The sequence below is a fragment of the Papilio machaon genome, chromosome 19 (assembly GCF_912999745.1).
Source record: "Papilio machaon chromosome 19, ilPapMach1.1, whole genome shotgun sequence".
NCBI lineage: Eukaryota > Metazoa > Arthropoda > Insecta > Lepidoptera > Papilionidae > Papilio > Papilio machaon.
In genome coordinates, this window is record NC_060004.1 from 2,435,745 (window position 1) to 2,544,545 (window position 108,801).

Sequence of the window (108,801 nt, forward strand, 5' to 3'; positions counted from 1 at the left end):
CGTGAGGTACGCGAGAAGATCACCAGCTGAGCGACGCTGACGGAACCCATACTGCCGATCGCTAATCAGCTGATGCTCCTCAAGGTACCTCATAAGCTGGCAATTGACGGTCGTTTCCATGACTTTTGAGAACAAAGGGGTAATGGCAATCGGCCTGTAGTTGGACGGATCCGAGCTATCGCCTTTCTTTGGGATCGGGTGGATTATGGCAGTCTTCCATGAATTCGGGACGATGCCTAAGGAGTAGAAGAACCGGAACAGGCGCGTTAAAACCGGTGCCAACTCAGGAGCGCAAGTCTTAAGCACGATGGGAGGAATTCCGTCAGGCCCACTCGACTTGTGGACGTCCAGAGAATGCAGCACTTTACGTACTGATCTCTGGCGAAACTGGATTTCGGGCATGAAGGTGTCACCGCACGGGATATTCGGCGGTGAGCTACCTTTATCCTCCAGAGTCGAGTTCGACGCAAAAAGAGAGCCTAGAAGATCGGCCTTCTCTTTTGCGGTGTGGGCCAACGAGTCATCCCCCCTGCGCAAAGATGGTAAAGATGGCTTACAAAAATTCCCCTGGACAGCCTTGGCGAGAGACCAGAACGCACGAGTTCCCGAAGGAAGTTTCACCAGTCTCTCGCCAATGCTAGCCACGTGTTCCGACTTTGCCTTGGCAATAACTCTTTTGAAGGACCTGGAGGCGGAGTTGTACTTCTTTTTGAGCAGGCTGGTATTTACATCCCTAGCCGCTGACGCTTCAGCCCAGGCTCGGTAACAATCCTGCTTGTAGCGCGCTGCTAATTTGCAGGATCGACCATACCAGGGCCGAGAGTTGCCCCCGATAGGCACGACAGATGACGGAATAAATAGTTCCATCCCCTGAAGCACGACATCGGTGACAGAGTCGGCAACGGCATCGGGATCGTCCAGCTTGAAGCAAACTTGCTCCCATGGGTAGGATGCAAAAAAGGACCGCATCTCATCCCAGTCTGCTGACCTGTAGTGCCACACTCGGCGGAGGCCATTTGGCTTGAGCCGTGGGCGACGCGAGATAGGCACTGTTGTCCGGATCAGGCAGTGGTCCGACGACCCTAAGGGGGCGTCGACGGAAACCGAGTAGCTGTCTGGATGTGAGGTCAGCAGAAGGTCCAGCAGGGAAGGTGTATGATCTTCCACATCTGGTATTCGCGTTGGCGATGTAACCAGCTGCGTCAGATCATAAGACAAGGCAAAGTCATGGACAGATCTCCCCGCGTGATCGGTGGTTCGAGAGCCAAGCCATTCGGTATGGTGGGCATTAAAATCGCCAAGTACCACAATCTCGGCGGATGGGATCTGCTCCAGGACAGAATCTGTAGCCGTTTGGACTTGCTCCATGAGTCGGTCTATTTCGGCATTACCGCTATGGGACCTATAGAGGCACGCGTAGACTCGCGGATGGTCGTCGCTATCTACGCGCAGCCACAAAATGGATAGGTCCCTACCTTCAAGAAGGCTGAGGCGACGAGAGCAAACATCATCTCTGACGTACACGCACACCCCGGCCCGAGGCAAAAAAGAATGTTCCAATTTGTATCCCGGGCAGGATAGATACGATGTGTCCGCCGGAGGAGATATCTGCGTCTCAGTAAGGAAAAGCAAGGCCGGTTTAGCCATCCGTAGGTGGTAATGGACGGCCTCCAAGTTAGAGTGGAGTCCCCTAATGTTACAGACGTCCACGGCGAACGTTTTAGGGGAAACCGCTGCGCGTTTCTTGCTTTTGCCCCGAGCTCCAGCAACGAGCGGAATGGTGCCCCCCCCAGAATACGCAGGGCGGCCCGCGCGTTTACGCCCAAACTCCAAGCGGGAGTTCAGGCGTAAACGCGCGGAGGGGGATTCTCCAATACCAGTGGTATCGGTACCCCCCTGGGGTATGTACTCTTCCAATCCGACTGCCATGCTGAGTGAAGGGGGGGGGGGATTAGGCCTCCGGAACCACACTCATCAGACGAAACGCGGAATTTCTTCCACTTCACGTCTGTCTTCTGTGTGGTCGTGGTATTGCACCGGTCGACCCGGCCAATTCGTGCACCCAACAAATATTGTTGTTGCGGGATCTACCACTGTAAATCTTCTTAAATTCTTATTTTTATGAGATAGCTTTTATGTTTACAATATGTTTTACGTTTCGATGTCAATATTCTTGTTTGTCCTTACTCATAAAAATAGGAGATAAAAAATTTGAACATTTGTTATACAATTGAAGCTAAATTTAAAATTATTTAGTGTCAGAATAACAAAAAAAATACGAAAAAATTGCCAATTTGTATTTTTTTTCAAATCTTGATTTTGTTTTAAGGTAATTTTTGGATACTTTTTTATATCATAAGATGCATGTGTAATTTATCGAAGAATGATGCGATGTAATGTAAGTGACACACTAGTAGTTTTTAGTAAGTCACATAACGAGTCTTTAATCCGAGGTTTAGTAAGAGTAATCTACACTGTGTGACATTTTTAGTGTCCATTAAATGTTTCTTAGTGCGGCATTACGTACGTATCCGTTATTCAAGTATCAAGTGTTATCAGCCGTGTCCGAACGTGAGCGATTCACAGCCATCGATTACTTATATTGATTAATTAGTCAGAGTTAGAGGAATAACAGAAATCACTTGAACGAAGCGGAGTCGCAGCGGGCGCATTGAATTAATGTACTCTCACAGTCCGCTACAAAGTTCTACACAAACGTGAGCTCGTGTGACTCCAACTCGTACTCGGCCTCTAAAATTCCCCGAGAGTTAACAAGAAGTTATGAATGATACTTGGAGCACACAACTTCATCAATATTTCTATTAAGTACATTAAAAGATTAATAAATATTGTCTAGGCTTTTGATTTCGCACGTCAAGCACTAGAGTACTGTTCGATGTGCCAACTGGTTATAAAGTTTGCAATTGCGCTTCTAACCATAGACTCGAGATGATAATATCTTTTAACAGGAAAGAAACAAAAGATTTATAAAAGGTACGGGACTTGGACTATCTTTTATTGTTCAGTGGGATTACGCAGTCTTGATACAATAAATACATAAAATTGATTTCATCTGTACCACTTGTTTATACTTTACAGTGACTTTGAAATGTTTTTTTATAGCAAATCTTCTGTCACACTTTTATGAATGAAAGAACCAACGCGTTCGAATTTAATCGAAATGTCAAACCTTTTTTTACAAATATTCGTATTGCCTCGTTCACAGTAAGAAAACCCACACACTTTCCATAACAAGGTGTATAAAATTGCTAAAGAATCTCCTTAGCAAAGGTTTTTTTTTTCTTTATACATATATTTTTTGTAACATTTCCGAAAGGAATATCACGGTTGGAATTGGGGTTCACTCGATTCCAAATGTCAAATATTTTGAATTGGAATAAATTTTGTGTACAAGCAATAATGACTCTTAAATCCAAATTAAATTAAGTTGAATCTTTTTAAATATTTTTAGCGATCCACGATTGTAATTGACTTTGTGGTTCACAAATTAACGGAAATGGAATATCGACAAACAAATTAAGTTAATTTGATACATTCGATATGGGTGGAGTTGGGCGTTGAAATAAACCTCCCTCGCAGACTAATTTAAACTCACAATTCATTCTGCTAAATAGACTTCCCCGCATAAGCTGTTTTGTGAAAACACAACATAAAAAACGTGACACAAAAGGACGAAACGAAATAAAAGCGTTTTCTTTCTCTTGCATTCGCCCTGATATTTTTAATAAACATAATCGCTTCTAAGAAATTTTATTGCTTTCAATAAATATTTACAATTACTTTGTCAAACATAATATCAGCGCTTGCCAAAACAGATTTATTTATCTGATGTTATTATGCAACACTACCGTTATTAATTCACAGTTATGGCGATATGTTTTATATTGGGATTTTGTCAAAATCAACGATAATAAACTTTTGAAAGCAATAAACTGTACCCTCATTTCAATTAAGACTAAATTCCAAACAAAGTAGTTTGTTTAATTTATTTGTAATTATGATCCTTGTGTGAACATTGACAATTTGAATTCATTAAATATTTTAAATACTCATATTATAAATGAGGATGGATGGATGGACGTTTGTTAGAAGGTATTTCTAAAACGGCTCAACGGAATAAATTTGGCGTGGATATAGAACATAGTCTAGAACACATAGGCAACTAATTAAGTTTTTTTTGAATTCCGTGTGAATGAAGTCGCGGTCTACAGCTAGTTATAAATATTACGTCACATTTGATAAAATTCCAACATTCTGACCCGCACAAAACTCATGGTTCGGGATTAACCCTTTATTGGTCGGCGTCACGAGTGACGAGGCTCTTTTCAAATGAGGAATGTCTTTTTTTTCTATCGATGTTTGACAATAGAGTTTGAATTCGGTTAGTTAAGGCCAGTCACACGCATTCTTTTTTTTCTTTTTTTTTGACAATAAGCATTGGTGAATGCTAACGTACAGCGTATCTCAAACTTAACATTTTAAGCGTATAGGCATCTTACATATATGTAAATTATTTTTTGCAAAATTACTATGAATGTGGACATCATAGATCAGTAGGGGTCTAGTAAGAAATGCATAGACTGATTTTAATATGACATGTTTAAAAAGGGAGTGGTCACAGAAATTTCGAATATTAGGTCGATTTGGATAAAAAAATGGTGCATCTGCGGACCGCACATAGGATTGTAACAACATTCTCTAAATTAGCAAATTATTATCAAAAAAAAAATGTGGGCTCTATCTTGCTAATATTATAAATGCGAAAGTTTAGATGGATGGATGGATGGATGAATGTTAGTTACAAGGTTTCTCCAGAACGGCTACATGGATGTAGAATCTAGTCTGAAAGAACACTTATTACGTTTTTTTTTTAATTTCGCGCGTATGGAGTCTCACACGACATCTAGTAACTTAATATTACCAAAATGTTAAAATTTTCAAATTGTCCCAAGACAATTACAATGGGCGCAAACATCTAGTATGGCATAAACTTTATTATTAGCCACATCATTCTGAAATATCAGCATGACTAAGTACTAGACTTGTTGTATTAGTCCTTAGGCTAATGAACCATACAATAGCGTACGGGTAATTTAATACGCTTTTGAAGAAGGACATTAAAAAGTTTGAGAAACGGCATATGCAGTTACTTTGAGCGCTTTAGTACACCGAAAGAGGGTTGCTTCTTTATAATAAAGCATTTTTTTTTTTTCAAATTAAATTAAACCCAAAAGCTTCAGTGTTAAGATTGAAATTACAATACAAGACTTCGCATAAGTACGGAATAAAAAGGGCATTGAATTATATATTTTTTTTACATATTTGCCTAAAGAGCTATACAAGAACTGGCTTGATTTGAAGTGTTGTCAAAATCATAACCTCGATTAGTTTAAGTGGGAATATTTTATTGAATGAATGAAAGAGGAATGATAAAATAAATCTTTCCACACCAATCTAACTAATATTATAAATGCGAATGGTTAGATGGATGGATGGATGTTTTTTTGAAGGTATCTCCGGAACGGATCAACGAATCTTAATTAAATTTGGCACAGATATAGAACATTGTCTGGAAGAACACATAGGCTGCTTATTAATTTTTTTTTAATTCCGCGCGGATAGAGTCGCGGTCAACAGCTAGTCGTTTTATGTTTTTAAAGTTAAGTTGATAATGCTTTGATATTACGCAAATTTCAGAGAAATATTTTGTGTCAGACTCTTAACATGAAATCCGTTCTTGGTTCATAAAAAATTATATTTTGTTAGGTTAAATAACACTTTTGATAGTGCTGTAACTGATTGTACGCATTTTATTATTATCATTACTTCGGCTTATATTAGTATGGTGAAAATATAATTAATTCCTACTTATTAACTGAGTACTTTTAGCGTTAATCAAAAAATAATAAATTTTTAATATTGTTGTTATAGAATAGCAATTGTTTGCGATTTTATTTAGTGTGGAACTAAAACATCGCCTTCCAGTAAAAGTACTAAGTTGCAGACAGACAGACAAAAATCTAAAAATTGTTTTTTCGTTAGAACACAATTATTATTTTTTTATATTACATAATATGTATTAGGTACGAGCAATCCAATTATATTAAATGTAGATATATAAAAAAAAACAAAACCCGGGTGGGCCACTTGATGATATCTTGATACCTTGGTTACAATCACGAAAGACGAATGTCAATTATTTTCTTTGAAATTACGTACGTGAAAGCACTGTTGATTTAAACACTTAAACGATACTTTATATTTAAAATGAAATACATAATATGTAATAATAATTTATAATTATGCAGATAATTAAATTATATAATAAATATTATTTATATTTTTATATATCAAAAGATGGCAAACGAGCAAACTGCCACCTAAACTCGCCGAAATAGCAAGGCGACCGTTGCCCATAGACATTCGCAAATGCAGACGTGTTGCCCACCTTTAATCAAACATGACATAATTAAGTATCTAAGAAAACTAACTTTTATTAAATTTTCAAACGGCTGTAATGAATTCCCTAAATAATACACGTTTGTTTTAACATTACCATAATCGTAGTAAATATTATAAATCATACAGTTTAATAAATAAATTGGAGCCAATTAAAAGCAATAGAAAATTAAGAAGCAATTGATACGTTACGCAATTGTTCTCTTGTCACCGTAAAATTCCAATGCCATGACTTGTACTGACACATATTGTTGTCTCTGTTTGTTTCATCTAGAATGAAGGAGACGACAATATGTTTTTATACAAGTGTATCGACACTCAAAACCCAAAGTCACATCAAACCACATGTTTACTGCCTCGATGATTACAAAATTATTATTTAACTTGCTTAATGAACAAAATAACATGTCTATTTTATTAGATATTCGTACTTTGATCAATTTATCATATGATTTTTAAGTGATTCAAATCATTCCGGGTAATTTAATATTAAATTAAATACTTAGAAGAGCGTTGCTATAATATTCAAGTAATCTATTTAGCTTGGGTTTTTGAGACCAAAACCTCCGTTTAAAACATGTTGTTACCTCTTTTTGTCAAAGATAATGATAGGGATGAGGATATGTTTTACAGAGAGATTTTTGTTTCAGAAACCCACTATTAGATCACTATATAAAGAGATAGATTGTTGTTAAATTTTGACATCATGATTTGGGATTTAATAAAACATAAACTTTGTTTAAACTTCTGTTTTGAATAAACTTCAGCAACACGTTCTGTTTATGTTGTTACTATTATTTTCAACAGCTCTATGCCGTTTAAAAATAAATAAATAACGATAAATAGGGTGCACAAAAACTAGATCAAACCAACGATGGTGATACAGAACTAACAATGTGACTAAAACGGTCACACTATTAAAACGATATAGTGATGTTCTGTACATTTACTGTAGTTCATAAAGAAGAGTTAAATTTAATTATAAAATGTTGATGTTAAAATATATTTTCAATATTACTTGCGTATATTTCAGTATTAGATTGAGAAAAATAGTTAATAAAATTATTTTAGTTCTTTAAAAATTTTCTGTCAATAAAAACACTGCCAAGAACAAAACAATTATGAAAGATTTATGATACTTATTCAATGTTACACTTGATTTTGATGACTTTGATCCACGGGCGGTCTCTCATACTATTATATAATAAGTATGTAAATTTTAATCAGATCTGTAGTTCATATGCTATCCGATCTAAAAATGTCTAAATATTGCTAAAATGGTATAAGAAAGGTTATTTTTTTTTCATAAAAGAACATCACTAATTCCGCACAGCTGTCCTGACAATTATACTTTTTTGCAATTTATAATTGCCCGTCGTTTATTGTGTCCGAAGAGTTATTGAGTATCTCATAGTAAAATACGCCTCCTTATAATATTTACGAACATCATAAAACTAGTAATAACGAGATATGGCGGGGTCTTAGTTACCATGAATAGGGCTTTAACAAACTGAAGCTAAAGTGTGTACAATACCTTGTTTACTGTTCAAACTGAACTTTGTGAAAACTTGTCATATATAAGGTTACAAGACCGCCTTTTTCTTATATGTTTGTAGGCATGTCTATTTTATTTACTAACCTCTATACATGGACAGGCTATAAACCGTGACATTTTGTGTCTATTTGATTTTCGCCATTTTGCGCTGACGGTTGCGGTTGCGGTAGTTAGTAGTGGTGAGGTTACAAAATAATAATAGAGATATAATTAACAGTCAAGAACTTCAACAGTCGCGTTTAAGTTGGAACGAAGCAAAAGCTATCATTTACAAGCAATTATATAAATTTAATCCTTTTATAGAGATCAGACATACTGACATCCAACCAAGTTGTTTTTAAAAAGGGTGGCAATAATTTATTGAATGATGAGACATCTCCTTTATTGTCATAGGATCACGCAAGCGGACTTTTTAGAAAAATTTTGAGCTGCCTGGGAAAAAAAAACTTCACTTTAGTCTATGCAATTCTTTTAAATCAATTAGGAATAATCTAAATTTACAATTGTCGGTTAATTGCAATAATTTAGGTGTATTAAGAATAGTAAAACGGACCTTCGACTGCACTAATATTATTTTAATGATATGTACCTAATTTAATGGACGTGATAATTTCTTATTAAACTTATAGCATAGTTAGCGTAATTACTGACCACAAAAACTATTGCCAATATTTTACCGCTAAAGAATGGTATTGTTTTTACTTCAAGTTTCTAATAAAGGGATAATGATGTTGTCGTACTGGTATATATATACCGCTATCAAAATTGGTATGCTTAGTAAAACTAGGTTAAGTGATATACGCATTTTTCTACAACAAAAGTGCTAAATTTCATACAATTGCAAACCATAAATCTTACACCTCAGTATTTCACCAAAATTAAATTAAGCTTAGCAAAAACTGTTTCATTGTAACGTTCCTGACGCTATTAGGTTACTGTGATAAATGAAAACGCGCGAATTCTATGCCACGCACCTTTTACTCCAAATCCTACTAAAAAAAAACTATTCTCTACGGATTAATATTGACAATAGACCAGAGCGCTGCGAAATTCCATTGAAATTTTTGTATGTGAGGAATACTTATTCTATTAGAAAAATTGTTTTGCTGCTGAGTTTATCTAACGTACTTTTTTGTAAAAAGGTAAAAATTTAAGCAATCATCATAGGACTAAGTTTATTTTTCGTCTTTTAATATTTAAAAAACTTGGGTAATTACACTTTTTTTAAGATAACTTATGATAATGAATTTGCACACTAAAGTATGTGTAAAGTATAAAAGATAAAAAAAAATTCCGGGAATTGATAGGAAATCATTTTTGTGATATCTCTCAAAATAATAATATATTTTAAAACTCTAGTGTGGTATCGCCCTTAAACTGTCTACGTCAAACAATGGCTAGAAGCCTTCAAAATCCGGAGTAAGGTCTTAACAAAATCAGATCTATTGTTGTGGAGCAAGCTGTTTGAAATGTCGAAATACGAGAGCAAAAGGTGCGTCAGCTTGTCGGATTTGCTTTGACGACAAAATATTTTAAGTATATTACAGATCGATTTAAGCTAAGATAAAGTTTTATGAAAACTCCTTGCATTTCTTTGTAGCTAAATTGTGAACAATAAAATACGTAGTTAGTTCACACCCGTTTAAGACAAGTATGGTTTTAGCCCTGCTCAATACTTTTTTGCGCGCTGAGAGTGTTGCTAGGGCTTCATTGGTTTCTAACTTGTTTTTCAATTTGCAATATTCTATGTTGAAAATGTTTTAATATATTTTACGTTATTTATCTATGAAAAGTTATGAGAAGCCTGCATTTATTAACAAAACATAGTCCTGTCATATACGACTATAAATGGCGCATTTAAAAAAAAATTGTTGCAATTTTTTGGATTTATAATAATTGGTAATAAAAAATAAAAAATAGTTTTTTTCTTGATGATGTTTTAAAACAATAAATAGACTTGGATTCCTTATCCAACTCTATTTAATGGAAGATGTTTTTTTTTTAAAACAGCGATTCCTTCAGATTTTATGTCAATAGATATCCAGTAACTATAGTAATATAGTTATTACTCATTATTACGCACGTACGTTACGTACCCTCTCTCTCTCTGCGCATCGTTTCCCCACTACTGAGTGGTCGCGACCTCAGTAAAAAAAACAAAAAATTCACGACACATTTTTAAGGTAGGTTTAAAAACGTTCGCGGCCTTGCAATGTCGGATTTAAGTATCGAAAAAAAATAAGTAATCATGTTACAACTGTCACTTAGTATAAAATAAATTGTTATCTAATGATCATCGAATTAACATGCCGCCACTTTTTGTTGCGATATTGTAGATGTTGATAAAAAGCGTTTAACAAAGCGGTGCCGACAAGAATTAGATACAATTCACTAAGATAATATACATGTATGGTCAAGGTATGAATATAAAAATCCTGGCCAGGGGGGCCTTCAATAGCTTTCTTCATTACATCTCATTCAAATATGCGCAAATGATTCCAGTTCCATATTTTTCCGTAAAATGGCGAGAGTTTTTATTAAGGTCGGCCTAATAAAGTTAAAAGTAAGTTTCCTTTGCCGAAATACAGTTAATTTTTCATTGAATCTATGACAAAAGAATATAAAAAAGCAACCAGTTAATATTTTGTTTTTCCCTTTCTCCTAATCTCATAGAAAAAGGGAAGAAAGTGCCTTTTAAACAGTGAAAAAGCATATAAAACTTTCTCCCTTATAACTTCACCTTAGTTATTTCACTTAAGAGCAGCGACCGCATAAATTTGAAGCCGTGTTTTGTTTTTAATAAAAATTAGTGGTCGTGTGATTTCGTGGACGTGTACACTGGCTGTTTGCCGACGAATGTCGCACGTCGCGCTGCCTCAGTATAAACATGGCTTAATCCCTTCTACAGGATGACGTCAAAAATCGTATAAACCAAAATATTTTATACTAGCTTTTACCCGCGACTTCGTCCGCGCGGAATAAAAAATAGAAAACGGGGTAAAAATCCTATGTCCGTTTCCTGGTTCTAAGCTACCTGCCCACCAATTTTCAGTCAAATCGATTCAGCCGTTCTTGAGTTATAAATAGTGTAACTAATTTTTATTCATATTTATATTTTTCTATAACTTTCTTTTATATATATATAGATTAAAAGTTTTCAAATTACTTCGTTTCATTAGTATTGCAAGTATTATTTAAAAATATTCAAGAAGTTAAATATTTGTTAAGACTTACGGAACTTAGTTTCAAGGACATTTGCAAAAAATGGAAATTATATCTCTACGATAATATTTGAAGTAATGAATAGATTGTTGCCATGAGAAATATATTCAGGGTTATTTTAAGATTTAAGTTAACATATAAATTATTATCGTAAAAAATACAGTAACCGTGATCACTATTTTTAATTTCTCTTTTAAGTCGGAAGAAATAAATAAAACTTAAATCATTTAATCAGTGAAACAGTAATTCATTAACCCCCATTTAATTCACACCAATTTAAACGTATCTGATCTTAAAATTACGTATACGTTATCAAATTCAATCAATTCAAAATTAGTGTTCATTAATAAATGTTTATTCATGACATACAAAAATTTATAAAATCTCCTCGCAATTTATTGAATTTAAAAATGTAACCCTGTATCACTCTTCACATATTTCGGGTGGTCCGTTTTTTTTTTAATTTTATTGCGGTCGTAATCTCATTTGTTACCTTTTTAAATTCACCTTTATAGCCGTAGACAAGGAAAAAAATGCTAACACTTCATAGTAATTATTAAAAAAAATAATCTTGTCAAATATTCATTGTCTCTGTTTGAAGAGGTCTCGTTTGTGTAGGCAATTCGAATTGAATAAATGTATCCCATTAAGTCATTCTCGAGGGACGTACGCCAAAGGCATGGAGCAGAAGTGTGGTGGTACTGTTCTTCAAGAAGGGTGATAAAGCCCTCCTGAAGAACTATAGGCCCATCTCACTTCTGAGCCATGTCTACAAGTTGTTCTCGAGGGTCATCACGAATCGTCTCGCTCGCAGATTCGACGACTTCCAGCCTCCCGAACAAGCCGGTTTCCGCAAAGGCTTTAGCACCGTAGACCACATTCATACGCTGCGGCAGGTAATACAGAAGACCGAGGAGTATAACCTGCCACTATGCTTAGCGTTTGTGGACTACGAGAAAGCCTTCGATTCGGTCGAGACCTGGGCGGTACTGCAGTCTCTCCAGAGGTGCCGAATCGACTACCGGTACATCGAAGCGCTAAGGTGCTTGTACGAAAACGCCACAATGTCAGTCCGAGTACAAGGTCAGGATACGAAACCGATTCAACTGCAGCGCGGTGTAAGACAGGGTGATGTAATTTCTCCGAAACTCTTCACCGCCGCGTTAGAAGACGTTTTCAAAGTCCTCGATTGGAAAGGACTTGGCATCAACATTAACGGCGAGTACATCACGCACTTGCGCTTTGCTGATGACATTGTAGTCATGGCTGAGACCATGGAAGGACTCTGTACAATGCTCGATGACCTCAATAGAGCCTCCGAACGAGTGGGTCTAAAAATGAACATGGATAAGACGAAGGTCATGTCGAATATCCATGTTCCACCCACTCCGATAACCATCGGAGGCCATACTCTCGAAGTTGTCGACGAATATGTCTACCTGGGGCAGACTGTCCAGCTAGGTAGGTCCAACTTCGAGAAGGAGGTCAATCGCCGAATCCGACTCGGATGGGCAGCGTTTGGGAAGTTGCGAGATATCCTCTCGTCCCAAGATTTACCGCAGTGTCTCAAGACGAAAGTCTTTGACCAGTGTGTGTTACCAGCGATGACTTACGGAACTGAGACGTGGCCCCTCACTGCGGGCATCATTAGGCGGCTCAAAGTCACTCAAAGGGCAATGGAGAGGGCAATGCTCGGAGTCTCTCTGCGAGATCGCGTCAGAAATGATGCGATCCGCAGCAGAACCAAAGTAACCGACATTGCCCGAAGAATTGCAAACCTTAAGTGGCGATGGGCTGGCCACATTGCCCGCAGAACAGACGGCCGATGGGGCAGAAAAGTCTTAGAGTGGCGGCCACGGACAGGTCGACGCAGCGTGGGTAGGCCTCCTACAAGATGGACCGATGACCTGGTCAAGGTTGCGGGAGTGCACTGGATGCGGGCGGCTCAGGACCGGTCATTGTGGCAGTCGATGGGGGAGGCCTACGTCCAGCAGTGGACAATTACAGGCTGACAATGATGATGATGATGATCCCATTAAAGTCGGACTCGACGTGAGGGACGGCTCGCGAAGTCGCATGTTGGCGTGATTTTGTCAAATGTGTTATGGACACACGAAAATTAAATAGACTAGAGAATTAAATTCATTTAAAATTTAAAGCGCCAATAGCTTAGACTAGGGATTTTAAACTGAACCGTGAGTCACTGCCGAAAAACATGTATAAAAACGTATTGTTATCTCTATTTTTCATGGAGAAAGATATATCAATATCACACTTGTTGTAAAACAATACAATATTCATAATAATTAACTACTTCATAAAGGTCATTATCAACCTGCCCTTGTCGGCACAGTATGTACTACTCCGCCACACATCTTTATCAGCCGTCATATCTGAATTCACTCCCTTCTTACAAATTTTTTCTTTCAAACAATACATCTATATTTACTACGATTTTCCTTATATCCACAACATTACATTATTTAATGATCATCTCCGCATAATATGTCCGTATGACGCTAACCTTTTGCTTCTCAATTTCTCCATCACTGGCTCTGCTCTTAATAGGTAAGTATATAACATTAGTAGTGGCAGTACACACTGACTAGTAAACTCAAGCGTTAGTTTTTCACTCATGGTAACATTACGACAGGATGCGGTTTCGCCACCTCGGGAGGAATAGACAAAGCTGTTGTTTGCGAAATGTAGAATATAAGGCTGTGTACACATAAGTGTTATTTTAATCTAATCTTGTTTATTTATTATTTTTCACTTTAAAAACTGATTTCACCACTAACAGGGATATTGGCTATGGAGAGACAGGGAGAGTGATACTATAGTCATTTAAATTTTAGGATATTCATTCAACGTAAGGTAGTTTGCAACTTAAAAAAAAATTAAACTTATCGTGTTATTATCCGGATTAATTCGTCGGTGCACTCGAGCTTATAGCAGCGGTTCTCGAATTAATTTGAATACGGAACCCTCTGGGAATCTCTGGAACCTTATATTACCTCTTTGATATATTTTTTTTAAATATAAATAGTGCCTGTCTTCGTGGATATATTATAAAGGCTTCGCGGAGTCCCAGGGCTCTGCGGAGCACACTTTGAGAAAGGTTGTCACACAGTGTAAAACATCCATTATACGTCATATAAGCATACCTTCCTGGTTAATGAATCAATAATTGCAATTTCATATTTGAATTTTAAAAAAATTAAATAATGAGTTCATAGTATAATTTTCATTATAATTCAAAGCCATATAGAAACAGTAAGCATCGCCTAAGGTCATTAAGAATATGCATTTTAAATTATCCCGTTAAGTTATGAGCAAGTGAGAGTTAGTGTTACAGAAAATTAACTTAAAGAACAGAGCTCCCATACAAGACAATCTCCTGGGGCTATACATGAATTAAGCAATATTATTTCTTGTTATTGATTGAGAAATTAATTTTATATGAATAACCAATATGTCGTCTTTTAGAAAGTTCGTTTAATATTTTAAACGGTAATGAGATGGAAAGTATTTTTAAATTTATGTAGACGTAAAATAAAGTTTAATAGACGTAAAATTTATTTCTATGAAGTATCCGTAGTCTTTACGTGAGGCTAGTTTTTTCTATAAGTTTTGACTTAAGTATGAAACAAAGAGCTTTAAGTCCCAATTTATTATTCTTCTTAAAAGCATTTTAGAATGCTATGATGCAAATTCTAATGATAACAAATATTTACATAAAACGTTTAATTATTACCCTATTCTACGAGTAGAAACCTCTCTAAATAGTGATTCATTTAAAGACTGTACGAAAATGGAGAAGCTTTACACGGGTATGTATGTAATTATTCTAACAATTAAGATGCCAAATTTGATGAGAAAAGCCGCCGGTGGGGTTGGTATACGTATATTTATTATTAGCCCACATACCAGAGCATTCGGTCGGCGAGGCACAGACGCGGACAAAGTCGGGCGCGCGGGCTATGTCCGCCTGTGTCACGACAAAGATTAAACGGCGAACAGAACCTTTACTTCTTTGTAGATATTTAATTTTTTTTTTGTAAATTGTCTGAAATTTAATTTATCTTCTTAATTAGGTATTTAATTTTAGATCGCAATTTTAGATCTTACAAAGTATTGCATTTCGAATTGGAGTATACTTTGAAAATAAATCCATATTGAATGTGTTAGTAGTAATATATGTTCTATCTGGTCTTATTAAAGTTGTTATTATTATTGTACTAGTTAATATAATACATTTTGTGGAGAGACAAATTCAATAGTAAATTGGTACATCACAAGATCTCATCGGCGTGCAGAAATCTCTATAAACAAATATTTATGTTGTATAATTTCTATAATATTATATACGCATAAAAGATAAAATCGAAGCCATTAAAATTTCTCAGCATTTTTAATCTATATCTTTACCAACACAAACACACAAGCAATTAACATTACGATATACGTGTGTGTGCTTAATCATGCAATGCGACACATGTTAAACACGCCTTAATACAACCCAAAAGCATTTTGTGCATTCGTCCGCGTCTTTCTTTTAATTTTCACTTTTTGTTTTTAATTTTTTTAATTGCGGGCCTCTGTGACATTTTGTAGATGCCAAATATATCAACTTAAATTCAAAAGAGTACCTTTTGCAGTAGAATTAAGGTTCAAATTAGAAGAAATTACATTCAAAAATGCATTTTAACTGCAATATTATAGCGATATGGAGAGACGTTTTTTGGACGGCCATTTTGGGAAAATTGCCGCGTCTTTTCATTTTCCCGCGTAATTATTATTTTCTCGGTATTGATTTTGGTTTTGCTTTTACTCTTCAATTCGCTATCGTCTGGTAACTTTAAAAAAGATTCCTATTCAATGTCTTACAAATGAGAATCATTAAAATATATATTTATTTATGATCTAAATATGAAAACGAAATACTAATTATAGTAATTACAACAGAGTAACATTTCACAGTAGTGAGCAGTGCAGAGTAGCGTCGGTGGCTCACGGGTTATTACTTGACTTGCAATCTGCAGGTCCTGGGGTCGAATCCCGCCATGTACCAATGTGTTTTTCGAGTTTCGATTTACATATGTACATTTATCCGACGTTCTTACCGTTATGAAAAATATCGTGATGCAACCTGCACATATCTGAGAAGAAATTCAAAGATATGTGTGAAGTCAACCAACCCGTACTGGGTCAGCGTGGTTGACTATGGCCTAGTCACCCCTATCTTAGGGTAGGCTCCGAGCCCCTCGGTGGGGACGTATAGTGAGCTGATGATGATCATCATCAATATTTAGTCTAACTCATTTATACTACTAATTTAGGATACTGATAAATAAAGAAAACATGTGTTGCTAACTTGTACAGATTAAGAAATACAAATTAAAAATAAAATTCGACACATGAAAGATTTCATGTGACGAATATTATTATTTTAATAGATTATCATATTTTAGTTGAAATTTTTAGTATTTACTAATAACCAGTAATCAAATGACAAATAAATATGCTAAATATACTATGCGTAGCAGAAAAAGATGTCCTTGGAATGCTCTATTAATGGTGTTAGAATTAAAATCATGTTACACATATCAATAAAATAATATATATAAAACATAAATATATATTAATATTCGTTTTTGGTTTGAGGTCTTTATATCAAACAGCGTATGTTCGAATAAGGTAAAGGAGGCGAGGCGAAGTGGGAAGCATTCTATGCGCGCCCGTGTGACAGCCTACCGGTGGGTAACAATATCATAATTACGAGTACGAGGGGACTCGCCGTCCTAAGCAAACATGCTTGTTTAAATAACTTACATACGAGCGATGCGGTCAAATTTATATTCAATTTTATTTCTATGAATGCACACATTGTGTGCTTTACCTAAGACGTTACCTAAGTAGGGTAAAGGCGGGATAGATGCCCCACTTTTTGAAATATACTCCTAATTTAAAAAATATTAATCTTATATAAATAGTGTTTATTAATATAGCTAGTTTAATTCTTTATCTTTTACTATGATTTGTCTTTTTGGGCCTATAAATGACAGATTTTGCAGATTTTAGCTTTTTGTGGACCTCGATTTTTGAGGATAGATGCCTTCCCGTATGGATAGTTGCCCCACCACGAAAATACTAACAAGGATAGATGCCTGCGGTGCGGGATACATGCCCTTCATACTTTAAAATTATAATATTTATAACATTTTATTTGTGTCTTTGTCTTTTTTATTTATAATGAAAAGCATCTTGCAGTTTTTAAAATCTTTTAATTGTCATCTTTACAATTTAATTCTAATTATGAGATCAAATAAAATTATCATAATAAATTTCTAACATCATTTGTTCAACAAAAACAGAAATTCTAAATTCTTATTATAACTTATTAGTTATTAAGTTTCAACACGCGTATTCATAAAAGCCTTTACTTAAAAAAATTAAAATACACAAAAAGATCTTCATCTTATAATTCTACTGAAATGATACTTAACCGGATAGAGCTTTTCCACATCTTGAGCAATAATTTCTGAAGAATGTATGCAGTTCGTATTGAGACTTCGTATGTTTATAATTTTCAAAACATTCTGTGCAGTTATCTTTGTTTGTATCTTTAGGCTTATGCTGTTCATCTCTTTTAGTTCTCTTTACCGGCAAGCAACCTTTAGTTTTCTTCCCCTTAATTTGTATTTTTGTCCAATTCCTCGAAAGCTGACTGTAATTGTTCTCTAGTCCAAGAACATACTCGAGCTCGGACTCCTTCCTTTCTTTTGTATTTTCGTGGCATAGTTCTGCTACAATCAGTAAAAAGTCTAAATATAAATATACATAAACACATATAAAATATAATAGAACATAAAAATATGTTCAAAGCGCATTCAGTACAACTTGGTGAATGGAGGGATAGATGCCCCTAGGGGCACCTATACCGCAGAAAATCAGGGCATCTATCCTTTTTGATAGGGATAGATGCCCAAGTAGTTTATAAATAAATAAAAAACAAAAGACCTACTATTTCCACCTAGATGCATACTTGATGAATCAGTATATTAACGTAATAAAAAATATAACGGAATTAATAACTACTTATAAAGATATACAACAGCAAATACTTACCTTTAAAACTTTGACGTGTTTGTTAAGTTCGCCGCGGACATAAATCCACAAATAAGCGAAATGCATCTTCACCGCACCACGGCCCATTGCTAACTAAGGTGCAGGGTACCTGCGGCTCTTAGTTATACTATTGATTTTTAGTCGCGAGTTTGGGAAGTTAGGTTTTATGAAAATGAGGCATCTATCCCACTGAGGCATCTATCTCGCCTTTACCCTATTTAAAAATAATTTATTTAATGTTGCAGATTGATGAAAATGTCGTGAAAAATGTCTCTTTGAATAAAATTGTACTGGAAATCAGATTACATAAGATGAAGATGTCATTGGGTGCTTAGTTTGCATTTATAGAAGAATTTATTAGCAATCAAATGAAATAATAAGTATGTTGTAGTTTCCGGAATTTGCCAATAAAAATGTTATGTAGTCTGATTTGACGAATAATACATTTCTTGTAATTATATGTTTCTAAAATAAATATTATGACCGTTAAGTTTCTAAGTCAGTGGAGGTGAAGAGCAAGTTCCCGCGCAACAATACACCGCAAATGAGGCAGCCATCTTGAAAAACAAATTAAAAAACAAAGCAAGGCAGCGGCTTCAATTAGTCGTACTGTTTCCTGCACACTACTCTGTGCTGTCATAATCATCAAAGTAAATTATGTATATTTTAATATGAAATTTTGACAAGTAAGTAGTTAACAGCGCAATTAAAATGTCACTAAAATTCTCGTAGAAACATAAAACCTTATAAAGTTGATTAGCTGTGATAAAGATTTGGATCCCTAGTCAGTTTTCAGTTTTACGGAGCGTAATACTGTGTTACAAATGTATTTTTCATTAACTTAATAGCGAACTACAAAATTATGGATATAATATGGATACACCCTTAATAATATGGTTTATTATCATCTCCGTTTTTGTAGATAAATTTTATGTAGATTTTAAAACAAATTCTAAAAACTGTGAACATTAAAATAATCAAAAGTCGTCACAGTTGCAAATTTCAAACTTTACCTATTTCGATGGGTCATAGTTTTTGAATAGTGCTACAATAAAATCGTTTCCGTTGTTAAAATTCAAATGCATTCTTTGAAGTGAAGGTGTTTGTCAAAAGGTATCCGTATCCGGGTCTATAAGCAATACAATAAATCACTGTATTAGTCACAATTTACGAGTAGGTTAGGCTCGTCTTCCATAAACATAGCAAAGCTTAAGTAGGATATGTAATAAATTGATCGAAATAAAATTAAAGTATGCAAACTTTTAAAACACTTTTTTTTTGGAGAATGTATATAAATGAAAATTATAACTATCGTGTGAGACAGTTCTTAACAAATTTTGTGGTAAAGTTGTTATCCATTATTAGGTCATTTTTATTTACTGATTGAATATTTTTACACTCAAATCTAATATCTTTTTCGAATTCAGTTTTGTCTAATTGTGAAAGTGATAAATTGTTAGAATAAATTCATCTTGCAGTGTACTACACGCTTTATGCGCAACTTTGATGTTCGGAATTCTTTTCCATTGTGTCTACAGGAAATCGCAAAGCTTCGGTTCTTGTCTATACTTTTGTATTGTTACATTTCTATACATTCGGAGACACGTGATAACTTTTTTGTGTGAAATAATTTAGAAGTTTGCTTTCAAGTTTTAAACTTACTTAAGGAAAATATTTCAAGTTACAAATTAATGGATCGGGTGATAAAAAACATGACTAACGCCGATAAAATTCTGTACCAACCTTGCAACATTGAAAACAAAGGAAGATGTCACATCACTCTTATGACGAAGTGCAACACTATAAATGTAGTTCACTCCCGTCTCCTCTGAAATTGTGAAACTTCACCAGACGAAGAGTAAGCCTTTGCAACAACCCCTATTGGGTTTAACCTCTTTTCTAGTGCCAGTTTTTGTTCACGCATACTCGTATCGTCGCTCAAAACGTACCTATTAATCTTAGTCACAAATAAATACGTGTGACTTATGACGAATTTATATCAGTAGTGGTTTAAAATGCTAACAGTGCGTAGAAAACGTACCTGTGTGATGAACAAGCGGCTTCGAGGTCCCTATATCTTTTTTGTGACACCATTGATCAAAAAGTCAATGGCATTTATGTCATTCCGCCAGTCCTGCGGCGGAACAGAAGGCTGATGCACCTTTTAACTGATTGTAGAAACCAGAGAAAGATTCGGCAGATAAATAAATTGTAATAAATCAATGTCACATGCTTGTATACGCTTCCCTTTATGTTGCTACTAGGAGCTTTTTTTTAACAAATATAAAATTTTACAAAGACAGATGAATTATTCCTTCATATTTAATAATTGTTTAAAAAAATTAAATTTTACGCTTGTCATGTGTGTCTGTACTGACTTTTATTCTGGGCTACGAAAATACTCAAAATAAAATACAGTGTAACTTATGTAACAGTTGGATTTATATCTAAAAATTGTCCATAATCATTTTCCAGATAATTTTAGATGTTTATTTTTTCCAAAATGAATTTTGGTTTAAGTATCTTTCATTAGTCCAAAATTTCATCTTTTTTCCTCACTAAGTGCTCACCTATCGACGGAAACAACGCTCATTATTTCTATGTTATTCATTAAACGCAATAATTAGGAAAGCCGACTCCGCGACATCGGCACGGCACGGCACGGCGCAGCCTTCATTTCTTGCAGCTAAGCTTTTATTTCCCCGGACACAATGGCCACAGGATTCTAAGCCGCGCGCCATTTCGACATGCAGATTAGTGATGTAACTAACGCCGATTATCGATAATAGTGCTGTTATCTTGTTTGTATCTTTTCTCTTTTTGGTTTCCCAAATTAATATTGGTTATACTTTTCATTGTAACTGCAAACTTTAAAATTATGGTACTATAACAACAACTCAACAACGGCTATGCACTTACTTAACAATTCCGAATTTACTATTTCAATTTATTTATGAACCACATCATATAAAAAAGTATAAAACAACTATCTCCTTTAGGTTGTATACCTATATACATTAAATCTTACTTTTAGAGCACCCATTCCAAACCATGGCGTTTCACTTATTAATTAACTAAATAATAAAGGTCGATGCAAGGAACTTCGATAAAAATTATCGATATGCAATCCATCACTATCGTCATTTAATGTCCTTCATTTAATTTCGTTCACGCGGCGTGTGACGAACGTGCTTCGAGAAAATCGGAAACAAGTCGTCGAGCTCAGCCGTTTAATGAATATATTTTACTATAAAATATTAATAGCTAGTTTCAAACAGTTCTGTAATAAACCATCTTGCTTGCCCGATAAAAGAACAGTATAATACTGTCACGTATTGTTCAAGATCTACAGCCAAAATATAGATTCTTAAAATATAATACTTTTTAATAGGAATTTTTCAATATTTTTATTAAAATATTTTCTTTTAATATTATGGTGGCATGTTTAAATTAGGAAATATAGAATAGTAATTGGCTTCAAGGCTTTTAAGTTGCCAGCTCTGTGCTTTTAAAATACAATTATAAACAAAATCCTTTTAAATAATTAATGGGATCGAGTAATATCACGAACCAGTATCGCTTCATTCAGGGTCATGTCACTTCAATATTACAGGAAACGTTAAATCCAAAACTGTTTCCCAACAGTTGATGGTTATTAAATTTAATAGAATAAAATAGCATGAAAAAAATTGTATTATAATTAATTACGAAACGTCAAAAGATCAGTATCTTGTATTTATTATAAATAATTTACCAACCGCCCGTACACTACGTGAAATTGAAACATTTCAAATTAAATTTATTTAGTTTAATTCGTTTCGTAGAAAGTTGCGCGTGTGTCAGTGCAAAAACTGTCATGTCTGTCGACGGAAGCCGGCCCGCGTCGACCAATGGGGAACGGCCTCGCGCAAAAACTACGTAATTAAAAATTCGGGAATCAAAATGGCGGACACAGCTGTATAACACTGGAGTGATAAGGTCATTTTAATTGTTAAACTAAAAAAAAGACTTAACGTATGTCATCACACGAAAAGCCGATGAAATGACATGATGACAAATTAATCATAATTTAGATTTTGTACTGTTTACAAACTTATATCATTCATTAAATCATAAAAGAATGTAAGAATACCTTTGTCAAACCTATTAGGTTTCTATTTTTTTACATGCACAACAATAAATTATCTTAACTAGATATTCTGCGAGTGTTAGAGTTTAGAAAATCAAGTTCGGAACACAATAGGGTATAAATGTTCGATGCAAGTATATGACAGCACTCGGCGGTGTCTATAATTCAGACGGGCCGCTATAATGAGTTGCTAACGCCGTAAATAACTCTATTTTATGGTCAGACTTTAGTTTTATTTGAAACATATATCCTTCTTTCACTATAATTGAGTATTTGTAATTTCTGTTTTAACTACGTCAAATAAATTCTCTAAATTTTGAATTGTCAGTTAAATGCGGATATAAGCTTTATCTTGCTTTAATTATCCACCTAATGGTTTGATAATTTAACATTTTAGTAAAGATCTAGCTTGTAATATAACTAGATAATTCAATTACTAAACAGATAAAAAAGGATAAGGTAACATACACTGTTATCTGAATTTGGTAGCAGAAAAGTTATTGTTTGGTCAGCTATAGAATTTCAATAACAATTTTTATCCGAATGTGTTCAACCTCATCCGACTGACAAAAGTTTAAATACTTACCTGATTTTCGACTGCTTTGTCAATTATCTCCTAGTACAATGCACTGCTTAGTGTACTTAATTGAATTTATAAGTAAACTAACTGTCGAACGCAACTTCTCCTGCCTGGATTAATTAAAAAAAACTTAATTCCAGACTATATTCTACTCTATGCCAAGTTTTATTGAGATCTGTTGAGTTGTTCTGGAGTTACCTTGTAAAAACATTCATCCTAACATACGCATTTTGATTAAATGACAGTCAAAATATGTTAGACAGTTGTACTTAATATTCGAGATATGGAAATAAGATTGAGCTCCTTCATTAGCGTCGGTAAAAGGAGAGCTTTAGTTTGAAAACAAAGAAATAAAAAAAAAAATGTAAACGACCGCTTCGCTCGTGTGTCAGACTTCCCTCTAATTATTATGTACCAACAGAGGCCCGCTCGGTTCGTTTTTGCCGCCAATTTGCGAGACAACTCGTACACATCTCAAATGTTTGTCGCTAAGCGGCTTCGACAGTTCAAGGATTTGTCTTTGATTTAATTTAAAGGGGAGACCGTGACGTCACACGATCCTGTTAAATACGTGTCTGGAAAGAGCCAGAAATAATCTGTGATCACACGTTAGAAAAGGATATACAATTTGAAAAGTGTGATTTTAAATGATGACCGCAAAACTTGACAGAAGAAGTTGTCCGTAACATTCGTCGCCCCCTATTTTAACAGAGGCCATGGGAAAAATAACTGAGCTTATTTAGTTATTTACAAATATTTCAATTATTCGATATTTGAAAAATAATTTGTTCTATTTAGCAAATAGAAAACCTGGATAAAAAGCTAGAACAGAAATTCTAAATATACTATGACTAAGTTTTAGGCGTCAAAAATAGCAATTATATTGAAGTACAAAATATCATTCAACATTTAACTGTTCGAATTGAATATTTGACATTTCGTAAATTAACTGTACGCACCTTTTAAAACATGTCTCTATTCGATTTTCATATTCATTTTCCGGCAAAACTCATCTGTCACTTGCATTATTTAATTGCATTATTAAAGTTAGGATCACTATTACATTTTATACTATTATTTCACTACTGATTGAGAAACTTAAAACAATTTCTTTAAACACTTCTACAACGTTAATTATCAACGTAAACAACGCTTTCAATTTTAAACTCATCTCAGATTAAGAATTTATAAAATTTATAAACTCATTAAATATTTTTGGAGTGTGGACATTATAAAAATACAGATTACCAAAGAATATGTTACCATTTCGTAGATAATTATAAGACTGGCTGAAATACCATAAAGCATGAAGTTTCATGAAGCACTATGAAGTTTTGGTGAAATCGAGTTTCTTTCATATTTTGGCATCTTCGGTTATTGATTTTTAAATTAATAACAAATTATTGACATACAGATTATACAAGTAGTATCATTACATTTAACAACGAAGAATATTACATAAGTATAATTTAGTATGGACTTATTGACGGTTATAATTGGAACAGCTAAATATTTCGTTAAATGAATTTATTTATAAATGTATATAGACATATATCACGATATGTAACATTCAAATATACTTTATAATCCGGTTTACTATCATATGGCACCCCTACGCACGCACAGTAAAATAATACCATTGATATTTTAGACAGTTTATGGTATTTAATACTCTCTTCAGACAGTAGATAACAATGCCACTATATTGCTATTAATTCATCCGTAATCATTCTCTTTTTTATAGTTTTGACTGTCTAAACACAATTTTTTTTTTAAGAAAATGAGATCGGCATTAATTAGTGTTTGTACATGTTTCTGTTGTTTAATACACGAGCAACTTTTTCATGTTATTGAATTCGATGATATACAAATTGGAGAACAAACTTCCCACTCATTTTTAGTCTGGACCATGCTAAACAGTTGCATCTGAAATGAACTATGAGTCAACTATGAGTAATAAGTACGGAAGCGAGTAGAACTTCTTTACTTGGCTTATTGACAGCGTGTACACTTTATTGCAATATTACTTACCCGCTTCTCGTAACAACTTACAAGGCAAATAGATGACCCAGATAGGACCGACACAGCTCAATGAATGGCTTCACGCCTATTAAACCTTTATTACAGCCCATCAACTACTGAATATGTTTTTTGCTAAACTAAAGGAAAACTTAATAAATAAATGTTAAAATATTTGTATTTTCGACGCTTTGAAGTCTTCTGTAAATGGCTGCTTCTACCCATTAATCAAGAATTGAAAAAAATCAACAAGGATTACAGTTAGATCATTAGTCTATATAGGAAAGGGGATAGGCAGTTATAGAAGATAGGAAAGGATAAGGAAAAAATAAGACGGCTAGTAATAGTTTTTATTTTTTTTTGTAAAACTTGCTCATTTAGTTTTTTCACATCAAAATTTTCTAGACCAAATCACTATAACGTGTTCAAATATTTACAAACAATTTACAAATTATTGTCCATTTTGGTTTTTACATAAAACTTATCGATTTGAAAATCAGCGTTAGATCATTTCAAATTTGTTAATTTCGATGTACAATACAAAACAGAAAAAAAACAAAAGGAAAAGTACTCGAAAAACCAAAGAATCACTATTTCATAGGCCAAGTTTGTTTTTCTATTTTTCGTACTTGTTTATTCTCCTTAAACTTGTTACATCCATACCATAGATTGCGAACGGTTGAGATTCCTTGAACCGAACCTGTCATTATAATAATTATATCAATCTACATTACAGAGTTTACATTGCCGACACACATACAAAAACATATCGTTGTCTTACTCATTCCGTCTAAATAAAGAGAAAGAATGCTTTGGTGTTACGGTAGTGGCCCCAGATACTAAAATAGTAGTAGACATTTGGATGTTCTAAAATTCAATTTATCGTCTGATAATAATTGGTTCTAATTCTATGTTTCCACTGTTGAAAATTTTGTATAAAGACATCCTTTTTGAAAAAAATGAAACAGTAATATATTTCATACAAGTGTTACGGGAATCTTTAAATAAAAGTCAATACATTGCCTTACCTCTGACTTGGCAGTAGACAGGTTATCCGCGTTCTTATCTGCACCACCTTCATTCTGTAACCATTTCATATCTAATGTAAAAATATACATCTTACTGATAATATTAAATTAGTAATATTATAAATACGAAAGTTTTGATGAATGAGTGGATGGACGGACGGATGGATGTTTGTTAAAAGAAAAGGTACATATTTCCGGAATGACTACAGAACTTAAAGAAATTTGGCACAGATGTAGAAAATAATCTAGAAGAACACAAAGGTTTATTAAGTATTTTAAATTTCGCGCGGACGGAGACGCGGACGACAGCTATTAGGTACTATTTTGATACAATACTCGTATAAGACGAAATTTTGGTATAAAGTAAAGTAGTGTACTAAGTAAGACGGGAAATAAGGCTGAGGTTCAGGATAAGATATATAGCAGCCAGCACTAAACCAGTAAAATTTAACATACCGCTTCAGGTTTCTTCGTTTCGTCAAAGTCCTCGGATGGGACCTTTTCTGGTTCTCTCACATTGGGTGGTATATTGGCCCGGAGCTTGTCTGCCAACGTTCGAACCTAACACAAACACATAGGAAACAATTATTACCCAAACGTTATTTTCTGAATAGGTCCTATATTCATCATATCTGAAAAGGTTTCTGAATAGGTTCAATATGATGTATGTGTGTATTGGTGTATGATGTTACATTGGGATACTGTGAGAAGCAGGCGCGGGCGCGGCCGATGCAGGGCGGAGCCACCGCGCGCCCGTAGCGGTCGCGGTCCGCCGGGTCGAACATGTAGTAACCTACGTAATTAAATATAGCAATTAATTAATGTGACCAAAAAAAAGACATCTATGATCCCCTTTCCTTAAAAAAAAAATAGTCCTATAGATATATTTACCACGCGGTGTCCTGAATAGCGCCACGGAAAATTCACCGTTGCCAGCCACGAAAACGCCGGAACGTTCTTCGCGGAAAAACTCAGTCACCTGTAGTGAGTTAAAATTGTATTATTTTCCGAAGTACAAGCACATACGTAAAAATAATATGGTTTACGGTCAGTATACCTGAGTCTCCAAGTCCTCGTCAACAAAGCCCGTCTGGCGCGCCTTGTACACCACCACGCGACACACGCAGTTACCCGGAGTGTAGAATTTGCGTAAGATCTGACAAGCATTTATAACTTTGATTTACCTAGTTTTTTTTTACAGTGATTTACTACAGAGAAGTTCTTGACCAATGGTCCGCAAAGAAAAGAAAAAAAAGAAGTAAGTAATGAAAAAGCGCCTTGGTAACCTGTTGAATTTTAAGGTAGGGCTGCGCGGGACGGTAGTGAAGGTAGCTGTCCTGGTAGAGCTGGTCGCCACTGTCCAGCACGCGGTCCAGTGTGGCGGCGCACCAGCGGCACACGTCCTCCACGCGAGACATCGCCACCGCCATCACGGAACACGCCAGCGCCTGCACCGACATGTATAGTTTTATTTTACTGGTCACAAATGGTAAAAGCTAAAGGCAAGTAGCAGAGAAATTGCTCTCGGAGAAGATTATTTACATCAGTCGTTGAAGGTAATGGAAAGAAAAAGACAAAAAAACAAGCTATGCAAGAACTGTAGCTGCTGAAAGATAATCTAAGAGTGTACCTGTTTGCCTCTAGATGCAGCGGAGAATCTTCGACAAGCCATTGAGTGCTGAGCTGACAAGAATTGTGTGCCGTCATTCAACACCAACCACCCATTGGAATTGCGTTGTCCTATAAAACAAACATATAAGAGTAGAGAGATATAAGAGTAAGAAGGCTGGCTGAAAATGTACTTACGGACCGGTCCATTCATTGAAGTACTTCAAAAGCAAACTCTGCCGTTAGTAACTAGTATGTAAGTTTTTAATCTTTGATGCTTTCATTATATGTGACCATTATCACCTTTCAGCCTAGCATCCTCCTTGTCCCTGATCTCGGTGGCGCGCTGCGCGTCGAGACAGGTCGCGCTGCCTGGCGGGTGCTTACGGTCTTGTTCTGCAGCTCGCCGCTGGCTACCGTCGACGTTCACCTACAGAATATTAAAAGACATAAAGTTCAAAAAAATAAGGAAGAACAAATGGAACTATCAAACCAACTACACTATCATATTAGATCCATGGGTCTACGATGCAGATGCAAGAAAAGACCTGGGTCACATCGGCACAGCACCCTAAATAAAGTGTGTTGATGATGATAATCCATTTAATTTTCGACGTGAAAAGGCCGTCGTTTTTCTTCATATTTTTCATTTCTGTTTGTCGTAGTTTGAGTATAGTTTCTATAATTTTTTTTTTTCCTTTTTTTTAATGGGAACTTTGGTTCATATGGACATTTCAGTCCCATAGGAAACAACTTACAATATCATTACACATACATTTACAAGAAAATAACAACAACAAATAAAAGCAAATAATGATAACAAGAAAAAGTATTTATAATTTTATAAGGCCTTCAACACCATGCTGCGGACTCCGTCTGCTAGGTCCGACAATGGTTGGGCCAAGGCACACAGAAGTTTCTATAATTTATGAGAGTCTTACCTTGCTAGTGGCTGGTATGAGAGTGACACCAGGAGGAGCGCGCACCAGCGGCGGGTCGACTCCGCCCAGCTTCCTGATGGGCTGCACCGTCACCGACATCGCATACAGCTGGAAGTCGTGCTTCAGACGCTCTTCTAGTGGCACGTTCTGGAGATATCTATAAACGATGTATATTATCATTTAACTGTTTATTTAAGACATACGAGTACAACAACGTATACGAATAACGAATCTTACGCGAACGCCATCAACTTCGGTGATGTGAAAGTCAATACGCAAGCTGCACCGTCGTCCTGAAATCATTTCATCATGAAATCGGACAATGTCATGAGGTCCGATCATTTTATTATAAAGTAGTTATAGGATAGGAACGTGGATTTGTCGGACAACCACATGAGATGGGGAAATATTCTATTTCTGTGCCTCCCCTCCTCTGCCAATTAAAAGTAGGCAACGCATTGCAAACTTTTTAAGGTCAGGCATATTTTTATATGTTTTTAAGCAGCGCTCATTTCGCTACTTTAGCTTTTTCATGTGTCAGCTTATTTGTTTGCCACATTTTACCATAAACACCAACCTGAGCATCAGCCCGAAGGCCAGTGGCGCCGCAAGCGTGAGGCTCGAACATGTAGAATGGCGGTGAGCCGGGGTAGCGCCACACCGCCACCGCGTGCGGCATCGACCACAGGATGCCCGTTGAGTGATCCTCAAAGAACCGCTCCAGCGCACACCTGGAGCAAGCAAACTGCACATGTCACATCATGGTGTCTAGAGTGATATGTTACATTGCATCTGAGGTCAGTTGTTTTCTTCTTCTAATAGTTAAGAATATCTAATGCTAACAAACAAACCATTTTACCTGACAGTCATCTCCGTAGGCTCTTTTTGCTCAAGTTTTCCAGTGTACGCCGACTGCAAGTCGTATCTGACGTAGTTCACGCCTAATACGAAACGTTTTAACACCTGCGAAGTGTTGCAAAATAAAACATACTGTAGCTAAATCAAGATATCTCCTATAAAACTTGTCTACAAAACTGATAGGACAACAAAACAGATTCACAACTCTATATATGTATATTTCTGGATGGATAAACTTATAAGTCACCTGCAGAGGAAGCAGCACGTCTTCCCCCGGTCTGAACTCGTAACCCAGGGTAGAGAGGGATGCGGCGAGCAGCTTGCTGCCAACCGCCATCACGTCATCTACAGTGCGGCGCGTCCACAGCGGCGGGCGGCGCACGTGCGACATGCACGCGCCCGCGATCGCCCCGCACGCTGACTGCAGCAGCGCGTCTCGAGTAAACCTGTCGATAGAGAGAGTCAAGAAAGGCACGAGCGGATTCGAAAAACGGTTAAACCGCACGAGGGCCAATTAACCTAAAATTGTTAATAATTCAAGATATAAATAAATAACATTACACACACAACTACTCTATTCTACTTCTCAACACACAATCTTTTAGAGATGACAACTAGGTACGATGGCTAGCTCTGTATAGGAACTTTACAATAATCCTTTTTGAATTCATATTTTTACGACAAATGATAAAAATTTCACGATGGAAATGCATCAGGCATTTGATCACATAAGAGATAGTTAATCTTGAAGTTAGTATGCTAGTACTGACTTGACGAGATCGGGTGGCCTGGTGCCCCGCAGTATGGTGCGGCCGCGCGCAGTCTCCACATAGGCAGTGAGGACCTTCCACTCGTAGCCCTCGTCAGGCACCGCACCCTGCGGGCTGACTGCTCCCTGACGCTTAGAGTATTCCCAGAACACTTTCACTGATGATATGCTGTATCTAAAATGAGGACAATCACTATTCATATGTGTTTTATGTCAATACTTGTTTGACAAAATTCAATCAATACATAAAAATGTTAGTTTTCTGTTTTCATCTTGTGATTTGTGTCTCTTAAAAGAAAAAAAACTCACTTGTTACTCCCCGGTCGCATGAGAGTTTCAATATTGTTCTTAATAGTGTCTGCAAGTTGATCAATAGTGGCAAAGAGGACCAGCGCTGAAGCACCGCCAGGTGAAAACCGGCCCGTGGGACCTACTGCGTGAGGTTCCCACAGGCAGTACCCGTTGCCTTCCGAAGACTTCCATATTCCGACACAATATCCCTTCGCGCAAATTACGCCATAATTATTCTGAAATAATTTTGAGGTCACTTCGAAATAGTTACGTTATGAGATTTAATTTTACTCTCATTAATAAGTTAATTTCTCAGAATTAAAAGAGTAGATGTAGATGTATACGTCACTTACAGATTCGAAGAACGTCTTAAGTCCCCTTCTTAAGTTCAGTATAGCTCCGCTGTTACCAGCTTTTATATCTCCCTGTACCACGTCTCCCTCGACCTCGAGTCTCACCTGACATAAAAAATACACATTTAACCTAAACAAGGAATTCACAAAATAGCGTAACGAAAACCATCCAGTGGCCAGAATTGAAAGAAAAGTTCAATGAAAAGTTAAGACTTACATTAAAGTTGGTGACGTGGAACTGCGGCTGCACTTCTTCCGGCGTGAGGCGCGGCGGGTTGGCGGCGCGCGGCAGAGACGTGGTGTAAAGTCGGTCGCCATACTTCAGTATGGCGTCCACTAACGACGTCTTCCAGTAAATGTATGGCTCTATGTGTTCCACTACGATACCCATTACAGCATTGGCGGCATCCTAGAGCAAGAAAAATTACGATTTTGTTTATTCTTATTATTTATATGAAGGCACACTTTACAATTCTAGTCTTATATTGTAGTAATGTTAAAGCAATTTTCATACCTGATTATCTCTGTTCGGCTGATCCATGAAGTAGTTCTCGTTCTGGGCAACTCGTCCTCGTAAAGATGCTACCGCGCGACTGATACGTGTAAAGTATTTGCCCATCACCGAGTCCTCCAGTGGCTCGATAAGAGCATCTTCGTCTTCTTCTAGAATGTTCACAAAAACACCGATAAAGCTTACATTCAAAATAGCTTAGTTGATACGATTCTTAGTTGGTACTTATGAAAAATCCTCTCAACGTATCGGAGACAACAAACTCAAAAACTACTGATCATTTCTTAAGAAACTAAAATATAACAAAAAATAATTTTAGCGAAAGTAACTACCATCTTCATCTCCTCCTTCATCGCCTTCAGCAGTTTTCTCTGGTTTCGGTTTCCTTTCCTTCAAGACCGATGTCAGTTCATTTATGACCTTGACTTTATACAGCTTGTACGGCGCTAGACATTGCTTCCTATCCAGCCCACCTTGAAGCGCTATAAAGAAAATTTTACCATGAACTAAACGTGTGAAATAAATTGAAAATCTGCACAAAAGCGGTCTTAGAGAACCGTACTAGACGTGACTAATCTAGAGGATAAGAAAGTTGGTAAATGTAGTCATCAAAGAGAGCGCTATTTTCTGAACATAGTTCGCGTATACTTTGAGGTTTAAATATGACACGTCTTTCCTGAAATAAATAATAGCCAAATAATACTTACTCATTTTATCCAAGAATTCTCCAGGACTAGCGAACACCATTAGTGCGGGCGTTGACTCTGGAGGTACATATTCTGGCTCCGGCTCTGGTTTCTCTTCACCTTCTGTGATTTAAAAAAGTCAAGAAAAGTAATTACGAAATTCGACGCACATCATTGCAGAGCACAAACGGAATCTTACCTCCTTCGGCTTCCTCATCCTCGGCTTCCTCAGCGCCTTCACCGGACATCTCATCTTTTATTCTTTGTAAACGTAGCTCATCACCTAAATACAATACTTGTTGAGCTTACAAACCGATCTATACACATTTAAATTCATGGATTGGCACTTACACAAGAAGAAAAAGAAAACCATCCTTTTTTATAGTCTTCGGACTTACAAACACAATAGCGTTAAATTATCTACTAGTAATAACACGTTATCAAGAGTGTCAGTGGCTCAGGGGCACTTGACTTGCAATCTGCAGGTCCTGGGTTCAAATCCTGCCATGTACCAATGTGTTTTTTCGATTTTCGATCTACATATGTACATTTATCCGACGTTCTTACGGTGAAGGAAAACATTGTGATGCAACCTGCACATATCTGAGAAGAAATTCAAATTTATGTGTGAAGTCAACCAACCCTCGTGGTTGACTATGGCCTAGTCACCCCTAACTTGGGGTAGGTTACGAGGTAGGGACGAATAGTGAACTGATGATAATAATAATAAATAATAATAACACGTTAGTTATCACTATTAAAAAATACAATCTAAGCCACACCATTAACTAATTCAATAAGAAACTTTAAGCGGTTGCCTTAATATTTGATGTGATTTAGTATGCGAAATCTACACTCAGGGTTAATTACCATTTAAAAACTCTAATGGTAATATTACTTAAGTGTGTAATGGAGAAGTACTGTAGCGTGTTCAATAAGATTACCCTTCTTAATTCTCTGCGGTGTCAACAAGCCCTTCGTCAAAGTAGGTGCGGGGTCGAAGGCCACCACCTTTCCGCCCGGCGTCAGCCATACACCCAACTGATGGTAATCGCCCACCAGCAGACATACGTAGTTAGGCTTAGTGGGATCCTCCCACATTCTGAACAGTGCGTCTTTTATTTCTGTTAGAACAAAAAGAAAAGATAACGGAACTTAAGTATTTTAGTTCCAGAGTAAATCTGAAACTATATAGTGTACTTTAACTGAAATAAAGCTGAAAGCCTACGTGAGTATTCAAGAATCCTTTAAAGGATATACTTAAGTATGTGAAATGAATGAATGCGTATGAATGCAATGCAATGCAATATGAATGAATGCATGTTCATTAAATTAATAATTTAACAAATTCCTTAAAATGTTTTTTTTTTCTACTTTAAAATGTTTACTTCGAACTGGAAATGTATTTAAATAATTTTAAGATTAGGACTGACGTTTCATTGGTTTCTCTTTGACTTCCTCTTCTTCTGCATTTTCACCGAGTTCGTCGTTTTCAGCCTCTTCTTCGCCACCCTCCTGCAAAGATGAAATACAATTTGTGAAAAAACCTATTCCTTACTATACTTACGTAGAACATACTTATACACTGTATTACGACTTCTGCAATTTTCAAAACGCCTTGCGCATTTCAATAGCAATTCAACTTCACATCAATTTTCACACTACTCTTTACCAGGAGTTCCAACTTACCCCTTGCGGTTCATCAGGAAGGCGCAATGGTAGTGTGACAGGTTCCTCCAACTCGATTGAAAATGTGTTGGCACCCATTTCGAATTTCTCTGTCAAGTCTTCAGGAGTCACTTCTTTGCGACCAGTTTTCTTTACGTGGTTCAGATAATATTCAGCACCCGCATCTAGGAAATTGTACATGTGGTCTTGATGCATGTGCGGCGGGGGAACGGACGCAGTGGCAGCAGTGAACGCAGCTGCAGCAGGCAAAGCTATGGTACGACCAGCCATGTCATCCTCCTAAAAAGATCAATAGTATTATTAACAAACTGGCCACCGATAGCAAAAGTAGGTTTTCTGGTATATTAGAACTTACCCCGACACCAGCTCTTTCAGCAGCCTTGCCGATGGCAGAATTCTCGCCTCGTGGGCCCATCATTATGGCAGCGGTTCCCTTCGAGATCCACTGGAAAGCTTTGCTCTGTAAAAATGAATAATTGTCGTAAGATTTACATTTCACATGTAATTTCTAACTACTATAATCCCTATTTATTAAATGACCTCAAGTTTAGTTTCCGGTGCTCCAATGACCTCATTCAGTCTGGTCGCAGTGATAGCGACTGGTGACAAGTTGAAGCTGTCATCGGATCCCGGGGGCAGGTTGCCGAGGATGACGTCAGCGAGCGCGTCCGGCCCGCCCTTCACTCTCACTAGACACGCTGCCGCACGAGCATCGTCCGATGGATATCCTGTAAAGAAAATAAATTATAAATCACATCTAGTATACGACAGACGAAGAGATAGATGCCTATGCATGAATCAATGTTATCGTTAAACTTTGTAAAGTTACATCCTCTATGGTATGGTCAGCTGTAAGAGAACTCTTTTAGAGTTAAGCTCATCAGTACTTCACCGCATTTCTATTGTAATATTATATAAAATATATTTATACAAATCTTAAATAAATAAAGTTAAAGTTGGAACTAAAAGACCCACCATTCTCATCGCAGGCGTGAGGATCGAAGAAATAGAAGTGTTCGTCGTGCTTCCACACGGCGTTGGAGGCGCCGCGCGCTGTCACAACGGCGTGCGAGTGCTCGCGGAACAGTTGACGCAGCGATTGCTTCAGGGACATCACCTCGTTCGATTTGGGATTCAACTCGCCTGAAAGCATACGATCTTAGTAACTAGTGTAAGATTTTCTCACACCGTTTCTCATCGTGTTTCAAACGGATTTTCATTAAAGGTTTTAGTAGTAATTTAGTGTCGTTTTTTTTTTCTATCATTGCTACATAAACTATTATAATTTCGAGATTGTTAATTCTATGCATTGCTTACATTGCAAAGAATTTACAATCCAATCTAATTTTTACACGGCAAAGTTAGACTGGGATATGCAAATATTTTATTATCAACATATATACCGGTATAAGCGCTATCCAATATATCAGTTTCGATACAATCGTAGTCAGATATTCGGAATTTGTCCAGAACGTCCGCAGCAGCGAGAGTCCCGCCTGGCGTACCCCCTTCCTCTTCTTCCTCAACATTCTCGGCTTCATCGGTCTTGGTGGTTGTATCCAAGCTTATACCCATTCGTTCGAGATTCTCCATTGTGTTTTGGTAAAGTATGTCACCACGAGTTAAAGACTGTAATAAGACGAAATTTTTTCCAAGTGTATTATGAATTTTCTTTTAGTTGGTACTACTGGTTGGAATGTAGGAAGATTGGAAGATTGGAATATTAGAAATTTTCGTGTAATTGATGGAGCAGTCGGTCAATTTATCGGTCGTTTAGTTGGTGGGAAAGATCTGCTTTAGGATCTGGAACACTAAATCTGAATGTCTTGTATGTTAGGTGCATTGAGGTTGGTAAGATTTCATTTGTTACAGTCTGACCTCGTCAATTTGATCAGCGGTCCATTCTGAGGGGTCTACGATGTGCGCCAAGGCTATAGCTGCGATGGAGGCCGGCGTGGCTTGCCGGCCGCGGTGCTCCTCCGGGAACCTCTCGTCTGCCTCGTGGAAGTGACCACGTACCACCCAACGGTTGGGCGCGACGGCTGTTCAAAACAGAGTTTTGTTTTACATTATTTACAATTTATTTGGTGGCACTATTAAAACAAAAGATGCGATAAGTAGTCTAATATTACAATTTAAATGCTTACGTTTTAGTTTGTTGACCGGTTCCGGCATCTCGCCCAGCTCCTGCACAGTCACGTCGGAGATGCTGAACGGCTTGCGCTTCATGTCATTCGTGCAGTCCAGTAAGTGCTCACACAGTCGCGATACTCGCGTGAAGTATAGAAGACATGCCTTGCCACCATCTTGTAGACCAACCTTTGTACCGAAATGAAAAATTACCAAAATAATAATCTTTTAAGACTGATGACAGCTGGTGATATCTCTGTACTGCCACAACTTGAACCTAATAAACTTTACCCTATATCCATATCTGTCCGCTGGCCAAGGATGGTAGATATAGTAGCGACCGCCCTCATTCCAAATAGCCACTTCGTACTCCCCGGGGATCTATAAACAATGAAAGAAAGTTAAACGCGAAAGAAAAAAAAACGAAAGCCAATGCATTAGATACCCTTACCTGTAACACGCCGGCATCCGATTCCTTGAAAAAGGCCTCGATACCTCGACACAAGTCGAAGACTTTCGGATCCGATGAGAGTATCTTGCCCCATACGGCTATACCACGTTCCTGTTGAATAAAATAGTAAGTTATTTCCAAGTTACCATTTTATTTCAAGTACAGTTATAGAAAATTACCTTATGCTTGTACTCATGGTCTCGTATTCTGAAGGTTTCCTTTATTTCCCCGAGCACTAGTCGTCTTATTGGTCCACCTCTTTCCAAAAGCGATTCCTGTTGATCATTACAATCGTCAACAAACCATTGTAAAGTCATTTATCTATCTTTTCCAACGACTTTATTTTACATCTATTATATGATTATGTCTACCTCTTCTGAATACGATGATAAGGTTAAATTAGACTAGGTAAAATTCTATGTACATTCAACAAAGTATTTATTATTTTTAGAAATAATAATAATTTTAAATCTGAAGCTCTGCCTATCGTTACTTAGACTGTTAGAGAATGTTACGATGTTTATACCCTATAAATATTGTAGCCCAAATCCAGCGTTTCATCTAGAATATCATCGTTCCAGGCTCGCGCGCGCAGTCGTCGCAACATGGCGAGTGCGGCAACACAGCACGCGATGCTTGTAAACGTTTTAAATGTCTGATATCTGTGAAGTGTGAACATTTGAGTATTAAAATTTCTTTAAAAAAAACGTAAACTTTCTAGAAAATCAGATGAGTTAATAATAAACCATCGAAACGAATTTGCAGAGAAGTGAAGCTTTCGCATATGACCGAAACACGAACACTAAAGTGGAACCTAGTAAACCTTGATATAAGCAAACTTTTACTCATAAAATTTTGAACTACCCACAAATGGAACCTTTTGGATTTACCTGTAACTGGCCATGTGTCTTGTTGCATGCAAGATCCACTTTTCGACGTCCATCTGTTGGAACTGAGAGTGGAAGTTCTGGTCCGCGATCTCCACCGGACTGTGCAGAATCGTCTCCGACTTGGGAAGCGGGATTAAGTCGTCTCTAAATAAATACAATATTGTTATTTATAGAAAAATAATTTAGGTAATTTCACGTATAATATAAATATATCTAAATTATTTATCTTAAATACTAAATGGTTTTTAAAACCAATAATTTGGGGGTACCTATAGCTACCTATATATATTTCTATATCTTTAAATTATAAGAATAATATCTCTTTCATGTAATTGGTGTCTCGATGATTTTATTACGTAACTTTAATTAGTAAAGTCTCGTTGCTTTTGATACACTTTATCATAGTATAAAATTGGATACTTTACATACCGTCCATAAGTATGTGCGTCTGTACGCGGACTGTAGAGAAAGAAATCTTCACCGCGCAGAGACATTATCTGTTCCTGAGTGGGAGCTGGAGGGGGTTTCTCGGGAGGTATAGGCAGAGTAGGAGGAGGCTAACATAATATAAATCTTGTTAAAAAGTGTTTAAGGTACAAATTCTACGTCCCATTTAGTCTGCAGTACCTTTTTTTTTAGAGATTTTCGAATATAAGCGAATGATGATGATGAATAAATTTAAGTTAAAGTTATTTTTTTACATCTTGGTTGTTTTATAAATTATTTACAGTATATATTTTAGAATATACCTCTTTAGGAACTTTTTGATAAAATTCTCGAACTTTCTTCCTAGACGTTGCTCTGGACGTCGCCAAGCTGACCGCACTTAACGAAGCCAAAGGATATTGTCCCTTAACAGCAAATAATAAAAAACATAAACAAATATAAAACACTGGATTAATAATAAAATAATACGGACAAAATTTTTACCTCTGTCAATTTTTTTTCTATGAGCATATTCATATGAATACTTTCCCATTCGCTTTGACAATGAGTTTTTAAAGCTTTCAGATCCAATTCATACTTAGGTTCACGAGTCAGAGGTTCAATTTGCACAACCTGAAAAGAAACATAATATAGTATAGTTGTCTCTCTCTTCCTTCTCCTCTACTATGTACGTAGCATACGTAGCAAGCGTAGCATGCGTAGCATAAATAGCGTAGCACGAAAAAAACAAAATTTAAACAAATGAAGTTTTCACGTTGAATATTCTACAATACCATTAACAAAGTAATACTTTTAGCAACAGACCTCAATATTAGTTAAAGTAATAGGTGGTTTTGGAGATCCTCTTTTAGCAGCACTGAGATCTCCGTAGTTGGCCAGAAAGTCTAATACGAAAGATGTGATACCAGCATAGCGAATGAATGCCCCCGCACCATATCTAAAGATCACATATTGAAATAATAACACCCGTATCATTATGATAGAATAGTTTTAATAGTAAGACGAATGCAACCAATGATACTATCAATCGTAACGAGGAGATTAGTCATAGTTTTAATTTAATATTTTCGCAGGGAACATACGACATTAGATGAAGAATAGAAAATGAGGAAATTATGGTATGTTTATTCCTACGATAAACCAACAGACTGATGAAGCAACTTATTTAGTTAATTTAAAAGTCGGGCTGGTTTGACTAGAACTATAGGTCTTTTTTTCAAGACTTTTACACGCTTCATTTCTCAGCAATATTACCTAAAATATACCAAAGTGTACAGCGTTTTTGCATACTTACACAGAATTCGGCTGACCCAATTCATTAAGCATGTGTGGGTCGAATATATAACATATTGTTTTAACAGTGCTATTTGCCTCCGGTGGCGGAGGATGGCCCCAGATTAGAAAATGCCTTTCACCGTCAATACTCAAAATCATCATGTATGTACTGCCATTTAGTTTTTCCATTAATCTAAAAGAAATATAGTAGTATTTTTTCCCAAAATAAAATAAAAAAAAAAAAGGTAAGCAACGTCCATTTCTAAGGCAGCCATTTTAGAAACTAGCGATGTAATGGGAAAAATTGTATAATATACAAAGCTTACGTCAATTACAAGAACATAAGACAAATTTTATACAAATTTTGAGTTATTTTGACATTTCAAAAAGTTTAACATAAAGGTGAGGTTAGAATTCTTTTCAAACTTTCTGGTATTATATGAGGAAAAAACTATAGTCAATAGTTCATACTTACGCCATGAGGTCGGCCTGAGCCTGAATATTATCGGGGTGTTTTGCCAACAGTCCTGACATTGCTTCTGTCATTTTTACGGTGTATTTTTTGTCGTAAAGGTAAAATGATGTGAGTAACTGATTCAACTGTAGTTGGGGTTTGCCTATAAAACAAAATATAGCTTTTAGGTCCCCACTAAATTTTAAGAAAATAATTAGGGCCTATTTGTTCTTCCAGACTATGTTCTACATCTATGAAAAATTTCAGCGACAAACATACAAACAGGCGCATTTATAATATTAGTAAGATTTAAAACAAGACAGTTGAAGATACGAGTAAATCAAACCTTTATAGCATTTGAGTGCCAACATGCAGCGCTTATAAAACCTATCACCCCACTCTATAACCTCATCGACGTCTCTCCTCACAAGCTGCGCCGGCGACTTCTCTTCTAGCAGGGCGCGGCAGATCACAGCTATGCATCCCGTTTGAGAGCCTATAATATTTTTTCATCGTAATTTAGTCATAAAATTAAAAAATAAAATTAGCCAAGAATCATCGTAATCAGTCCCGAAAAGCTTTTGACGTCGTCTAAGTTTAGACGACGTCAAAAGAGAGAGAAGCGTCGTCAAATGGAGAGAGCTACTTTTATCTCTATCGACAACGCTACTTTATTAAAACTTCTACGTAAATACATAAGTATCAAGATAGTTACCGCAAGCAGTCGAAGAATACTTTTTAGAATTACAACCTACAGTTCCTTGAAGGATCATCTTATTTTTCTCTATTTGCATAAAGTTGTGCCATATCTGTAACCAAGCAATTAAATCGTTTAGATTTTCCAAAAAAAAAAAAAAAACATGCTGTCACCTGCAAATAAATTTAATCATATGTTTTTTAAACATTTTTATTTTGAGCAATTGACTCAAATTTATTTTACGTTTTTTGACTAAGCGGAAACTATAGGACATGGTTCACGATAACTTGATTGAAACCGCAAACTCATTTTTCACAATTCCTAGCTCTTGATTTTCAGGCTAGTAACGCTGCAACTTTAAAGTGTCCTATTAAGTTGCTTGGAAATAAGCCTAAGTTAGAAATGACTAAGCCTTAATCAACCACTGTATTAACTTACTCTTCTCAATTTCGCACATTCGTATAACGACTGAGTAATTTCCTCGGCAGGTATCCGAGGTAGCCTGGGGCGACGTCTTCGACGTTTCATGTATGGTGGAACCCATTTTCTTGTCTTAAATTCAGGTTGTTCTATTATCTGCAGAAATAATACAAATGCAATATTGCGTCTATATTATTATTATTTTATGACTACTGGCGTGTACATTCGAAGAAACGAACGAAAGAACCAAAACTTTGAAAGTATAGAAAACATTCCTTTCGTCTAAATCAGGGATCCCCAAACTATTTTGGACATGTGACCTCCTTTTCCAAAATGAACCGTTTCCACAGACCCCCATGGCCAAATTATCTACTTTTAAGATCAATTATTGTTATTTTTCATTCTGACTTAGGTCAATAGAAGAAGACAGAGTGAGAATTAGCAATGCTTTCAGTTTGATATCGACCCCTTTGGGTATTACTGGAAGAGAAGACTTTAGATTTTATGGTCTGTACACTTCTTATTTTGGGTAAGTAAAATTAATTGCGATTAAAGCATTGGTGTATTAATTGTTTATTAAAAACCCAGTGTGACTGTTACTAACAATGGGTGGCAATCTTTCCGGCGGAGGCGGTGGTTTCCAGGGTCTCGTTGTTATTTGCACTTTAGTAACCTCGGGCCATCGTTTTTTGAAGCGATTTTTTCGCAACATCGCTCTGTATTCAGCTTCTCTGTAATAATAAAACACGTTAAATAACTTGGAAAATTTTCTTCGTTGCTATGATACTTCGAAATTCTTACTCTCTAGCAATTTCTGATGCTGTCTTCGGTATCTCTTCGGGTTCTGGAGGCAATGGTTCTTCTTTCCCCTTCCCTTTACCTTTTCCTTCTGGCTTTTTTTCTGTGGGTGCATCTCCTGCAGCGGTTCCTCTACAAATAAAGTAATCGATAAGCCCTCTACGGAAATAAAATTTGTTTTTCTATCACATTATAGTGGATCAAGATTCCAAATACTTACTTATTTTTATCAGCCATTATACTTTTCTCTAATGCTTGTTCATAAACAAAAATATTATTTTTGATATTTTTTTTTCTGCAACAAAATATTTTCGTTTTAATTACCTTAATACCATAATTTAAGGAAAACTAAGACAAGAAAAGAAGACATTCGTAGTTCTACTTACTTGCTCTCTACTCTATAACATGCTACCTTAGCACCCCGGTTATGCTACATTACCTACAGTACAACCAATTTGTAAGTTACTAGACAAGCTAAGTAAAATTTGTGTTGATTAGGTTGACCCTAATTGTACGTTAAATCAACCCTACAACTACGATCATTCTATTGACATTCCTAATGATAATAAACTAGACGCATACTTAAAATACGAGAAGATAGGGAGAGAAGAATAAGATAAACATCTTTATTCAACGAAGTGAAAGTATTTTTAATAAATTACACACTAACGAAGTATATATGTTAAAAAATAAGGACAATTTACTTAAACATATTTTACATACTCACATTTTATTTTTTCCGCTTTTTATACTTTATTTTTGTAATTTAAATAAAAAACGTTACAGTTTAGTGTTTATTTTCCATGTTTACAGATCTAACGCAATTTTTTGTTTAGAACATTTTCAAAAGATTTGATTTTATTTGGCGGTATCATTCAATAGTAGGGTTGTCATTGCTTACTGCCTGTCGTATTTTAAAAATCAATATTTTAAAAACTAAATAAGTCGAACTATGTTAACTATTTTTTTAATATAATAAGAGAAAAAAAATGTAAAGTCTAGTATTAAGTTATGAATTTAGAGAAATATAAAGTGAATTTAAAAATTAATTTCTTCTATATAAAGTCTACCTTTGTCTACCTCAACATGGCATTGGCAACTTTGCAATAAAATGTACCATGTCGTAATGTAATAACATGATTATCTTAGAATTAGAATTTTACAGCAATTTCGCTGTTAAGAATGCATAAAGCATGTCATATGTGGTCATAATTTGCAGCTAAGAATTAAAAAGAATAATATTAGAAGTAATAATAAAAATTTATTTTAACTAGTCAATTCAACATTGAAACCAAATTCTTGCAATGAGTACCTTGTGAAAATGCAATTTCAGTTTGTTAAATAATCTGCCCTAGAACAAAAATAACAATGTTATACACTCTTTGATCAGTCAGTAATCAATAATTTCTTCTGTCAATCTGTGACGCAGTGAACTGAATTGTCAAAAGTCAAAACCTGAAATTTAGTCTTTTCGGTTTCAATTCCTTATATTTTAATTAAATCTTTCATCTAACAATGTCTGATAATAAAGATGTTTCCAAAAAGGACGCTGATCCTGAGCTCGGTGACTTATTGGACAGTAAGTTTCATATTTATCTTGTTGCATGTTCCCTTCTGTCATGGTATTACACAATCTTTAACCTAGTTCATATTTAATTTAAATTGTAAAAGCGTGTTCTATATCCATAAAATAAATTCAAAAAAAGAAGTTTAGTTTCATAAAATTGTGATGTTCAATAAAGTAAATTTAATTATTAATGCGCGTTATATCAGAGTAATAACACTTATTGACATTACAATTTAAAACAGATAATTTTATTCATATCTTATATTTCAGCAACTAAATGTTAATAATTCCATTCCAAAGGTGTCTGAAATAAATTAAATGTCTGAAAGTATATTAGAATATTCATCACCAAAATGCATTTTACACTTACCCTAGTAACATTTAAGCTTAATAAGAAAATGTTACTTCAATAAAATGTGTAATATTTGAAATCTTGTAAATTACTACCTAATGTTTTATTATTAAAGGTGCACTCCAAGATATGATACAAAAAACGGAAGGAAAGACAGAAGAAAATGAGAACAAGACAGAGGAAGAGGCACCTGCCAATGTGTGGAATGAAGAATTCATAAGAGAAGCTGCAGCCCAATTTGAGAGTAACATGGCTGCTCTACTCGGAAATTTCAGTGGAATACCAGGTATGTGTGATTCAATTTCTCTGTGGATGTTTTCATTTCTTACAAAGTATTTATAGTAATTGAAAAAAAAATAACACATTAATAATATGTGTTATGTTTTATGTTTACACATGTTAACTGTACATTTTAAGAGTAATCAAGAGATTAAGGTACTGTGATTTTTTTTTCACTTTAGAGGTTTCTCTCTAACCTGAGTTTCTCGCTGATGACGGTTGCCCATCAGGGCTGTATTTTGTATATTAAATTTAATAATATATTTTAGATTAGTCATTGTTTTTTTTTAATAATGAATTTGATTAAACTACATATGTTACTTAATACATAAGTTAATTTTTGTTTACAGATGAGAATGTAACTCAAGAACAGATTGCGCATACCTTCTCCAAAATGGCTGGTAAGTATGCTTTAAATGTATTAAATATAACAAAGTGACAAATTTTATTTTTAATTATTATTAATATAAGAAATTATTTAAAGTAATTTTATTTGGTTAACAGAGGCAGCAGCTCAAGTGCTGAAGCCACCCTCAGATACACCTGCGGTGGAAAATGCTAATGATACTGCGACTCAGGAGAAAATAAATGAGGTGACTTTTTATGGCAATCAACTAACCTTTATTTTAGTTATGGAACATGCACATTTCTATGAAGAAATTCAAAGATATGTGTAAAGTCAACCAACCCGCTATGGTTCAGCGCAGTTGTCTAAGGTCTATTCACCCTTACACCTCATTGGGGACATATATGTGCTGACAAATTAACCTTAAATTTCAAGGTTCATATGTGTCCGGAAAATATGTGTAAAACAAAAACCATGGGTTTCTCAATTTGAAATATGACAATTTAACTCAGTATTTGGTATTCCATTGTATGCATCTTTTCTGAATGCCTGTATATTATGGAATTTGATTTTCTGTCCTTTTTAACATGTTCAATGTACGATTTTCACAGTCATAAGTGATGTTATATGGTGGCACTAAATGTGTTAGGACTTCATAGGATAAGGTTATATTACAGGATAATTAATTGGTCACATTAATAAACTCGTGAACTTTGGAAGTTTAATAAAGGAGAATGCTGGTGTGATCGTAATACTCTTTGTTTTCAGGTTTCGGAAGCGATTACGAGAACTTTGCAGAATCTTAACACAGATTCAGAAAATCTTCAGACACCATTCTCTGAAAATGATTTAGCTAACATGTTTGCCAACTTTAATATGGGTGAAGGTGGACAGGTAATAGTTTTCAATACTAGCAATATAATACGTATTGGTAAGTAAGTAAAACCAGAGCAAGCAACGTAAAACCTCCATATTCGCGCAATTTATATTTCGAAAATAATCCTTGAATGCCAGTGTCATTTTATAGTTTATTTTTTTAATCATAATACTGTTTTCAGGAGAACAATATGTTTGTGCCATTCATGCAAGGCATGATGCAATCACTTTTATCCAAGGAGGTTCTGTACCCGTCACTAAAAGACCTTGTAGAACGTTACCCCACATGGCTGGCTGAAAATAAAGGCAAGATTGAACAGGCTGAGTATGAAAGGTAACTATATATTTATTATTCATTATACACTCTCGAAACTTAATGTTGCAACGTAAACAATTTTAAAAAATGTTACTCACAAAAGGTGCCTTATTTATTGATGAACCGCTAACTTTTCCTGAATTTATGTGTTAGCAAGTTGTTCATAATTATGTATGTACATATCGAGGGGTGAAAGGCTATTTGTTTTAAGCGACATTTTTTGCGATATTGACGTATATATATATATTCAGAATCAGGGAATTTTTCTGATCCGATATACATCTTTAAAGTTTTTTTCAAACAAAGTATCAATGGCGTAATAAACCGAAACTTGAGGTTCACAAGAAAAAGGACATACACACATTACATTTTACACATACATTATATACATTGTTGTCTAATTTTGTATAACATTTTTTATAGATTCGAAAAGCAACAAAAGTTGATGGAGGAGGTATGCGCCGAACTAGAGCCGGAGCAAGAGTCCGACCCTGAAGATGTCAAAAGGAAACGCTTTGAAGTCGTATTGAATCTCATGCAGCAGGTAATGTATTTATAAATGAAAATTAAAAACAAATCAATAAACCCAACCCTGTGACACTTCGATGAAGAAAACGAAGCTAATGACACCTCACTCGTCGAAATTGGTTCATTTACAATACCTAAAAATTTACATACACGCGAAAAAGCACCCTTTTTGTTGAAAAAAAAAGCACTTTATAATATGGGGTACTATCGCTCTCTGTTAACCCTAATTCTTCAATGATAATATCAAATTCATGTATTTTACAATTCAATATGAAGTGTATGAATAAAAATATTATATGAGACCATTATTTCTTACATGTGATTTAAAGTATTGTGTAAAAATACAATAAATGTCTCGATCCATGTGATTTACTATTTAATAGCGTTACTTTATAGATGCAAGACCTCGGTCAACCCCCCAAGGATCTGGTGGGTGACATAGGCGCCCCTCCTCCAGGCTTCGCACCCCCTACTGCCCAAGATGGTGGGCAATGTGCTATAATGTAACCATTAACAATATGAACTAACGAGGTATGGATAATGTACGGAGGCTAAGATGGTTTTACTATTAGTAAATATTTAAAAAACATGTGATGTATTAAGTCATCACATTTTTTTTTCTTTTAACCATTTGTCAAAGTGCAGAGAAATGCAATAAAGGTTCTAACTTGTTTCATTGAATAAATAATAAGGGATATATCTTTTATGTATCAATAAAAATGCAATCCGTCTTGCAGTATAGTTTTATTACTTGAAAAATATTTCTTTTTCTATATGGAATTATAATGATCGATGTATACCCAAATAATCGGAAGATTCTGACAGCTGTCAAATGGTGTTTCGACATTTCATATGTCATTCATGTGTTGTCTATGACCGACTTATAAATATAAAAAATATCAATTGAATTAATCATATTGCTTATTTAAATATCATTTGGCAAAGATAATTAATAATACTGTATTATACTTACACAATGTCAATGAAAAATTAATTTTGTAAATTTTGACATCAAAAGCTTTCTCGTATAAATATGTAATTAAAATTGTGCACAAGTATCCTTTTAAATTTTGTTGAATGATGAATGTTTTAATTTGTTAATAACTTTAAATTTAGCTTTATTTATATTGTAAAGGAGGTTGTACTTGAAAATATAAAAGAAATATTTTAAATGAGGACAAAGATATTTACAATTAGGTATATACATTTTTTTTGTAATCGGTGAAGGATTTCTTTATAGAGTGGTTGAAATATTTATATAAAACGCGGAATTGTGTCTTATTTTTTGCATCAAATCTATGTAAAACAAAGTTGAAAAGATAATTTACGATAATTTTAAAGTATTAAATGAATAGTAAAATATAATGTAACCATACAAAAGTTACTCGCTGAGAGACTATAATGTGCCTAATCGTGTTTGTGAAGTCAATTTTGATTGACATAAAAAATATTAACCCAATCGGGGTTTAAAGTTTTGAGAGTTAATTTTGTTATAATTATTTATTTATATTTTTATTTGGTTTAGGGTTATGTCATTTTATCTGGTTTGAGTGCCAAAGACAATCTTATTTTATTCTATCAATTAAAATAATATTTATTTTTAAATATCTGATGATAAATGTTGATGGAATAATTAAGGAAAGATTTGGTCCATGTAACACATATTCAAAATAGTTAATTTAATCTAAATGTATACCTTTTATTTATACAGTATATACTAACTCAACACTTAAAGTTTGTAAATAAAGTAACTTCACGTAATAGAAAGGACTGCCATTCTGTAATTTAATTGAAAATATCTATGAAAATAGTCAAATAATATGAGGGAAATTTGATTTGAGTAAAAAAAGTGGTCCCGATATTTTGTTTACAATCTTTATGTTTTGTATTGAAGTAATAAACATAGAAAGCTTGATTTATTTGGCGTATTGTACCAAGTCCTAAATGAGTAGTTCCTGGCACAAATATATTATTTTGTAGTTGATTAGTTTTCATATTAAATACAATATGATATATTACGTGTAGTAAAATTGCATTTGTGTTTTATTTAGTTGATATTAAAATTGTTTAAATATTTTTTGTGTTTTATTTTACATTTATTCATTCATCAAATTTTATCCAACATCGTTAAAAAGGTGATTGTGGAAGGTGTGATTTTTAGTTTTTTTATATTTTTTTTTATTCTCTAAAATTTTTAACACTATGCAGGTCTGCATATCACTGATCTGTATAAATGGATAGGTCCTTGCTTGGAAATGCAGCTTTTTTCTTCGTTCCGACACGCTTGTTTATGTTAATGACGGTTAATTCTATCTGTAGTATAACTTCAAATCCTCACCACCGCTACAAACCGGGGCCGTCAGCGCCAATATGGCGAAATTCAAATAGGCAACAAAACGACGTTTTATAGCCTATCCATTTACAGAGGTGCTGGGCAAAAGCAATAAACCAAAGAGTATAAAAACAGTGATTGACACAAGCAAGTCACATTAAACTTAAAAGAGTTTGACATAATTTAGTAAATTTTTTCAAAATGATTGGAGTCGGGCAGTTACAAAATTTTACAGAACCCCTCTGCTGTATGAGAGAAATAATTTGAATTGTCTGTATTTGAAAAATAAGTTTAGTTACACAAAGAAATACAAAAAAGTAACTCATTGCTTATTCGATTTGGACGGCACTATACTAGGTATGGGTTTTTTCTCATTTATTTAAAATGCATTGTTGTTAAATTGCATGTTAACAAATCTATTTATACAACCTTTATATATGCCACTCTTGTATCTCAGACGCATGGAAACTTTATAGCGATTTTAAAAATACTTTAAATTAATTATCGTCAATTTCAGATTCAGAAATAATTTACCACAAAGCAATACAGAAAATATGTGAGCGATATGATAAAACATACAGTACGAAATTAAAAAACCAGGTAAATTGAATAAAACAGAAGTTATTTTTTTTTGAGATAATAAAAAATAGGTCCCATGATGACCAGGTTCCAGAGCACTAGTGTTTTTTAAAGCTATACTAATGTTTTTTAAAGCTATATGGCGTGACTGATCGTCAGCTGAGTATCGGAGTTGTAAGTGCATTGAAGCTGCCCATCTCTGTAGATGACTTTGAAAAGCAAATGACTGATATGGTACAGAAAAACCTAACAGACGCACCATTTAAAGAAGGCAAGTTGTTGCAAGTTCCAACATTCGTAATATTTTTCCGCGACAGTATAACTAAGCCTTTCACTAGATTTTTTTAATTGCTTAAAAACTCAAATCTCGACTTAAAGGTGCTGAGCGACTCTTGTGGCACCTCAGTGCGAGTAAGATCCCCATAGCTCTGGTAACCAACTCAACAGACCAAGCTGTACAAATGCACGTCAAAGCTAGACCTAAATTGTTTGGTTTATTTCATCATAAGGTAATCTTACTTCGAAGCCTTTTTCTGTTCTATATAACTTAAGGATAACTATTTAAATGTTATTCATTGCATCAGGTGTGCATTACGGACTCAGAAGTGAAACGCGGTAAACCTCAACCGGATATGTACTTGCTAGGCGCCGCAAGGTTCACGCCGAAAGCGAACCCGACCCAGGTTTTTGCTTCTCCATAATACTAAATAAGATATTATGTCGGTAGCGCTTCAGAGCACTGGTTCGCGCATGCGACATTAGTAAATCTCCTAATATTATTTCTAGTGTCTCGTATTTGAAGACTCAGTCGTAGGAGTCGAAGCGGCGGTTCGAGCTAAGATGCAGGTGCGTCAATGCCATTTTTTTTAGTAACCTTAATAAAAAACATTAAGGTAAATTTTCCCTTTACTTGTTATGTAAATTAGCCTTTAAATTCAGGTTGTCATGGTACCGGATTATCGTATTGATAAAGAGTTAACATTGAAAGCAACGATTGTCTTAAAAACCTTACTGGATTTGGATCCAACTTTATTCGGAATACCCGCATTTAAAGATGGCGTAAAACGTGGATGTTGAAACGTAAATTGGGAGGATAGTACGAAATTATTCTTTTAAAACCGTCAAAAAGTTTATTGCGTATTAATTTTTTTTTTTACATATTTAATATATTTTGTAATGTTGATTTTGTTGATAAATAAAAAGCATTATTACATTTCCAGTTTTTTATTTTCTTTAAAACCAAACCCATATTGTTATTAATCACAATTAATTTTGTTTTAACGCTATAAAGTAGGTACATTTAATAAATATGAACATATAAATAAATTTTATTACGTTTACACAGAAACTAATAATGTGATAAAATAAAGAAAAAGAAGTCGACAGCTACTTTTAATTTGGGACACAATTCTATATATTTTATTTGCGTTTAATATTTAATAATAATTTGTGTACAAAACCATATTTAGAGGTAACCAATATTTTTCAATTTTTTAAGGTTTAAAAATCCGATGTTTACTCGATTTGTATTTGTGTTTCTCAATACAAGGAGACTAACAGTACCTTAATTTTAAAAAAACATCTTATATTTTTTCAGGAAACAAATAAAAATATAACATAGTACAGCGGTGAAGGATATATTGAATAAATAAAATATACTAATTCTACTTTATAAAGTACAGTGACTATAATATTTATATTTTACACAAATTTACATTACATTATGTTACATTATATTACACTTGTTTAATTTAAAGTTAATTAGCGAAAAAACTTAAGTAGGTGATAGTTATAGTAAGGAAAAATGAACAATAAAAATTTGAGCAAGAAAAAAATATGATTATAACCAAAATAAAGTTTCTCTTAAAAACTTTTTTTATATCAAATTATTAGGAGAGGTTTTTCTTTCTATATGTTATAGTCATTTTAGGCTGCAATTTTTGTAATAAGACAGCCAAAAATGACTATTCCTCGTGATTTTATGCTTAAAATAGGACCTTACTAAAAATAGCCAATGATTTTAATATGCACTAAAATAAGAAATTGACTGTTGGTCCCCATTGTCAAAAAAATTTATAAAAACATATTGTCACTCCGTTTAGAGCGCAATTTCATTAGTCGATAACTCTGTCGTTAAGCACAAAGAATCCCCTAACAACTAAACTGACTAATCGACTGATCGGTCGAAATAAAGCAAACATCGTGCGGGGACACAGTTGACAAGTAAAATGCGCGATAAGAAAAAGTAAAGTAACGTCAACGCATGCGAGCGCCGACGACTAATGAAAATGCGCCCTTATTCTATTTGAAATTAATTAATAATTATGTTTTTGTAAAAGTATTTCAACAATGGGAACCTACGGACATATAACAGTAAAATCCAAAAGGATTTCGAGACCAGAAACTAATTCGTAATGGCAATAATTAGGTGGTATTTTTAAAAATCGAGTGGTTTTAGAAAAAAAAAACTAAATTTTCAAATCATCACTGGTTACAAAAGCATGGTTGAAGTTTTACAGTATGTAATAATCAGCTTATGTTAATTATAATTAAAAAATATGTTTCTCTATTGAAAGAAAAACCGTATCCTAATAAATGTGTATTTTTTAACGTATAATTGCAGACATTCTTAATGTAAAAAATAGAGTTCTATTAATAATTAAATTTAATTATTTGTTGGAAAGAGCAAATCAAACTGCAAAATGATTTTCCTTCATCGAAGCATTCACGTATTGGTTTTTATTTAATTCCTTTCTTGCAAATAGTTTACAATTTTTGTCATTTGTTTATTAGACTTTTCGAAGTTCAAAATTCGATAAATTTGGCCTTAATTTTTTTTTTAATTACCGTTTAATATTTATTTTTTACAAATCATCTTTTTAACAATAGAGTTGACGTATGTTTGATGATAACGTCAGACAGAGACAGATCAGAAACTTATTTAATTTAATTTAAAAAAATAGGTTTTAATATAAATTCGGTGACCTTTGAAATTTGATTAGAGAAAATAATACTAATAATGATTTAAGCAACACGAACCTGCCGTCGCGAGACACGTCCTGTGCACTCAAATTATTATCAGCTAAGTGAAAAAAAAAACAGAGTATAGTCCATTCTATTCCTTTTAATATCTACAACAACCGCTTTTATTGATAAGTTATCAAATTGCTATTTTTAATTGTAATGTGGTTATTGTGTCGTAAGTTTCTTTAACATCTAGTCTAATTAACGTGTTTTTGATATCTTTCATCAACTAAAGTTGGTGCAAAATGTTTTAACTATTGAAAAAAAGGTTTTTTCAATTTAGTTTTGTTGTTTAAATAAAAATTAATTTTGATTCCGATCTTATCATTTTGTAATTTGATCGAGGCAGATTCACAACCTTCAATAACAGATGTTTTGTTTAGAAATTGTATCTAATATACCTGTGCCTCGTAATGTCATATTTAGACGAAAAATTGTATAATTGTATATTTATTTCTGTATATGTATCTGTATAGAGGATACAGGATGTTTAATCGGCTTCGTTGGTTACCGATATATTTTATATCACAATTCCTGCCATAGTTCTTATTACGGCGTTTGGAAGTTGTTAAGTCGTATCGACAGGTCTTCAGTCTTTCTTCCAGACATTTATCAGATCTTAAAATGGTTACTAATAATGATATTGTAAATGTAATCTATTTAAACGTGAATTTAACGTTCAGTTTCAGCTCATTAAAGCGTTTTTGAGATCTTTATAGATACCTGTATGTATGAACACATTTAAAAAATGTAGTTTTGTTATTTCATACTACATTGGTTGGGTTTTTAAGTTTTTTTTTGTTGTTAAATATCCCCGTCCGTATAGTTCGATAGCCAGTATAAAATCTTCGTAATCATCGCGATAGTGAATGAACCAGCATCCCAGCAACTTCGCGACTCGTTTTTATTTTAAGACGGGTACTAAAATGTCAAGGTTGGTAATATTTTAAAGGCTAATAAAATTGTTCATATGTAAAAGATTGACAAATAAGTATTTTTATTAAATAACCTTCTTCTTAATAAGAAAAATGAAATAATAAAAAGTTAATAATGAGCTAAATATTTAATTAATTTCTGTATCTTTTTTTGTAGATCAATAAGGAATTTATTTTTTTCTACATTTTACGCATAGTTTAGTCCTCACTGCCCGCAATGATGACGAAAGTTTTATTTAAAATGGTCGCCGAACTATACCACGGTGTCAAGTAGATACGTCGATGTCTTTGCCGTGTATATCAAGCTTTAGACCGTTTAATTTGGCAACGTCTATCGCAATTTCATCCTTAGTTAGATATTTGTGCGACATACTTTCATTATTTTTCTCGCTTGCATCCAAAATATTACAACCATTTGCTGTAATTGTAACTAACTCTTTCTTTTCTTGATCTGTTTCATTTGTTGTTTTTTCTGCAATAATATCGGAATTTATTTCTACGTTTTTATCCATCGACGTTTCTTTAACCGCTGCATCGTCTTGTTCTTTCTTTTTCTCGGCAAGTTCTTTCCTTTTCTGGGCGTTCCACCAAGGCATGAAACGCTGGAACATCACGCGTGCTCTGTGTTGGGGCTTTAGAACCCAGGATACCGCCATTTCAACATCGGCTATTCTGGAATTAGCACAAAAGATGTAAAGTACATTTAATTACTTCGCAAAGTGGGAATCAATTAATTAGTGTATTCTCCTATATTTCTAGAGAGTATTCATAATTTTTATATACAATCAACAAATCATATCATCTAGCAACATATACGTAACGCATTATTGTTACACAATCTAAGTGATTTCAGTTATTTTCTAATGGTAAATATTTGCAGTCTGCTGCAGGTCTTGGGAAATCCCTATTGTATTATATTGTGATATATTTTGTTTTATTATTATTTGCACGAATGATCTTGAATTTATATTGACTTTCCCATGTATTTATGACATTTTTGCAGTTGTAATCCAGCACCGGACTTGATCACTGTACTAAAATAATGTAAACTCGGTATAAAGAGAAGCTGGCCAACAAACCAATAGGGTAGTAATACCCCTATTGGTGTGTTGGAGGAGTGCATTTGGTTGTTACTAACCTTCGTTTGAACCTCTCTCGATCGAGAGCATGCCGCTCCCAGTGGCCGGCCCTCGCCTGACGCGCTGCGAACGCCCAAACTCTCATCACATGCACCTTGGGCGGGTTCGGCGAGAATCGTACCTATGATAGAATGAATCTCTTATTATTACATGCCATTGGAAATTTCTTGTCCAACCACCTTATCTATGATTTAACTAAATGTTTGCGATGACATAGTTTAGCGACTAAACAACTCTTTTAGATCAAATCTTAGTCAAGGTAATTGAGTAAGAAATTTGACCAATGGCATGACACTGAAAGACATTCTTTGATCTCATCTTCCTATCCTATTCTCTACGAAGGTTCGGCACAATATGTAGTATGGAAGAGTAGCAAGTACGCAACAAGTAATACACTCTTTTGCTTTTATTTACATATGTACTACTTTTCCATACACCTCTACTAACCTTCATATGATCAGCTGTTAGTTATAGCTGATCATATATCTGATCCCATTCAATTTCATTACTTTCTTAACTATACGTCCATCATCTGTCCACATATGTATGTCAAAATTAATAAAATATTTCATCTAAAACAATAAAATGTACTTTATATAAATACTAGCTTTTGCCCGCGACTCCGTCCGCGCGGAATTAAAAAATTAAATTAATTAAAAAAAACCTATGTGTTTTTTCAGACTACGTTCTACATCTGTGCCAAATTTCATCAAGATCCGTTAAGTCATTCCGGAGATACCTTCAAACAAACATTCATCCATCTATCTAAACATTCGCTTTTATAATATTAGTAAGATCTAAAATATAAAAGTAATATATTTTATTGTGATTAGTGTAGATGTAATTATTGTTGTAATTGTTACAGTATTTTGAAACGAATAAGTTTTAATAGTAAAATAAATAAATAATAACAACTACAGTTCCACAATGAGTAATAATCATTATTTATAGATTTGTGTGCCAACTGACAGAATGAGGTGCAAGGGGGGCAATTTAAATTTTAAAGTTGTAATTTCAATCATTTAAAAGACTAGTTCCAAACCAAAGTGCTATAGTTGATCGAAGCCTAAGTTGGAGATTTCTCAAAAGTTATTTTTCGTCTACCTACATAATAAATTTTAATGTCTTTCTGGTATTTCTAATAAGGTGGGACATTGAAAATGCTAAGGAGGTGTCATTAAGGCCTAGGTCTCATCTATTTAACCTCAATGACAAGCCATCCTGGATATTTCTTAATCACGCAAGAATTCGTGCATAGATAACTAATGAGTCGTTTACATGCGTCCACTGTGTGACAGTGGTCAAGGTCATGAACTGATTGAGGTCAATTAGGTACGTATTAGGAATATTAATAGAAATATATATTTGTTTACTCATTAAAATAATAACAAGACCATTCATTTGTTATGATTTAGAATCGATAACATAACAACAATATTTTGTGTTAAGTTTGTAAACTAATTTGTTTTTTTTTGTCAAATAAGTCGTGAGTATATTATGTGTTTGTACTAAAAGATTGAAAACAGCTCTAATCTAATTTGAGTATGGTTGTTTATGTTACTTATATTATAAACTAGCTTTTACCCGAGACTCCGTCCGCGCGGAATAAAAAATAGAAAACGGGGTAAAAATTATCCTATGTCCGTTTCCTGGTTCTAAGCTACCTGCCCACCAATTTTCAGTCAAATCGATTGAGCCGTTCTTGAGTTATAAATAGTGTAACTAACACGACTTTCTTTTATATATATAGATGCGCAGGTTTAGATGGATGGATGGATGGTTTGTTACAAGGTATCTCCATAACAGTACAACAGATTTCGATGAAATTTGGCATAGACATAGAGCATAGACTAGTTCCTAAGTATTTTTTATACCGCGCGGATGGATTATCTAGCTAGGACAGCTAGTATGTCAATAAAACGTGTTTCACATAATTTTAACAATAGTATATTTTTGTATATTACGATGTACGATTGTCATTGACGCCGAATAAAAAATATCAAATCGATTTTTATCAATGGTGACGTAAAAGGAAGTCCTACGTCAAAACAACACTACCAAACCAGCAACTACAGAGTCATAGAAATTATAAAAGTACTTAATAAAAATACATCTTACTAATATAATAAATGCGAATGTTTGGATGGATGGATGGATGGATGTATGTTTGTTTGAAGGTATTTCCAGAACGGCTCAACGGATCTCGATGAAATTTGACATAGATGTATATCATAGTTTGCAAGAACACATAGGCTACTTATGTTTTTTTTTTCCTTTTAATTCCATGCGTACGGAGTCCAGGGCAACAGCTAATAACTAAAAGACAAAGCGCCTTCTAACAATACTCCATTTGCAAGATGAAAAACAATATTTAACCACAGCACAATCAACTAATAAAATTGTAGTAACATTCCGACACAATCAGTTGCGTCAGCTGTCCAAGCAATGGTGTATTCATTGCTTTATTACAAAACATCTCGAGCCAGTGATTCGAGAACCTATTACGTCGTTACTCCTAGGTTCGTTACCGACGCAAGATTGTCTACTGTCTTCAATACTTTTACTATGACCGGTTCCCTAAGTGAGATTTAATCTCTGAAGAAATAATCTTGTTTCTACTACGCTTATAAGATATCTATAGACGTTAATGTTACGTGGTAAATAACATAAGATCAAATCTTATGACGTCACAGCGTCGTCATTGTAGTGTACAAAAAGGTACGCCAGAAATTTCTAGAACAAAACTAACCCCTTAGTGTGGTGATAAATACTACGCGATCTGTTATCATGTTATTTTTGTGATTATTACGTCATAGTGATTTTCCCAGAATTAACTCCAGAACGCCTTGTCTTGTGAAATGGTCATTGTATCAAATCGGAACGGCCATGACTGGCGTGTTATACGTGGCTGATGACTCATCAGTGACGTCATCGTATCATCTGAATCATTACAGTACGCATGACCCCAATTGAAGAGTAATGTTTATGTTCGTTGACCTTAACAAGGAAACAATGGAGATGCGCATAAATAGGCAAAAAAATAAATTCCGATATCAAGTGTACTTAACAGATAAGATACGGTTACACTATCAGGAAAATTAATATTAGATAGAAAATGTTGCAAAATGATTTAAAATTGCCGTATTTCGGTATTTATATATGAATAAGATTTTTTTTTTTAATTTCTTTCCAAGTGATATTTCTAATGTTAAAGACCGAGGCAGTCATCGGCGACTTCTTCAGCACAATATTATAAAAGTAGCCTATAATATTCCCGCGTCATCAGCTACCTTCTCGTTCAAGTCCCGTCAAAATCGGTCCAGCCATTCCGGAGATTACCCGGAACAAACTCGGCCTTGCGAACAGACATACATGCAGAAAAAAAAATCATTCATTATGAGCTACACAAATACATTATGTGTACGAAGTATAATTTTTTTTCGATATTACATACAGACACTCCAATTTAATTAATATATTCAGATGTCTAGATTACTGTGTACTTCATAATGGTGATTTCTAAACGTAATTTCGGTATTAATTATAAATTATAATCAAACATAAAATGTGTTGTAACATTACATATCGTTTGTTGTCGTTTGTCCATTGCAGAAACACTACAAAATTATATTAAATATTCACCATCCCTCTCAATCTCATTGAAAAAAAAGATATATGTAAAGGTGAGACAAAGATATATGTAAAGGTGTGCCGTTTTGTTAGGAACTACAAGAAATTACACTCCAACGTTTCCACCTTCCTTTTATAATCCTCCGATTCATTGATTATTTTTTTTTGTGACTGAGTAGTCACTGTTTGCCTTGAAGGGGCATTTATAGTTTCACCGGGCTTGTATGTCTATAATATGTTGTTCATTAGTTACGATTAATATGTCTTTAAGATGCTTGCCAACTCTCTTTGTATGAGACGCAATAGTCACTCCTAATTAAAACTCTAAATAAATGTAATTACGAATTGAAATGTCATTGTACGACACTTTTTAATTAACTGAATGAATTATAATACAAAAGATTATTTTTGGTGTTGAGCACGTCCATTGTTTTAATATACTAACCGTGGGTTTCTGAGTCCAAATTTCAAGTTTAAAACATAATATTGCTTTCTCTATTTTGTTTAAGATAATGACAGGTATGACGACTAATTCAAAATCTGTAGGAATTAGAAATTAGAACTAAAACATATCTCTCTATTTTTTTTTTAAATTATTGAGAGGTACGACAATATTGTTTTGTATGTGTTTTTCGTCACAACCATTATATGAATCACCTAACCGTGTTAAAGAACGACTGACTGAAATTTTAATCGATAGCGCTATCTATTGGGTTCTTTTAAAACTAAAAATTTAAAATAAAGTATTTTAATTGAACTATGATTACATAAGAACTTGATTATTTTAGAACATATTGGAAAAAATCTAAAAATTGATTTGAACTCGTTTTTCACTAATTTAAACCTCCGAAGAGAAAGACTAATCGAATGATATCTCACTCGTCAAAATACGTTCAGTCGTTTAGGCTTTAAGCCGTCACAATGGAATTTACATACACACAAACCCACATAGATAAAAACAAATTTACATACGCGCGAAAAAACATTACCCTCTTCAATCGGGTAATAAAAACGGCCCTTAACTTCATTTTAATAATTCTGTACGTCCACGTCACAAGGAAACTAACAAAGGCATTGTGGTAACAATAAATCCCAAACAAATACAGCAGTAAAATGGCTATTCCTAATGCAACAAGTGTAACAAACTTGTAAACAATAATTCTGTTCTCTTCTATCAAAGAGAATGTCTACGTCTTTAGAGAGTTATAAAAATGAGTTAAGGTCGGTGCCGTGTATACGGCCAAGAGACGATGGAAATCAGCAAGTCATTATTAATCATTAAAAGCTGATGCAACTTGAAAATTAATACTGTTTAATTATTATATTGTTAAAAAAGCTAATTATCATAATTATGTTCTAGCTACATTTTGTAGTATTCGATGTCAAATAATAAATAAGCAAAAGGCATTACCATCTCGCGTCAACAGCAATTTATACACAGAGTGTACTTTCCACTGCTACATATTGTCATCCCATTCATTGTTTTAGAAAAAATAGAGACAACAATATTTCTGTACGATCGTGTCGTCAGTGGAAATACTGAATATCTATTTATCTTTATACGTCATCACATTAATATATTTCAATACTAGATTATTTCTATATTAAACTTTTATCCGAAATGAGACAAAAACATATAGTTGCCTTTTTCATTGTCCGAAAATGAGACAGCAAAATGTTTCTGTATCAATGTTCTTGCAATGGAAACCCGCGTAATAGTGCGGTGTAAAAACATACGTTATCAAGAAGTAGTCACCCTTGAACGAATGTTGAAACTAACCAACAAGTAAACGCAATACGTCTCTTTTAATAAATATAGCACGCACGAGAAATACTTGCAAGATATGGATTAGGTCAAATAAATTGCATACACTATTAGTAAATTAATGATATTTCTGAATACAGTGGCTTATAAACTATTCTATGATAAGTCAAATGGAAAAATAATAACATTACTAGCCACTAATTCATGACACTTAGTGTACCTATTTTTTACTAAAACTTACGATTTCTATGTATAATTACCAAGAATATTGTAACAAAAGCAATTTGAATTAAATGTTAATCGATTTTACACCTAACTAGCTGTCGCACGCGACTCCATCCGTGAGGGATTCAAAAAACTTCAGAAGTAGCCTATGTGTTCTTCCAGCCTATATTCTATATCTGTGCCAAATTTCAACAAGATCCGTTCAAACAAACATCCATCTACTTTCGCATTTATATTAGTAAGAGTAAGATTTCTTTATTTTAAATAAAAGAAATGGTTAAGAACTCTTCAAATGTACTCGAGGACATAATTGTCATCATTTCGTAAATGCCTCTGTTATTTTCAGAGAGAAACATCTTTGAATACAATCGCTTTTGTAATTGATGCTGTTTACATAGCATTACCAACAATCGCACAGTGAAAATTTATTGTTTCTGTTTACGATTTCGCTGCGATGACTATAGTCATTGTTATATATCACTTTCATTAAGACTCTGTTACAATAACTGTGGGTCTCCACTGCTATGACACTTGTATTAATACATATTGTTGTCTTTGTTTTTTCAAAGAGAAGGTAAGGGATGACAATAGGTGCCAGTACAAGTATCACAGCAGTGGAGACCCAGAGCAATATGAATCATTTGTTAGTGTTTCAAGATAAAAACTGCAGCGACCAACTCTGGTAAAATTATTATAACCTTAATGTAGAAGTCCACTGTCGTGACAGTTGTATTAATACATATTGTATAGATATTACAAGTGTTACGGCGGTGGAAATCTACAGCTAAATTAAGGACTTATTTCCAAACGACGCCATCATCTACGTCAGGAATGGCGAATCAATGGCACGCGCATCATTTATGGCATGAGGCACAATATTTTTGGGCATGTCATTGGTAACAAAATTCAATATGCACTACAAAAAAAATGGAATAGGTATATGAGAGGCGAACGAAAGTGATCCCTACACTACGGAATGTTTCCATAATCACATAGTATAAATAATTTGATGTCATGTGTTTAACTTCATTAAACATTTTCTTAGAAATATGGCACGTTGATACGTAAAAGTTCACTATCCCTGATCTACGCACAACGTAAAGGCGTGGGAACGTGGGATTATACATACACTCATACGCACAATTAACTACCAGATTTTAGACATTTTGAATGTTAAAAAAAATTAAAAAAAAAAGATAAAAAAGAACATTTCATATATTACCAAAAACATTTGTAAATTTACAAATACATGCATCAACAAAATGATAAATTTATCACGTATATTACACATTCAAAATGGCTGACCAATAAATACGAAACAACTTGTCTCTGGTCAGGAAATTACATTGAACTGTGTTTAAAACTATGCTATGCTGTGCCAAGTACGCTCTTACAATATCAGTTATAAGGTCGAATTTCCTTAATTTAATAAGTGAGGTTATTTCACACGGCAAATAGTACGCCAAGTCTATCGAGTTGTAAATCCTTCATTAAATTGTTTGAATGAATAAGTAGCAAGTTAAAGTTTATGTTGTCAAACATCTATACAAGATCATCTTGTTCTCTCTCATTCTATTCAAAAAACACAGAGATAACAAATATGTATGTTTCTCATATTGTCTTGCACATAAATTACATCATATTTACAACTTTATATTAGTAATCTTGTTTATATAAATTTTGTGACACATCAATGCTATCATAAAAACATTGCTATTTACTTGGAATTATAAAAATTCTTTTCCTTTTATAAAATAAAAACAAATAACCTTGCTTACTATTTTATAGGAATATTAACCATGTTGAGTATTTATTGAAAAATAAATATTAAAAGTTGTAAAATTTTATTTTACTAGATTAAACTTTATGTATTACTATTTAGACTTTTTAATAAAATAAATGTTATCTAGTAGGTATAAAGTTTAGGTAGGTGTAAATTTTTGCTTATATGAATGATATAACAGCAATGATAAAACTCATATATACAATTTATATTTCAATAGATAAGCTATTGTTGCTAAGCATTAACCTCAATAACTGTTAGTTTAAAACTGATGGTAAAGAATGTAAGTCTCCAAATAGAATTAAAAATAAACCATACATTTTAAAAACATGCCATATTTTTAAGTTGATATTAACTATCTACATTATTGTGGTAAACATTAATTTATAAAGAGTTTATTTAAATATCTGTGGGGACACTTCTTAGTATATAAAAGTCTAGTTATTTACTCTTCTCCAAACATTTGAAATTAAGAAATAACTGTATGTGTCAATAATAAAAACAAACCAACATTGTTTTAAGTAAGGACATTAATAAATAAAACTTATTCTATTTGTTGTAGTGTATATAGTACTTACAGTTTTACGTGGTTGCTTTTTCTTCTCCAACTTTCTTCTTTCATCAACCAGCAAACCTCTCGTTTTATTTCCATCACAAGTGTTGTAATCTAATTCTATAGAGTCATGTCCATTTTGAACTGGAGTTTCTTGTACAAATATCGCTGCACAGTCAACTTCGTCTGCATCAATATACAAAGAATCATCTGTCAAATCACCGATGGTCCGTGACAATGTATGAGAAAGCTTGCAATTTGGTTTGTAATCACATCCAGAATCACTTTCGGAGTCTGAATCATCTGATGTCTCTGACTCTGAAGTATCAATAAAGTCATACCCAGTAACGTTGAGTTCATCACCAAAGACATCATTAGATGAGTAACAACTGTCAGGTGTTTCATCAAAAACGATGAAGGAGTCTTCAGATTCACACTCGGATGGAATTCGCCCTCTGCCCAAATTGGGACTATCGGTAAACACAATTTGAAAGGAATCATCGCTTTCAGCAGAGGTTGAGTAGAACCTACCAGTGACTTCGTCAAAATAATTACAAGGATTCAGATATTCCGAAGTAGTTGAACTTTGGCTATCTGATAAAGCACCTAAATCCTCGTTTATATCTTTTATAACATCTTCTGAGCACAAAGTGCGAGAAGATGAACTTTTAGTGGCATTTTTTATAGTATTTCCTGTTGTTATTTCATATTTTGTATTATACGGTATTAAAATAGGTTCACTTTGTTGCTCTTTACAATTATTGGTTTCTTTTATATCAGGTGATTTGATACTAGCATTATTAGTTTTATCTTTTCTCCTATCTTGCAGTAACATTTTTAATTTATTCATTTTATCTTCGCATGATAAGACAATGTTTGAATTTTTCTTGCCAGTATTATTTAATTCAATTTCGTTACATGTTTCAATTTCATTTTGTATATCAGGAAGAGTTTTAGTTATTTCCATACATTCTGTAAGAAATTCAGTCTTATTTTTCGGTGCATCAGATACTAATAGTTCTGGTTGTTGATGATTAAAGGGACCGTAGTATTCAAAGTAGCTATTGTCAGGAAGGCTTTCAAAATCTTCATGTGTAAAGGCATCTTCAAAACAATCTTCAGTGGGACTCTGCTCTACAAAAACCTGAGGGTTCTTTGAACTTAGTCCTGTTTGACATTGAGTTGGTTGTTGATTTGTGAAAAGGAAACATACCTGATTAAGTTTCTCCTCACAATGGGCAGCATTCACTTCACAATTTGAATTCATACTCAAATGGTTTTTATTGGTTGATTCGTTTGTACTGACAGTAGTTTTGTGTGCCCATCCATTCTTATTTTGATCCTCAGACTTGGCTTGCTGCCAAGCTTGGAGAGAGGGCGCCATCTCATCGAAATTTTGATCGTAGCATTCGTAATAGTCGGAAGATTCCGGCCGCTTTTGAAAAATAGCACCAGATACGAAACTGATTACACCAGAAAGGAAGTTTGTTACGATGCTCAAGGATGGATATGAGTCTGTTCTATGTTCCGCCTGTGTTGGGGCGTCCTTCTTTCCATTTGGTGTAGCTATTCCTTCTGTAGACGCCATACTTGTTTTTGTTTTTACTGGTCCACTTACAAAAGAGTCTGCCAAATTTTTCTTCAAAGGATCCGGTATGAGATGAAGGTTGTCTATATACAAGCTGTCCCCAAAGGTATTACTCATATCTATTTTCATTTTCGTTGCGTCTGACGAATAATTGGTGATAGAATGAAACGGAAGAAACCCACCGAAGTTCAAACGGTTGCGTTTATTTCGCATATCGCTCATATAAAAATTATTCATTTTTCAGTTTATGCACTACACCAACTTAGTCTTAATATTAAACCATTATCACTCACACTAATTTATTAACGTTAAAATTAAACCACCTCACAGAATGTGGAGTAGGCTTTTGAACAAGTCTGCAACACTTTATACACTTTAAAGGCCGTAAGGGGTTCCAGTAACCAGAGTCGTCGTTAATTGGTCCCACGTTATTGTCAATACACTTTGTATCACCACAAGAAACACTGTTAGTTATATCAGGATAACTGGCAATCAACTGTTTTTGCGAAAAGAAATTGGTAATTTGCTCCATTATGCTCGAAGTTCTCAAAACACGTCTTTATAGCTCAGCCATTTTGTATAAAATCATTCTTGCTTCAAGGTAGTCTATGATATGACAAGTGTCGCGGTTTTGTTGCCACATTAAAAAGGTGTACATTTACAATTGAATCGGTAAGCTTTCATCGACCAGAAAATAAAAACAAATACCTTGAATACCGATTAGGAATTTAAGTTATAAATTATAAATATTTTTTAATTTATTTAGAATTCGAAAGTTTTGATATAACTTCTACCAATATAACTACTAACTTCTGAACGACTATCTACCAATTATCTTGTTCTAAATATGACTTTGGACATCACTATATGTATAAATTTAATGCACAGTGCAGTGCGCATAACCTTGTATACATTGCATCGTCACGTCATCGACATTTTAATACTGAAATTAATTAAATTCATAATAAAGCGCGCTCGAATGATTTGCAATTTAATTAAAAAATAATCTCTGTTTTACTACATTAAAACAAACTAGACCTGTTTATTTGTTTATTTTATAATACATAGTTGATTAAATGGTGTGTCTGCATGTAATATCATAATAAAAAAATATTTTATGCACATGATGCATGCTTACTAAAATAAAACACCCTTTTCCTCCTTGATCCAATTTAGACTGTATATTTTTTCATTTATAAATGTTGTGTTTATTTTTCACATCAAAAATAGAATTGTCAAAAAGAAATAGAAATATAAGATGTAAAAAGTTTGGTAAGATTATTTACGGCCAATCTTTAACACCATTACTTTTATACTAGTTTCTCTATGATCAGTTTAACAACTGACGCCTATGAAGTATTGAATTAATTTAGTATAAGATTGATATCGTACTTAATAGACAAGTGATATAGTATCGGCTGTACGCGCATAACAACTATGAACGATCTCGAGTCGGTCTGGTATTTGTTAGGTGACAGGTACCATTAACATCAGATGAGATAGGAGTAAAACGCTGGTTTACTCATACATGGATTAAATAGTAGTACAGGTAAAAGGCAATTGTCTGGAGCTGGTGCCCCTTGAATACCGGGTACTAGGTTATCTTTTTAACTGTAAAATTCTCGGCTCACAATGTTACCATATTCCTCCGAAACGGCTGTACTTTTATGAAATTTTATATGCATATTCAGTAGATCTGAGAATCGGCTAGTATCTATTTTTCGTACCCCTAAGTGATAAGGGTTATACATTTGGCACAGATGTAGAACATAGTCTGGAAGAACACATGCTTATTAAGTTTTTTTTAACTGGGCGCAGACGTAGTCGCGGGCGACAGCAAGTCTATATATAAAAAGAAAGTCGCGTTTCTAGAAAACGGCTGAACCGATTTGGTTGAAAATTGGTGGGACTAAGAACCAAGACACGAACAAAAAATACTTTTTATTCCGTTTCTTTTTTTTAATACCGCGCGGCCGGAATCACGCAAGAATAAGTATTTAATATTTAATATATAAAGAGTAACAATAGGTGAACTATCGTTGCTATTTATTTATTCTGTATTTATTTGTTTCTTTTGGTCTTATACTAAATTTAGAGTTTAGGGATGAAACAATCCATTGGTTCCAGAACTTATTTTTTTCTTTTTTTATAGGAGACGGGGGCAAACGAGCAACGGACCGCCTAAAGTTATTTTATCCGACGCCCATGGACATCCGCAATGCCAGAGGAATTATTTACTTCTCTGATTTGTACAAATGAAAGTTTCTTCCTAGTTCAATGTTTTTTCCGTGTTATTTCAAAAATGAAACAAGGATATTTAGTTTTGATGTCCTTTGAGGAAGTTTATTTGATGAATTATAAATGTACAATATTCTCCATATTCTTGTTACCAGTATGTAAAAAATTTACAATGAAAATATATTTAAAAATGATTGTTTTTTTATTATTTCATTCGATCGAAGCATATGATTTATCTCCATTCAGCCAGTTTCTTAGGGAATTGTCAATTGAAGCAACGTAGGAAGTCATCGCCGGAATCCGCGAGTATAAGAACCAAAGGAAGAGTCCAACGAGGATAATCTTAGTGATCATGTCCACCACGTAACGTCTGTAAAAAAATAGTATATTTAAAAATGCTATTGCAATTTTATTATTTATATATTAGTTAAAGTTTTATAGATTTTTATAATAGTTACTCAAAATTAAATTCAAAGTAAATGTTACATAGAAAGAATCTCAAAACCTAATTCGAAATAGTATTGAGGTTTAAACATGCTTTCCGAGTTTTAAGTGTTCTATGGATATTTTATTATGCTTTATATGGATTTTCTACTTCTAGGCTGTTTTGTGCCCCTCTGTCTAAGAATAGCTATTAACTTACATGTTGTTCAATTTTCTAGCACGCGGCATATTGTTAGGGTCCTCTTTGAGAACGTAGTGTCTGGCGCCAAGGACGTAATCTTTCAAATATTCCTCTTCATCCAAAGCGCTGACGTCAGTATAAAATACATCGTTTTCTTCTTTACTTATCCTCTTTTGTAAAGATAAGAAGTTGGTGTTCTTGAAGTGCCATTCCTTTGTCGTGTAGTACTGGAGAACGCTGAGACCATGGCTGATACGCTTTTGAACGTTTACCATGCTAAAAAATTAAATTGATTGATACTTCAATATATCATTTTCATAAATTATATTTTTTTTACCTTTTTGTATAATGGATTTAGTTAGGGTCAGACTATAAACAAGATTGAAACATATGGGCTACTGCCAAGTTTCAGACGAAGATCGCAAAAACAGAGCAAAGTATCTTAACACCATATTGGATAGTAACCAGGAAAAGAAAGAGAAAGTACAATTAGCCTGCACTTGCTTTGCGTGGATGTTAAATGTAACACTCACACACACAAGTAATACTCACAAAGTTTTCTTTCCCAGAAGGAACAGCAGAGCATCAACGAAGTAAGCTGGCAGCAGATGAGTGAAGATAAGACAAAACTGATGCGTCAGCCAGTAAGACTTGATGGTGCCGCCTACATACCACAGCGCCAACGTGTAAGGGTATATGATAATCCATTTTTTACCTGCAAGTCGTTTTTTAAATTTGTATTGAGAACGTAAGTTTTATTTAGTCATGTAACCACCAACGTTTATAGATGCCAGTGCTCCAAATTTTACCAGTAAAAACTACATTAATAAACACTACTCAAAATAGTAGTGTTTATTACGTAGCGTACCTAAATAACGTTTGTAATTTAAACTTCTTCTCAGCCACAAGACCCCCACTGCTAGGACTCCCCAAAGATCGCCATGATGACCGGCCCTGTGCTACGCGCATCCGGGATACTCCCGCAATTAAACTACTAAAGTACTATTCTTACCTATTTCAATAATTTGACCCCAAGTTATCTTCTTTATACCGGACAGTGTTATGTTATAAATACGCATTTCTTTAGCCCTGGAAAAAAGGAATTGATTAGTATAATGAATAAGTACGTCCTAATCCGGGTTACTGTTTATGTTCTGATTAAAATAATATACGGTAGCTATTTATCTTTCGCTTAAAATTGTACCTGTCAATAGCAGTAGCGTAGGCAATCAATATGCACCCGTTGGCGACGACGTCGACTGGGATGGCGTCCGCATGGTATGAAGCCTCGCAGTGCATTGTGCGAATCACGCCTGGTAGATTATATTATACTATAATTTTACATATTTATTATCAGAGCCATTTTAATCATATTGGGCGCACGAATGAGAATGTCTGGCGCCTAAAAGTAGGCACATTGGCTGGCGTTTTTCGGGGCCGGACGCCTGCACCCATTGCACCGCCGGGTTAACACGGCCCTGCCTATTATTGTTAAAGGTCATCGTGAGTTGTTACCACCTGTACAAAAATATATTGTTCTGTTTTTTTCATATTGGGATGACAGTATATTTTCGTACATGTGATTCATCGAGCCACCACTTTAATGTATTTTTATAGTACATACCCTTTCCACTCCCAATAAGAATTCCGGTAGGTCCATTCTTATTGTCTACCCAACCGGGCATTGGTTCTTTCCATGAACAAGTCACTGTAATAAAATTAGATTTAATTTTATGTATCAATTTAGTGATAATAAAATTCCCTTGTATCTATGCTATTGGAAATGTATCAATTTTTACTTTAATGTAATAAATCTACTCACCAATAGATGGCCTGCCGATAGCAATTGGAAATTCGTTCTGGTATTCGGCCACTAAATTCTCCGTAATCGCTTTAGTGTAGGAATATGTGTTTGGCTCCGAAGCAATGAGCCTGGGAACAAGAAGAAAAAAATAAAAATAAAAAAGCAAAGTTTTTAACAGTTAATTTAAAAAGTCATTAACCATGAACAATGACACTTCCGGGAAGAATAAGAAATAGAATGACTAACGCTTTGAAATTTGTTTATAGACTATTGGTATATAGACTATAGATTGTGAATTAACGTACTTGGGCTCTAAGTAGTTGAGCATATCGTCATCCATCCACTGCACGATGTCCATGACACGCCGTGGGCTGTGCATTGCGGGGTACAGCTTCTCCTCGAGTACGGGCAGCTCGCAGCGGCAGTACGCCGTCGATAGGTGCACGAACGCCTGACAAACATTTCATTACATGATTCTAAACGCCAATAGCCTACTGGTTCATAAAAAGAAAGAAATAATGAATGGCTACAAGGATAGTACGATTTTTCAAGTCGGTTGAAAGTTAAACAATTAAAATTCTATGACAAGGAATGAAATCTTACCTCTAGATTCTCGATGGTCTTAGCTAATTCTAAAACGCGCAAAGTACCCGTAGTGTTCAAGTTAACTTCATCCTTTAATTTTTGGTCAAATCTGAAAAAAAAAAATTATGTATGTTAGTAAAATATCTTCTTTAAAATATGAAATAGTGCATAACCGCCTAGTAAATCAAGTTTATTTTTTAAACTTTTTATAAAAGATCTTCGTTTGGAGTATTATTTTTGAGTTCTTTATGTGATAATTTACCTGACGCAAGCCGCACTGTGAAAGATAATATTACAATTCTTCTGCAACTCCTGCCTGTCGTCGTTTGACAGACCAAGCTCATCTTCTAGTATATCGCCCGGTACAAGTTTAAGCTTATTAAACACCTCAGGCTGTTTCGTTCTTAAATTTTCAAAACACTGAAAACGATAAAAGAAGTTAAACAAAAAACAACTAACTAACCAACTAAATTCCAACTCAAATTACTAAAAAAGTCCAACCGACTTCGCCTTTGTATCACATCTTTAGGTGACAACCAACTGAATGATATCTGATTTTGAAGTCTCAAACATGCCACAGAAATACGCGGTTTAGAAGCGCGTTTAGAAGCACACAGTCCTGAGTTCGATTCCCTCCATTCGATTGTCGCGACCCATGTCTTAGTAAGTACAAGCTTAGTTATTGACTCTCACCTTATTATTGCATAGTTCCTTCAATCTATCCTCGCTGCTTACTCCCTTTTTCTGCCTCAATAATAAATAAATCTTATTGATGCCACCACAACTTCTCAATAGCTTTTCCACTAGTACCTGAAAGTATGTGAAGTGAAGATTTTTATATGATACTAAAACTTTTTCAATAAAATTAGTGATGAGTTTGCGAATGGATTGCGCTTATTTCCTCTCCACGGCTAGTTTCGCGGCTCTGGACGCGCGCGACCTAATTTTGTATAGATGTCGGCGACGTCGAAATTTCGTTAAAAAATCAATGGCTTCATAATTTTTGGACATGTTTTTAATTATGTTTAATGTAAGTATTTATATGTTAAACAAAAAAATAATAGACATCATTGGCAAAACACAATATTAAGTTATTTTACAGGAGATAAAAAGCGTGTCATATAATTTAGATTTTCGTTGGCTGAAGATTGAATACGTGAAAATCTGCTGACTAAAGAATACTTGGTTTCAAATCGCATCTATTTTTTTCATTAAATATATTAACATCATACAATTATCAACTTACTTTGCCAACAAATCCAGTAGATCCAGTTATTAAAATATTTTTTCCGGTATAGAATTCAGCAACTGAAGGCTGCATGTTGTTTATTTTGTATTCTGTAAAGATAAATGTTCATAAAATTTAAAATTTAACACAAATCTTGATAGTGTCGATTTTATCGATAAATACGTATTATACCAACACTAATCGATTGTCAGGAGACGGGTAATTGATTTGTTAGAAGTAAACACGCGAATACAAATAGACGTTTTGTAAAGTATGAAGTAGATATTGAAATTACATTTTTTGACAAAATATCTTCAACGGAATAAGTTAAATATAATTAACTATTACTATTATAGAATAGAAAAACTTTATTTTTCATTCATTAGGGTACACTAACAATTGTAAAATAATGCGTAGTAAATACACAATATATAATGTAAAGTCTTTATAAACGTAATATGTAGGTATATATTATTTTTATTTATTTAACGCCACTTATGCTATGTACAATAAAATCTTATTTTACTTTGGGTTCTTAAACTGGGATGTTTGTAAGAACCCTGCACATTCTCTAGAGTTGGGTAGTTTACAATAAAATCGTTATTCTTAGTTATCACAACAATGTTGCCCACCTTTTTATTCTGTTTATCTGCTACCTCGATCAAAACCAGCCAAGGAAAAGACACTGCACGCATATATATTTTTGATGGACGGTTGAACAGATTGAATAGTTTAATGTATTGGTTTTATATATATAAGAAAAAACTCAGCAATTACTGTATGTATCTGCAATAATATAAATAGCTTAATTTTAAGGTAAAGTCTAAAATTATCTCCGACACTTTAATCCAAAACGGTGGGATTCGACTGTACTGATATTTGTCACACATATTGTTGTTTCAAAGAGAATGTATGGGATAACAATACGTGTGAACACAAGTATCACTGCAGTCGAAACCCACATTAATATCTCACGAAAGTTTTTTTTTTAAAGAAGGTGGCCATCGCAACGGCAACCTGCTTTCGCTAAAATAGTGAACAGACTGTTCTCAACAAGCTAGAAGTTGCACATACGTTGCCTATTTAATTAAGACAAAGAAGATAACCTACAGAAAGAGAATATTTTCTATTCGACCCCTCCCCTGTCATCTCCACTTTTCCATTCCATTCCTTCCTAGTAAGAAAAGGGGAGGTGAAGAAGACATTAATTTCGCCTCTAGCAAGGACATTCATCAGACGAATCGCGGAAATACATCCACTTTACGCCTTATACGTGGTCGTGGCAGCTAATACTGCTGCGGACTCCACCACTGCTCAAATAATTTAATTTTAAATTTACTTTATTTCCTTTGTTTTATATTTCTATTCAGTAATTAAAATGCCCATTGCTAATGTGAATGTAAAATGCACGAAAATGTGTACTTTCAACCTATTAGTTAACCTGTCTTGTAACGTACGAATGCGCAACCTCTACCGACATTTGGCATGTAATTGCAGGACATTGCTGAATTTATCATATCATTATACAATGCGCAATTTGTAACGCAATGCACCTAACATTGTGGTTCCGATGGATCAATGTACTACAAAGGTAAATTAACTGATTACACGTCGGGTTACACATAATTTATACGGTGTGCGATCAAACAGATATAGTCTGATTAACATATCTGGCCCAGTGATAGGAGCTGCTATCGCTGATAGTTCTATAAAAGATATTTAAAACCAGATTTGGCGTAGAAAATGACATGACAGCTACACTACAAAAAAGATGTTGTCATCCTTTTTTGTCATTGATAATGGAGGGGGGAGGGTTAATGAGATAATTCAATGTAGTGTCAATTAAGCCTACCGGGTCAGATAACTGCAATCGATAGATATCCATCTATAGCTTCAATCAAAAATATTCTTTATTTGTAATCTTTAAATAGCAGAGGTGATTTTTTCCCCTTTTTCATTACTATAATATTTATTTTACAGTTAGTGTAAATTTCTCTTGACCTGTACACGCCAGAATTTTGACTGTTTTGGTTTTATCAATACCCTACCTAACTTATCTACATACAATGGACATGGAAATTCGTACGATACTGTTATACGTCAGTGTTTACATTATTTATTAATGATATTAGAAGAACACAGGTAGAATAAATTTTAATAACTGAATTGAAAATCACAAGGCTAGAGTTTATTTGCAATGGTACTAGAAACTATATTTCTAGTGAGTTAACAACAATCTGGTATTTTTTTTTAAATTAAAGAAAAGACTACCTAATGCCCGCGACTTCGAGGCACGAAATTTAAAAAAAAACAATTAGTAGCCTACATGTACTTACTGACTATGGTCTACATCTATGGTTATCTAACCATCTGGTCTGGGGATGCCTGACAATAAAAACATATCCATCAATCCCTCCAGCCATCCATCCATCTAAATTCTAAACATTAGCATTTATAATATTTATATATTCACCCTTTAGCAGGATGTTAACTGACTGATATGTACTCAGTCCTCTTGTTGTCTTTTTTTTGTTTAACGTGGGGAAATGCTTAACGCACGCTTATCTCTTTTTGGGTGAGAGTATAAGTTATATCGGGCTTGCACCGACTAAAACCCCACGTTGGTCGTCATCTGCGTTGTTTTTTCTAAAGTCGTCCGCTCATGAACGTATACCTAAGAGGTTTGAGCCTAACATAATTATGGGTAACTAGGCTTTCACACATATACCTTTATTTTTTCGCAAATTTGATGATGTATTTCTCTCACTGTAAAAAGTGTTTTTTTTTTTCAAATGTTAGAAATATGGTTTCGAGTTTAGTTGGCAGTTTCGTTGGTATTTGGCTTGGACACATGTATTAATATTGTTACCTCTGTGTGGGTAAAGAGAACTGTTTAAGAGCAATTCAGTTTTAGTAGATGGCGCCACTAATGATAATACATAGAACTGGCACATATTGGCGCCGCGACTTATTTATGAAAAAATTTATCGAATAGAGTTGTCTTTTGTTTATTTTCATTTTTTCCTTCGTGTGTGTGTTTATTCTTCACGTTTTAACGATGAAAAGGGAATAATAATAACAATAATATATATCTAATATATAAAATTCTCGTGTCACAGTTTTCGTCACCGTACTCCTCCGAAACGGCTCGACCGATTCTCATGAAATTTTGTGAGCATATTCAGTAGGTCTGAGAATCCGCCAACATCTATTTTTCATTTTTTTTTTATAACTGCGCGCGGACGGAGTCGCGGGCGACAGCTAGTATTGATATAAAATTAAGAATCTCGAATGAATGTTGTCTCTATTTTTTTCTAAGTGCATGATGGCAATGATGGCGATGGCAATACGTGACAATACAAGTGTCACTGCAATCGGAACACACTAGTATAAACACAAATACGTAAACAATTGACCAGAGATCAAACGTAACCGAAGCAATTGACATTAAATGAAAGCATTACTGTGTTTTAATTCCTAGGGATTTTCCAGCATATAAATAATATATTTAGAACATATTTTGTTCCACAAAGTTTAAAGCACTTCAATCAAAGAGTTGTCTTTTCGCTATACTTTATTTAAAAATATATATCAGACTAGCTGTCGCTGTTCGCGCGGAATTAAAAATACTCAATAAGTGGCCTATTTATTTTTCACTATAAACTATGTTCTACATCTGTGACAAATTTCATCAAGATACGTTGAGCCGTTACGGAGATGGCTTCTATACATACATCCAACTTTCGCATTTATAAAATGACGTTAGCATTTGACAAACTAAAGGTTTGAAAGGACGCAGTGAGTCGCGGGCGACAGCTAGTCTTATATATAAAATTTTCATGTCACAATGTTAGTTACCGTACTCCTCCGAAACGGCTTGATCGATTGTTATGAAATTTTATATTCATATTCAATAGGTCTGAGAATCGGCTACTATTTATTTTTCATACCGCTAATAAGTTTTTTTTTAACTGCGCGCGGACGGAGTCGCGGGCGACAGCTAGTTATTTATATATTTCGAAGATAGTTAAATATTCCTAATACAAATTATAAATAAGTACTGTGTTGTAAGAAAAAAATATCAAATTACTTGCGAGCATTCGTTAGATTGTTTAATTTATAAATAATTTGGTTAAAACTAGTTTCAATTTGTATAACGGTTAAAAAAAGGATTAGTAATAATAATGTTTAGTGAATAAAAGTGCTCGATGTATAGATAAAAAATGGCTCACCTTATTCTTAGCCAAGTGTGAAGCGCACTGAATGACGAAGTGGTCACGAATGCTTGCTGAAATATACTGAATATGGACGTAACTTTATTAAATTATTCAACATATCGTTACGAACTGGTCAGGGCTGCTTAACTTGCTCATTATCGAGCCCTTAGTTAATGACAATTATAGTTAATGTTAGAAATGAATCACACAGACTAATGAAGCGAATTATAATTGTACTATTAGAATGATGAGTTTTTAGGAAGTAATCAAGTTTTACTTATTAATGTATTAAGATTTGTAGACTTAATATGAAAAATATACACTAAAGGGCTATTTTAGTTAACGTTAAACGTGTGTATTCTATGTTACAACATAGAATATTAGTTGGTCTATGGCAGCAAGGAAAATAAACATTGTAAGAAATTAGATTCTCAGGTATTGAAAAATTAAGTTACTTATGTGGTTCCTCCATCAAGAGTGTGGATAAGACTATTATAGTGTGAAAAACATGTTTGGCCCGGTGTGAGAGGAGTTGCTATCGCAGATGGAGATCAGAAAATATGTAAAATCTACTTAGGCATAAAAAAGGATATAAAAGATGACAAGACTAGCTGTCAGTGCAAAAGAAGGATCATATGACACATTTTGACATTGACAATGAGCTATTGCAATATAATGTCACTTATTCCCACAGGGTCAGATAAGTTTGTCGCTCTGTAAACATTTTAAATGTAAATACAGATGTCAAAATTATATTTGTGGCAACCCTGATCAATATACCTGTTTGTGATCAAAACAAGCAACACTGGCGAATATCGTATTCGGAATAGTGGTAACACGTAATGCTCCCAAGGAGAAATTCATTGTTTTTTTTTTAAATCTAAGCATGATAACATGCATACATTGGGGGCTAAAACAATTATAAATCTACCCTCAAGACTGGTTTTCTGAGACCAAAATCCCCTTTTAAAACATATTGTTATCTCTGTTTTGTTAAAAATAATGACAGGGATGACGATATGTTTTATACAGACGATTATGAACGCAGAAACAAATGGTTAATGTCTTAAGAACAAAAGGTAACAAATGGTTAACGACTTAAGTACAAAAGGTAACAAATGGTTAACGACTTAAGTACAAAAGGTAACAAATGGTTAACGACTTAAGTACAAAAGGTAACAAATGGTTAACGACTTAAGAACAAAAGGTAACAAATGGTTAACGACTTAAGAACAAAATATAAAAAAATATGATAAGATTCGAGATAAATATCATTGCGTTTTCATTTTGAAACATTACGAAGCACGTCGATTTGTAAGTCGATAACAAAAGAATAAAAGTAATTGTACCAATTTTTATTTTATATTCCATAGATTAACAATGCGTCATATACATTCCCGTATTGGTTAAATTAATAACAATAACAAACACCCAGAAATCAATATGAAATTCCAGTCTGTTTTATTAAAACTATTTAAAATGTTAATTAGTATTTGAAATATATTTAGACCGTACAATTCTTCCTACACTTATAAATATCTAATTATATTGCAGTACAAGAGTTGTTTTAAGTCAATTTAGTTAACATATTAAGATAATAGAATCAAAATTGGTTATGTCCTAGTTGTTTAAAGTTTAGCAATATTACCAACAATGAAGTACATTTTACCTCATTAAAAAAATGTTTTTAAATTAGGACAGGACATAACCGGTTTTAATTGTGCATCTTTGAATTATTTCACATTGTACCAAATTAAGTAACAAAAAAAATGTAATGATATAATGTACTTATATTTTGTAATTCAAGTTACAATTTTAAGTATTTTAATATGCATTGAATTTGTTATTAGTTGCCTGTTTTCATGAATAGTAATGATGAACAAAGGTCAATAAAATTAATAATTGTTTCCAAATTCTGAATACATTATGATTACAAAGAAATATTAAAACAATCTTTGGATTGACGAGTAAAAGTTTCTCTGGAAATATATATAAAAATATTAATTTATTTAAATTTGCTTTTTTATTTTTTTTAGTTATATTGAAATGTCATTGGTTGAAATAATAAATTGGCCGGCCGTTGCGATACCTGCCCAATAAAATGGCTGAAGAAAATTAATAAGTACATTAATTTAATATATAAAAAAATCTAACTAAAAATTTTTCGTATAAAATAATAATATATAGAGTAAGCGAGGAGTGAATAAATGATGAACTGCACCGCTCTGTCCAAGTAGTAAAGCCTGAAATGAAAATAAACTATTTTTAAAACATAAAACTTTAGTTACTACAAATCATAGAAATTTCACTCTGACCTCAACGAGGATAATGTTAACTACGAATAATTACATCACAGCTTGTCAATAATCATTATTTAATCACTTAACAGTTAAATACAAATTAACATCAGCCTATGCCTGTCTACTGGCTATTGGCTTGCCCAATGCCTACCACAGTATGTGGAAATTAAATCCACTACCGCGTGATAGATGTCATAGAGTCCATATCATTTACCATTAAACTATTGATGCTAATGTATCAAAATACTTACTGTTTATGTAATCTTCTCGCTTGTGGTAAAGTAGCTGGGTCTTCTTTGCAACAATACTCTCGAGCGCCTTTTATGTAATTTCTTATGTATTTACTCCAGTTCAATACCTGCAAAATAGTATATTTATTTTTAGCATGAAATTTACTAAAATACATTAATTTCTTTTTCTAGTAGTTTATCTACTAGTTATTTTTCTCCCAAGTAGAATTGGCGACAGGCAGGCAGTCAGTCGTAAAACAAAATCATTAAGAGTCGCTGACCCCACGTGAGTGAGATAATGACAGGGAGATGATAAATTTTACAACATGAATAAAAATATAAACACATGGAACATTTAGAAATATGCTAAATGTTTACATGAGTTTCCATTGCTAAAGCATTCGTACAAAACAATTACCTCTGTTAGTACGACAGAAATAAGAAAATTCTTTTATACAGTGCCAGCTAAAGTGCGGGTAGTATTGTAAAATTTTTCGTACCCTGGGTTACTGAGCTTCTCTTGAACTGGTATACTTACATTCATATCTGTGTAGAAGGTATCATTATCTTGTTTGGATATCTTCTCTCGTAACGAAACGAAGTAATCGTTTGTGAAGTACCACTCTTTTGTCGTGTAATACTGCAGCACTTCCAGACCGTAGTTGACACGCTTCTGTATTTTCACCATACTGTGGACAAGGTTAATAAAATTAATAATTAAAAAAAAGCCGGACTGACGATAAACACGACGAAGATTTCTAGTTTATCAATCGATATACTAGCGTGTCTTGACTTAATAAACAATACACAAAATCATGTTTGTGATATTCCGAATTGAACATATGTAACTGAGCTTCGGTGGCTCAGGGGTTAAGTGCTTAACTTGCAATCTGCAGGTCCAGGGTTCGAATCCCGCCACGTACCAATGTGTTTTTCGTTTTTCGATTTACATATGCACATTTATCCGACGTTCTAACAGCGAAGGAAAAACATCGTGATGCAAACTGCGCATCTAAGAAGAAATTCAATGATGTGTGAAGTCAACCAACCCGCACTTGGCCAGCGTGAATGACTATGGCCTAGTCACCCCTAACTTAGGGTCGGCTCCGAGGCCCTCAGTGAGGACATATAGTGAGCCGAGGATAAACTGACGTTACACGTGTATACTTGGGTGTAATATAGCAATAAGCACAAGAATTATAATATATTTAATCGACTTTTGTCCTATTAAAATTCTATACCACAATTACCGCTTATTAATTTTCAATTCCATTCTTACCTTCCTATAGTTATATTACGTGTTTTGTTTTTAATCATGATTTCATAATCATTTACTCTAGTTCAGGTATATTTTTTTAAAAATTTGATGTCAATGAAGTCATTGTTGCAAAAAAAAAGTAACTAAACTAAATCATTTGTTTAAGAGTTGACTTCATTTTTTATAATACTTGTGTTTAACTTACAAAGTCTTTTTTCCCATAAGGAACAGAAGCAGGTCCACGAAGTATGCAGGTAGGAAGTGCGTGAAGAATAGCGCTATGAGATGCTGGATGCGAGAACTCTTCGGCGAGCCGCCCGGGTACCAGAGGCACACCGAGAATGGAAACTCCTGCACGTGGACTCGACCTAAATTATTAAATAGGATAGTTACTACAAAAGTTATCTTGATCTTGTCTTGTTTTCGTGAATTCAGGGCCGCTTGTTCATTTGCCACATTTGGCTATAAAAGTCGGGAATATAAAGATCTTGTTCAGCCGAGTTAGTATACCTAGAACTTTTATTATAATAGTTATAGAAAAAATTATTACCCATGTCGAGTGCGCGGCCCCAAGTGAGAGGATTAATTCCTGACTGTGTAATATTGCATACTCTGATTTCCTTTGGTCTGTGAAATAATTGTTTATTAATAGTTAACATCAATATAGGGAGGAATTCTTATCACTATGACACCCGATGATAAAGTATGACAATTACTGTCATACATTTTATAGCAAAAAAATCGATACTTAATAGGCATAAGTTGTGAAATGTATCAACTTATTCAGAAGTTTAACTTACTTTTCAATAGCAGTTATGTAAGCTAGTAATATACATCCATTGACAGCTATGTCCACTGGGACGATGTCGGCGAGGTACGAATCGTTGAGGTGCATTGTGCGAATTACACCTGGAATTTGTAAAACGACCAATTAGAGAAATTGTCGAACTTTTTCTCACTCGTGGGGGTCGCGATCTATCTACAATTCTTTCCTACAATGCATTATAGTTTCGAGAATGTTTAAGACATATAAAGTATTTATTTAGTGTCTTTAAATGGCTTAGTATATTATTTTTACCTTTTCCTGCGCCGACCAGTAGACCTGTAGGTCCATTCATGTTGTCTACCCATCCCGGCAATGGTTCCTTGTGTGCTGCAGATACTGAAAACGGTTTAAATATGAGACAGAGATCTTTCAACATAATGTAATTGATTTAAGTAATCTCTGCCTTTTAACTATTATTTAGTTTATTTTATTGTTAGAGGAATTTAATACTAACCAATAGAAGGCCGAGCAATTGCAATAGGAAACTTTCCTACGTGTTGGGAAACCAAGTCTTCGGTCAAAGACTTTGTGTACGCGTAAGTGTTTGGTTGAGGCTCGATTAATCTGCAACGTAATATAAATTAATTATCAATAGGTTCCAACGAAGTCTTTTCTTTCGTAGAGAAAAATAAGAGGACTGGATGTAAATTTTTATTTTGTTACTTTGTGTCTCAAGGAGGTGGATGTAACTATTTCTATTCTATATCTCGCAACGTCTGGAAAGGTTCCTACACCTTTCTAGTTCTAGGCGTTAGATTCTAGCGTAAGGTCTTCTTCAATCGGTCTTTGGCGACAGGAGTCGACGTTCGCCGTACGTACTCCAATTTGGTGTCGCAGCTACCCAGTCCATGGGTTTTCATCCTTAGTCATGACGTCATTTAAGTTCTTATCTCATCTTGTTGTCATTATCGCTTAGTAAATTACCTACGAGCTAGTCTGACTAAGTCCAAGAAATACTGAGTCTCGGCATTACGACAGAGCAGTGTGGCGATTGCGAGCTATCCACACGTCATTAAAAGCATTTGATCGTGATCTTCATTAATGAAGGGCATGAAGTGATGTACAGAGATAAATTACTTAGGAGTAAGGTGTTTGAGTAGATCATCATCCATCCACCGAACGCAGTGCATAACATCCTGCGGGCGGTGGGGGGCGGGGTACAGGCGTTCTTCCAGCACGGGTAGCTCGCAGCGGCAATACGACGTCGACACATGCAGGAACACCTGCAAATATCATGGAGCTATCACATCAGATAGAGTGAGAGAGCCATCTGATAAGTGGAGGTAAATGATAGGCTAATTGATAAAAGCTAATCCAAGTTTTGAAATAAAGTGATGCAGTTTGTACACGATTGAAAATGTTATGGGTATGGTTGTTGTTGTAATTAGACTGTTATGGTTGTATTATTCTGATAGGAACAAGGCATACCTCAAGCTTCTTCATGCCGGCGGCTAATTTCAGCACTTTCATCGTCCCTTCTGTGTTCATTGCGACGGCATCACGAATGAACATGTCAAATCTAAAAATAAACAACTACTTACATTTTACTGCATTTATATTAGCATGGGTTTCCACTAGATAAATGATAAAATTTTGACAATGATTTTCGTAAGTGTTTCGGCAGTGTAAATGGTCACATTCGAATTATACTAGACACATAAAATGTTAGAGTATTTAAATGTTGTGTGACACAACATTTAAATACTCTAACATTTTATGTGTCTAGTATAATTCGAATGTGACACAACTTGTGTCCATATTGAGTCCAGCTATTAAAGTAAAAAGTGGTGTGCGAGTAATCCGAACTTATGAATTATTCGTTCCGGATACTATGTATTTTAATATTCGAATTCGATAATTCGAAAGGTCCCGAATAAATCGTTCGCATACTAATTTTTTATCGAATTTAAATATTCGAACGATGTCTGTACACCAATAACATAATAGCATCCGACTCTTTTGCTCAACTTTTCGAGAAACATTTGATTCAAACGATATTCGCAGACCTAAGATATAAAAAAATTTCAACAAAACGATACGATAGTTATTTATAATTGTGATTACCTGACACAAGCGGCGCAATGGAACACTATCTGACACTCTCTCTGCAGCTCCTCCCAGTCCGGTATAGATATGCCTAGTTCATCCTGCAGAATATCGCCCGGCACCACTTGCAATTTGTCAAACACTTTCGGCGACGTGTCTTGCAATTTGTCGAATATCTGGAAACATATTAAATATGAAAACTATTATAACTAAATAAAATTTAACCAAGGCTTCGGATGAAAGCAGATTGCTTGTGGCTTACATGAGTATGTTAAGATGGAATAAAAAGAGATAAATTTCTGAATGAATACATAATAAGTAGTTTGAAAGTTGCAGTAATAATGTTGAAATTGAAAAGGATACCGCAGTATAGAGATATTATGCGGAGTGATGGTGGGAACATAAACAAGGAAGAATGATAAAACTTGAAACTTAAATTTTTGATAATGACATTTTACTTACACGGCAATTAATAAAATTCTCAAGACGCTCTTTAGTTCCCTGTCCTTTTTTGGCTCGCATCAACAAATATATCTTGTCTATATCTGGACAACATCGTAAGAGTTTCTCTATCAGAACTTTTCCCATAAATCCAGTTGCTCCTGTGATAAATATCTTCTTGCCCGCGAAAAATTCAGACACGCCAACAGATGGCGTCATGATGACGTTTTTTTTTCTAAAAAAAAAGAAAAGCAACGATGAACAAAGCTACTGCCGAAAGTAATTTAAAAAGTTTTAAAAACATTCAGCACATATAGTTTTTATATTAATCAATCGTAATTAGATGTGACATTAATTTTAAATCAATGTATATCCAAAAAGGATTTTTAAGTACATAAATGGTCTTGTATAAAATTCGTTTAAATTAAAAAAATATATATTTCGTACCGATTGGTTCCGAAACCTCGAGTCGTTGTCACTTCAGTAGACACAAAAAAATATAAGCTTTCCTTTAAATAAAATTCTAAATGTGCATTCAATTTTTACAATGAATTATTTTGGAATATAAATATTCATAGGTATATTTGCATTCAATGAGAATGTGAAATTATATTTACACACTAGCGGTTTCCTGCGACTTTACTATAGCAGAATAATTTAAAAAACAAACAGACAAAATTTTTTAATTTCAATGCAAATACATAAAGAAATTCAATCATCATCATCATCATCATCATCATCAGCTCACTATATGTCCCCACCGAGGGGCTCGGAGCCTACCCCAAGTTAGGGGTGACTAGGCCATAGTCAACCACGCTGGCCAAGTGCGGGTTGGTTGACTTCACACATATCATTGAATTTCTTCTCAGATATGTGCAGGTTGCATCACGATGTTTTCCTTCACCGTAAGAACGTCGGATAAATGTACATATGTTAATCGAAAATCGAAAAACACATTGGTACATGGCGGGATTCGAACCCAGGACCTGCAGATTGCAAGTCAAGTGCTGAAACCCCTGAGCCACCGACGCTCTCATTCAATCATAATGTTCGCGAAATATATTTTTACTAATTGTACAGATTTCACTGTTTGACAATTTCATTTATTGTATAAGGATTTATTTTGAAAAGTTTTAGGGTCCAACAACAAAAAACGTAAGCAGTTGTTCTATTAAATTTTACCTAAAACATACAATATTACCTAAACATACATAATATTACATACATAAATACATAACGTTTTAAGTTTATCGGACGCAAAAAGAATTCGAATTTCTTTTATAATTCATCCACTACCCTGGCGATTCCATATACCCTTACTATAATACATAACAACATTAACTTTTACATAGATACTAGCTGTCGCACGACTCCGCCCGCGCGGTATTACAAAAAAGAAACTTAATCAGTAGACTATGTGTTCTGATCGACTATGTTCTAAATCCCTAGAGATTTGTTGAGCAATTCTACAGATACCTTCTAACGAACATCTATGCAACCATCACTCCATCCAAACATTCGCATTTGTAATATTAGTAAGATAATGTCTGTAAACATATCGACGTCAGTTATTTTATCCCACTAAAATATCTTTAAGGAGGAGACCCTTTCCTAAAAAGCAGTATTTGATCACCAAGTCGGCAAGGCGATGGTTATGACCCCGCCTCGGGCAACACTGCATGGCGTAATTCGGACCTTGGCATTTTTTGTCTTCGCGAAACACTTACATTTTATATCTTGAATATAAACGACGCAATTAAAGGCGTTGACAGGTGCTGTAAATAATATTTTATGAACATCGCAACCATGTCTAGACTAGAGCAAGTGACGGTCGTTGAAACAAATGGCGTTTACTTATATTGTATTTTTATATATCCACGGGCAACGATTAGTTTTTTTTTAAATAGGAAAAATAAATCAATTTTGTGAACCTAACTTGAATCAATATCACCGGTATTAATTAGAATTATAATTAGCTATAGTAGACGATTGTTGTATGAAGTCTATTTCGTTACCGAAATGCAAACGTTTGTGTTTGGTGAGTGGTAGATGTTTGATGATTGTGGTTATTTGTGGCAAACATAAGTGTCACGACTATTGAATTCTACGATACAATGCTCCTTAACTTTATATTATAACTAGCTGTACCCGCGACTTCGAAAGACTCTTAACCGACGTACTATGCGTTGATGTATGGATGTAGCAGAATATAGAGAGAAGGACACCAGGACCGCGCCAAATGTAGATGTTTGGTCTCTGCCTACAGCGCTTTTTTGCCTACTTTCGCATTTATAATATTTGTAAAGAAGTAAGGATTACTATTAAATTACTGAAAGAAAATTATTTTTATTACTTAATTAGGGCGTTTGATTGAAATGAAATGTAATAATATTCATATTCTGATTGGGGTTAATTGTAATCGCTCACAATGTATTGGGAAATAAACAAAGATATATATGATAAAAGTGTGACGGCTGTCGAAACCCTCAGTAACGTAGAAACTGTTGACTAAAAAGGCTAGAGGCTATGACATGATCAAGATAATATTACTATGCATATATTGTAGGACGTCGTTTACATATTAACACATCTTTAGATTATAAATAAGGCGGAACTTAGCGTTTTCCTTGAAGACTTACATTATATTTTCAAATGATATAATTCTTACGTCAGATTAACTTCTATTTTAATACGTTTTTAATGCAGGTCGGTAGTTGGGCAACACAATATTAATTCGCTTTGTTAATTATTTAGGCTATTTAATGTAATTGAATCGAATCGAATAACTTAATGGTTGAGGGTACGGATTTATGATCACGTAGTTGTGAATTCGAAATTCGAATAACTTCATTCTACTGTCGTAAACCATAGTACGAACATCAAGTTTATTTGGAATGGTACAAATATTAGTAAATAAACAAAAATTGGTAAATATAAAAGAAAAATATTGTGATGCAACCTGCACATATCTGAGAAGTTCAATGATATGTGTGAAGTCAACCAACACGCACTTGGCCAGCGTGGTTGACAATGGCCTAGTCACCCTTAATTTGGGGTAGGCTCTGAGCCGCTCGGCGGGAACGTATAGTGAACTGATGTTGATGATGACTCAAAATTGTTGAGTGGCTAATAAGAGTGTCCCTAGGTGTACTTTAAGTTTAAGATATCGGCAATTAAAGACTGCTTTAATGTCCATTAAATCACTCTTAATGCGGTATTTCATCCATGTTAGTACATTTAGACCTCAACAGATATAAGAACCACAATAAAAGTTCTATATTGCGGATTCATTTTATTTGATACAGACATTTTAACAAACCTAACGGCGTTTTTATGATTTATAATGATGACATGGCAATTTTTTAGCTTTATTAGAATACGATTAATTATAATTTAAATTGTTTTTTTAACAAACAGTACCGAATTTTTCTATTACGCGCGGAATTAACTTAATAAGTAGCCTATGTGTTCTTCAGGATTTTGTACTACATCTATGCCAAATTTCATCCATCCATCCATCCAAACCTTCGCATATATAATATTAGTAAGATTATTATAAGAAAAATAAAAAAGTTATTTCAATTATATTACTATAAAAATAATTTAAAGTAAGCATTCTTAACTTACGAGTTAAAAATACATTTAAATCCACTTTTAATTAATAATCCAATAAACTATAACACATTTAGTATTTAATCCATTGTATTTATTCATGAAAAAAATAACACTTTTGCTGGTAATTAAATATATAAGTTGTATAGTAATTTCAGGTGTTACATTATACATGTGATCAATTTATACAAAATAAGTTACATTAATCGCGTAAATTATGTAGGTATTGTTAGAGCATATAGTATATAATTAGGTATTATTGAAGCGGCTATCATTAAAGTGAGATAGAGTAGTTATTCAAACGTTTTTTTTATATATACAGGATATCAGGATATATATAAAAAAAAACGTTTGGTACTATTTCTGTCTTTAGTTATATTAATATTGCCATGATGTATTTTTAATGGGCATAACTAATATCTCACTTCAATGATAGCCGCTTCAATAATACCTAAATATATACTATGCCTATGATGATGTATTAAGGCGGATTCAGGAATCCGCCTTAATACATCGTTTTGAAATGTACATACATTTGTTTGTATTCCAATATGACCGGGTTTGTAGCCATGTACATAAACACATACATTCTCGCGAAATGCGAAAAAATAGCTTAACTTCAATTTCTTTTCTTGATTGTTGGATTTTTTTTATTATTATTGTAATCCGTTACAAACGAACCAACCTCGCTGTGACTCTGACATTGACTTTAAATTAGAGTCGTACTACGCACGGTATTCGCTTCGCAGAAATGACGTCGTTTGCGGGTTTTACCAAAGGTAAACAAAATTTCCTTGTCATTTCAAAATATTTTTTTTCAATTATCTTTAATGAGATGTATAATCTCGTATAAACAGACTCTTTTGTTTGTACTGAGGATTTTACAACAGCTTTTTCTATCAAACCTTTATATTACAAATAAACGCTGAGATCACCGGTCGTTGTACTTAGAGTAATATTACTAAGTAATACAACGTAAAGAATAATATGTATAAACACATAAAATTGTACGTATATTGTAAAATCTAAAAAAAACTGACATAACAGTAAGATATTATTTGAATACTACGACAATGGAAGCCTAACATTATGACTTATTTCGACAGCAGTTAAAGATTTGCTGCGAGCATAATAACAATATTTTTTTAACAAGGAAGCAAATATTTATTCGAAGATTGAGATTGCCAAATCCATATACATCATTTAATTATGCTAAATATCTAAGTTGATGGTCATGTAAAGAGTAAATATATATATATGTACATAGTTCCGCGCACCATTGTGTATTTTAGACACGACTGATGATGCATAGCCCTAGACCTTGAGGTACATGTGTGCATGTACGAAACTGGTTTATTGTTATAAACACTGACCACTAAATACATACTTGTTTTTAATATATATCTATATAATTAATAACATTGAAGTGCCTATGAAATATAAAAAAAGTAAAAACCATGAAATTTTGAAGTTATACGAGTTTATAAAAAAAATTCTTTCTGTATATAAGTCTGTCCGCAAGTTCGCGTTTGTTCCGGATAATCTCTAAATCTGTGCTAACGAAGTCGTGGGTCATCGCTAGTCCATAATAAAAAAAAAACAAAAGAAATATGTAGGTAACCAGAGGTTCAACTATCAGCAAAACAAACTACCAGCATTTGTTAACTTAATTTTATTGCTTGTTCATTTTTTTTAAATTAACTTAATGAATACTACTTCCGGCAGCGGTCGCTTTGCTATTTTCCGATATACGATATACCAATCGCTACACGCTCGTTCGCAATCTTTTCTTATAAAAAACACTAATATTTGTGTTCATTTGGAAATAAAATATTTACCTTATACTGGGTTGCCTATCGTTTAATTATTTTTATAGTGCAGAAGGCTTAGCATAAGTATTCGTGAGAACTTTTTCATAACTAAAAAATCGCATACAAAATTTGACTATTTGTTCGATGACGTTACGAAAGCGTGTGTTACAAACATACGTATTAGACGCTCAATCTTGTTTTTGCGTTTCTAATTTACGATTTTACGTAAATACGTACTTTCTTATGATTCTCCTATGTTTTTTTAAAGTATTTTTTACGAAACTATATAATTTTAATATATCTCATACTATGCCGCAATTTGATTAGATGACTAGACATGTAGTTAAGTATTCATTTCTCAGTTCCCATGATCATTGTTTACAAGATTATATCAATGCTTACGAAGTTGGGTTGGATGGAGAGAACATGGGAACCTATTTTTTCTCGGTTTACACGCAACTTTATTAATAGATAAATTAAATATATATCTTAGTTTTACCAAAATTATAAATACAAATATTAGACGGATGGATTAATGTCTGGATGTTTGTGTAACTTCATAATAGAGATATATTATCTATCAATATATTATTTGTCAAGTATATGTATGGCTTAACTAAATTTTTATACGCCGCGAACAAAGCCACGGTCGACACTTAATTTTACAATTTTCCGTGCATACCTAGACGTCTAGTTATAGCGCTGATAGTCTTATATGTATATGTACAAATATATAAAAATTACATATTCGGTACGAGCAACGTAAATATTATACCGTGTTCACAAAATATTGGTAAAGAAGAACGATTTGAATGTTTCTTTACATTGAATAGGTTACAAAATTATTTTACTGTTTTAAGCTACACTATCCCCGGGTGGCAAGGTGGCAATAAATAGCCTATTTATTACTAGATTTTTTTTTAATTCCACGCGGATTATTTTGCACCGACTGTTATTTGGAGACATAGATTTAATACTTTTCTGTTTTTTTTTTCTTTTTATAAATTAACAAATTACACACTTATGCAAATTATTGATTAGCACAAATCCTTAAGCAATTGCCACGGACGTTTGTGACGAAATGCTGACGAAACATGACGAAGGCTAATATTGAACAGCAAACACTTGACACAGTAGACGGATATTGGCTTATAACATGGTCATGGAATCCATTCGAACTTATACTCTTGAATAAATGTTCTTAATGCAGTACTCAAAGACGTTTATTTATTATTTACGGAATCCCTTAGTGTATACACAAAGTAACTAAAAATAATTAAATAGTACTGAAGTTGTGTGGTTAATAATAATGAAGGAAATATTGTTTTGCTTTTTAATACAGGTGTTTTTGTTTGTTATATTGTCAATTACTTAGTATTTATAACTGTATTAAAACTGTAACCCGCGACTCTGTCCGCGCGTCATTAAATTATTTTAATAAATGTGTGTTTTTCCAGATTATGTTCTACATCATCGTCATCGGAACTTGATACAAATAAATTGGTATTGCCAACCAATTGTAATCTAGTTGTGTAACGTATTAATTGCGGCACATAATGTGTTTTCCGATCTCTCGACGGAAATTACCTCCGCAAATGACATGTTACGTATCTAACTAATCGCTGTTTTTCTAGATTTTTAGACACATTAGTGGGAAAATTCTTCCCATTATGCAAAATTAACATAACTGGTTACAAGTACTTTAGCAATAAACAAAACTAATAATCTATCGCATTGAATATGATAGCATTTTCAAATTATGCTTTTTAAATTTTCCTTTATTTACATTTCTAATTAGTACATAGCGCAACATTTTATTTACAGCAATAAGAATAGATTTATAGATCATTTAACATTAATTTTACGTTAAGTTAAACCTTTTACTAATTTATATCCATGCGTTAAACTACTAGCTGTCACCCGCGATTCCGTCTGCTCGAAATAAAAAAAAAACTTAATATGTAATAGCTATAGTTAAGTAGTAACTTAATCAGTGGCCTATGTATTCTTCCAGACTATGTTCTACATCTGTACCAAATTTCATCAAGATCCATTGAGCCGTTCCGGAGATAACTTCAAACAAACATCCATCTATCCATCCATCCATCTAAATATTTGCATTTAAATATTTTTTCACCATATTCTTATAATACTATAACTTATTTTCTATAGAATACATTTTACAAAAACAAAATTTACAAAAGATTGTTAGTAAGATTTAATTAACTTGTCTTTAATATATTTACCAATGTCATTAAATTCTCAGTGGTCTTGACAGTAGTCTAAATAAATATTTAACGCAAATATAACCTTCATCATTATTTAGTCCCATTACATCAAAATTTTCTGCCAAGTGTAAATCAATGTAGGCCTGTCACGATGAATCTTACGAATATTTACATTGTAAACTAAATGCCCGCAACTTCGTCAGCGTGGAATACAAAAAAGGCTTCGTTACTCCCGCACACAAAAGATACGTTCTATCAAAATTTAAAATTAAAAGTGGAATTTTTTGTTATAGGTACCTTCATGTATTGAAGTGTACCTTCAAGTGAACGAGATACTACTTTTTTTCTTTCGATCAGGCACTCCAGTGTTATCTATAATATAGCTTTTTACGTGTAAAAAATACTGTTTTATAACCATGTTGACATTCATAGTATTAATCACCGGCGGTCAAAGGGTTAAAACACTTGTATATCTCAACAGTGTCAAACTGTATTGTTTCGGCAGTAGAATCCGAAGGCTATACATTCCGATGCGTACAGATTTTAAACGGCCATAGTTTCCTTTTTAAACTGCTAATTATTGTTCCTTATCCAAACATAGTTGACTAGACTGTAATAAATTGCGCATGTCTGTTGTAATGTAACAAAATATTTTGAACGATACTTTCTACGTTAAGAAACAACAAAGTCTAATAGTGTCTTCATGCTTCATTCACTATCAGTTTGTGTGTCAATGTCAACAAAATATATAATGTAATTTGTTCGTCTAATTAGAATGATGGTGTGAATTTTGTACAATGCGTTGTAAGAGGCTCATTTTGTACAATATCACGGTTAGAGCCACGTAAAATATTTTGTCTTCGTCTGTCGTTATATACTAGCTGTTGTACGAAACTTTGCGAGATAAAAAAGAAAATTGTGTAACATAATATGTGATCTTTGTTCCAAATTTAAATCCGTTCAAACGTTGTTCTGAAGTTATATAGTCATCCGTACCATTCTAACTTTTGTATTTTATAATATTACTAGCGACCCGCCCCGGCTTCGCACGGGTGCAATGCAAAATATACCTACTACAGAATGTCCTTATACACAACGTTCACAGCGTTCACATTAGAAACCTTTAAATTTATCAGTGTTTCTCTACTATATTATGCATTTATTATACATACAAACCTTCCTTAAGAATCACTCTATCTATTAAAAAAAACCGCGTCAAAATCCGTTGCGTAGTTTTAAAGATCTAAGCATACATACGGACATACAGCGAAAGCGACTTTGTTTTATACTATGTAATAATAATATTATTAGCTGTCATTCGAGACTGCGGCCGCGCAGAATTAAACAAAATGTAATTATTAGTATAGTAGCCTACACGTTCTTCCAGGCTATGTTCTACATCTATGCCAAATTTCACCGATATCCATGCAGCCTTTCTGGAGATACTAGTAGGAGATAAATATAATATTATTTTAGTAATTTGATTCAACATTTAATTTTAAAAAAGAAAAATAGGATGATACAACATTTTAAATTCACTTCCATCTACAAATTAGAATAACTATAGTTTTTTTTAATTATTAATTTTTTTTTAACTGAAAATACGTCTAATCAAATTAATTATTTCTTAAACATATGTCTGTCAACTTAAACACCAAGTACTATAGTTGCTAACCTTTTTAAACCGTATGTTTTTGTAAAGACTCTTTCGAAACCTTTGTAACTATGATCATTGTATTGTATGCTGTAACACTTTCCCCGTAAAATACACTCGGCAAAAAGATTCAAGCGTTTCGTGGTACGTCATTAAAGCTTGTTTGTTGTAATGACATTGGTTAATTTGTGCGCAGGGCTGTACAACGTTGGCCCGCTAAAGGTTTATTTCGTTGTAACATCATAATTATATTCATTTTTAAGTAATCATGATTTCTGAAACAAAGGTCAACGAGCTATGTAGGAATATCATAGGCTTAGGTTAATATTGATAAGTTGGTACTCCTATCCTATCTTAACCACATTTGAAATCCTATTTAAAACAATTCTAACATTTTTTTTATTATTTGATATTTTTTTAACTCCACTAACTACTTAAGCTGCTAGAAAATGATACTCGAAAATAATATGAAAATATTATAGAGGCGTCAAACTCACTACCTTATGTTTTGCAATCTATCAACTACACCACGAGGTTGTTGCCGCTTAAAAAATACCTGCATATGCGTAAGGCAAAGGTCTATGGCCTTTTAGTATATTTTACATGGAAGACCGGTCACTTATCTCTGTCCTAATGATTATTTAAACGTTACTTTTGTTGTTTTTGCATACAATTTAAAGTTCAGTTTTTCGGTTTTTTCTTTCTGCGTTCTATATTCAAACTTCGTAACTTAATTAAGTTATTTATTATGTTGTTTGACATCAAATTCAAATTAAATTTTATCCACTTTCCATTTACTAATTGAGCAGATATTTTGCAAACTTGTGTAAATGTCGAGATAATGTAATATTGCGATTATCTGGTGATAAAGCTGGAAGGTGGCTATAGAAACTTTGCAATGAATCATAACCTCATCGAGTTTTGTTTCTTTATGAGTACTTTGTCTAATTTTAAATTATTAGCCCTTTTTATTAACAAGATCAAAAGAAAAGTTTGTTTTTATTTTAATTATTTACTCTAACTTCACACATATATTGTCAAGAAGCAACGTGGGAAGAAAAAGAATTCGCCTTCTTTAACGTCGCATCCTGGATGAGGGTTGCACAGGACCGATGGGTCTGCAACGTGGCGATCTTTGGGGAGGCTTATGCCTAGCAGTGGGCGTTACGTGGCTGAGAAGAAAATAGTCTCATTTTGTCACAAAAAAGAGAAAAGCAATTATGTAATAAAATGTTATTGTAAAATTTACAAGTCATATATTCAATTGTTAAATCTATATATATAAAAGAAAGTCGTGTTAGTTACACTATTTATAACTCAAGAACGGCTGAATCGATTTGACTGAAAATTGGTGGACAGGTAGCTTAGAAGCAGGAAACGGACATAGGATAATTTTTACCCCGTTTTCTATTTTTTATTCCGCGCGGACGGAGTCGCGGGTAAAAGCTAGTTACTTCTATAAGACTAATGTAAGAACATTATGTAAATAACTCATTAAATATAATTAATACAAATACACATACGAAACTTGCAAAACTTGAATTTAATTAAGCCATTGCAAAATTATTTAAAATATTTCAATTTTTATTTATATTGCAATGGGAAATTTTCTTAGGAAAAATGAAATTATAAAATCTTTGCAAAAAAAGTTGTGTTATTACGAAAACGTAGTCGAGCTTTACGAAATGAAATTTTTAAATTCGCTCCATTAAAGTCGAAAAGAATGACAATTTCTGACGAAAAATATTTTTCCTTTAACAGAATCATTTGCAAAGTTACTTGATATTATGACAATGCAAATATGTAAATATGTGTTTAGTTATTTTTTATTCCTACACTACATGAATTAGATATGTACACCGGCCCGTATAGGGCGTAAAGTATAATGACAAAACTCATACAAATTTTGACATATTTTTTCGATGACGTTACGAAAACAAATATCGCAAATATTCTAGATAGACCCTCTGTCTGTTTTTAATCATTATGTCATGCATTATTCATATGTTTTTCGTTTTCTAGACTGTTTTACGATCTCTGTGGGATCTATTACGTAGTTGTTCAATTTTAATTTTTGCATTTTGAACTTTGGAATCATTTATGTACATCATAATGTACGAGTATATTACATTATCAAACTTCTCACATATTTTCTATAATTACCAATGAAATAGAAATATTAAATTATGTTAAACTCTTACACACCTACAATTTTAACTGAACAATCGAACTGTTCAGTTAAAGACTAATGCATTTTTATATAAAAGATTTTCATCCAATACTTGATCCGATTGAAATTATGTTAACCTTAAGATCTGATTGTTAAATTTTCGGCATTTAAATTTTTGAACATAAAAATAGCAGTACTAGTAGCATCGGCCCTTATTATATTCAGATAAATACAATATAAATAATTTAGTAGTTTATGTTAAGAAATAAGTTATCCTTTATAGTAGTGTTATAACATAAAATAACAGTTTAAAAAAAATTCGCATATTGCAACAACGTGCCTCATACGATTCTTGTTTGGTTGTGCAACATTTGCCATTCAAGACCGTGTCGCCTTGAAATAAGAGCTATAATTATATGAACGGTTGTGTAATGAGAATTAATTAATTCTTTGAAAACATTGTCTGCATATGTACAGTTTTTGTTTATAATTAGGGTAATATTATCTGTACATACAAAACATTGTTTAAACCTTTATCTCAAAAAAAGTCACGATTATTTTTAAATTTGTGTGTGGGTGTTATACAAAAACTCAATTAAGAAAATATATACATATTTCAATTGACCGCCTAATAAGTATAATGGTATTTTTTAACTTTTTTTATTTTTTTAAATAAAAATATTTTCATTAAAAAAAACTTTTCCAAAATAATATTTAAAAAAACTTTATACATAATTGTCAAATAAAAAAAACTTACTGTTTTGAAAATATGAAGCGAAAAATTTAATCACACACAAGTACAACTATTTTTTTATAAACACAGCACCAAAAGTTCAACAAAAATCACAAAAGAATCTGTTACTCCAACCGTTGACTACGACATCCCGACAGAGAATGGCGCATGATCTTGGAACTATACGAGTCCGAGAGAACGACTCAATCTTCGACTGCGAATCACCGTCTTATGGGCCTAACTGATGACTCAAAGAAGCGACCCTTATTACCAAGACACCGTGTTGATGTTTTTTTTTTAAATATCAATGAAATTACTAGACATTTTACATTTACGAGAGTAGATGTTGCGTATTTTTGTTGCGTATGCGCATCGGATGAGTGAAATTTATTGTTTTTTTTTTGGTTGCTTCTTTTGGCGGGGGTTGTGCAATACGGATTCATCATTGTCACGACCATTGCCATTCTGGGAACGATTGCAAGCTTGTTAAACAAGTTATTAACAACTCTTACGACAATGAGATAAAAATGAACAGAAAATAATTTTAAAATTTAAATACTAAAAAATCTTAATAAATTTATGTTTATCTCATGACTTCTTAGGCTCTGTTGTCGACTACAACCTTTAGAGATGCAGGTTATTCCATCGCAGCTTCACATCGCATCAACGTTGCGACCCCAGTGAGTCACGTAGAATAGGAGATTCGTAGAAAGTATTTCCCTCGAGTAGGCATCAGCACGCTACCAAACACGTAGCGGAACCCATCTCGAGCGGCGACTAGGAGTGGTTCTACCCCAAGTACCGCCGTCACCATCAAACAAGGTGGGAGCATAGGCGAAGTATCATTAGCATAACCTGAATAAGAATCTAAAGTCATTTTATTGGAACGAAGTTCCTTATCGCGCGTTGTGAAAGGGGACTAGACGGAAAAAATTCTTACGAAAAGTTGTCACGACACTTTTTGCTATATCACCATGGCAACGACGCGACAATATATAACGAAAATTCATAGAAATAAAATGTACTTCTTGTGAAGACTTAAGTTTTTTATGCATAGAATAAACATTGGTTCCTTCACTAATTAATTGAAAGGAACTTCGTTCCATCCGGGTGTCCCTTGACACCTCTCAAGTTTTTTTATTAAATTCGATTCAGCTGCAGTATCTATAAAATTTATCTCAGCTCATCTATAAAATTTCAATATAAGTAGGAACCTTATACAATGGATTTTACTTATGCACAAATTTCAGTTATAATCATATGTCAACAAAGAAATATGTCATTAAATTATTTATTTACAGGTCAATGTTTTCTGCATTTCTCTTTCATCATCCGACGAATATCTGGTGAATGTTTGGCAGAATTTTGCAAACGATTCGATTGGAGAATGGCGCAAGGAATAATCAATCTTGTTGTATACGTTGTGTAAAATGTGAAAAGATCACGCATTATCTCTTTGGTATTTGTACGACACGGTTTGAGAGAAGAGTTGTCTCTATTATCTTTTACATTAAAGTTGCCAAATTTTCTAATAAAAGCCTATCGACGATTTCGTCCCCACTGTGAGGCTTAGCCTATCCAAGTTATGGGTAAATAGGTTTTAGTCAACTGCGTAGGAATATACGGACTGGTTGACATTACACATGATTAGAACTAGCTGTCGCATATGAATTAAAAAAAAATAGTAGGCTTTGTTCTTCCAGACTATGTTCTACATCCGTGCCAAATTTCAGCGGGATCCGTTTAGTGGTTGTGTAGGTATCTTCTAATAAATATCCATCCATCCATCCAGCTAAAGCTTTTCATTTATTAGTAAAATTACGTTACAGTATTAGTGGTACTTCATGGTAACTATAATAGGTTTGTTCGATAGAGGACATTCACACGAAGTTGTAGTGAAAGTGTTACTGCTTTGTTTCATGTTTACTTAAAGGTCGACGGATCGAATCAGAACAGTATATTAATTTTAAGAGTTTTTTTTAGAATAATGTTGAAAACATAGAAATGAAAGTAAGAAAATGTAATAAAAGAAGATTATTAATTCAAATGCATTGTCATAATAAAAATAATATAAGTTGACTTGTTATATACAATTTGATACGTGATTTAAAAAGATTTTTAATTATCTTATTGCTAACGGGTAAACCCAATAATTGACTATGAATCATTGTTACTTATCTAACGTAATTTATTTATATTTTTAACCATTTTTTGCCTCAAAAACGATCTAAGGATTGCTATAAACAAATTTAATAAACAGGTTTGAAAAACAATAAAAAAAACTTACCTATCTGGATTGGAGGGCAAAAGTACATGCGAAGTTATTTTCTTTTCAGTAGCATATGAAGTAAATAAAATTATAGAGAGATCGGTCTTAAGGATTGATGATTGGGTTCGATCGTAATTAGATCGGTTAGGGTACACGTTTTTCTCAACTCAAGGTTACTTATGGAACATAATGGCTTCGATAATTTCAAAACAATACAATAATTGTACGTGGTACAAACAAGTATTGTTACAATGTAGTTCTTCGAATATCTGAGATTACATTGTTTTTAAATGAACAGACAAGAAGCGCTTGATCACGATGTCTTACATGTACGAGTATTCATGCGTTATTTCTACATAAAAATCTACTAGTCTTCTAGTTATTTAAAAAAAATGGGACCCATCTGCAAGCGCTTCCTTTCGATTAAAATATTTTTTATCAAAATCGGACCATCAGGGGCTGAGTTACGCGGTAAAACATATAAAATAAAATACAGTCGAATTGATAACCTCCTTCTTTTTGAAGTCGGCTAAAAATTGTATACCATCATCATGTCCCTGTCCATATTACAATAAAGTAGGGTCGGCGCTCTAGTTTAAATCCTCTAAATAACTATATCTTTCATCCCTCTCTGATTTCTTGATCATGTCACATTTCAAGCAATCCATCAATCCATATTAATATTTTTAAAAATCGTATACTATATTAAAATGTATATTCACATCCAATAACCGAATAGAGTAGACAGAAGCAACTACTTACCATTTGACGCGTTCCTGTCACACTTTTTTCATCTCTTGTCATAGTAGGTTCTGTAATTTTCACTCGACACTGGCCCAATCCGCTGAGGGAGAGCCATAATCAAGAAACTGAACTGAACTGACCGTAATTTACACTCATAATATTGTGTTAAACTTTTAAATCGATAGTTGTAACTTTTAAAAACATTCTTGTAGTGAGTAACCTTTAAATATTATAACAAACACATGTATTAACATTTAATTCTTATTTAAAATGTTACTTCCCGTATTATGTTTTTTAATCAACTTATTGATATAAAATTTAGGACCAATCGTATTTTCTGCCTTTCAGCTTATATTTCTCAAGTTTTTTTAAATAAGAAAATAAACGGTTATTTAAATAACTTGTAAAATATAGGGTTCTTGAGAAAAGTCCGTCCTCCTCCGTTACGTAAAATTTTTAGGTTAAGTTATTTTATTATACACATTGCAAACCAACTGTAAAGAAGATACATTATTACATCGATGCGATAACTAAATACCCACGAACTCTAAAGTTACAATTATTTAAATATTTATTACCATCCCTTTCATTTTCTGTGATAAAACAGAGACAACAATATGTATTGATACAAGGTGTTACTTCAGTCGAACCCACAATCGGCTCGTGTATTACAACTGTGGACAACAGTGTTACAAAGATGACAAAAAACAAAAAGAATTATTATATAAAACTAGCTGTCGACCGCGACTCCGTCCGCGCGCAGTTAAAAAAAAATGGGAGAGGGGGTATGAAAAATAGAAGTTGGCCGATTCTCAGACCTACTCAATATGCTCACAAAATTTCATGAGAATCGGTCAAGCCGTTTCGGAGGAGTACGGGAACGAAAACTGTGACACGAGAATTTTACATATAAGATAAATTAAAATCGTCCAAATGTGACATACGGTAATGTGACGAAATACTATAATAAAGCGTGACGTCACGCCGTGGACAGCGACATTGTCGTTGTTGATAATATTTTCCTAGTTCAGAATTCAGTACCGCAACAACACACAGCGTGTATATAAAAGTTTACTTGTAATACATTTTTGAAAACAACAGCACAACCTAAAGACCGGTTAGGTTTATACTCAACAGGTTTTTGTTTCGTCACTGTTATGAGGCCAATATTGTACTGCATTTGGTGACTTTGACCTAAAATAAATCAAATATGACCCAGTTAATGACCCTGATAGTGTGTATACATAACAAATATTAGCAGACGCGTCTATGAGTAAACGGTAACATCAGTAGCTTTCCTTATTTGTCAGATTATTCAACTATCAAAGAATTATATCCGGCTATCGCTGACCGTATCTTTGCTCACTGTCTAAAATAAACAAAATTTGTATTGCGTTGTATTGTTATAGTCCGACAAATGTATCTGACCCGGTGTGAATAATGTAGACTAAATTATGATAGCTCACTTACGCCCTCCTGTCAATGTCATTTTCTTGATGTTTTTGGAACGAAGTTCCTTATCGCGCGTTGTGAAAGGGGGCTAGACGGAAAAAATTCTTACGAAAAGTTGTCACGACACTTTTTGCTATAGTAAGTATGTTAACGACGAATGAGCGCTACTTCACCATGGCAACGACGTGACAATATATAACGAAAATTCATAGAAATAAAATATACTTCTTGTGAAGACTTAAGTTTTTTATTCATAGAATAAACATTGGTTCCTTCAATAATTAATCGAAAGGAACTTTGTTCCATCCCGGTGTCCCTTGACACCTCTCAAGTTTTTTCTTTTAAATAATTTTCTATGCCTATTTATGCTTTACATAATTTTTGACAGAACTCAACTAGGACATTGTATAATGAATAGATTTAATAGACAGTCATAGATCTTATCGCAATCGTCAATAACTATGAATGTAACTAAGGTCCTTTGTAAACTAGGTCACACCTGCACTGAATATACACGTGTCAATTTATCTCAACCTGAAGCTAATGGATAAATATATAAGCAACTCGCTCGATCGGAGGATGTTGACCTATCTAAAGTCAGAGAACGATCAAACATGTTTGACAAATTTGATTGACGTTATGGAAAAGTGAAACGATGTCGTATACTATCAAATAACTTGACAAACACATAAATTTTGACAAAATGTTTATTCTTTACTAATATGCTCCAGTGCTGTTAATCAGTATTGCCATATGAAATAGGAATTTCGACTGAAACCAATCCATTATCATCAATTTAAGTGGATTTATTAAAGCTAAACGTACTCTTTGTTCTGTTTAACCTTTTCTTGGAGCTGTAAAGTAAAAGTCTCGTAAAGTAAAGGTCATTTAAGGGAAAGTAATCTAAAGGACATGAATAAAATACCTTTGAACAAAAAAAACTGTTTTTTAAAACGGTTGGAATGGAATTTTACAGTAGCGATATCAACTGACAAAAAATATTTGTAAAATTAAGTTGGGTTATAAAAAGGTAAAAAAGGTTTTAAGTTAGAAGAAAAATATTAAATGTTGCTGGCAGGTTAGATTTTATATTAGTTTATTATGACAAATTGTCGTTAGTTTAGTTTACTAGACTATACTTACTATATACTCTTTGATTGTGAAAATTGATAATTTTTATGTTACGTTGTTGTTGTTAATACGAGACAAGACGACAAAAAATCTTTTAACTCACTTGGTTGTTTAATTTGTGAAGAAAAACGGTAAAATAATTCATATTATAGGTATTACTTTAACTATCGGTTTTTGAAATACAGCACAGCGGCATTAGGTAATATTTACAAAATTACTTGCTAGACTTCGTTGTTTAAATTACTGTCCTATTATATTATAGGGATATATCAAAACAATAACAGACAATATTGGCTTACACAACAAAGTGCACGTTAAGGTAAGGTTTTAGATTTCAAATTAAATTGTAGATTAGAGCATAAACAAACATTGATTTTTATTTATATACAGTACCGAATCATACCATATTCGAACGAGTGGAAAATTTTTAAGGTAAAATGTTGCATTCTTATTTTGAAAGAATTATTGCAAACCATAATGTAGTTTTTGAATTTAATAATAAAAAAACATAAAAAAATAAAGTAAAGTAAACATAAGATAAACATTAAAAAAATAATCTTCTCCTTATAATTATTGGTGAAGATAACAAAATTATATTATCGATGAATCGAAGGGCAGTGAGCGGCAAATTTCATTTCATTTCTTCGACATAAAATTGGTAACTATTAATTTTTATTACGTGTTATTACATTTTTTACTTTTAGGCCCTTCGTACACAATGCAACACAAATATTTGAAACAAAAATTGCAACCTTGTATTGCGAGTTTTGCTTAACACGTGCTCTGTACACTCACCTATAAAGCGAGTTGTCTAATCGGTTAGTCCAGGCATATCGAGGTGTATTTACAAAATGTCAACGGTAAACATTTTCTTCGCCATCTTGATAATCGCAGCGACTTTTTTCAAAAAGATCTTGCAGGTACAGTGAGCGACTACCTTTAAAGATGATGAACCTCTATGATATTGTATTGCGTAAATCGCTTAGCGACTAAAATCGCCAGTTTACAACATTTTAATCGTCTCATGTACGAAGGGCCTAAGTTGAATAAAAATGGCATTTTGTGCATTTCCTACATACGTCGATATCACGTAAATAAGATACGACATTAATATGACCATAGCCTTTAAATTATTGTAAATTATCTTTCGATTAAATACTTCCATAATTTTTTGGAACGAAGTTCCTTATCGCGCGTTGTGAAAGGGGGCTAGACGGAAAAAATTCTTACGAAAAGTTGTCACGACACTTTTTGCTATAGACGAATGAGCGCTACTTCACCATGGTAACGACGTGACAATATATAACGAAAATTCATAGAAATAAAATGTACTTCTTGTGAAGACTTAAGTTTTTTATTCATAGAATAAACATTGGTTCCTTCACTAATTAATTGAAAGGAACTTCGTTCCATCCGGGTGTCCCTTGACACCTCTCAAGTTTTTTTTTTATTGTTTTGCTAACATTTTTATAAATAATGTTATATACTGCTGTAGTTTTGGTGACGAAAAAAGAGGGAAGATGGGAGCAGGAGAGTAATACACGACTTTGAGATCCAGAGGCTGGTTGGCTAATCGAATACAATGGTAGAAGTGAAAACAGAGACTCCGGGCTGTCACCTGGTAAGGTTGGAAGAAGATCGGAGCGCCAAACCAGCGTACCTTGGAATCTCCATTGGCCACCGACCCGTCACCCAGTCAAATTATCTATGGAGAGACGCCATGGAGGACCTGCGTGAGCTATAAATTACTGGTAGGAGACGTCGTTGGCAATCTCTTGTGTTGGAAGCCAAGACCCACTTTAGATTGCTGCGCCAGATGAGTAAGTATTCAGGGCTACAGTCAGTCTGTTTTTTAAAAGTTATTTTACAAGTATTTCTGAAATGGAAACCCAATACAAGAATATGTGTTTATGCATAATCTATTAACACATTTATTAACTTATGTTAAAATAATTTAAGCCGGCTACACACCATCAGTTTAGGTACAGTCGAAACTTTAAAGCCGCGTTCACATTTGCCTGACGTGTTGTGTCGTGATGCGTCAGAAAGGTATCGGTCTCATACAATTAATATGGTTGCGTGCACACTTCTCTGACGCAGTGTGTCGTGATGGCTTGTGTCGTGTCGCGTCAGTAGCGATCCCGGTCCGCGTCAGTTGGGTGAGGTGCGGGGGACGGCGCAGCGACACGACACAGCGGGTCGGACTAGTGTGCACGCGCACGTGTCGTGTTGTGACGCGTCAGAAGGTATGGACGACGAGCTGATCGAGTACGTACGACAATATAAAGCGATTTATGATACAAAATGTAAACAATATAAGGATCAATCTATTAAAACTAAACTATCTTTTTGTATTTACTGGATGTATCCAATATCTTCTTCTCTTTTTTTGTTTTATTAGAAGTGGTGCCAGTGCCAATAACTGCATATCTTCTTCATAATCTGAATTCGAATCGGATGATTCATGAAAAAACATTGCGAATGTGTAAACTCTACGAGAGCTATAACGGAACTGATTAAAAATGCGTCATAACGCGTCACATAGATGTGAACAGTAGCCATCACGACACAAAGCATCACGACACGACACGTCAGGCAAATGTGAATGCGGCTTAAGCCGCGTTCACATTTGTCTGACGTGTTGTGTCGTGATGCGTCAGAAAGGTATCGGTCTCATACAATTAATATGGTTGCGTGCACACTTCTCTGACGCAGTGTGTCGTGATGGCTTGTGTCGTGTCGCGTCAGTAGCGATCCCGGTCCGCGTCAGTTGGGTGAGGTGCGGGGGACGGCGCAGCGACACGACACAGCGGGTCGGACTAGTGTGCACGCGCACGTGTCGTGTTGTGACGCGTCAGAAGGTATGGACGACGAGCTGATCGAGTACGTACGACAATATAAAGCGATTTATGATACAAAATGTAAACAATATAAGGATCAATCTATTAAAACTAAACTATCTTTTTGTATTTACTGGATGTATCCAATATCTTCTTCTCTTTTTTTGTTTTATAAGAAGTGTTGCCAGTGCCAATAACTGCATATTTTCTTCATAATCTGAATCCGAATCGGATGATTCATGAAAAAACATTGCGAATGTGTAAACTCTCCGAGAGCTATAACGGAACTGATTAAAAATGCGTCATAACGCGTCACATAGATGTGAACAGTAGCCATCACGACAGAAAGCATCACGACACGACACGTCAGGCAAATGTGAATGCGGCTTTCCACAGTTGTGTAGATAAAACTATAAGTATGTATCGGGCTTTAGCTATTTGATTAAGAGACGGTACGCTATCCATTAATTTTGGTTTCGTAATATAAAAGTCAATAAAATCTGTCGATTTCACTAAAATTGCGTGGATTAATGACATATTGTTGTGTAAGGCTCAACGTAATTTTACTTTTTGTGTCTCCTACGTAAGGATACTATGAGGGCAGAGACGAGTGCGATGTTAGAGGGCGCGGCTAATATGACTTCGTGTTGCAAAGCGTTCTCGGTTTAGCAAGTACTGAAATACAATTAATAAATGATCTATCAAGCTTCTCACAATATTGTAGGTATTTGTGACTACAGATAAATATCTTTACATAGGTATTTGCAAGTACTCGTATAAGGTACTTCACATTTTCCAAGGTTAATGAGTTGAACCTTGGTAAAAAATATTAACTTCCCTAAATACGCTATGCAATAACTGCACTTTTAATTTGTTTTTATAGATGTAATTATTTCACAACTAGCTGTCGCCCGCGATTCAGTTCGCGCGTTAAAAAAAATCTTGATTAGGAGCCTATGTGTTCTTCCAGTCTATGTTCTACATTTATGCCAAATTTCATCAAGATCCGTTTAGACGTTCTAGAGATAACTTAAATTACAGTAAGGATGGAAGTATACAGTGAAAGTCATTGGGAAGGCTTATATCCAGTAGTGGACAAAGGCTGATGATGATGATAATGATCATTACATTAAGCAATGTGTAGACTAATCTCATTCATCTTGCCTTTTCCCCGAACCGTAGATTTGAATTGCTAAAACAAGTGAATAAAAACGTCTTACTAATATTATAAATTCGAAAGTTTAGATGGATGGATGGACGGATGAATGTTTGTTAGAAGGTAATGGCGCAACGGATCTTGATGCAATTTGTCATAGATGTAGAGCTTAGTTTGAAAGAACACATTGGCTACTAATATAGTTTTTTTTTTAATTCCGCGCGGATGCAGTGGCGGGCGACAGATAGTTTGTAATAAAAGTAACCTTCTGACAGCCATTTACTAAATCACGCCACCAAACAGGCGGGGTTTTTACGTTTAAACTTTCTGACACGGTTTTACGCTCATACAATACGTATTCGATTGCGTAAACCATACTTAGTAATTTAGTAATACTAGTAATTAATATTTCGCAAACAAGTTGCCTGTTATTTTGTTGGCCCACACCAACGGATACGTTCATTTTTATAGTTTTATACTCCCGTCGCTAGATGGCAATGTCGTTAATTTATAATTTTATTTGGACTTAAAATAATCATGTTTTTGATAATTCCTTATAGATAGCGTTTAACTTAAATATGGAAGATGTAATGATGTCAAATAATGACAAGATTGGCAATAACTTTACAAATATTGAAGTGGTAAAATTTATGAGAAAGAGAAGATGAATGGTCTAGTAAGAATTCCATAAGTAAAAAAGTGTGCGCCTGTTAAATTACTTATAGCAATTGTTTTGTTTAATAACTCTTCTATGTGTAATTATTCAACTTATCCAAGTTACATTTAAAATATTGCCTTATTTAGCTTATATCGTATCTCTCTAATAGTAATAACAACAAAATTACGCAGTACACTAACTCCATATACTTTACTAAGTATCGCAATTAAATAATAACTACTGCGAATTAAGACATGAGTCGCTTTAATTTATTTAGTATTTGTTGCACTTGTTTTACAATTATTTGTATGTTGTATGTTAGAACACTGGAATAAAAATCGTCAGAGTCGATACAATTTTGTTTATTCGTTAAAGAAAAAAAAAACAAGTCACTCTTTGGCTCATTGAAATGACTATTAACCCTTCATGCTTGGCAATCGGGGTAGTTTACTACTCCCGTCACCGAAATAGCACTAGATTGATTTATATGTAAAGTGTATATCGTAGTATGAAATAGGACATGTTTCTAATAGTTACCAAATTAGCAATGATGTTGCGCTGAAACGCTTGAATGGCCAAACGTCGCGATGGCACGGATTCTGTGTGACGTAACATTACCTACATTTTCGTTCATAACTGCAGACAGGTTTTTTGTTAGTGTTGGGCCGATAATTTAACCAGTTAATGTTATTACTGTGGTATGCAAAATAAGCTCCTATTATCGATGTGCACATTTTCTTCATTGAATTCAAAAATAATCACTTTAGTACAATAGCAAGTCATCTTGCATAATTTTGTGTGGATTTCCATGGTTCTTCTTGCATACCAAATTTCAAATTAATTTTATTATAATATTAAATTTATTCTGTACTGGTCTTTTGAAATAATTGAAATAGATCATCTCCTATGGATCGTAATTACCTAACCTAATAGAAAAATAAATTATATGCATTTTTTTAATAATTTGCTCTATTTTCCATATTTTATGCTACTCAATATTATTCTACTGACTACAAAAGTTTAATTAAATATTTTACACTATAATTTTTTGATTAAATCTAAATTTTAATTAAAACCAAAATATCGATATCTACAAATTTCTCCAGTACGCACATCACTAGCGCAGCGTAATGAAGCAAAACCGCTTTCACTGCTCTGTGCTAGCGTGTTTCCTACTTTGCTATACTATTAGTAAAGTGCGTAATTGTTTACACAAATCTAGTTGTAGTATTGGAGCAATCATAATATATGTTGTATAAAAACACTATGCGAAACTTGTTTTTATTCCTAAAATTATACTGAATTCAGTGTATTTGATTTTACATATATGACGGTAATTCGATAATCGTACCATTCTTGGTCATATTAATGTATGAGTGATATCTGAAGTATATGAAGAAATTAATCTTTCGTAATAATATAAAACTAAATAATTTATTTAGTATACATTACTAGCTGTCGCCCGCGACTCCGTCTGCGCGCAGTTAAAAAAAAACTAAATGGGGGGGGTTATGAAAAATAGATGTTGGCCGATTCTCAGACCTACTGTTTATGCTCACAAAATTTCATGAGAATCGGTCAAGCCGTTTCGGAGGAGTTCAAGTTCCAACCCCGTGACACGAGAATTTTATATATGGCAAAAGAGCAAGAGGCCACCTGAATTCGCAGAAATAGAAAAGCGAACGTTACTCATAGACATCCGCAATTTCAGATGCTTTGCCTATCTTTAGTGAATGGGGAAGCAAAAATTAACATCAACAAAATAATACTTTATTTTATAGATAAAACAGAACTTTATATGTGTCTACATATCGTTAATTGTATTTAATAGATGTATATATCTATTATAAAGTCATAAATCACAATCAACCACTTTGCTTGCTATTTCGGCGAATTCAGGTGGCCGTTTGCCGCCTTATAATAAAAAAAGTATATTTCAGTCCGAAAAATGGAATAACGTTCACTAGACTGATTTTTAGTTTAATAAAGGGTAAAAAGTAGGTACTCTTCTTAAATAATTTCTGTTTGCTTGATGAAAAATAATTAACCTAATATTTTATAACTTTGGAAGCACTCGGATAGGGTCAAAAGTTTGACGTAAGAAAGGGTAACAAACCGATAACGGTTTATTTCAAATAGTTACGAACTCAGTCGTCTAATGGTAAGTATTTATAATGTTATTAGATTGCCGTATTTTTAAAGTATTTTAGTACAAATGAAGGGAGTTGCTGAATCAGTGTTAAATGTCGTTACTTAGGTATTTTTTCGCACTTAAACTTTAACTAGAGCAAAGATAGTATGATAGGTTATTGGGCATAGTATGTCTTGCTATACCTAGTCTAATCATATCTTTGTGATGACTATTCTTTTAAACTATTAGAGTATTAGATTATTTGATATGTTCAAATAATTTGTGTAAATATGTCAATTGTAAAGCTAGAAGTGTAATATATCATGTAGCATTGTTTGTTGGGAACCGCAAAACCAAGTACAATCAAGTGAAATGGCATACGATACTCTGTTATATGATTCTGTTATTTATGGTTTGACTAGAGTTTCGTTAATATTTATTAATCTAACTAGCTTTTACCCGCGACTCCGTCCGCGCGGAATAAAAAAAAAAGAAAAGAAAACGGGGTAAAAATTATCCTATGTCCTATTCCTGGTTCTAAGCTACCTGCCCACCAATTTTCAGTCAAATCGATTGAGCCGTTCTTGAGTTATAAATGGTGTAACTAACACAACTTTCTTTTATATATATAGATAAGGTAGTTAGTAGTAGTAGTAGGGGCTTAGTTTTCCGCAACTCCACGACATGCGCGCGTATTTTGCCTAATAAGGTTGTTATAATGTTTACTACATCAAAAGGTATTATTAAGATATGTTAAAATTGTAGAGACTAAAAGTTACGAATAACATCTGAAACAAATCATCTCTACTTGTGCCCAATTGGTATATTCCAGTTTAGTGATGAAATACAGTGCTGGATTACAAATGAAAAAATGTAAGCCCACATTGAAACCTACACAGTGCATTACAGTGCACAATGTGTTCTACCGCTGGACTGTAATAATGTAAACGAGGCATCTCACCCTATGTGGGGTTTTTACCCTAGGTTTTCCTCCTCCGGGTCGTTCTATAATTTTGTCCACACAGTTCCTAACCCAATATTATTTAATAACTGTTTTATGGAGGATTCACAAGTACGTCTTAAATTTTAACAATAACAGTAACATTAGGTTGATTATCATCATTATAATTAGATACACCTATTTTACCTTTCAATTTGAATAAAAAATCCAATAAGATTTTAGAAATTAAAAACGATCAAATTAATGTTACTAATATTTTAAATGCAAAATTTTAGATGGATAGATGGATGTTTGTTAGAAGGTATCTCCAGAATGGTTAAACAGAACTGATTAAAAGAACACATAGACAACTGATTAAGTTTTATTTTATTCCGCGCGGACAGAGTCGCGGGCGACAGCTAGTATACATATAAATATCCTGTCTTAAACTCGAAATTGAACAGTAAGAGTGATTGGGGTGAATCGGTCTATTGATTTTTAAATTGTCATGGAACCATTTGCGTCCTCACCAAGGGGCTCTAGCCATACCATAAATTAGGAGTTATAAATTAATTACCGATTAATTACCAGTTATTTCGTTTATAACCTGTTATAATAATTCCTTTATACGCCTTATATAATGAGAAATTAACTAATTGTAATTCAAGTAATATATTCTAAAAAAAAAGTTATTTCTGGTATTCTGCGCTTGACCTAGTCTTAGCTCTTGGCAAATTCGATGCGTTACAAACCAATGGTTTTCTGTAACGGAATGTAAACTGTCTATTATCATAATGACGACTCTATTTTATAACGAAACACCTTTTTATACTGTCCATGATATAAATTCAATATTCTATTTCATAACTATGAGCGCTTGTAATACTAGTACAGTCGAGCCTAGATAAATGAGAGTTCGAAGGAACGTCGATATTTTCTCGCTTATGGGTCGCCCTTCGAAACCCGACAATGACTTTCACTTGTAGAGGTTCGTCGCTTATCCAGGTTCTACTATTTTATGTAACCATTATCCTTTTAACTCTCAATCGCTTTTTATTTCTTGAATTTTTTTAAATTAGATACAGTTATCGAAATGGCGACAGGTCACCGGTGTGACTTGTAATCCAAGAATGCCACTCAAGTTTAAAGGGCAGATCTACAAGTCGATCGTAAGACCTGTCGTATTGTACGGATCTGAATGTTGGGCATCCAAAGTTTCGGATGAAAGAAGATTACATGTACATAGCTGAGATGCGTATACTAAAATTGATGTGTAGTGTGAAAAGAAAAGATAAAGTTAAGGATGTTTATATCAAAGGAAGTTTGAAAGTAGCACCAGTTATCAAGAAATTGAGGAACAGAAGGTTAGCTTGGTTTATACATATTATGCAGATGTATGATGATCATATAAACAAAAAAAGTAATGAGATTAAATGTGGATGGCTATAAAGGTAGAGGAAGACCAAAGAAAGTATGGATGGATTGTGTGAAAGAGGATACGCATAAGGAGGTGGTAAATTCAGATATGACGGCTGATAGAGATGTATGGAGGAGTAGTACATACTGTGCCGACCCATAGGGATAAAGGTTAATGATAATGATGACAGTGATTGAATTATTAATAATTACTTTTTAAAAGCATAGTACTGTCAATTATGCCACAAATAGCAGTTAATTAAAAAATATATAAAACAAACTAATTGGAACTAATTAAGCCTATGGGAAATTAAATAAATGTACGTTAAAATATTTTGTTATCTGAAGTAAACATACTCCTTAAATAAGACTTTTTAAATTTGATAAATTCACTTGGACGATGCCGGGCGCAAATAGCTAGTTTTTACGAAAATCTACACCGTTTTTGTAATTATTATTAAATGTTTTGTGTTATCACTCCGCCGCATATTATATAATACATATTTAGATTATGTCTAAGCGGTGACCGACATTACAACTTTCCTATTTCTGTTTGCATTATTTCGTTAAGTTATGACATAAGTTGCGTCAAGTTACATCCGCCCTACACGGTATCCGTAAGTGCTACTTATAATTCTCATTGAAACGTTCAAGTTGCTGACAGTGAACTGTTAAATAAGATTGAGTGTGGATGGCTTTAAAGATTGGGATGTCCAATTAAAGTATGAAAATCCTGTCAAAAAGGAAAAGCAAAGCAAAAAGGTACACACTATGTTTACCCTTAGGAGGAAAAAGAGACAGAGATGTTCATGCTGATGTCGATGATAGGGAA

At 34.0% G+C, this 108,801-nt stretch overlaps 6 protein-coding genes across 8 annotated transcripts; 2 read left to right on the top strand and 4 right to left on the bottom strand.

Annotated features, from left to right (window-relative positions):
• Positions 1 to 25,686: 25,686 nt before the first annotated feature.
• Positions 25,687 to 41,646, bottom strand: LOC106721261. The gene is made up of 48 exons (XM_045682596.1): positions 41,630 to 41,646; positions 41,413 to 41,541; positions 41,216 to 41,342; positions 40,630 to 40,767; positions 40,210 to 40,303; positions 39,841 to 39,990; positions 39,516 to 39,657; positions 39,060 to 39,233; positions 38,570 to 38,702; positions 38,249 to 38,377; positions 38,068 to 38,169; positions 37,748 to 37,875; positions 37,319 to 37,462; positions 36,955 to 37,090; positions 36,608 to 36,703; positions 36,429 to 36,539; positions 36,269 to 36,358; positions 35,995 to 36,166; positions 35,726 to 35,889; positions 35,251 to 35,476; positions 34,823 to 34,990; positions 34,388 to 34,575; positions 34,203 to 34,307; positions 33,848 to 34,126; positions 33,592 to 33,673; positions 33,103 to 33,282; positions 32,358 to 32,441; positions 32,180 to 32,281; positions 31,805 to 31,954; positions 31,476 to 31,624; positions 31,179 to 31,370; positions 30,962 to 31,066; positions 30,627 to 30,844; positions 30,319 to 30,492; positions 29,796 to 29,994; positions 29,550 to 29,653; positions 29,268 to 29,421; positions 28,928 to 28,983; positions 28,691 to 28,847; positions 28,053 to 28,179; positions 27,772 to 27,881; positions 27,428 to 27,589; positions 27,199 to 27,297; positions 27,033 to 27,120; positions 26,834 to 26,934; positions 26,598 to 26,702; positions 26,142 to 26,195; positions 25,687 to 25,813 (listed from the first exon to the last, which is right to left on the bottom strand). Exons 1-48 carry the CDS (start codon positions 41,644 to 41,646, stop codon positions 25,730 to 25,732), a joined length of 6,378 nt encoding a protein of 2,125 aa, XP_045538552.1. The 3' UTR covers positions 25,687 to 25,729.
• Positions 41,647 to 42,815: 1,169 nt separating this feature from the next.
• On the top strand, positions 42,816 to 46,587 carry LOC106721273 (peroxisomal biogenesis factor 19). Its single transcript, XM_014516179.2, has 8 exons — positions 42,816 to 42,988; positions 43,444 to 43,614; positions 43,958 to 44,008; positions 44,112 to 44,200; positions 44,722 to 44,847; positions 45,012 to 45,163; positions 45,569 to 45,689; positions 46,070 to 46,587. Exons 1-8 carry the CDS (start codon positions 42,925 to 42,927, stop codon positions 46,178 to 46,180), a joined length of 885 nt encoding a protein of 294 aa, XP_014371665.2. The 5' UTR covers positions 42,816 to 42,924; the 3' UTR covers positions 46,181 to 46,587.
• Positions 46,588 to 48,187: 1,600 nt separating this feature from the next.
• Positions 48,188 to 49,699, top strand: LOC106721260 (probable pseudouridine-5'-phosphatase; the record flags this gene model as incomplete). The annotated part of the gene is made up of 7 exons (XM_014516166.2): positions 48,188 to 48,362; positions 48,523 to 48,605; positions 48,720 to 48,855; positions 48,963 to 49,093; positions 49,169 to 49,267; positions 49,371 to 49,430; positions 49,524 to 49,699. Coding segments are annotated over 7 exons (822 nt in total), but the record flags the coding sequence as incomplete, so codon positions are not given.
• A 2,994-nt stretch (positions 49,700 to 52,693) lies between these two features.
• Positions 52,694 to 63,838, bottom strand: LOC106721299. Its single transcript, XM_014516217.2, has 3 exons — positions 61,664 to 63,838; positions 53,682 to 53,803; positions 52,694 to 53,215 (listed from the first exon to the last, which is right to left on the bottom strand). The coding sequence occupies exons 1-3, from the start codon at positions 63,461 to 63,463 to the stop codon at positions 52,810 to 52,812; spliced, it is 2,328 nt and encodes a 775-aa protein (XP_014371703.2). The 5' UTR covers positions 63,464 to 63,838; the 3' UTR covers positions 52,694 to 52,809.
• A 1,687-nt stretch (positions 63,839 to 65,525) lies between these two features.
• On the bottom strand, positions 65,526 to 74,136 carry LOC106721287 (putative fatty acyl-CoA reductase CG5065). Of its 3 annotated transcripts, none has more exons than XM_014516200.2 (14): positions 73,939 to 74,136; positions 70,339 to 70,492; positions 69,725 to 69,816; positions 69,172 to 69,288; positions 68,741 to 68,898; positions 68,497 to 68,587; positions 68,199 to 68,344; positions 67,912 to 68,021; positions 67,714 to 67,797; positions 67,294 to 67,402; positions 67,102 to 67,178; positions 66,642 to 66,804; positions 66,108 to 66,365; positions 65,526 to 65,834 (listed from the first exon to the last, which is right to left on the bottom strand). In XM_014516200.2, exons 3-14 carry the CDS (start codon positions 69,797 to 69,799, stop codon positions 65,675 to 65,677), a joined length of 1,548 nt encoding a protein of 515 aa, XP_014371686.2. In that variant the 5' UTR covers positions 69,800 to 69,816; positions 70,339 to 70,492; positions 73,939 to 74,136; the 3' UTR covers positions 65,526 to 65,674. The 3 variants fall into 3 exon arrangements, with proteins under 3 accessions (XP_014371686.2, XP_014371688.2, XP_014371690.2); XM_014516202.2 differs by lacking the exon at positions 73,939 to 74,136 and adding an exon at positions 70,817 to 72,751; XM_014516204.2 differs by lacking the exon at positions 70,339 to 70,492.
• A 1,813-nt stretch (positions 74,137 to 75,949) lies between these two features.
• Positions 75,950 to 93,472, bottom strand: LOC106721259 (putative fatty acyl-CoA reductase CG5065). The gene is made up of 13 exons (XM_045682339.1): positions 93,257 to 93,472; positions 81,046 to 81,259; positions 80,602 to 80,759; positions 79,966 to 80,056; positions 79,615 to 79,760; positions 78,992 to 79,101; positions 78,790 to 78,873; positions 78,512 to 78,620; positions 78,262 to 78,338; positions 77,917 to 78,079; positions 76,992 to 77,142; positions 76,475 to 76,581; positions 75,950 to 76,166 (listed from the first exon to the last, which is right to left on the bottom strand). Exons 2-13 carry the CDS (start codon positions 81,241 to 81,243, stop codon positions 76,073 to 76,075), a joined length of 1,488 nt encoding a protein of 495 aa, XP_045538295.1. The 5' UTR covers positions 81,244 to 81,259; positions 93,257 to 93,472; the 3' UTR covers positions 75,950 to 76,072.
• Between the last annotated feature and the right edge of the window lie 15,329 nt (positions 93,473 to 108,801).

Coding starts and splice junctions, on each gene's coding strand:
- LOC106721261 (XM_045682596.1), bottom strand. Junction 36,167..36,268: donor CGGACAGATATGGATATAGG/GTAAAGTTTATT, acceptor TTCGGTACAAAG/GTTGGTCTACAAGATGGTGG. Junction 26,935..27,032: donor GCTATTCAGGACACCGCGTG/GTAAATATATCT, acceptor TTAATTACGTAG/GTTACTACATGTTCGACCCG.
- LOC106721273 (XM_014516179.2), top strand. CDS start 42,925: ATGTCTGATAATAAAGATGTTTCCAAAAAGGACGCTGATCCTGAGCTC. Junction 44,009..44,111: donor TACCTTCTCCAAAATGGCTG/GTAAGTATGCTT, acceptor TTTGGTTAACAG/AGGCAGCAGCTCAAGTGCTG. Junction 45,690..46,069: donor TATTGAATCTCATGCAGCAG/GTAATGTATTTA, acceptor GTTACTTTATAG/ATGCAAGACCTCGGTCAACC.
- LOC106721299 (XM_014516217.2), bottom strand. CDS start 63,463: ATGAATAATTTTTATATGAGCGATATGCGAAATAAACGCAACCGTTTG. Junction 53,804..61,663: donor AAAAGCAACCACGTAAAACT/GTAAGTACTATA, acceptor ATTCTATCATAG/GTACGATTCTCGCCGAACCC. Junction 53,216..53,681: donor CGAGAGAGGTTCAAACGAAG/GTTAGTAACAAC, acceptor TGCTAATTCCAG/AATAGCCGATGTTGAAATGG.
- LOC106721287 (XM_014516204.2), bottom strand. CDS start 69,799: ATGCAGCCTTCAGTTGCTGAATTCTATACCGGAAAAAATATTTTAATA. Junction 68,899..69,171: donor AGGAACTATGCAATAATAAG/GTGAGAGTCAAT, acceptor TATCGTTTTCAG/TGTTTTGAAAATTTAAGAAC. Junction 68,022..68,198: donor CTCAACTACTTAGAGCCCAA/GTACGTTAATTC, acceptor TCTTGTTCCCAG/GCTCATTGCTTCGGAGCCAA.
- LOC106721259 (XM_045682339.1), bottom strand. CDS start 81,243: ATGACGCCATCTGTTGGCGTGTCTGAATTTTTCGCGGGCAAGAAGATA. Junction 80,760..81,045: donor AGAATTTTATTAATTGCCGT/GTAAGTAAAATG, acceptor ATATGTTTCCAG/ATATTCGACAAATTGCAAGA. Junction 77,143..77,916: donor CTTATGGGAAAAAAGACTTT/GTAAGTTAAACA, acceptor CCTTGTCCACAG/TATGGTGAAAATACAGAAGC.